Source organism: Sapajus apella, unplaced genomic scaffold, assembly GCF_009761245.1.
Source record: "Sapajus apella isolate SASKATOON/1434 unplaced genomic scaffold, GSC_monkey_1.0 scaffold64, whole genome shotgun sequence".
NCBI classification, from domain to species: Eukaryota; Metazoa; Chordata; class Mammalia; order Primates; family Cebidae; genus Sapajus; species Sapajus apella.
The window spans coordinates 2625927-2770105 of NW_022437004.1; the positions used below are offsets into that span (position 1 = coordinate 2625927).

General features: G+C 39.6%; 2 protein-coding genes, 2 long non-coding RNA genes and 1 pseudogene across 8 annotated transcripts in view; 4 read left to right on the top strand and 1 right to left on the bottom strand.

The window, feature by feature from the left end:
* The first annotated feature begins 8683 nt into the window (after nt 1–8683).
* On the top strand, nt 8684–9983 carry LOC116529912 (annotated as a pseudogene). Its single transcript, XR_004259735.1, has one exon. The product of XR_004259735.1 is annotated as a prohibitin-2 pseudogene (transcript).
* A 25367-nt stretch (nt 9984–35350) lies between these two features.
* LRRC8B (leucine rich repeat containing 8 VRAC subunit B) lies at nt 35351–107124 on the top strand. Of its 3 annotated transcripts, XM_032247821.1 has the most exons (7): nt 35351–35516; nt 59418–59547; nt 60226–60339; nt 79546–79600; nt 89301–89398; nt 92084–94248; nt 102058–107124. In XM_032247821.1, the coding sequence occupies exons 6-7, from the start codon at nt 92110–92112 to the stop codon at nt 102328–102330; spliced, it is 2412 nt and encodes an 803-aa protein (XP_032103712.1). In that variant the 5' UTR covers nt 35351–35516; nt 59418–59547; nt 60226–60339; nt 79546–79600; nt 89301–89398; nt 92084–92109; the 3' UTR covers nt 102331–107124. The 3 variants fall into 3 exon arrangements, with proteins under 3 accessions (XP_032103712.1, XP_032103711.1, XP_032103713.1); XM_032247820.1 differs by lacking the exon at nt 60226–60339; XM_032247822.1 differs by lacking the exons at nt 59418–59547; nt 60226–60339.
* On the bottom strand, nt 71249–88286 carry LOC116529914. Its single transcript, XR_004259736.1, has 3 exons — nt 88275–88286; nt 80265–80268; nt 71249–71436 (listed from the first exon to the last, which is right to left on the bottom strand). It is a non-coding gene; the product is annotated as an uncharacterized LOC116529914 (long non-coding RNA).
* A 13815-nt stretch (nt 107125–120939) lies between the features above and the next one.
* Nucleotides 120940–124470, top strand: LOC116529920. The gene is made up of 2 exons (XR_004259741.1): nt 120940–121996; nt 123714–124470. It is a non-coding gene; the product is annotated as an uncharacterized LOC116529920 (long non-coding RNA).
* A 1914-nt stretch (nt 124471–126384) lies between these two features.
* The window catches only part of LRRC8C (leucine rich repeat containing 8 VRAC subunit C), a 110980-nt gene continuing 93185 nt past the window's right edge, over nt 126385–144179 (top strand). The window contains exon 1 of one of the 2 annotated variants that reach the window (XM_032247825.1): nt 126385–126647. The gene's annotated coding sequence lies outside the window, so the exon portion shown is untranslated. Of the gene's footprint in view, nt 126648–143884; nt 144139–144179 lie in introns of those variants that run through there. The other variant, XM_032247824.1, reaches the window with a different exon arrangement.

Below are 144179 nucleotides of genomic sequence, written 5' to 3' on the forward strand. Positions count from 1 at the left end.
TGGCTTTGCTGGCTTTGGCTGGGCTCTCTGACCTGCTCGGGGGCTGGCTGTCAGCTTCGCTCGAACATCTTGAGCTGAAACCAGGCTCCCTCCAAACCCGGGTGGCACCTGCCCCCAAAGGCGAGTAGGATTGGTTCTCATGTGGCTGGGACGGGGTTCAAGGGAGGAAGCGTGGCGAGGCCTCTTAAGGCCTTGGCTTAGAACTGACACTTGCTTGGTCACTTCACCGAATTCTATTAGAACATCACGAGGCCAGCCCAGGTCTGAGGGCTGGGGAGGCAGATGTCACCTCCTGGAGAAGCCTTGAAGTCTCATTGTAATGGGGATTCCCACAGGGACAGTGCAGGGTGTCAAGTGGTAATGGTGACAGAGTGAGTACATAGCTTTCAAATTTTGTGAAAATTATCTGGGTGTGTGGCCCCGAGTGGCCACCTGCCTGAGCTGGCAGTGGCGGCCGCCGAGAGTCCTCTGAACCACCCTGGGGCTGGAGCTGCTGACCTCAGCTCACATGGACTACCCTTTGCGTGTACCCTCCCCCGCCCAGTGGAGCTCACCCACCCGCAGCCCCTCCCCCTGCCTTGACACTGCAGCCTCCACCTGTCCTCAGAGCATCTGGGAGGCAGCCACCATGACGGCCTGACCTAGATTTGGCTTACTGATGAGTTAGTGACTAAAAGGAAAAGAAACTAGAGTTTGCCTCATAACTCCCTTTTCTTCTGTATTATCATTTTCATTGTTAAGTGGTTGGCTAATAAAACAAGTCATGTTTCTTAAAATGCATTGCATGGCCGGGCGCGGTGGCTCAAGCCTGTAATCCCAGCACTTTGGGAGGCCGAGGCGGGTGGATCACAAGGTCAAGAGATCGAGACCATCCTGGTCAACACGGTGAAACCCCGTCTCTACTAAAAATACAAAAAATTAGTTGGGCATGGTGGCGCGTGCCTGTAATCCCAGCTACTCAGGAGGCTGAGGCAGGAGAATTGCCTGAACCTAGGAGGCGGAGGTTGCGGTGAGCCGAGATGGCGCCATTGCACTCCAGCCTGGGTAACAAGAACGAAACTCTGTCTGAAAAAAAAAAAAAAAAAAATGCATTGCATTCATTCTGCACTTGATGCAAGTTCTGATTCCAATGAAAGCATGGTCTCTCAAGGCTGTCAGTGCCCCCACTTACTCCGTATGCGAAATATGCTTATCTTAAACTTGCTTAAAGTTCTTGATGAACTCCTATGAACAGTGGATCTAGAAGAATTCTGTGCCTGTGGGACATTTGCCATATGCAAATGAAGCCACCAGGAACTGCAAACATGAACATGCATATCGTGCCTTTCTCCTCTCCTTATGTGTGTGCTCATTTCCCATCAGACTTTAGTTACAAAATATAAGTTTAAAATAATTTCAAGACAGCAATAGACGAGAGAGCTTTAAACCAACTGCAGGGCCCTTCTGAGCAGAGGGACCTGTGTGCCTACAAAGGTTGCAAGGCCATGAAGCCAGCCCTGCCCAGCAGATATACACCTAAATTTGTAGGAACAGAAATGCATACATATGTGTACCAAAAGATTTGTTTGACAGTATTCATAATATCACTATATCGAATAGCCCTAAACTGGAAATAATTTAAAGGTTTATAACATTAAATAAATAATTCATGTATATTCACAAAATGAAATATGATGGAGCAATTAAAATAGAATAACTGTAGCTCCTTGCAACATAGATGAATCTCACAAACATAATGATGAGCAAAAGAAACCAAATGCTAAAGAATATGTTTTGTGTGGTTCCGTTCATATAAAGATTGAAAGCTGCCAAAATGACACAAGAAGTCAGAATAATGTATTCTGAGACTTTGTGCAGGGTTTTTAGCTGTAGCTGACTTCTTGTCTTCAGTTTCACAGAGGAGTATGTTAACGGAGGTATTTCTGGTGTTGAAGCTTTGGGGTGTGATCCAGTAGGTGGCACTGACAGTTTATTGAGCTGAACACATAATTTACTCATTTTTCTGGATTGACATACTTAATTCTAATTTTTTCAGTTTTAAAAATAGGAATATAAAAAAATATTTTGTTTATTATACTCTACAGTGAAAACTAGAAGTTGGTAAAAATTATTTTGAATTGGCAAAAGTGTGATGATGATATGTAGCACCTGCTGTGATGATCTTAAAAACCCATTAGCAAATAAGGACATTACAAACATCTAAGTTTGATGTTTAGGAAGTGTCTCTTTCATCAACACTACAAATCGCCATCAGATATAGCGTTACTTTTCTAATTGTATTATTGCCTTCGGATATATATTAATATAAGTTGCTTTACCTCAATATGACAATCGAATGATTTATGCAATTATTGAGTTTTTATTAATATCTCCTACAAAGTTATAATTTTGTCAACATACATATATAGGCATTTCTTATATTTCTGCTTGTAATAATCATACGTTGGGACAAAATAAAAATGGAACAAGTTTGGAATTCTATATGGACCCTGGTACAAGAAAGTAACAGTAACATTCTCCAACCAGTCAGTGATAAAAAGGATGTCTTGATTACTACTACTGGTATTCACATAAAGAAGATAAATTCATGATAAATAAGGTTCCCACTTCTAATGAGTTTCTTATAGGAGTAAGAAAGCAGTAAGAAATAATCCTTTATTTTTGGTGTAACTCCAGAATTCTGTAAGGAGGTGAGCTCTGGCCACGAGAGGGCGATATGAGGTGTGAAGCACGCTAATTCCTAGGCTGTGAGACCTATGGCCACCAGCTACTAGGATACAAATCAATAACATCACCATAATCACTAGCTGTATTTGTTCCAAATCCTGTGCAGTTTTCTGCTCTTGTCCAAGGAGGATAAAAGTACTCAGTGGCAGTTCTTTTTCCTGCTTCTTGATTGTACTCAGTAATAGACTTCTTCCATGTTTAGGAACCTGTTCTTGAACATTCAATTCAAACAGCTCATATATTAGGGAAAATTCAATAAGCTCCTTTTTTCCATCCTTAGTTCTCCTACTAAACTTCATACTATTCCTACCAGAAGAACATATGACAAGAGAACTGTTCCAGAACCATTCCATCATTTTATACCATTGCAAGCTACCTATATGTATTAGACTAACACTGATTTGTTGACTAATACTAGTCTAATAGTTAATACTAATTAGTCTAATACTATTAGACTGATATTGATACTAATACTAAGACTAATATTCTGCTGTACATCTACATGAAGAACAAAATAAAGGGGGAATGAAAATGAAAGTTGGCAAGGTTCTATACATACATCTCTAAGAGATACAACTACATTATATCTGTAATAATATTTAATGTTAGCTTTTTATTTTATAAATTTGTGAATTTTCTTTATAAAATACTTATTTAGGTTGAAATGAATTGGCTATGCAAAGTTAACTGGAAGTCAACAAAAGAAGTATTTACAATGACAAGGTAGATGATGAAAACCTTTTGATCACATACTTAACCACAAATCTGAAGACTTTAAGATAAAGCCATCGGTAAGAGTTGTCCATTTTCACACTATGGAAAAAGCAGGCTAACTGATGCCACTACTTTATAACCTACCCACAGATGCAAGATATTTTCTTTTTCACCTGAGCTATAGTATAAAACTTAAAATGACCTTTTCCTTTACTGCCTTCATATACTACTACTACTTAATTATTTACTTTTGGGGGAAGTTGGGTTACTTTATTTTTATATAAAATTTTATATTGCACATCTTGAAGTCACACTGAAAAAGAAGTTAAAACTATTTTCTTCAGTCAGTATGTTGCCTGTGGTGGTTTGGAAAGTAAGTCCACAAATTATTTGACTCTCCTCCCTTTAAGAAGTATAGCCTAATTCCCCTCCCCTTGAGGATAGGTTGGTTTTGATGACTAATTCCTAACAATTTGAATACACCGAAAGTAACAATATTCACTTCTAAGACTAGGTTATTACAAATCTACAGTTTTTACCCTTAGAATCTGCTTTCTTTGTCCCTGGGGGAAGCCATGTCAGGAGCCTTATGGAGATGCCCAATGTGAAGAGGAACTGAAGCCTCCTGCCAACAGCGATAGCTGACAGTCAAGCACCTCCTCCAGACTCAGTTAAGACTCAGATGACACCAGCCCTGGAAGATACCTTGACTGAAGTCACATGAGAAACCTTGAACCACAACTATCCACCTAAGCCTCTGTCAGATTCCTGACCCACAGAAACTCTGAGACAATAAATGTTTTTATTTTCAGCTGATAAGTTTTAGGTGATTTTTACACAGCAATAAATGAGAAATATATTGACATATGCTGATTAGATGGACAAATTTCACAGAAGCTTAAGTGAACAACAGACTGAGCCCCTCTTGTTTTTCCAGATGTTTAACGAAAAGGTGTTACAAAAATAGACTACATGCTTTGTCTATTACTACTGCTATGGTTCTATGACTGTTCATGGCTAACAAAACAAAAGTTACAATTCAAAAGTTTTCTTAACTTTATTTTTTTATCCATATAATAAATTAAGAATTTTCAAGGACTATGAGGGCAATAAATCCCAAAGAGGAACACAGAGTTCATCTCCCTATCTAATAGACTGACAAAATTTATGATTCTAGGTCATTTTGACAGCCCGTATGTGGGGAGATGGTAGTGCCAGACATGAAGTATGATAGAACCAATGACCGGTGCTTATAAATCCTTTTGTTTTAAGAGTGGTTTTTAAATCATCTTTACTGGTTTTCATCTTTATTGGGATAATTGGTGTTTTTCCCATTTTACTAATAAAGAGCCTGGAAAGAGAAACACTACATTCCTAAGCCAATCAAATATGAGAATTCAAGTAGAAATCCATATCTCTTTAATTTAGATTAACAAGCATTTATTGAGTTTCCACAATATTCTAGACACTGTGCTAGGCACAGGAAGTACAAATAAAAATAAATATCTCATTTAATCCAGAGGCTTAAAATCTAGTAAAGTTAAAAGCAAATGGTAAGAGCTATGATAATAGCAATATATAAAGTACAGTGGAACCAACGAGGAGGAGCACTTACCATATTTTCTTATGATCAGGGGATGATACCTGGGATTGAGTTTCTAATGATGAATAAGGACACTTATTTTTCCTATTTCTTTTGTATCCCAATGAACTCTAAATTACTTGTATCCTAATTCTCATTTTGCTATGAGAACATCTTTGATTGATGTATTTTGTTGTATAAGATATCAGAGAGGAATTTTTATCTCACACATCAAGATACAGTAGATATTGAATCCCAAAGTGAGTGTCAGACTCTATGTTTTCAAATAAAATTATGAGAACCAGTTTTGATACATTTAAAACCTGTCATCCAGATCGAAGACAAAAGGTTGAGAATAGACATAGAGGGTAGAATTACAAAGAAACTTACCTCTTGAAAAGAGCTCTGTCCTGCAAGTAGGTCTAGGAAGTGTTTCAGGAGACCCTTGGAGACCTTAATCAGTGTTGCCTGTAGTTAGGCAGCACACTGGACTGGTGTGGGACACAAGTCTGAGCTCTCTGTGGCAGGATGCTGTGACTGTTTGCCTGAGGGATCCAGACAGAGACATCTAAGTCATCTGCTGCTGTTCGCTTTTCAGGAAATGATATCTGGGAGGATATCTACCTGGAATCATTATGGCAGTGATCCTGCTGGGTCAACCAGTGCTTTGTGTAGACAGCAGGAGGATTCTAGCAGAGTCTGGGGTTGCCATGGGCTTCTTAAAATCCAGAAGCTAAGGGGGAGTGGTGGCGATCAGCAGAATGAGGACGCTGCCCATGCTATGTCAGGTATGGTCAGAGGGGCCCAGCAGGGGAACTGTCAAAGACTCCAGACTGGCCCCACAGAGAAAAGTTTACCTTTAAACTTCAGTTAGGCTCAGAGAGTAAAATGACAGAATTAAAGTGTCAGTCAAGTGAGAACCTTCTAGTCCCTTTCCTCTTATCCTTCCCTGAGCTCTATACTTGGAGAGACCTCAGGGTACTTAAGTGGGAAAACCAACCCTCTGCCCTCTCTGTCAAGGCAGGTTAGAAAGCAGTAAGGGATAGAAGAGGGCAGGAGAGAGGAAGGAAGTCTTACCTTAAATAAAAATTAAAATTTGGACTAGAATTTCTAATTTCTGAATCAAATTCTGTTTTGCAACTTAAACCAATCATGGTTTTTTGTTTGTTTTTTGTTTTTTTGTCACATTCCCCTTGGCTTTTATCCAGCAGCAGGAAAAGCCTTTATCCTGCTAAACACACTTGAAAGTAACATTGGGAGACTAAATTAAAATTGTTTTCCTTATCACATTGCAAAACCCATGCTTAGCCAATATATCAGTTCTATTTACATTAATGGAAATATTATGTAGGTTAGGATATAAATAAAAACAAGAATTTAAATGAAATACTTTACTACTATCATGAAAAAATATGATATAAATAACAGCCACAGGCCAGGAGGCTGTTGCCTTAATCCCAGCACTTTCAGAAGCCAAGTCAAGAGGATTGCTTCAGCCCAGGGGTTTGAGACTAGTTTGGGCAGCATAGTGGGACCTTGTCTCCAGAAAAAAATTTTAAAAATAAATAGTTGGGCATAGTAGCATATGCCTGTAGTCCCAGCTACTCAGGAGGCTGAGGTGGGAGAATTGCTTGAGCCCAGAATGTCAAGGCTGCAGTGAGCCATGATGGCGCCATTACACTCTAGCCTAGTCGATAGAACAATACTCAGTCTCTTAAATAAAGGCATAAATACAAGCTGCAATGCCTTAAATCTAAAAAACTTTTCAAAAGCTTAAAAGTCACTTTTACATCTATATTTCATTATCTCTACAACACTTCACAGTAGTGGAATATATTAAGCACCAGACAGAGTTCCACATGCACATAGTCAACAAAACTCATCAAGGAAAACAGTCTGTTGCACGTCAAGAGTGATGCTATCTTGAAGCAAAACTACCACAATGGCCAATGTTTGACCTCTACATACCAAGGTGTTCTGCAGTAAGTTCTTTACATAATGCCTATGGCATAGATAACTCCTCATAAAGATGCTTCTCTAACCTCTCCATAAGTTTTGGCAAGAAAGTCTGAAACATGACTGACTGCACATGTTTTACCCTAAAATCTTGCTTTATAAAGAATACTTTCTAGAAGGCAGGTATGCAGATCCACCATCTAGTGACTGCTCAAGACATTGCTTCTATTTGTATATCCCTATTAAATGTTTCTTTCTGAGAAACTGGACTTGTCAGCCTCTTTCTTCAGCCTGTCAGCTCCCTCAGCATCTGAGGGTAGGTTTGGTGGAACATTTGGTGATTTGGTGCCTGGGGGAACTGACAGCAGAAGCTGTGTGGTTGTTTAGACACTGTACTCGTATGTTGTTTACGGTCTTCTTTTTGCCTTTACTGTTACTGTGGAATCGGCCTCCATTGGAGCCAATGCACTGCCGTTAAGCTACACAATGTTAGGGACATTTCCTCTAGACCAAGGGACTATTGAGGAAGAGGTAAAAGAGTAAGACTGTAAGGGCCAGTTTGGGGGGGAGGGGTGGTGGAGGGTGGAGTGTAAGGAAGCACCATGTTGCATGGTAAGAGTGATGCCGTCTTGAAGAAGACCTGATGATTGACCCCACATACTTAGATGTTCTGCAGTAAGGTATTTAAACAATTTCTATAGCACAGGATAATTCCTCATAAAGATGATTCCCTAACCTCCTAGGTGGTCATGAGTCTTTGCAAGAGAGTCTGAAGACATGACCAGCTGCATATGTTTTACCCTAAAAGCTTGCTATAGAAAGGTTACTCTCTGGATGCAAAGGAGCCAGATGGCTGAATAGAAGCCCTCAGCTATCATTTCCCCTCATAAGAACACCAAATTGAACAACTATCTACACAAGAATGCACTTTCATAGGAACCAAAAAATCAGGTGAGCAATCACAGTAACATCATATCATAGAAAGAGGCACTGAAGAGAGTAGAAAAGACAGTCTTCAGTTGCTGACACAACCCCTCTCCTCTCCCCAGCAGCAGCCATGTGGCATGAAAAGATAATCTATTTGTCACAGCCACCTGAGACATCCCGTATTCTTGTAAGTCCCTATTAAATATTTTTTTATTTCCAAGAAACCAGAGTTGTCCACCATTTTCTGTATCCTTCAGCTCCCTCACCTTTGGAAGTATGTTTGCATAAACCCTTCACCACAGAACACTCATAGCTTATAATCTAATATAGACTAATAAAAATTAGATTTATAAAGAGCCTTGGGTCTAGCTCAGCCCAGTTCCTGACCTCTATATTTTTACCCCTCAGAATCACTGGATCCGTATCCAGGTTCACACCAGTCGGTTCCTTCCCTAGGCCTGGCTTGAGACTGCCCCATCCCACATCATCTCAGAGCTCCTTGTGGCCACCTTCATTCTTAATCCGACCCTGGCTCTGGGCCCCATTTCTGGTAAGTGGGACTTTGCTGCATCACCAAGCTTTGGCATCTACCTCCGTGGCTTGCCTAAATATCCACTCCAGTACACACATCCAGTTGCAGCTCCCCTTTAGCAGTTTATTGACAGGTCATAGCCCTGCCTACGAGCCTGTTATCATGGAAATAGCTGATATGCTCTTCTGAATCCCAATAATAAAGAGTATGCATGTATTAAAATCTTAATAAGTTCCAGAATACCGAAGCTGGAGTCGGGTAGAGGCGGGCCAGCACGTGCTTCTCACTTCTGGTGCCACCAGCCTCAAGATTAGACATGGCCCAGAACTTGAAGGACTTGGAGGGACGGCTGCCCACCAGGCCCTGGGGCATGGGCATCACGCTGAAGCTGCTGCTGGGGGCCTGCGCCGTGGCCTATGGTGTCCCCGAATCCGTGTTCACCGTGGAAGGCGGGCACAGAGCCATCTTCTTCAATCGGATCGGTGGAGTGCAGCAGGACACTGTCCTGGCCGAGGGCTTTCACTTCAGTATCCCCTGGTTCCAGTACCCCATTATTTATGACATTCGGGCCAGACCTCGAAAAATCTCCTCCCCCACAGGCTCCAAAGACCTGCAGATGGTGAATATCTCCCTGCGTGTGCTGTCTCGACCCAATGCTCAGGAGCTTCCTAGCATGTACCAGCGCCTAGGGCTAGACTACGAGGAACGAGTGTTGCTGTCCATTGTCAACGAGGTGCTCAAGAGTGTGGTGCCCAAGTTCAATGCCTCACAGCTGATCACCCAGCGCGCCCAGGTATCCCTGCTGATCCGCCGGGAGCTGACAGAGAGGGCCAAGGATTTCAGCCTCATCCTGGATGATGTAGCCATCACAGAGCTGAGCTTTAGCCGAGAGTACACAGCTGCTGTAGAAGCCAAACAAGTGGCCCAGCAGGAGGCCCAGCGGGCCCAGTTCTTGGTAGAAAAAGTGAAGCAGGAACAGCGGCAGAAGATCGTGCAGGCCGAGGGTGAAGTCGAGGCTGCCAAGATGCTTGGAGAAGCTCTGAGCAAGAACCCTGGCTACATCAAACTTCGCAAAATCCGGGCAACCCAGAATATCTCCAAGATGATCGCCACATTACAGAATCGCATCTGTCTCACTGCTGACAGCCTTGTGCTGAACCTACAGAATGAAAGTTTCACCCAAGGAAGTGACAGCCTCATCAAGGGTAAGAAATGAGACTAGTCACCAAGAACTCCATCCCCAGAGGAAGTGGATCTACTTCTCCTATTTTTGAGGAGCCATCCTGGGGTCCAGCACAGCCCTACCCCACACCAGTATCATGCGATGGTCCCCCGCACCCGTCCCCCAAACCCCTCTTGGATTAAGGAAGACTGAAGACCAGCCCCTTTTCTGGGGAATTACTTTCCTCCTCCCTGTGTTGGCCGGGGATGTTGGGACAGTGTGTAATTTCTCAGTGATTTCCTACAGTGTTGTTCCCTCCCTTAAGGCTGGAAGGAGATAACCACCAACCCAGGAATTCTCAATAAATTTTTATTACTTAAGCTCAAAAATAAATAAATAAATAAATAAGTTCCAGTGACTGTGTAAAGTATTGTATTATTTCAGTTTGTTTTTACAACAACCCTATAAAGTACATATTATTGCCTTTTACAAATGAGGAAATTGAGATACATACTGGTTATATAATTTGCCTAATATTAATTGTTTAGAACTAGTAGAGACAAGGCTTGAATAAGCCATGTTGTGGGTTTTATTACAACTGCTAATTTAACGCATACACATTCACCAGGGGAAAAAGAATTAAGCTAATTCAAGAAATGACATTGAAAAACTTAAACCATGTACACAGAAAGGCTAAATGCCCTTTAGAAAAAGGAAAGACAGGTAACAACAAATGGCTCTACAACTGTTGATACACAGGTGAGAAGAGCTGGAAAGAGAAATAAAAAGCTTCATTCAGTTGAATAAGCAGACTTGGCAACTAGACAGTATTTGATGTGACATACAAGAGAAAAAGACTGGCCTTTGAGGAAGGACCTTTGATGGCCAAAACCCTAAAGAGGGAAGGAGCCTGAACTCAGTCCTAGTTGAACAAGAGCTGGACCTGCTCCAGAAAGCTGCGGGAAGTGTACCCTGGGCACTTCAGCTGTCTATCCAGGAAGGTTTCTCACTACCTCATGAGAAAATAAAGTGTCATGTCTCAGTTTGGAGTCCAGTCCAACTAGGGTCCACAGAATCCCGGCTTAACAGTTTACTTTGAGAACAATTATTTCATCTGTCTCACTTTCCTCAATCATAAAATAAGAATATTAGTATCTACTATCTAATATTATGAAGAAGATGAAAAATACCTATGTAAATAATCACCACAGTGCCTTAGACCAGCGTAATTGCTTAGCAAATACTTAACAATCATATCATTGTGATTTGTGAGGGGAGAAGTGAAAAGACGATCATGCCAAGAAAAAGACTGTGAGCTCTCTATAGGTAGTCTATTTTTTTTAAACCATCATATTTCCAGCTCCTGCCAAAGTTCCTGGTACATAGCAGGCAATCAACAATATTTGCTGAATGAATGAAGGAATAAAGCAAGGAATGAATGAATTCTAGTGACTTCACCTCTATGGCCCAGTATACAGGTACTTGCAAAGAGAAGGCAAAATACATGCTGACACTTGATGTGTCATCCAAAGTTCTGTCCTTCTCTGTGTCTCATGAGGTTTCCAGGTCCTGCAGGTTCTGAGGCAGGATTCAGGGCTGCTGCCACACTGGGCTGTTGTAGGATGTTCTCATGCTTTTCTTCAGCATATAAGATTCATTCAAAGTAAGAGATGTCACACCTACATCACCTCATAACTCTCATGTGTCTGATGAGTGTCTTTTAAGGCTCTACTTTTACCCTGGAGGAGGAGTGGGTCAAGAAAAGGATAAACCAGTCATTCCAAAGCCTAGATTCCTCAACTGCCTGTCTAACCTCCTGGTCTGTATTCAAGTAGTGGGAAAAGGGTGGTAAAGGGCATTATTGAAAACAGACACAAGATATTCTGGAGTAGTAAAAATGTGACATCCATTACCTTGAAGAAGAATTGAAAGCTATGGGGAAGCAACATAAGGAGTGACAGGAATAGGCAGGGTAGATTAAAGGAAAGTTAGTATAGAATGAAATCATACAATAAAAATGTGGTAGTCATGTGGTAAAAATCATTCCCCACATTATGAGAGACCAGCTATGCTTGTTGCGCCACATTAAGAATGAAATAAAATACATCATAACAGGCCAGAGATTTTGAATCTTGTGATGCTTTCATAAACCAAACAATTATTTGTATTTATGGCATTTTAAAAATATTTGAGACCACTGAATGATACCAATACATACTAAAATTAATAAAATCTCCAGGATCTGTGATATAGAAGGAGAAACCTAGCTGCCTTCAGGAACACACCCTTTGTGTGAGGGTTGAATCTCTACAGCAGTAATAAATGCTAATGCAAAAAGCTGATGATCAAAATAAATGACTTGAGCCATCATATGGTAGTTGGTTCAAATATAAGTCAAACGTCAAACCAATCTTTGGCACTCTAAGATCTTTCCTTCTACAGGCCAGCACCATGCAACAAACAGCCCATTTGTATTGCTAGAGATAGCATCAATGAGAACTGACTTTCATTTACAAAAAGACGGACTTCAATGGCTAATATTATCTTAAATATGGTATGGCTTACTTATAAAAACTGAGCACTAAATATGCCAGTAGGTTACAATGCGTACAACGAATTATTTTCTTACAAGCAGTTTTAGTGTTTTTCAAGAGCCTAAATCCACAATTTGGAAGGGTCTAAATTGTTTTAGCTTAAAGATAGCTAACTAGAAAAGAAAAACTATTTTACATGTACTGGAGTATAACAAGCTGGTCCTTTCTACCAAATATATATATATTCATTATTTCCTTCCGAAATATCCATGGTCTGTGATATAGAAGGGGAAACCTTTTTTTTTAGTTGTACTTTTTATGGTTGGCAAGATGGTTTTTTTTGTTTTGTTTTTTTTTTTTTTTGAGACAGAGTTTCACTCTTGTTGCCCAGGCTGGAGTGCAATGGCGCGGTCTCGGCTCACCGCAACCTCCGCCTCCTGGGTTCAGGCAATTCTCCTGCCTCAGCCTCCTGACTAGCTGGGATTACAGGCATGCGCCACCATGCCCAGCTAATGTTTTGTATTTTTAGTAGAGATGGGGTTTCACCATGTTGACCAGGATGGTCTCGATCTCTTGACCTCGTGATCCACCCGCCTCGGCCTCCCAAAGTGCTGGGATTACAGGCTTGAGCCACCGCGCCCGGCAGAAGATGATTTTTTTAAAGAAAGTATGCACTTTGGAGTCACATGGACCTTAATTCCTTAATACTTATTAGCTGTATAGCTGTGGTTACCTCTAAGCCTCTGTTTCTGATCTGCAAAATAAGGATAGGAACATCCATCTCAAAAAATTGTTCTGAGGCTAAATGGGTTGCTGGGAGAGCACTTAGAAAAGAGTCTTTAAAAACTAAGTATTAAGTAAATATTAGTTACTTGTGTTTCTTTCTTCTACCCTCCATGTTCCAAGAGAAGAAAATATAATATTTTTGAAATTTAAAAAGTAATGATCTAAATTTAGCACTATATCCAAATGGATATATTTTTTTAGGAAGTGGCTCAGTTGTCATGGTAGCAGACATACACCTAAAGTTAGTACACAAATTCAGTGTTTAAAATCTAATTATTAATTATGTTTAAATCACAATTCACAATTTAAAAGAATCCTGTGAATTATCCTTGCATAGAATAAATACCCACTCCTAATTAGTCATTATTATAATTTTAGGTTTGTGATCTCCATATGAATAGTTTGCTTAAAATGAGATACATCTCCTCTTAGTTTTTTGTAAGCCAATAATTTTATATGCCTCCATCAATGGCAGTAGACTTTGCAAAAGAGTATTCTATAATGTTTATTGGAATTCATATCTGAAAATAAGCTATTATCAGGAAGAAAATAAGATTTGATTTATTCAAAATCATGGGACCATTGCTACATTTCAATATTCCAGGGTCTGTCCAGGGTATGTGTGTGTTATAATACGTGCTACATATATCACAACTATGGCAGAGCATTAAAAATTAACAAGAGGAAAAATGACATTGGATGCATCAAAAGGGTCTGTCCCCCTTTATTGAGAGGTAACTTCATCTTTTCTTAAGAAATCTAAATACAGAATTTATATTTTTAACTGCAATCTGCAAATTCTACATTTTTAGTTATCTGGTATTACATTAACACTTATGGTTTAGTAACCAGCAAGAAATTTTACTAAAAACAATCCTGAAAGACACACATAATTAACAGAAAAAAATTTACATTTTTTTCATTATGGATATTTGGCCATAGGTAACAAAATACAATTCAGACTTGCTTATATAAATTACAAGAAGAATAAAGGGACGTCTCATGAAACTCAAAAGTAGGAAAGATAATTAATCCTCTTAAAAGGATGGGACCAGAAAGCTACCAGGGACCTGGCTTACTCTCTTCTCTCCAAAATTCAGAGGTCTCTCATCTCTGCTTCTCTCTGGAGATTCGCAGTTGTCCTCCTCCGTCTCTCTTACTAGTTTCCTCTGCCCCAACATACACACTGGGCTGCAGCCTAGGCTCCCCCAGGATGCTTTCATCCAAGCAGTAACAGAACTTAAACCAAGGCACCCAGTCTCGCTCCTGGAAATTTATATTTGGGTTTTGGAGCGGTAACTTTATCTTGACTTGTGTGGGCATTGAAGGAAAGAAAGGGTTATAAAGACAGATTCACTGTAAAATGAATACATCTAAAAAAGAAACATAGAAACATTAGACATTGGTATATGCAAAGTATAGGCTAGATTGTTCTAGCTGCAATAAAAAATCAAAGCAGACTGGGTGCAGTCACTCATGCATGTAATCCCAGCACTTTGGGAGGCCGTGGCAGGAAGATTGCTTGATCCCTGCATTCCAGACCAGCCTGGGAAACATAGTAAGACCTCATTTCTACTAAAAATTTTTAAAAGTTAGCTGAGTATGGTGGATGTACACTTGAAGGCTGAGGCAGGAGAATTGCTTGAGGCTGGGAAGTCAAGGCTGCAGTGAGCCGTGATCACTCCAGCCTGGGCAGCAGAAAGAGAACCTATCTACCCCTCAACACACACACACACACACACACACACACACACACACCACACACACACACACACACACACACACACACACACACACCCCAAAATAATGGTAACAGTAAACTACAGGCTAGTGTGATTTTGTAGGGAATTAAATTTCATCAGTGGTCATCTAGCGGCAGATACCAATCATAAATACCACTGCTTCTCACGTCAGCTTAAGCCAGTTGTGATCTGAATCTATTTCCACTGGTACAGATAAAGAATCACTTCCTAAGGAGAATTTAGTTTTCAGTTCTTCTAGAATCTGTTCTAAAAAACCTTAAACAAAAATTGAAATGCCATCTGCTAAAAAATATTCTGGCATGACAAATTTAAACAATGTGAAACCCAGAGATTAAAAATGTAGTTCAATCACATTACCATTCTTTGGCTGGCATTGAGAAAGCAGATGTTACAGGAAACTGAAAAGTATTCCATTTGAGCATAATAGGTCTTAAATGTCCTTGTTATAACTCCCAGAATATCCATATTCCAATGGGGCCTTTGTAGTTTTGTTAGCGGAGTTATTAACTTGTCAGATTGCTCTGGTTTTTCTGGGTCTAAAATCATACATTCTGTTTTAGGAGAATAGAAGAGTTATTGTTTCATGATTAAAATCACCACTCTCAAATATTTCTATGATGTTCAAATGGCACATCATTTGGAGTTGTGGCTACCATACTTGAAAACTGCGTGAGAATTACTTAGTTGATAATATATTTTGAATGAGCAAAACAAAGTGAGAAAGAGATTTCTAACTTTAATTACATGTTCACTGAGGTATATCAACTTAGGTAGGTACCTAAGTTCTTATTTCAATGAAGTCTTATTCTTACTGAATGGCTATTTCTCTTCAATCTAATCTTAAAAGGCAAAGTTCTGAAATGGTCTCTAAGATCTACTTCACAAAACCTCTTCAATGAAAGAAGAAAGCAAATGCTTATCCCACACAACAACCAGTATAGTTCAGTCTGCAAGTCATCCTTCCTTTTCTTCATATTAACTACATCATATTGTCACTTTTTAAAGAGAGAGCAGGCACATGCTTTATTCACAATATAGCTCCTCCTCAAGAAATCCCTGTAGGGTGCTGTTGAAATTGCTGTTCATGTTGCACAGAAATATCTAGCACTTGACTTAGAGGCATGTAGCACCACTTGAAACCCTCCACTGCCATTTAGTTTGAAGAAGAATATTGGCCATGCAAGCATTCTTGCTTTGAGGAAACAACCCCCACCCATTTCTAAACAAAATAATTTAAGCATCTTGTATGGAAACGGACCTATATGCAATGCTGCCAAAATTCTCATTTCTTGAATGATAATGACCAAGAGATCTCAAATTGTTGAGCTGTGACAAGACTGACCTCAGAAGGCTTAGGCCAAAACCAAGGGCTTCTGTGCTACTGAAGGGCCACTGGGACAATCATTGGTCCCGCCAGAATGCCCATGTGTGCCCTTGTTTTTTGCTCACTATTTTATTCTGTCATCTATTTCCTTTTCTTCATTCTTCTTTCATTTCTCTCTTTCACCTCTTCCTGGAAGCCTTTGTGTGGGTAACAGACAAAGGTAGGCCTTAGAGTCAGGCAGACTGCATCTGAGACCAACTCTAGCACCAACCTCAATGACCTGGAATAATCAACATTTTATTCTCTTCACCTAAATAAAGGGGTGACATCTAGCTTATGATGTTATTACAATAATATGAATTAATAAGTATAAAGTTCCTAAACAGAAAGTGGCAAACAAAAGTAGCCATTATATTATTTTGGTTGCTATTATACAATAAACGATTATGTGATTATGACAAGTATTATTATGAGTAGGATTAGATTCTTGCAACAGCTGTTTTTGAGCTCCATTCTAAGGGTCTTTACCAGGCTACAGTATCCATATATAGCCACTGTGGGTGTTGGCTGCTCTAGACTCACACTACTTTCTTCAAGAAATGCTTGGCAACTTATGACCCCAACATCACCATTCCTTTAAAGCTTTCTTCTGAGAGGGCTCCCTCAATAGATCATCTACAGAAGAATTCACCTGTTGGGATTTGCTTCTGACACACTAACCTAAGAAAATTATTATTAATACAAATACATCTTAGGCCTTTCTAGTAACCAAAAATACTTCAAGCACTCAGCTGAAGACAATGCTAATTTCTTCTGGATCAAAATTGCCCCCTTTCCAATTCTGCTTCTGGCATGACTATATGAGAATCTCAATGGTATACACTTCAGCAAAACTGGTGAAAATTAATTTTAAAACAGTCACTTAAAGTCTCTGAAAAATAGTCCTATGTGCATACAGCAAATAAGGAAACATTTATTTGAGAAAGTGTACTAAAACTCCATCAATCCATGAGAGTCTGTGGTATTTGAACCAAAACCCACAACCTCCCTCCTCATTCCCAGCTCAGTATGATAACAACTTCACTCTACACTAGTGTCCAAGGGATTCAAACCAAAGTGACTCCATCTTGAGTGAGGATAGGAAAAATGAGGCTGGGACTTGCTGGGCTACATTCCCAGAAAGGTATTCCTAGCCTCTAGAAGTTAACAGTTAAGAGAACAGATTAATAATGTTTTAATGTTTACTAAGCAGACCCAGACTTAGAAGTATCCTGATAACCTGATATCTTGAGAACAGGCACATTTCTAATTTTGCTTTAGAGATAATAATATTGATTCTTGCAAACTATAGTCACTAAGAAAATTAATCCTTTATCACAAACCCATGTAGTGGAGCACATCTTCCCATGATCTTTTTTTATCCTGTATATAAACAAATATTGTACCGAGGGTAGACGCATTCCTCCTCTCACTGTTGGGAACACCCTGCTTTGTCTGTGGAATAGTTGTACCTTCACCACTTTGCTTTCTTAATAAACTTGCTTTTGCTTTGCACTGTGGACACCCCCTAAATTCTTTCTTGTGCGAGATCCAAGAATTCTCTTTTGGGGTCTGGATTGAGATCCTTTTCCTGTAACATTAGTATAGCCAAGAACACAAGGCTCTGCCTCCCCCAGCTCCCATCTAGAGAGTTACATTCCTGGGAGAAGTGGGACATCCGCATTTTCCTGACTGCCCCCAGTTACTTGTTGCTAGGCAAGGTTCCTGGCAAATACACCCAAAAGAGGGGAGCTCCATTCTCCCACTTAGCTGCCACTCATGGGATCAAGGCTGCACATTGGCCACAGGACCACTTAGAACACTAGGGGCCCCACTGCCCTTACCCTGATTCCTGGGGCAGAGGTTCTACACCAAGAAAGACAAGCCAAGGACACCTGCATCCACTGAACACTTAGTTCTTTAAACTGAGTGTCACTCACAAAGAGATGCACAATTGTCTCTCCCTCAGCACAAGGTGTAGGTCAGATAGTTTGCCTGGGAGAAGCAGGCCATATCTCTGCTTGAAATCTCTCCCCAAAGAGACCGACTTTGTGACAGAATGTAAAATTCAAGCCAGAGTTTTCTCAAAAACAGTGTAAGTTGGTGAAAGGTAATTGGGAAAAGAATGATGAATAAATGTATTGGAGGTATAGGCTAAACTCTAAGCCCACTAGTTTCTACCGAAAAATGAGGAAAGCCTTGGAAGAACCCTTCTAGAGTCTGAATAAACCTCAAAGACGAATCACGGGAACCATCCCTTCAAAGAAGATTAATTTAATTGGATTTGTGTGTGAAGCAACTTAATGCCCCGAAACATTATTGCAAGCAATAGAGCTATCAAACAGTAATTAGTGGCACTTCACAAATGTGTGTCCTCAGGTAACTAGGTATGGAGCTTTGGCATACTGAGGACTTATGAATTAAAGGAAAGTAGAAGACTTTAGGAGTTGCCTCAGAACCAAAGACTACCTAACATTCTCTTGTTTCTCTCTTCACTGCATCTCCTAGCGTGGGGCGGGGAGGGTCTCTCTGAAAGTTCCTTTATCAGACAGAAAAATTTCTTTACAGAGATATGCAATTGTCATAAGACCCACTCCCTAAGAGTCTCATCAAATAACCAGAAATAATTCACTAGTGGAAAGAAGAAAAAAGTCTTTGCCACAGGCCCAGAAGACTTCTGGTTTCTTCTTCTGAGGACAACTCCAAGAAATTACCTGGAGATATCCACATATTGTATGGTAACTCTATGTTCAAAATTTTGAGAAATTGCTCTTCTGTTTTCCAAAGTGGATGCACCATTATATAATTCCCCCCACTGCAATGGATAAGGGTTCCAATTTCTCCTTATCTTCACTGAGACTTGCCATTGTCTTTTCATTTGATTCATCCTAATGAATTTGAAGTAGTATCTTGTTACAAGATTTTTAAAAAACATTTATTTTTTGTTTGGGGATACATGTGAAAGTTTATTACATAGGTCAACTCATATCAAGGGGATTTGTTGTACAAATTATTTCATCAACCAAGTCTTAAGCCAAGTATCCAATAGTTACCTTTTTTGTTCCTCTCCCTCCACTCTCAAGTAGACCCCATTGTCTGTTGTTTCCTCCTTTGTGACCATAATTTCTTATCATTTAGCTCCCACTTATAAGTGAAAACATGTGTATTTGGTTTTCTGTTCCTGCAATAGTTTGCTAACAATAATGGCCTCCAGTTCCATCCATGTTCTTCAAAACGAAATGATCTTTTTTATGGCTACATAGTATTCCATGGTGTATATGAATCATATTTCCTTTTCCAAATCTGTCACTGATTTGCATTTCCCTAATGATTAATAATGTTGAGTGTCTTTCCATGTGCCTGTTGCCATTTATATATCTGTTTTGGGAAAAATGTCTATTCAAATACTTTGCACACTTTCCCCCAATATTTTAGTTTGGTAATAAAATTTACCATCTTAGCCATTTCAAAGTATACTTTAGTGGTATAAAATGTCCTTATAATGTTGAGTACATTTGATTCACAATGTTGTGCAACCATCTAAACCATCCATCTCCATAAATCTTTTTATTTTATAAAACTCAAACTCTATACTCATTAATTAGCAAGTCCTTGTTCCCCTATCTCTGCAGTCCCTGACATCTACCATTTTATTTTGGGTCTCTATAATTTTGACTATGCTAAATCCCTCACAGAAGTGGAATCCTACATTATTTTTCTCTTTGTGACTAACTTCACTTAGCATAATGTCCTCAAGATTCATCCATTATATAGCATATTTCAGAATTTTCTTTTTAGGCTGAACAATATTCCATTATATGTGTCCCAGATTGCTTTTCCATTTATTTATCAGTGGACATTTGTGTTGCATCTATGTTTTAGCTATTGCAAATAATGCTGTTATGAACATGGGTATACAAATACCTCTTTGAGACCATACTTTCAATTCTTTCAGGTATTTACCCAGTAGTGGAAGTGTTGGATCATACAATAATTCTATTTGTAATTTGTTTAGGAACTGCCACACTGTTATCCACAGTGGCTCTACCATTTTACATTCCCACCAAGAATGCACAAGGGTTCCAATTTCTCCATATCCTTGCCAATGTAATTGCCCTACAGGTTCATCTTGCCCACTGCCTAGAAATGACAATGCACTAAGAAGAACAGGTTTTTGCCACAAAGAAAGAGTTTAATAATCTCAGGACCAACCAAGCGGAAGAATGGGAGATAATTCTCAAATCCATCTACCCAAAATCTCAAAGGTGAGTTTTTGAGGATAATCTGGTGGACAAGGAGCTGAGGAATGGGTGTTGCTGATTGTTTGGGAATGAAATTATAGGAGTGTCCAAATTGGTCTTCGTGTGCTGAGTCAGTTTCTGGGTGGGGAATCACAGGATCAGTGGAGCCAGTTCTTTGGTATTGCTTATGGGTATAGATGACATCCGCTGGTCTGTCCAAATGCAAAGATGTAAAAAGTACCTCAAAGACCAATCTCAGGTTTTAACAATAGTGATGTTATCTATAGGAGTAAGGGGGGAAGATACAAATCTGACCTCTGGAACAGTGGCTGGTTATTGTTTATGGCTACATCTCAGCAGAATTCAGGCATTTCCCATAATTCTAATTTTGTTGTCTTTCATTAGTTTTGCAAAGGTGGTTTGAGTCCTCAAACAACGAGGGGGTAGTTTTGGGAAGGGCCATTATCATCCCTGCTTTAAGGTTAGACTACAAACTAATTCCTCCCATAGTTAGTTTGCCCTATGGCCAAAAATGGGCAAGGGGAGTTGTTAGCTTGTGAAGTTAGAGGCAAACTGGTGTCAGCTGTGTCAGATTTTTCTTACTGTCAATAATTTTTGCAAAAGTGGCTTATCTACTACCTGTAACTTTTTGGCTTTTTTCAATAGCAGTTGTCCCAATGGGCATGATGTGTTATCTCATTGTAGTTTTGATTTGCATTTCCCTAATGATTGCGTGATGTTGAGCATCTCTTTATGTGTTTACTGGCCATTTGTATCAATTATTGGAGAAATGTCTATTTGAGTACTTTGCCTATGTTTAAATCAGCTTGCTTTTCTGTTTTTGAGATTCAGGAATTCCATGTATGCTGGATATTAATCCCTTAACAGATATGATTGCAAATAGTTTCTCCCATTCTGTGCTGTGCTTTTAAACTCTATTGATAGCGTCTTTCTGATACACAAAACTATTTACTTTTTGTATTGTTCTATTTGTTTACTTATTCTTTTGTTGCCTGTGCCATTGGTGTCATATCTAAGAAATCACAGCCAAATACAATGCCTTGAAGTTTTTACCTTACGTCTTCTTAATGGTGGCATCATTTTAGGCCTTACATTTACTTTGATTGGTTTTGAGTTAATTTTGTTTGTGGTGCCAGGTAAAGGTCCAACTTCATGTTTTTGTATGTGGATATCCAATTTTATCAGCACCATTTGTTGAAAAGACTGTTCATTCCACATTGAATGGTCTTAACATCCTTGTCGAAAATCCTTTGATCATATTTGTGAGAGTTTATTTCTGAACCCTTTATTCCATTAGACTGCCTGTCTGTCTTTATGCCAGTGCCACATTGTTTTGATTATTATAGATTTATAGTAAGGTGTGAAATCAGAAAGTGTGAGTTCTCCAGCTTTGTTCTTCTTTTGCAAGATTATTTATGCTATTTGGTTTCCCTTGCTATTTCATATAAATTTGAGGATGATTTTTTTCTATTGTTGCAAAAAAAGAAAATCTTTGGGATTTAGATAGAGATTGCATTGAATCTGTTGATTGCTTTGGGTAGCATTGACATCTTAACAATATTATGTCTTTCAATCCATGAACATCAGATATGTTTCCATTTATTTGTTGCTTCTTTAATTTCCTTTAGCAATGCTTTGTAGTTTTCATAAGCATTTTATTCTTTTGATGCTATTTTCAATGGAATTGCTTTTGTAATTTCCTTTGCAGATTGCTCATCGTTAGGATGTAGGAATGCCCCTCCTCATTTTTGAGTGATTTTGTCTTCTGCTACTTAACAATAGAAATCATTTATTAATGCTAACAGTCTTTTGTGAAATCTTTAGTTTTTTTCCATATATAAGATCTTATCATTTAAGAGCAGAGTAATTTTTACTTTATTCTTTTCCAATTTGATTTTTAAAGTTTCATTTTCTTGCTTAATTCCTCTGGCTAGAACTTCAAGTACTATGTAAAATACAACCGGTAAAAGTCTGTGTCCTTGTTTTGGTGCTGATCTTTAAGGAAAGCTTTTATTCTTTCACTATTGAATATGATGTTCATTGTGGGTTTCTATTTATGGCTTTTATTATATGGGAATTTCTTTCTATTCCAAATGTGCTAAGTGTTCTTATCATAAAAGTGTGCTAAATTTTGTCAAATACTTTTTCTGCATTAATTGAGGTGATCTTATGATCTTTTTTCCTTCAGTTTGTTGATATTGTGTATTACATTGATCAGTGTTCTTATGTTGAAATATCCCTGCACCAGAAATAAACTCTAATTGGTCATGATGTATAATCTTTGTAATATGCTGCAGAATTCAATTTGCTATTATTTTGTTGAAAATATTTGCATCAATGTTAATAATTAATGTTGGTCTGTAGGTTTTATTTTTTTTTCCTTGTAGCATCTTTGGCTTTGGTATCTAGGTAATGTGGGCCTCATAAAATTAGTTTTAAATTGTTCATTTTCTTCTATTCAATTTTTTGGAAAAGTTTCAGAAAGACTTCTTTTAATGTGTTGTTCAAGTCCTCTATTTTCTTTGTCTAGTTGTTCTATCCATTTTTGAGAGTGGCATATTGGAGTCTCCAATTATTATTGTAGAATTGCCTATATTTCCCTTCAGTTCAATGAGTTTTTGCTTTGTAAATTTTGATAGACTGCCATTAAGTGGGTAAATATTTGTAATGGTTATATCTTTTAGCTATATTGAATGTTTTATTCATATATAGTATCTTTCTTTGTCTTTTGTTATCTTTTTACTTATTTGTCTCATATTATAATAGCTACCTCTACTATCTTTTTGTTATAGTTTGCAAGGATCATCTTTTTCCATCCTTCACTTTCAATCTACTTTTGTCTTTAGATCTAAAGTGAGTCTCTTATAGACAGCATATATTTGAATTCTGTTTGTTAATCCATTCTGCCAATCTCTGTGTTTTGACTGAAAGTATATCCCATTTACCTTCAAAGTAATTACTAATTGGGAAGAACTTAATTCTATCATTTTGCTGTTGCTTTTCTATATGGCTGATAGCTTGCTTTTTCTTCATTTTCTGCATTACTCTTTTCTTTTGTGTTTTATTATTTTTTTTTGTAGTGAAACATTAAATTCTCTAATAGTTTCATTTTGTATATATTTTATAGATATATTTTTGTGATCACCATGGGAATTACATTTAACTTCATCAAATTAGAACATTCTAATTTGCACTTAAAGTAGCATAATTCAATAATATACAAAAAATTTGTTCCTTTAACAGTTCCATCCTTGCCCATTTGTGACATCACAAAATTACCTCCTTATACATTGTATAACCTAACCATAAACTAATAGTTTTTTAAAAAATGTATTAGTCTCTTGAATCACATAGACAACAGAATGTGGAATTACAAACCAAAACTACAATTTGCTAGCTTTTAGACTAATTTTTGTTTAAGAGATGAGATCTCACTATGTTGCCCGGGCTGGTTTTGAACTCCTGGGCTCAAATGATCCTCCTACCTCAGCCTCCTGAGTAGAAAATTTTTTTTTTTTTTTTTTTTTGAGACGGAGTTTCACTCTTGTTACCCAGGCTGGAGTGCAATGGCGCGATCTCGGCTCACCGCAACCTCCGCCTCCTAGGTTCAGGCAATTCTCCTGCCTCAACCTCCTGAGTAGCTAGGATTACAGGCACGCACCACCATGCCCAGCTAATGTTTTGTATTTTTAGTAGAGACGGGGTTTCACCATGTTGACCAGGATGGTCTCGGTCTCTTGACCTCGTGATCTGCCCGCCTCAGCCTCCCAAAGTGCTGGAATTACAGGCTTGAGCCACCACGCCTGGCAGGTGTGACTAGTAAATTTTAATTTTACTCTTTAGGTTCCCTTGAGCATTTCTTTCATGGGTAGCACTAGTGGTAACAACATCCCTCAGCTGTTGTTTGTCTGGGAATATCTTAATTTCTCCTTTTTTGAAGAACCATTTTACCAAATACAGAATTCTTGGTTGATAAAAACTGGTTAACAGGCCAAGTATGGTGGCTCATGCCTGTAATCCCAGCACTTTGGGAGACCAAGGCGGGCAGATCATGAGGTCAAGAGATCGAGACCATCCTGACCAACATGGTGAAGCCCCATCTTTACTAAAAATACAACAATTAGGTGGGCATGGTGGAATGCACAAGCTACTTGGGAGGCTGAGACAGGAGAATTGCTTAAACAGGGGAGGCAAAGGTTGTAGTGAGCCGAGACCGTGCCACTGCACTGCAGCCTGGTGACAGAGCAAGACTGCATCTCAAAAAACAACCACCACCAAAAAAAAAAAACAAAAAAAAAACCTCCAAAAAAACTGGTTGACAGGTTTTTGGGTTTTTTTTCCCCCTTTTAACACTTTGAATATATCAATTGTCTTCTGGCCTCCAAATTTTTAATAAAAAAAAAATCTGTCTATAATCTTAAGAGTCACTCTCTGTTGCTGTTCTAAAGATACTCTCATTATCTTTGACTTTCAAAAGTTTGATTATAATATGTCTTGGTGTGGGTTTCCTTGAGTTCATCTTACTTTGAATTCACTTAGCATCTTTAATGTTTATATTCATATCTTTACTTCAAATTTAGGAAGTTTCCTGCCATTATTTCTTCAAATAGTCTCTCCACCCTTTTTCTCTCTAATGATGGCACCCTTGGAATACATATATTGGTCCTGCTTGAGGTTATCCCACAAGTTGCATAGGCTTTTCTTTAATTATTTTTCTTTCTGTTCTGCAGACTTCATATTTTCTATTGTCCTATCTTCATTTACTTCTGCCTGCTCAAATTTGCCTTTAAATCTCTCTAATAAATTTTTTATTTTATAGTAGTTTCCAGCTTCACTTTTTTTTTGTAATTTTCTATCCTTTAATAATATTTCCATTTTATTCATACATTGTTTTGTTGACTCTGCAAAACTTCCTTTAGTTATTTAAGCATCTGGAAGACAATTGTTTTAAAGTCTTTTTCTAGTAGATCCACCATCAGGTCTTTTTTAGGAAAAGTTTTTGTTGACTTTTTTTCCTTTGAATAGCCTGTACTTTCCTATTTCTTTGTATGCCATGTAATGTTGTTGTTTTTGTTGAAAACTGAACATTTGAATTTAATAATGTGGCCACTTCGGAAATAAAATTATTTTCCTTTCCTAAGATTTGCTGGGCTTTGATATTGATTTTCTTTTCGTGTTCTTGCAGGCTGTTTCTGTGCCAAGAATCAGCCTGAGGTATAAAATCAAAGTCCTTCAGGTCTTTGCTAAGCATGCCCCTTTCCCTGGACATGTGTGGTCATTTTTGAATTTCCCATATTCCCTGTATATACAATTCCTTTTGAATCTTCCAGCCTTTAACATCTGGCTCCCAAAAAGGAAGAAAATAAAATGAAATGGGAAACGGCATGGCTCCTTAAAGCACCTGCAATTCACTTCTGCTAGAAGTAGAGGGGCTAGAAACAATTGGGGGAGATGTAACACCAATGACCACCTGACTTTTTATCTGCACCTCTGTCTTCAGAAGGACCAATCAGGGATCACAGCACATATGCCCAACATTTAGAGGGCAGGGTTCTTTTTGCTCACCTTGGCTCTTACCAGCTGTGTGTAAACTGCTCCTGAAACAAATTAACAGCTATCTGCCATGGAGGAGGGGTAGGAATTGGGGTGGTGTAACTGCTACTGTGCTAAGAATCGAAATAACTAAAATTAACAGCAATTTATTGTCCAAGCCTTCCCCTGAAACCCACAAGCCTTCAATAGACTCCAGAGTTTAAAAATAGTTAGATTAGACGGTGTAATTGTCGCCTAGGTAAGACAAAGATGCTTCCTACTCTGCTTCCCCTCTGTTCCGAGAACCCTCTCCCTTTGTCTATTCTTTTAGTTGAGTTGACTTTTTATTTTTTAATTGTGCTTTTTATTAGGCTATTCTTGTGTTCCTGTGAAGAAATATTCAAGACTGAGTAATTTACAAAGAAAGAGGTTCAGCTGGCACACAGTTCTGCTGACTGTACAAGGATGGCACCAGCATCTGCTCAGCTTCTTGTGACAGCCTCAAGGAACTTTTACTCATGGTAGAAGGGAAAGTGGGAGCAAGCATGTCACATGGCAAGAGCAGGAGCAAGAAAGCAATAGGGGAGGTGTCACATGCTTTTAAACAGCTAGATCTCATGATAACTCACTCACTATCACAAGGACAACACCAAGCTAATCATTAGGGATCCACCTCCATGACCCAAACACCTCCCACCAAGACCCGCCTCCAATGCTGGGAATTACATTTCAAAATGACATTTGGAGGGGGCAAACATCCAAACTATTATCAATTTTTATACATTCTGGATACAACTCCCTTATCAGATATATGATTTGGAAATATTTTCTACCATTCTGTGGCCTATCTTCTCCCTTAACATTGAACTTTTAGCTAATGTTGTCCCTCTCTACTTACAAAGACCAAGAAAGATATCACATTTGTACAAATGTATAGATGCAAGAGCTCTGAAGGAATGGCAGAAATACAAGGCAAATAAATGAAACTTGGCATGAGTGAAAATCATGTCATCCGCCATACTGAAACAAATCTTAACTTGCAACATGGCAAAATGTCTCTATTCTATTCCTAAAGTCCAGGATTTCTGAACACCAATCAGAATCTGCCTTCAAAAAAACCAGTCAACTAAGAATTGACTACAGTGTGAACATCTCCAGTAGAGAGGACTAATGCTGTTTTAAATATTTTGTGTTAGTGGCTCTATACTTGGAAAAGGCTTAGGAAGGAAGCAGTTACCACACTTTCCCACTGCCACACACCTAGGCATATAAAATAAAAAGGCATTTATTCCATGTTAATTAACACTTTCTTGACCACCCACTATCCCCAGGCACCATGTTAGGCATTGGAGTACAAAAGCGGGGAAAAGACTTAAGGAATTTAGAGAGTAGTTAAGAAGTTTGCCTCAATTTCCTAATCACCGGCTTTCTCTCGTCAATCAAGGAAGTATCTAGTAACTAATCATCCCCTTCTCTATCACTAACCACACACCTATATGTATAAAAAAATGTATGGATTAATTGTCCTTGTTTAAAAACAGTAGGTTCAGGAGGTTGCTATACTTTGGATGTTTGTTCCCCAAAAACTCATGTTAAAATGTGATCTATAATGTTGGAGGTGGGGTCTAACGAGAGGTGTGTGGTTCATGGAGCTGAATCCCTCATAAATAGATTTTAATGCCCTCCTTGGGGCTGGGGAGGTGAGTAAGCTGTCACTCATTAGTTCCTGCAAGAGCTAATCATTATAAACAACCTAGCACCTCCCTTCCCTCTCTCTTGCCTCCTCTCTCACTGTCTAATTCCTATATTCTGGCTCCCATTCACTTTCTGCCATGAGTGAAAGTAGCCTAAGTCCCTTAGCAGAAGCTGAGCAGATGCTGGCACCATGCTTCCAGCATGCAGAACTGTGAGCTAAATAAACTTCTTTGTCTTGTAAGTTACCCAGCCTCCGGTGTTCCCTTATCAAAAAACAAATGGACTAAAACAAGGGCCTTAGAGACAAACTAATCAAAGTCTCTCATTTTAAAGACGAAAATTCTAAACACAAAGCAGGTAAGTGACTTACCTGAGATTGTTATCACAGGTAAGTTATAATACTAACATGGGACTTATGATGTTCCCAGAACTGCCTTAACTACGTTATATATTCAATCCTCACCACAATCTATTCCTCGAGCAGCAAACTAAGGCACAGAGAAATTGAGTAACTTGACAAACACCAAAAAGTTCATAAGGACAAAACCAAGATTTGAACCCAGTAGTTCTGCTTCAAAATCCATGCTATGTTTAGGTAGCTATTTCTAAAGGTAGGCATTAATTTCTGACACATGTTCATACAGTGGGCTATTTGATACTAATCATCATGGTTGTTTCCAGCATCTCCAAACCTAATTGGTCAGGAATTACCAAGGAAGTATCACGATATTATACTTAAAAGTCACAAAACACACAAGTTGGAAAGAGTGGGGTGATTGCCAGTGTGGATGTGGATGCTGCCAGGGGGAGGAAATGAAGACATCCAAAGTCATGACAAATATATCTGTAATAAACTAACTTTGGTAAATATTGCCACTTGTATATGATTCCTTTGTCATCCCTAATCACCCCCATGTACTCCCTCCTACTTCCAAACCCTGGTCTTCTCTATGTGTTTTCAATCAAGTAAGAACAGGTTAAGCTGTAAAACCTAAAGTAGATGGAGTTGGGCTTAAATCCTGGGATGACCTTGGAATATCCAAAATAGAGAAAATCTGTGTTTCAGCAGTCTCAGACCTCATTTCATTTTATTCATTCACTCATCAATGAATAAATATTTATTCCGTGCCCACTAAAACACAGACCCAGTTACTAGAGATAGACCAGTCCACTTGACGAATTTGGCCTTTTCCTTCCTCCCACACACAGTGTCGCAGCATTCCTCCAGAGGAGGTAAGAGATCTGCAGTCAAGCAAGTGTCATCTTTCAACCTCGTGGACCTCTGAATGGTGCCTGAGCTGCAGGAAGTTTAACCAAGTGAACTCAGCAAGGCAAGGGACTGCTAATAGATTATTAGTCACTCTTAAGTATACAGGCCATAGGAATAAGAGCACGTTGCTTAGAAATGGCTATAATACATTATTTTAGTGATTTGTATGAACTACAAACTAGTTTATAAGTAAAAATTGTTATTGTATTTTGTCAGCATGTACATACCCTTTTTGTCCTTGGGGACCCTGAATAGTAAAATATAATATCTGCTTTTTGAATTAATAAACTAATTCCAGAAATTTTGGAAATTGAGTTCACTCAAAGATGAATATGAAACTGCAAAATTTCCATCACCTATACATCTATTTTCATCCTTCGATATGAGCCCCCACTTCTTTCCTTGTAATCAAACTACCTGTAATTCCCCACCTACACTGAGGTCTTTGTCAGCCACCAAAATCTGTTTTGCTTACTAAAACAGCAGACTTCCTCTGAAGCCCTAAGTTCTTTAATTCACTTAGCATGCCATTATTTCTAAAAATGTTTTTCCCACTTTAACCCACTCTATCCTTTATCAATATAAGACCTAATTAATTACCTTTGTCCCTCAATTTTGTAATGAGGTAAACAAAACACATTATTTTAATATACTTTGTCATAAGGTAACCAGGCTGCATTTAGCTATCAAAAAGCACATTTCAGTTATAGATATAAGTCTACGTATCTTGTACATAGCCTGTATTAGGGGATTCTACTGGACCCCCGTATTTGCTCACATATCTGGTTACCTATTTACCTGCACATTTTAAGTTTTAAAAACTTCAAGCTTCTTATGAGAGAGTGTCCTATTGCCTTTATATGCTCCAGAAACAGAAATCTGATGGAGATGAAGAATCGGATATAAAGAAGGATGCAGAGATAAGTTAATAGAAGAATAAGTAGACAATTGGAAGGTGTGTTTGCATTTAGGTATGTAAGACTCAGGGACAAGGCGAATGAGGCTGGTATTGTGAAACAGACTGAAAGTTTTGTTAGTTACAGCCTATCAATTCATCACATTCAACCCTCACATCCTTCTTAGAAATCTGTAGGACTGTACAGGAGAGCAAAGGCCACGTAAATCATGTGGACTCAGGTATCTCCCAAAATTCCTTCAGTGCTTTACACATTGTAGGCATAGAATAAATATTTGTGGAATGGTAAATGAATAAATGAAACGAATTCTGAGAATTCTGAAACATGGACTATACCCATCTTCTTATATAGTCCAGGATAGATATAAAAAACACACTGAAAAAGAGAAGCTCCTATCTAGACTGTTAATGGCTTGTCCCAGGTCTCATGGCCAAAACAGCCACCCGTTGAACCCAAGAGAAGACCCCATGTCCAGTGCGTTTTCTGGCATATGTCTTTTCCTTTCCAGCTCTATAAAATTCTGCATCATGTTCTTTTATAACTTATTCTGAGTTTTTCCAAATTCTTAATAAGCCACAGAGATCTATTAGCTCCTATTCTTAGAGAATCAGTTTGAGAATGAAATCCAGTATTCTATATGTATTACAATTAACAGATGGCTTTTTATTAGGCTGAGAACAGAAAAGAAAAACTCTACAGCTGCTGAGAAAAAAAGGGGGAAACCAAGGTCTAGCTGGTGTTAGATCTGAGTTACTCCAAACCCAAGAAATGGAAGAATTCAGTATGAGGAACCTCAGAAGCCAGCTGCTTTCACAGCACCAGGAAACCACTTGCCCAGATTTCAACAGAGTTCAGGGAACACAGATTGAATCCTCCCAGGGATCCCAGCAAACATTTCAGTCACTAGCAGAACTCAACAGGGCTTTTTTTAGACCACTTCACAGGAGCAGAGGAGCACCAGTTCTGCTTTAATTGTGGACTTTCAGCCTGGGTTCATGACAAATATTTTCTTGGAAGTCATTTCCTTTTTACAGATAGGAAAAGGACAAAAGTCAGTAACTGCCTGGCTGCTCTGTGGTGGATTCCCATATGTGACCCAGATGACAGCATATATTCTTTCTTTAAATGGGAAGCATGGGAAATTTTCAAAGAAATTTTTGGACAACTTCCCAGAAGACAGATCAACTGAGGATGTCAGGCATCCGCTGCAGGAATTGGTGTTTTTCCTAGGAGAAGATCTGGAAGGTCACCTTCACAGCACTTGATAAGGAAGGGGCATAGTACAGTTCAGGTAGAGTGAGCAGTTGGCAGAGTGGGTAGTGATCAATTCTGTGTTAATTGATCCCCAATTATGGTCCCATTGTGAAATAGTCACAACTGGTTACTCTGTGTTCTTGCAGTCTGTGTTCTTGTTCAGCTAGTCTTGAACAATTGCAGTTTGAATTTCTAGATCAAGCTACCTTAATCTGAACACATCGGCAATATCCAACTCACCCCAACTTCGAATCCTCACCATTGAGCTAATTCTCCAAGGTTATTGTCAGAATTTGTCCCAGACCCAAAGAAAACTCATTCAAGTCTCCACAACATGTCAGAAAAACATGATGAACTGTTTAACCAAAAACAAATAACTAAAAATTCCTCATCAACAATAACACGTTCAATCATATACAGCTGAACCAGGGGTATTCTGGCCAACTTCCTGAGAATGCAAAATTATGGGTGGACTTGATTCATAGACTTTGGTTCTTTTTTTTCTGATCTGACACTTCATTAGAACAAACTCAAACCATGATACTGAGGCAAAATTTAAACATACCATGGCCGGGCATGGTGGCTCACACCTATAATCCCAGCACTTTGGGAGGCTGAGGCAGGTGGATTGCTTGGGCTTAGGAGTTCAAGACCATCCTGGCTAACATAGTGAAACCCTGCCTCTACCAAAAATGCAAAAATTAACCAAATGTGGTGGCCAGCGTCTGTGATCCCAGCTACTCGGGAGGTTGAGGTGAGAGCATCACTGGAGCTCAGGAAGTTGAGGCTACAGTGAGCCATGATTGCGCCACTACACGCTAGCCTGGATGACAGAGTAAGACCCTGTTTCAAAAAAAAAGTTAAAAAAAATAAAGTGTATACCATTAAAGAAACATTTTAATTTAGAACCCTGAAGGTGAACTTCCTCAGACCTCTGTTCAGTGTGATTCTCCCTCAGTCCTGCACCAACCTCAACTCCACTGTAGGAGGCTGTGTTCTCTCTGGTTATGCCTTCTCCACCAGAGTACAGTATCTTTAAGAAGAGAAATTACTATATTTATCTTGGCATTCTCCCTCACCTCTGTCAGGTACTCTGCTTTTTTTAATGTGTCATAGGCATTCAATGTTTAATTAATAGACATAAATTCAATGTTTAATAAATCAGTTTCTTTAAATAAATAGAGGATTTTCATTATCATAAAGTATTTTTCAAATACTGAATTGGAAAAGAGCTTTAGTGCTGGATAATACTGTCTTCCATTAATCCTAAAAATTTTCTCAAGACTCAGAGAAAACCAAGGTGGTTTTCTCTTACCAAGGTGGCCACATGGAACATAGCTTAATGTTGATGTCAGTGAGAGATCTTCTTTAAATTTTGGTTGCTTTTCAGGGAATCGGCCCAGAAGACACCTGCCAAATCCAAGAGTTAGGTGTTTATTTCATGTGGGTCATGGAATTCAACCACCAGCTGACCAAATTGTAGTGACTGTTTCATTTTCTATTATTTGTGACTTTGCTCGTGTCACTGGATAGAGGAACTGGCCACACTTGCTGTTCATTCTCATCCCCTTTATCACCTGAGTAAAAAGACCCTAACCTGAGGTATTCTTGAATTGTTGTAGAAACATAATATTTTCACACTGGCTTCTTCACCAGATTCTCAGCTTGCCAAAAAGAGCCAGGAGGGTGGATTGGTTATTTTAAGATACAGTTTGGGGCAGATAAGGCAAAGGTAAAAGATATATTCCTTATAAATCCTGCTCCTGTTTCAAAAGTTTAAGTTTCCTTCTCTTCATAACACATTTTCTGACTAATTCTACCCATGTTGTTCAATCTTCATGTCCTTTGAGCAGACGATATCCTTGATGGTTTTCTGTGTTCATCTAAGTTATAGGCTACTGGGGTCAGGGACCGAGTTTTATACTACTTTGGTATCACCTATGATGTCTAGCACACTGCTGGGCACATAATAAGTATTGTGGGGGAAAAAAAACAAAACAAAGCAGAATCTGTGGATCCCAAAATCACTATGCCAAAGGGAAAGTTAAGCTTAAGAACTGAGTCACTCAAAAAAATGCCTTCTTTTGTTACAAGGTAGCTGCAACAATAGAAGGCCCCAGAAAGCCTCCCTCACAAATTGCTTACAGTGAAATTCCTTGTGGATCCCCACATCTTTCTCAGAATGCATATCCCTCCTATAAATGAGCCCTAAAACAAAGTTCTGTTGAATCTCACTCTGAAAATAAGTTAACAACTCCTCTTCACAGGTATAGTATAAGGACCAGACTAAAAATCATCCCTCTGCCCACTCCAAGACAAATTCATAATTGACTTCTCCCCCTTTTCCTGTTTATTTTATGTAAAATGTAGATTTACTGAGCATGAGAGGAAGACATAATCACTGTTCCTCTACCACCCTCTACTACCCTCTCCTTTCACATGTAAAATGTGAATTTACTGGGCACTAATCAAAGCCTCACAAGAATGTAACCACTTGCCTCATTGCTTACTCTCCCACTTCCTTTTTTTCTTTTCTTTTCTGCTTCCCCTCCTGCTAGCTCTTTTCCCTTTAAATATTGAAGTCCTCAAAAATGCTCTTTGTAAAAGGCACAAACCACAGATGTTCCCGTATTTGTGCTTTTTCTTGGGAAATGTTCTCAACCTTTGCAAAATAAACCTCTAAAACAGTTGAGACTTGCCTGTCATTTTTTGGTTTACAGTGCTTAAAATCCATGATGGAATTTTTAATCAATATTTTAGGCTTGGGTGAATCTGACTGTGGAAGTAGTAACAGAGTCTTTTAGAATTTTCTTCTATCAAAATTAATTATTCAGAAAGTCCCTGAGAGAATTTCCGATACTCCTCTAAGGATCAAACCCTAATTTAAATTAGACTGACTGGTAGATCTGTGCATGTTCTGTGTCTCACACATATAAACTCAATAAAAATATATAGAATGACCAAGTGAAGAAATGTTCTTTCAGCTTTTCCTTCAAGACTCAGAAAGAAGATATCTGCAATCCCAGAACGGACTGAGTGAACAAGTAAAGAACAGATCAGTGACACAAAGACAGCCTTCTTTTTCCTTTTCAGGGTGACTCAAATTGTAGTCCTAATCTGAACAGTCTGAAACACAACTCCGTCTCATATAACTTGATAGTGCATTTGCTATACTCCCATTTACACAAACTGCTCAGATGCTCCAAATGCTGAGTCGGTTCGTATTCATTCTGTTCCTTTGGGAGATGCCAGTACAAAGTTGTTTTTTCTTTCTTTTTTTAATGGAGATGTAATCGCCATAGCAACTAAAAGATATAAATCATGCCTAATTGAATCATTGTGCTGGACATAATGGCCAGGGCAGAGACTGAGTTAAAACTGGGGCAAGGGTGAGAGTGGGGAAATGGATGAGAATAAAAATATTTATGTCCCTAGAATGTCTGGGTTTGGATTAATTCTGTTTCGTAAGGAATACTGTTGGCCTTCAAATGCAGGGCCACTTGGGAGAGAAGCAGGTGGGGCAGCAGATGAGGTGTCTCGGCAGTTGATTCGCAGTGAAAGGCAGGTTACAAGCATAGGGACAGCCCCTCTGCCATGTAGTCCCCTCCCTATCCTGAGAATAAGGACATTTGAGAGAAGCCAATGGTATTGGAGGCCCAGAATCCAACTTAAGCCGCTTAGTTGGTACAACTGTAAACCCTCCCTCACAGGGGCTGGGCCCTGCAAGCTTTCTAAGCAGGGTAAAGAAAGGTAAGGGGACTTCCATGTCAAAGAGGTAGGCTCCCGCGAGCTGCACCCGACCTTTTCCTCAGGGCCCAACACGCGTAATATAAATGCCAAGTTACTCAGGGGCGCACACGTGAGAAGGCGGGGGCCCGACACACGCCGTGTACTGCCGAAGTCACGAGGGTGGCGCGCTTGGGGGACACTCCGAAGCCCCTCTCCCTCCCGCCTCTGGAAAGCAGCCCCCTCTCTTTCCAACTCCTCCGCGAGGCGTGTGGCTGTGCGCTGCTTCCTGCGGACCCCAGGCTGGGCGAGGGGGCCGCGGCGGCCACATGGCCCGCTCGGGCAGATGGCAGCTGCGCTTTGTTTCCAGCAGCGAGAGGTGAGTCACCGGCTCGCATAGCCCCAGGGCTGAGCAAACGCTCCGGCCCAGGCAGCTGAAACATTCACAGCGGGAGCAGCTACCGAAGCGGCTGCAGCCTCTTCCTCCTCTTCCTCCTCCTCCTCCTCCTCAGCCGCCGCTGCTGCCGCCACCGCCTTGGTTGCCGCCTCCGCGCCCCGCCTCCGCCCAGTCCCCTCCTCCTCCACCCGCGAACTTAGTCAGCGGTTCGCGCCGCCGCGCGCCCATTGGCCGGCGGAACGCGCCGCGTCACAATGGAGCCGGTCGGAGGCGGCGAGCCGGGCAGCGCCGGGGCTTCCCGCTGAGCCCGCAGCCGCCGGCCGTAGGGAAAGTGCGGGCGCGGGGCCGCTTGCGCGCCCGGAGCGGCCCGGGAGCACGCCGCAGGGAGCGCCGGCCACCGGGGCTGGAGTCGCGCAGGTAGGTCGGAGCGTGACACCCCGGTTCCAGGAGAGGGAGTCGCGCCGACAGAGGTGGTGGAGGGGTACGGGGGCGCCGCAGGTAGGGCTGGCGAGCAGGTGCGGTTACCTGTCCATGCCTCACCTGTGTGGTAGCTGCGGGCAGGCTGCGCGGCTGGAGAGACGAGTGGCGGCTTCGCTCTGCTCCCTGCCTCCGGGAGAGAGGGAGCCCTACGCGGAGAGGACCTCTCCTGTGTGCTGGGGTCTTCTGGGGCAGGAGGAGTGGGCGGTCGCGCCGAGGCGGTCTCGTCTCTCTCCCCGGCAGTCTCCGCGCTGCACCTGAGCGTGAGTCCTCCGGGCCGGGCGGGAAAGGAGTTCCGCTTTCCCAGGCCGGCGTCTCGCTCCAGGTGAGCGCAATTCCCCTGAGGGTGCCCCCATTTGGTCGCTCTCTTTTGCCCCCTGCCCTGGCGCTGTTTGTTGGGAAATAGTTTATGCCCCTGGATACTCGTTGTTTGCCTGTAATTTGGTGTTGGGTGTTGATTTGTTTGAGAGAGAAGGGGCAAGCGATCCTAATTTAAAAAGAAGACTCGAGAGTTTTCCCTGAGCTTAGTTGAGCAGGTGCTGAGAGGTCAGAAGGGAGGAGGCTCAGTGTTGGCTCATTTATCTGTGTCCTTAACTGACTTCCTAAAGTCCATAGATTGCCTTTAGTCAGATGACATTTACGGAAAACTTTTTTCTTTGTGGTCAAAAAGACTGCTCTCTAAAAGAACAAAACCGACACGTGAACTTCCTTGAATAAATTCACCTCGCCTAAAGGCTTAAAACAAACAAAACCCCCCACTGGTAAAATATCAGTATGAACATTTTAAATTGTAAATATGTAGCCAAATTAAGAGAGGCAGTTTGTTCAGAGTATATTAAGAAGATATTAAATGGTATGATCCTTTTTTAAGAGACTTAACGTACCTTTATCAGATGGTTCTGTCCCTTAAACCTAAGTGTAGGAGTAAGCATGGAAAAGAAGTCAAACTGCAGTATAATTTTTTGAACAATTCCAGTACCCTCTATGTGTACGGGTTACTACTCCTGAGAAGCCCAAATGCTCTTTGTTGTGTGTGTGTGTGTGTGTGTGTGTGTGTGTGTGTGTGTGTGTTTGAAACAGTCTCGCTGTATCGCCCAGGCTGGAGTGCAGTGGTGTGATCTTGGCTCACTACAACCTCCACCTCCTGGGTTGAAGTGAGTCTCCTGCTTCAGCCTCCCAAGTAGCTGGGACTACAGGTGCCCGCCGCCACGCAGCTCATTTTTATATTTTTAGTAGAGGCGGGGTTTCACCATGTTGGCCAGGCTGGTCTGGAACTCTTGACGTCAAATTATCCACCCGTCTCGGCCTCCCAAATTGCTGGGATTACAGGCATGAAGCCAAATGCTCTTTGACTTGTGGGTGCTGGGGTGACTCTTTTTCTCCTGGCTTTCCTTGTCAGCAGCTCTACTCAGAGAATATAAAATGACAGCCAACCCCCCAGGTAATTGGGCATGTGTAATTTTAGAATATAAGCCCTAACATGCCTGATATTTCTGTAAGCTAAAAAGAGGTCTTTTCGTTCTGGTAGGGAATGACGGTGACGTTGTCATTGAGTGCACCCTTGGGTCATGGCATTTTCCTTATGCCTAGTATCCCCAAAAATCTTTTTAAATTTGCATGTCGGAATTAAGTTTACTGTTCTTTGAAACATCTTCTCTTTTTCTTTAATTGGTAAGGTGTTCCAACATGTTCAGCATATTCAACATATTATGAATCTTTCCACATTTTCAATGATTTCATTTGACTAGTTGAGATTTGCTTTTTTAAACCTCTTCTCTACCACTGTCACCATTCCCCATTGCTATTTTAATTTTCAGAATCCTCAGAGAGAAAAACCAACAGTAATTAAAATGAAAAGGGGCTTAATAAAACTTAAAGGATACTAAGCCCTTCAAGTTTTTTAGACTAATCTATCTGATTATTTTCCTGCAGTGGCCTGAAATTTGTCATTTTTTGTTGTTTTTTGAAGTTGAAGGGGGAAAATATTTTAAAATTTAGGACATCCTTGCTTTAGCCAAGGTTTTTCTTATAAACAAGTGTTTTTGTTTTAGTTTTCAAATTCTTCTAATAGTATCTATTTTATGTTTTCTGGATTTTTTACTATTCAGTCTATTTAATCCAACCCCTGATTTTCATTTGGCGTCTCTAAAGTTGAATTATCTAATTTTACTCTTATTTCTCCTTCTCGCATCATTCTACCATACACTGATATTATTAGAAACGAAGGCATTCTGCTTATGTCATGTTACTACACACTTGGTGGAATGATTTTGCATCCTTTTGCATGGAGCAGTTTCCCATTGCTCTCTGACTCCCAGAGCACTGGGTACATCAGTAAACAGTGTTGACCTCTGACCATTCAAGAGAATTTAGGAGACCCAATTATGGCGTAGAATTTATTCAAACATTTGTAAAATGCCTTCTAATTTGTGTCATGTCTGTTTTCATATTGCTGCCTTTTATTGCTGTTGCTTACTTTCATTTTATTCCCCATCTGTATTTTCTAAACTTCTTACATGCCTTTATTATTAATTTCTCTGGTGTTTAAAACAATCCCTTTGGCAGACATAATAACCTATTTTTCTGATCATTAAGATTGATCTTAAATAAAATTAGGCCTAGCTCCAATCAGTAATCTCTCTCCTAAGTTCTTATCACTGTGGTTCATTTAGAAATTGAACAAAGGGTAACAATAAACTCCCTGTTCTATGACTGCCTTTCCTTTAGGATTCTACTCAATTGCAACACAATTTACATTTACTCTTTCAACGCTGCTGTGAACCTGAGTAAAAGAAATGAATAAAAATGAGTTGTCAGGGTTTCAACCTTGACCTTTCCTTTTTGCCTTTTTGACCTTTTTTTTTTGCTGTTTTTGATATGGGTCATATGATTCTGCTTCTTTCTTTCTAGACTATCTATATTTAAACTTCATCTCTTGCTTTTTTAAATTTCACAGTCCCTTTAAATTATTTCTTCATGACTGTCATCCTGTGGCCATTTCCAGGCTCCATTCTGCAATGCCTATTCTTCAACTAACAAGCACAGCATCTTTCACAGAAGCTGCCAGCTGCACAGCTTCTGTTTCTTTTGTGTATTCAGCTCCATGTAGGTGACTGAGATATTCCTCTGCTCATGTCTGATGGAGACCACATTCTTTATTGTTGAGTAGCAGATTTTTTTTATTCTTTCTTAGGTAGCAGATTTAAGAGCGTATTCAAACCTTCCTTACTTTCTTCTGTCAAATTCCTTTTCAGCATTTTGAAACACTTTTTTTTCCCCAAAATATCTTGCAAATTATAAGGAAGAGTTTTTCAAGGTTTTACCTAAGAGAACAAACTTTGCAGACTGACAGGCCTGATTCTGAACTCTTTGCCATGACTTTGGATGAGTTGTGGATTAGTTAAAATTAGTTGCCAGTTACAGAGACTGCAAATAACAATGGCTTGGTCAAAATGATGTTTGTTTCTCTTTCACATTAAAAAAAAACTTGCAGAGTGGCAATGTATGGCTGGTATGGTGGTTCTACAGTCTTCTGAGAACTAGGCCGATTCTACCTTTTGGATCATCTATCATGTATAAGATGAGACCCTCAGCTTCATGATCCCAAGATAGAGCTTCAGCCATCACTGTCAAGATCCAGGTAGCAGAAAGAAGGAAAGAAGAAAAACAGAAGGAGGAGAAAGGCAAGAGCCCATAGTCTCTGAAGGAAAATTCCTGGATGCCGTCATATAATTCTTCTTATATGTCATTGCCTAGAACTTAGTGACATGACCTCAGGTAGCTGGACTAGAGACTGGGAAATACTATCCTTATTCCAGATAGTCTAATTCCTAGCTAAATTGAAGAAAGAGGGAGGCTCAAATCCTTAGAAAAAAGTGGGGAATTTTGGAGATATCCAAACACCAAAGCTATCCTAAACCTCTTTTTTCTTGACTAATACTGTCTTTCTCACAGTATTCTTAGAATTAAAATAAATATGCTACATTAAAGCATCTAATATAGTATCTGGAGTAAAACAAGCTTTCAGTAAATGCTGTTTATATTCCTCTTTATTTCTTTTCCTTGAATTGTCTAGCTTCCCTGCTACAACATCACTGACCCCCAAATCCTATTAATATTTTAAACACCTGGGCACTTGCCCCACTTGGTGTTACCCGACTGCTGTGTTGTGCCTTGTCATGGGAGGGAGATGGGGTTTTTGAGTGTCAGGGAGCAAGACATTATTACTCAATGTTAGCATTTATTCTTAGCTTAAAACCATAGCCAGTGAAATCAACTAGATCTGGACACAAATCCTCCCTCAGTATGCAACCGTAGTCTCTCTCATTCTCAGTGTAAACGATAGTAACTGGCTATGGGGATTGAATGAAAAAAAGTACATAATATAAAATATCAAAATACAGAATGGTTAATGATACAGAATGGTTAAGCCTTAACCTTCCTCAGCCTTAAATTATTTTTTGGCTGATCCACTCTCAGAAGCTAAACATTTCCCACTATTTAAAATATGTAACAATATTTTTTTCAGTAGCTATTAAGCATCTAGTTTGTGCCAGGCACTGTGCTATATTTGGAAATAATGCCTCTCTAATCCCTGTAACAGCCCTGGAGGATGGCAGAGAACACTCTACTTCCATGCATCTTCCACGTATTGTGGTATCTTCCATGTATTGTGGTATGGCGTGACCGAGCTTTGGGGATGGAGCCATCAGCTATTGCACTGCAGATTGTTCTGGCTCTACAAATTTAAGATAAATTCTGTTCATCTAAAGATTTAAATTCATTTCTCTTAGCAAAACAGTTTATCCCTGGCCCTATTTCAATGCCAAAATAAGCAGTCCTCAACTAAGCAATGACTTGTCTTTCAGAAGTATTTGTGGATCATATGGGGAAGTTTAAATTTTTCCCTGAAGATTTGATAATTTGAGTCTATGAAACAAAGTGATAATACACAGCTTCACAGAAAAAAAAAAGGCTTATAAATTTTATTATGTGCATATGTATGCACAGAAGTCATATAAAATATTTTAAAAACTTAAAGAAATGGCCAGATGGTTAATGTTTTTATCCCATCTTGAGGTAACAGAAAGAACGGGGGCTGAGAGCATGGCCCAAACAGGTAGGTCATGGTGGTAAATCAGATTATGGTGGCAAGACAGGTTATGGGAAGGAGAGAAGAGGCCTGGCTAGCAAAGGTGGTCTTGTTATTTAGATGAACCTCTCTGATAGCAGCCCTCAGATAGAATAGATGGTAAATGTTTCTTTCAGACCTTTGAAGCTCTCAGACTCTCAGTTAATCTCTCCTAGATCCAGACAGAGAAGGTGGAGCCTCAGAGAAAGCCTGGCTGCATCAATGCAGATACTCTACGGATACAAATCTCCCCCGCAAAAGACAGCGTTACAGGCCTACTTCTGTTTGCAGGCCCTCTGAGCAGCCATCTCAAAATATGTCAAAGAAGTATATTTTAGGGTCCAATATTTTGGTTTCCTTCCATCATAATGCAGTTTCTCGGAGACACAGCGTTGTGCATGGTAGTCAGGTTCACAGGCAATCTCAAGAGTTTATGCTGGCCAGTGGTGCCCTGAGGTGCCAGAGTCTTCCCCGCCCCCCAAATCTCCTTGTGACATGGACTTCCTGCTTTGAATTTGCCTGGGTATTTGCAGTTCCTTCCTCAGTGGCACAGCAAGCTCCTTCCTACCTCAGAGCCTTCTCAGTTGCTGTTCTTTCTGCCTGGAATGCTCTTTCCTTATGAATTTCACAACTACTTTCTGCTCACGAGTCAGCTCAAATGTGACTTCAAAAATACCTTCCCCAGCCACCTTAGGGAAAGTACCCATACCCCCTACCCATGTTCCCATCATAGTCTTTTAAACCTTGGTTTATTGTTTGCTTGCTTGTTTATGCTGTCTTCCCCTCACCCCCACCAGAATATAGTTTCTGTGAAAGCAAGAACTTGGTCTCCCTTGTTTAACTGCTCTTAAGCCTGGTGTGTAGTAAACATGCTAAAACTGCTGCATATGATAGTGGACAAATAGTATCGCCTTGTTGATATGGTTTGACTGTGTCCCTACCCAAATCTCATCCTGAAGAGTAGTTTGTATAATCCCTACATGTCATGGGAGGGACCAGGTAGAGATGATTGAATCATGAGGGCCGTTTCCCCCATCCTGTTTTGTGATAGTGAGCTAGTTCTCACAAGATCTGATAGATGCATTCCATCATGATTGTAAGTTTCCTGAGGCCTCCCCAGCCAAGCAGAACTCTTAAGTCAGTTAAACCTCTTTTCTTTATAAATTACCCAGTCTCAGATATGTCTTTATTAGCAGTGTGAGAATGGACTAATACACCAATTAAGCATAAAATGAGGATAATAATGTCCAGGTCACCTACCTCACAGAACAAATGAGAGCCTGGAATTAGTGGAGTAAAGATACTTTCCTCAGAATTTGCTGTTCACCTTTAGATTCTGTGTTTTTTGTCAGCAGCAATACTATTTACCCAGTTATGTATCCCAAGAAACTTGGAATTCATTCTGGGCTTCTTGCTTTATTCTCTTATAGGATTGGTAACCAATTTGTCTAGAGTCTGTATCCTTCAGGTCCTTCTATCACGGACCTGTGATAACTAGAGGATAGCTGTAGAGGGGCTATGGCATCCCATCATGGCCTGGTTTAATAACCCTTTAATGGCTCCCTTTGCTCCAGGATTAAGTCCAAACACCATGGTGTGCCATGTGAGAAAATCTTCCTTTGTCTGGCTTCTGTGGCTCTTCAGCTTCATCTCTTGCTACTCTGTCATCTCTTTGTCCCCAGTGCATTCACCATGGACACAGTGTGCAGTCCCACCCCCATACACCAGCTGTCTTAAACTATTTGCAGTACAGGGAGGAAGGTTCTAGGTAGCCAGATGGCTTCATTCCATAGCTTTGTTCCTTTTCTTTATTGGGATCCTCTTGACAAGCACATGACCATCTTAAAAGGCTCAGTTAAAGCATACCTCTTCTGAAAGACCCTTCCTGACACCATCTCTCTGCCTCTCATCCTTACAGCTCCTCACTCTTGCGTGCCACTTCTGAGCTATACCTGTCATCAAACCTAGGCTAGAGAACAGGTTGGCCGCGTCCTGGGTGCTCCTTCATGATAAAGAATGTATTTTGTTCATTTCCTTGGATTCCTGGGTCAGACGTCATACATGGCATACTGTGGACATGCAGCAGGTATCCAGGAGAGAATTAGGGAATAAAACTTAGCATAATTATTACCTAGTCTAGGGCTTCATTTCAATAATGTGCTTTTGACTGGTATTTGGCTAAAATCTTAAAGAATATCCCCTTGAGGGTTGGAAGTAACAGGGTACATTATACATGCTGTTAATAGATATCAGTTGAATAGCTAAAGTACTTTGTCTGTGAGCTAGTGTTTATTGAATATTTACTGTGTTCAGAGTTCCAGATTTAGCAACTTGTAGGGGATGACTTTTGTACTTTAATGAAATAATCCTGACTTTGGCTTTGTATTAGAAGTCAAAATTTTAGGTGGTTAACACAGGCTCTTGGCTTACAGGTAGTGTATAACAGTATCTCTGAATGTTTTTGAGTATTCTCTAAAAGGATTTTGAAAAGTAATTTGTTCTCATACATTTTTAAAGTTAATGTCTGAAATTTTTCATCATCATTTTGAACAGTTGCAGATGGTTACATTTCTAATAGTATAACTATTGGATTTTAAAAATCACTCTTTTAAATGTACCCAATGGAAGTTAAATTAAATACCAAAGTAATTTGATATCTGTCATCATCCATTTAAGAAACATATAAATAAGCTCTTCTGTAAAAGTCAGGAATTTTGCATGGATCTTCTTTTCTCATGGAGCTCATTTTATTCCTTGTCTAGAAAACTTAATCCCAATGTAACACTGTTATATTTGGAAGTTTTTTGTTACCATGTCTTACTTTTATGACACACATACACACAAACACACACACACTCAGTATATTTGTTTTTTAAAAAAGTACTTGTGTGCCAATAAGGCTCTAAATGTTGAATAACATTTCTTTTGAATTGTTATGATTTTTCACTAGTACACAATTGACCAGAACAGCACATATAATCAAAGCAATTGTTTCTTTTTAAATGGAAGTCCTTAAGAAATCTTGCCATATAAATCTATGGAAATGAAGTCAGTATAATTCCATTCTATCTTCTAAACTCCTGAGTTATATGCCAAAAGATACCTAGTGATTGATCACAAAAATTATTTTTCAATGTTGTATTCTTGACAGTTTGATTAGGTCTTCTTCCAGTGTTGATCTAAGCAAAGAAATAGAAATTTTCCTCTGACTCCCAAAAAAGATTTTTCTCAGGCATGAAAGTCTTTCACTTTGTCAGTATCTGTAATCCTATGGGTATTTCCAATATGGCCTTCTGCTTGGGGCCCTGGAGATTTTTATACCCCAAGGCAATGCACCATAAGCAGATTCCTGAGAAATAAGATGTTTGCCTTTCTTTTATACTTTAGTAAAAGGGAAATAGAATATGGCTGGAAAGAGCCAGCAGGGCAGTATATATTTTGAAGGAGGTCCTCTTAGGCAGGGTTAATTGATCTAGAAGTAGATTCCACCAGATTGTCTCTCACTCCAAATTAGACTCCCAAACCCCATACCCCAGCTTGAGGATCACTGGTTTGGATGCTAAAGAAAATTTTTCAATCAAATTAGCTATCAACTCTTAGGTCCCTAGTAGTCCAATTTAAAGATTCCCACTTGGCATACACAGGGATATCCAGTAGGGAAAGAGCATGATTGGAACACATCACTCTTTTGGAGCCAGGCATGGTGGCTGGAGCCTGTAATCACACCGACTCAGGAGACTAGGTGGAATATGCAGTGAGCTATGTACTGCACTCCAGCCAAGGTGACAGAGCAAGACCTTCTTCTGTAAAAAAACAGCAACTGAAAAGAACATATCACCCTTATAAATATACTTAATAGAAACTAATTTGAACCAAAGTGATTTAATTACCATCATTCATTTTAAGAATGCATGAACAAACTCACCTAGAATAGTAAGAAATTATACACAATTGTTTTATATCCATTATTAGACTAGATACACAAAGAACATTGGTTAAAGATAACCAGACATTTGACTGGCAGTCATCTGGGTGAGTCAGTGACTGGTTTCTAAACAAGTGTTAATCCCATGGGAAAAAAAAATGCTTAAGCATTTTATCAAGAAAGCTAATTTCTTCGAAGAGTTTGTGAATTCCAGCATGCCAAAAGGTTTGGTCCTAGGCTAGATTTGAGACATGTTTTTTTCTCTACAGGTAAATGCAATTGAGAGGGAGAGGAGTGGACAGCAGTTTGGAGTTGGGCCTGGCCATTACCTTGTTGAGTTGGGAGTCTTTCCTGGGTCCTCTGGCTTTCTAGATGTTCTGGTCCTGTGTAAGAGGGTACTGTATAGCTGTCCCCTGCTCTATTGCCTTCACATAGCAAAACAACTTGTATAGCAAATCTCTGCAGAAACACCCCCAACACATCACTTACTATAATAAACATTTGTCCACCACTGCTAACATATTGTGTTTATATTCACATTTATTCTCCTAATGACCTGCAGTAGGAGGGGGCAAGCATTATCTCCATGATACAAATGTGGAAACTAAGTAAACTACACAGTTACCAGCTGATCTGGCACTTGAATCCTGACAAAGCAGCTTTTTCTATAATATATTGCCTGGCTCCTTTTCCAGGTATATTATTTTAGAAAAATCTCTAAGGATTGGGAAGCTTGTCTTAAAGTGATATTATGAAGACTGAGTTAGATAAGTTCATAAAGTGCTTAGTAGAGTGCATGGCTCCTAGCAGGCCCTAGAGTTTAAAAATAATAATAATGTATTTGAGTCTTTGTTCTGACATGCTTAATTTTACAGATTTTTTAAAAATTAATTCAATAGATTTTTCTGAGTATTTAATATGTGCCAGGCACTGTAACAGACACAGGAAATAAATCCAACAGAGAAAACAAAAAAAATCCTTTTTGCAGGAAGCATACGTGCTAGAGGAGGGAAAATAGGCAAATGCAAGGTATAATGTCATGCAATAAAGTGCTATGAAGAACAGCAAAATATGATGAAGGACTAGAGAGTGGTTCTTGGTGGGGATTAGGTAGCATGGTCAGGGATAGCATTTCTGCAGTGGGGAGTTTTGATACTGAGTATCGTGCTCACCTGTTTATTTGCTCAAAGTATCGAAGCTTTGGAGTTTATTTGGGTAAGTTGATTCAAGTCATGGTATTGTAGAGTCATGTGGAAGAGATCTCAGAGGGTACTTTTAATTTTTAACTTTTTTATATTATACATATTCTTGGGGATCTTCCCCAGAAGACACACATACTCATATGCGTACAATTTCAATATGCCTTGAAATCATCCTTAGAATCCTCAAGCTCATACTCCTGTTCTATTTCAGTCATTTCTTTTTATGGGTAAGATACTAAGATTGAGAAAGGCAAAGTAAAAATTGTCCCCAGTGTTACAACTAGTGACTGAATCAAGAACCTAAGACTCCCACAAAGTCATTTATTGCTTTTTCCATTAAAAATGGTAAGGAATGCCAGGTCTGGTAGGAGAGGCTTGAGGCTTGAGTTCAAGGCTGTGACACTACGATCATGCTATGAATAGCCACTATGCTCCAGCCTGGGCAACATAGCAAGACCCTGTTTCTTAAGAAATGTGCAAGTAGCTAGAGTGTTTTTCCTGGTTATTTTGTATATGCATTACTATGGTCTGAGTGTTGGTGTTCCAGCAAAATTCATGTGTTGAAACCTAATCCCAAGGTGACAGTGGTGACAGGTAGATGATTTGGAAGATGATTGGATTGCAAAGGCAAAGCTCTCATGAATTGAATTGGGTTTTTTTGTTTGTTTTGTTTGTTTGTTTAATTTTGATACAGGGTTTCACTCTGTTGCCCTTGCTGGAGTGCAGTGGCACGATCTTGGCTCACTGTAAACTCCACTACCTGGGTTCAAGTGATTCTCCTGCCTCAGCCTCCCAAGTCTGGTCTCGAACTCCTGACCTCAAGTGATCCACCCGCCCTGGCCTTCCAAAGTGCTGGGATTACAGGCGCGAGCCACTGTGCCCAGCCGGGATTGGTGTTCTTTTAAAGGAGGTGGGAGGGAGCTTGTTTGCCTCTTCCACCATGTGAGTATACACCAATAGGGCACCATCTATGAGGAACCAGCCGTCACCAGACACCAAGTCTGCTGGCCTCTTGATCTTGGAATTCCTAACCTCTGCAACTGTGAGAAATAAATGTTTGTTGTTTATAAGCCACCCCAGTATTTTGTTATAGGAGCCTGAATGGATTAAGACATGCATCATTTTTATTTATGCAGAGTAAAACCTTCCCAAGTAGTTTATGTGGCTGGTAGGGCTCCTTGTCCTATTTCCTGACCAGTATCACAAGATAAATAACAGTTCAGGTGTTCCAGATGTCCTAGAAAATTGTGAGCAAGGAGAACTCTGGCTGGTGGCAGGAGAGAAAAAGGCTAAATAAGAAATGGAGATCTTGAAGTGGGAAGATTTCTCCTTCCTTACAGATGAAATTTTGACATGACAAAGAACAGTTAGGAACTGATAGTGCCTTTGAAGGTCTGAACCAATGGACAGCAGAGAATCTCCCTCTTTCTTTCATAGAAGCAGTGACCCCCTTAAAGTGAAACGACAGCCATCCCCCACCACCACCCCAGTGATTTCCTTTGGGGACATTTTATACAGAGACTTGGAAGATAAACTTGTCACTTTCAGGAAAAATACTCATTGTAGTAAGTTATCTTCCCAACCACTCTTCCTTAACAGATGTCTCAGCTTTTAGTACTACAAAATAACTAAACATTTTAAGTAGCAGCCATCCACACTGCAGCATGAGTATGTCATTTCCAAAATTGGATGCTGTTTAAATGTTTCAATTAGCATCTTCAAGATTTTCTGATTTTTTTTTTTTTTAAGACAGAGCCTCACTTTGTTGCCTAGACTGGAATGCAGTGGCATGATCTCAGCTCACTGCAACCTCCACCTCCCTGATTCAAGCGATTTTCCTGCCTCAGCCTCCCAAGTAGCTGGGACTACAGGCACACACCACCACACCTGGCTAATTTTTGTATTTTTTAATAGAGACGGGGTTTTGCCATGTTGGCCATGCTGGTCTCGAACTCCTGACCTCAGGTGATCCAGCCGCCTTGACCTCCCAAAAGTGTTGGGATTACTGGCGTGTGTCATGGTGCCCAGCCCCTTAAAGGTTTTTTTTGTTTGTTTGTTGTTTGTTTGTTTCTAATACATCTGGCTTTAAAATCTCAGGAGCCTAGCAATAGTATCTCCTAGAAACATTGTATTTATTGAAATTTTAGGCTATTTTCCATTGTTGCTTTCTTAAAGGCAAAGAACACCTATTTTTCTAGTTAGAAGTGCCCCTTAATGCATTGACAACTCTGATAAGAAATTCTAGCCTTTTCTCTCTCAATCAGTAAAAGGCCTTTTCCCACCATATTGCCCTCTCCGCCCCCCATTTTTGGGTATTTCTAGCCTACTTTTTCATCTATGTGCCTTGTTACTATAGTGACAGGCACCATAGAAATAAGAGAACAAAGCAGATGTAATAAGCATCTACTAGGTGGTTCACAATGCTAAAAAGAGATCTAGAATTTTCAGGCATTGCTTTTTCTTCACTGATGGTAGAAATGGACCAGCCCAACATTGTCGGCGTACAGGGTCTGGGGTTATGGGCCAATTTGGACCCTACAATTCGGATTGTCCTTTACTTTATCAGTCCTTTTTCTACCCAGGAGTCATGAAGGTGAAGAAAGACCGCATGGAAAGTGTAATATAGAAATCGGGGCCACAAAAACAGTCAACAAGGACAGTTACTTCTGCTGTCAACAGTCAAAATGGACAGATACTTCTGCTGAAGTATTTTCCATGGGAGAGAATCTTGAACCAGCTGTAATGTTCTCCAGTCATTGATTCTTTTGCTTGATTTTGCATTCTTCAACTTAACCTTTCAATAGAAAGTTTACCAGCTTAGGTTTCTCCCACTTTAAGGTACTTAGCTTATATTAGATTTTTTTAAAATGCTACAGAAAAATAAATCTGGCCTACTAATAACTTGCAATATTTGCTCCTCGCCATTGTGGCCATTGAATTTTTAAAAATAAGTAGTTAAACAACTAATACATGCTAATTTTGTGCTTGTTTTAGAATTATAATTAAATGTTCAGCAGATGTTGTGAAAGTTATTGTTTTCCATAAGATCCAGGAGAAATTGTCCGTAATGTAAATTGTTTTTAACCTTCTACATGCATGTTCATTCTTTTATTTATTACATCTTCATCTATCATATTTCTGGATATCGCTAATCAATTACCTAAAGATTAAATAAATTGTTCCAGTTACTCAATTCTATCATCTTGGGCAATTATGATTAATTTTATTATTTTTTAAGTTTCATGTTGCTTATATTTTTATGTTTGGGGACCTGTGTAGTTTTAAAATAATACTATGTTTAGAATATAAAGTTGTGATACATGAATCAAATGTTTGGAACTGTAGAAGCTGAATGATCTATATGCCCGTTGCATTGCGATATGAGGGCCTGAAGCTCCTTCTACCTCTAAAGTCTTCCTTCTTTGCCTACCTGGCTCTTTTCTTTTTGCTTGATGAGCAAAAAAGTATACTTTGTCAATTTTGTTATCTCTTATAATGACTCTAACAGTGATGTGAAAATTGCTTGAATCAACCCCCACACTTTGAGTTTTAAGAAACCCACACAGTAACCTTCCCCACCCATGTCAGCTTTTCCCCTTTGTGGCATGAATGAAAGAACAAGAGCATTGGAGTGGGAGTTGGAACACCCAGTGCTGACCATGGCACAGCCTCTGCCCGGGGTGGGTTGGAGATATTAACCTATACACAGCATACGGCTTCACCAGGAACAGCCCAGGAGCCCCAAGGAAGGTTTTGAGAGATTATATCAGATTTGTTTTGGGAAGTAACACTGCAGCTGTATGGAGGGAGTGCTGAAGATGGGACAGATCATATTGTGAGACCAAGTAGGGCAGTGGGATGAAGTAGAGGAGACTAGTATGAAAGTTAGTTTTAAAAAAGCCGCAGGAGTAAATATTCTATTTCCTTTTATCACAAGATCCTATGGTAATTACTTAAGTCAAAGTGTGATTATTGACATCTTACTAGTTTTACTGTAACTTCTAAGTTTTCAAACATTTTTCAGAGAAGGAGTAGATTAAGTTTTGAACCAAATGATTTGGGGTCTCCTAAATTGTTAAATTTCAGGTTACCAGTGAGTGCACTTTATATTCGCACAACTTTAAAAATCATAACATCTAAACATGGATGTCTTGTGTCTGGAAATGGGAAAAGATTTGGGAGAAGTACTATTTGTTCTGTGGAAGAATAATGACATTTTGTACAGGAAAGGTTTGCCAAAACCAGGTAATCCCTCCAGGCAGTGTAGTTCATTGTCTAGCTCATTGTCTTCCAGAAAGCTAAAAATCTTTGAGCTCATTGGGTAGGGTTTCCTGGCCTAGAGAGAATAGAGGTTGTATTTGTGAGAAGCTTATTCTTTCATGAACTGCTGTTCTCTAAAACCTCCTGGGCGGAGAGAGTTCCCATCACTTTTGATGTTGTCATCACTGTGAAAGTAGAAAGTGGACCAGGCAGAATTATTTCTATTTTTATCAATTAAAAAACTGGCTTTCTGAGAGACTGCATAACTTGGCTAAAGTTAAGGCAGATGATACGCAGGATAAGAGTTCAGGCTCCTCCATCTTATTGCTGACATCTACTACTGTACCATGTGCCTGAAGTAGCCACTTTCACACATTCTTTGGAACAGAAAGCATTGACTATACCAAGAATCAAATTTTCCTGATAATTTTAGTAACTATTCTCTTGATATAATCTACAAATTACTTTTGGTAACTATTCTCTTGATATAATCTACAAATTATTTAAATAAATTTATTTAAGTAAATAAATTTATTTAAGTAAATAATTTGTGGCTTAAAAATTTTTAATGTGATATATGAGTTTTACCTTGAAAAGTTGTAAAATCCTGGGAGCATTTGAAACTTGAACACAAACCCAAGGCTACTCTTATGTACCGAAAATACAGAACTAGATAGAGACCTCCTGGCCTTGATCATGAAACCTCCTTGTCATGAAACCATGGCATCCTGGTTATTACTTATTTCTTTTTTTTTCTTTTTTTTTTTGAGACGGAGTTTCCCTCTTGTTACCCAGGCTGGAGTGCAATGGCGCGATCGCAGCTCACTGCACCCTCCGCCTCCCGGGTTCAGGCAATTCTCCTGCCCCAGCCTCCTGAGTCGCTGGGATTACAGGCATGCGCCACCATGCCCAGCTGATTTTTTTGTATTTTTAGTAGAGACGGGGTTTCACCATGTTGACCAGGATGGTCTCGATCTCTTGACCTCGTGATCCACCCACCTCGGCCTCCCACAGTGCTGGGATTACAGGCTTGAGCCACCGCGCCCGGCCCAATTACTTATTTCTTGAACCTGCACCTACCTTTAGCTAAGGGACTAGAGAAGAGTGTCAGCTGCTAGGGCAAGCTTTTGAGCTCCCTGGTTCAATTCTGACAGTGGTTCAGTCTCCTATGAGCTTCAGAGTCAAGGTGGTTCTTCTATCTGCTCCGCCCCATCTGAAGCACTTATTATGATTATAATAAAATAACGGAGTATTTGTTTAATCTTTGTCTCTGTCACCAGACTATAAATTCCATGAGGTAGAGATAGCACCGGTTTGAGGATATCATTGGTTTTGTTTATTTTATTGCTTCTCCAGTGTCATTTACCACGTAATGACCACTAAATAGTTACTGAATGAGTGAGTGAGTGAATAAATGAATGAATACATGTTTAGCCTGTTGAGCTAAGCTGCTTTTTATTTTTCTCAGAGATCTCTTTGAAGAATATTCATATTGATACTTGTTTTTCCATTATAAATTTACTAGTTATGCATGTTTAGATAAGTTGCATAACTGTCTCAGTTGCCTAATCTGTAAAGTGGAGAAAAATCTCATGAGGTTGTTGAGAGCTTTAAATAGTTTATATAAGCACTTATAAAAATATTTAACATAAAGTTATCTCATCATGAATATTGGCATGCATGATTGTTATAATATACAAGCATATTCAACTACTTCATTCTCACATCAGCTACTTGTTAGGGCCTATCTGTCTTCACATTAGACTTGTTTCGTTTTATGTACTAGGAGGAACTGTTAGGGCAAGCTCCACCTGATTTATCTACTGTAAGTTGTCAGTTCAGTTAACTAGGCTTAAATCTACTTTTTCCTGCTAATTTTTAAAGCAGAGTCAAATTACTTAATGCTGAAAAATTAGGCTTGCATAGTTGTTGATCTAATAAAAACACTATTGACAAAATATAAAAAATTATAGCTGTCTCAGAACCACATCACAAAAGCCTCTAAATTTTTGTTACAGCCTGAAACTTGTTCAATCTTCACATTTTCTGAAATTCAGCCTAATTCAGTAAATAGACAAGTAAGAGAAAACTATGGTCCTTCACATTTTTAATGCGTATTTTGAGACATGTAGACTAAAGTATTCAAAGTAACAAGTCGAAGGTATAAATTCCCATTTTTATTTGTTAGGAGTATCAGAACTTCTTTGATTCTTTTTCTGTTGTGCAGGTAGGTAACAAAAACCAGTGAGTGGTATTTTCCTTTTTGTAAAGCAATCTATACAAGAGAAAATGTATTCTAATATTATCTAAGTTTTGAAAAACTGATTTTTTTAAAGATGGAGTCTTGCTCTGTCACCCAGGCTGGAGTACAGTGATCTTGGCTCACTGCAACTTCTGCCTCCTAGATTCAAGTGATTCTTCTGCCTCAGCCTCCTACGTAGCTAGGATTACAGGTGTGCACCACCACACCCAGCTAATTTTTTTTTTTTTTTATTTTTTTTTATTTTTAGTAGAGATGGGATTTCACCGTGTTGGCTAGGCTGGTCTCAAACTCCTGACCTCAGTCAGTCCACCCACCTCAGCCTCCCAAAGTGCTGGGATGACAAGCTTGAGCCACTGTGCCTGACCACCCCTGCACCTCCTGCCCTTTTTTTTTTTTTTTTTGAGATGGGCTCTTGCTCTGTTTCAGGCTGAAGTGCAGTGGCACTGTCATGGCTCACTGGAGCCTCAACCTCCCAGGCTCCGGCTATCTTTCTGCCTCAACTTCCTGAGCAGCTGGGACCACAGTTGTGTGCCACCAAGCCTGGCTCATTATTATTATTATTTGTAGAAATGAGGTCTTGCTGTGTTGCCCAGGCTGGTTTTGAACTCTTGGACTCAAGTGATTCTTCCTCCTTGGTCTTCCAAAGTGCTGAGATTACAGGCATGAGCCACTGTGCCCAGATGATTTTTAAAATCTCTGTTTTTGCAGAACAAGATGTAAGAATATATAGTTATTCGGTGTGTGCAGTAGGGTTTCATGAGAAGGGAACGGAAATAAAGGGAAGGATTCTATTGTTCAGTAGTTTACACTTTTGATTCTTCTTGTTTTCCTCTCCAATAACATCCCAGAGATATTACACATGGTGAAGTCATATTAAAAAAAAATCACTTCTAAACAAAATGCTTCTTTCCAAATGAGATTCCGGTTTTGGTGCTTTATTGTCAGTGTGCTGGGAATTTTGGAATGTTCTCTGTGTATTTCCATTATTTTGACCTAATCGTCTCATTTGGATTTACCAGGCTCAGCAGCTGTTGTTTTTATCGACTATCACTGAGTCGTATTAATGATCAAAGTTGAAAAATCCTTTTTCTGTGTTGGCCTAGATTATTCAGTTTTATAACATTTAAGCTTGTTCTCCAATATCTGTGATTTTTATTTGCTTGTAAGAATTCTTACAATAGCCGGGCGCGGTGGCTCACGCCTATAATCCCAGCACTTTGGGAGGCCGAGGCGGGTGGATCACGAGGTCAAGAGATCGAGACCATCCTGGTCAACATGGTGAAACCCCGTCTCTACTAAAACTACAAAAAATTAGCTGGGCATGGTGGCGCATGCCTGTAATCTCAACTACTCAGGAGGCTGAGACAGGAGAATTGCCTGAACCCAGGAGGCGGAGGTTGCGGTGAGCCGAGATCGTGCCATTGCACTCCAGCCTGGGTAACATGAGTGAAACTCCGTCTCAAAAAAAAAAAAAAGAATTCTTACAATAGTAATATCTCAGTGAGTACTTTAGATAGGCTGAGCCTATTTGCAGATCTCTCACAGGATCATAGTGAAGGTTGCAGGATGAACACTGCTTTCCTGATGAATCCATCTATTCTCTTTTCTACTGGAGGAAGAAAAAAACCTCAATTCCATTGAATTTAAGTACTCTTTGGTATAACATGATAGTTGTTTGTAGTTTGATATTAGTGATTTTCCTTTGACAAAGCCGAATGCAAAGTTGAGAAGTCAAAGACATTGAGAATGTCCTAGGATAGCATAAATTCAAAATTATAACCATTTTTTTGGATACAATTGGGAGTTTTATTTGAAGAAGGAATCAGATGTTGAATTTTGCCTTTTAAATTTTTTAACATAATAGAAATTTTTCTTACACAGTTGAAAACAGACATTGCTTTCTTTGTGATTTCTTTTTAGGGTTCCCTCAATTTGTTTGTTTTAATTATAAGGCAGTAGCTTTTTAGGTCTAAGAAAGATACTAGGTATGCTGTTACATTCCTCCCAGGATGAGTTTTGTTGATTCTTAATTCCATCTGATCTCTGCATTATCACATGCCCTTTTTCTTTAGGGAGGTTAAATTTATTCTCCTTATATGTTTAGGATTCAAAGCAATAGCTTTCCTTGTTGTCTAGTGATATGGTCAATGATTTCTGCATTTACAGATAAAGATAAGCATTAACAATGTGTTTTATTAATTATAAAATCATTTTTACATAAATAATCACATTTGATTCTGACACTTTAGAAAGGGAGAATGGAAGAATGGCTGCAATTAATTCCTGTTCCTCAGAGAAGTCACATAATATACTCAAAATTTTATGTAATCAGAGGGCAGAACAAGAACCAGGCCTTTTAGCTCTGTGTCCAGTGTTCTTTCCACCCTGTTATACTGTGTCTGTATGTCCTGTCCAAGGCATTTACCAAAACATTTCCCATACAGAATTTGGGTAATATGCTGAATAAAACTGTTGTGTCAAATTTTAATAAACTCTATAAAACCAAGTGAATATCCTTCAGTGCATTCCCTATTAAGCGTGAGTTATTACACTATATGTATGGTGAGAGAGGTTTCCTGCTTTCAAGGCCAACGACATAGCGTCTAACTTCAGAGGTAAAAATGAGCGAGAGGACAACAATAAGACAGATGTCCCAAGGAGGCATATGACTCACAAGTTCAGTGGAAACATCGTAGGAGGTGAGGCTTGCAGGATGTGATAGCATTTGGAAAGATGAAGAAGGGGGTGGACGGGAAATGTTTGAGCAGAGGTGTGTAGGAAAGAATTATGCAGTACTGAAATCATTGCAGATGAAATGATACATTCGGGATGTGCTTCAAAACACTTGGCATGGGTATGATAGGAGTTGATTGTTGGGGCTGGGTAAACGGTATATGGGGGACCCTTATTATTTATACTTTTATATACATTAGAAAATTTTCATAAGGACTTTTAAAAATAAAAATGGTATATTATGTGCTTTTTGGACAGTAGGTAGGCTAGCCTATCTGGAAATAGAGAGCATGTTCAAAGGCATAGTGGGACAGGTTGGAAAAGCAGCCTGGCACCAAATTTGATGGTGGGAGAGGATTTGTGAATGTATGCCGTGGAGTCTTAGTGAGTGCTAGTATGCACTGGTTCATTGGTTGGACTTGAGTTCTACTTGACTGTGAGCCCAAGGTGGAGTTGCAGTCCAGTGTTGGCATCTTATCAAGGATGGCAGTAACTCCACTTCATCTGCTTAAGGACTGTCACATCTAATGTGCCGTATTCCGTTCAGGAGCCACATTTAAAGAGGACTTTTTGTGAACCAGGTTTCAACGTTGAGATATATCAAGCACAGAAAAGTAACTCACACCTTCTTAGCAATCTTCTTTCTCTCAGAACACTCCATCAGCTCATGGTTGTCTACCTGGAATAGACATATTTCCCCTTCCTCCAAGCCTCTCTACTACTCCCTTTCAAACTCTTTCTTTTGAGAGCCAAAGAATGGGCAATAAAAAGCAAATTAAGCACATTACCATGATTCCTGAGTGATATGAAGGTATATAATCACAATGGCATCTGACTCAACCTCCTGCAAACAGACTTCAACAGCCGACTGAGCTACACACAGAATGGAGGAGCCCTTGCTGTAGCTTTCTGAAGCAAAGTTCCTCCTCCTTCCTGCTGAAAATATTTCTCTATTGCTAAATAAAAAAGAGAAGAGATATATCATAGAAGTTTGGGTAATTGATAATATTAAGGAATTGCTAATTATTTGGATATGATTCAGTAGTAATGCTAGAGTTGACACACATAAGCTTGTGAAAACTGTTGTGTTATAGGAATTTTACAAGCTAGTTAAACACAGTCATAAAAACTGAATTGTACAAACTTACAATAAAGTATTAAAAGTAAAATAAATACTCAAAACTTTCATTCCCTAATTACTTTGCTTTAATTTGTTGCTATCTGTGCACTTAAAGTTGTGTCTAAGCTGTCTGCAGAGTAGAAGTTCTATATAATGATGTGCGACACAGCGCTTCTCAACTCCATATTCAGTAACATCATGTTGGTAATTTGAAATTGGCCATGGTGGGAATCATGGAAAATGGCAAAGAACCAGGGTCCTTGTTTTTTCTCTCAGAAAACTGGTTGTTAAATGTTCACCGGCGTGCCACTGGATATAATTATGAAACTGTGGTTTTGTCTTAAAGACTCTTTCTGTTTTAGAGATCCATACTGAAATAAGACAGAATATATCTAGAATCTGTTTGCAAATACTCCAGTGAGGGTGGATATTGTGATTGTTGAATCAGTGTTGGGCAGATGGGTTTCATTGTACCACTCTCCCAACTTTTGTGTATGTTAAAAATTTTCCATAATAAAAAGTTAAAACAGCAATTATGGAATGTTACAATGAAAATAAGTTGCCTGTACTTATTTAGACATAGATAGCAATCCAGTCTGGTACCTGCCTGTCCTTCAAATTCTGATGCTAACATTTCTTTGATAAAATCTTATTCTCAAAGTTTGGAGCACTTATTTTGTAAATGGTTCACATATTTTGTAAATTGATTTTAAAGACTGTTTCTCTGCTGGGCGTGGTGGCTCACGCCTGTAATCCCAGCACTTCGAGCGCTGAGGCAGGCGGATCACGAGGTGAGAAAATCGAAACCATCCTGGCCAACATGTGTGAAACCTCGTCTCTACTAAAATACAAAAAAATTAGCCGGGCATGGTGGCGCGCAACTATAGTCCCAGCTGCTCAGGAGGCTAAGGCCGGCGAATCGCTTCAACCTGGGTGGCGGAGGATGCCGTGAGCTGAGATCGGGCCACTGCACTACAGCCTGGGCGACGGAGCAAGCCTCCATCTCAAAAAAAAAAATCTGTTCCTCATTAAATAAAATAAAAATGAGGTTTATCATGCCCATCAAGGCAAAAAATCCACTAGAGCCTTCCCTAGGACAGCGAAAAGCTCTCTTCAATGTGCTGCTGGTGGGGGCATGCATTTGTTGGATTGCAATCCTATTTGCAAAACCAGTTGTATGAATAGGGAAAAATGAATCAAGTAATTGCTCAGAAGGCTACTTGCAGCTACATGACAGCTGTGTACCCTTTAGATTTATTTTCAGTCTAGCTGATTTGAGTCATTGCCCAAAAAAGGAGTGCTGTCAAGTGAATTGTCTTTTATGCAGATGATGACAGCCTTTCTAAAAATAAATATTGCCTTGCTGATATAAGTGATGTGTTTGGAATTATTGGCCTATGAATTAAATTAATCCTAATCCAAATGATTTTAAAAGTTCTAGCTTAGATAATATACTGATTACATTTCACAAAGAGCAGAAAAGACCAATATTTTTTTCTAGCATATATTTAGACATCAAATGGAAAAGTTATAGCATGAATTAGTCAGAATACATCATTTTTTTTCTAAGTTTGAAGTCTTTATTTCATTATTAATATAAATTTGGAGTATGATAATAGTTCCTCCTTGGATTTGATTATGCAATAATACAAACTAAATCCAGTTGACCAGGAAAAAAAATTTATGTTGAGTAATGAATGCAAATGGCCACTATGAATATCCCATCAAACACAGGGTAGTGAGGAAATGATTAGGTTTTCTAATGGGGACAGAGAAGGACAATCAGAACCTTGAGAGGGAAGGTAGTCTATTTTGTCTTGTAATTTTAAGTTAATGTGAGTTTCTGGTGTGTGTAGAAGAAATACAGGCTTAGACCATTCTCTTATGAAAACAACAGGTGCAAACTCAGGTTTGTTTTGAGCCCTCAGTTTTGTTTCACCCTGGCCCCAAACAGATACTGCAAATAGGAATTGAAATCAGGGAAGCCAGAAGTCAGAAGAGTGTGGGTAGGAGAAAAATCATTATAACTTCTTCTCATAAGACAGAACTGGACAGAAAAACCACCTGGAGAAACTGAGAGCCTTTGTTGACACTTTGCTGCAGTTTTTCCCATGTTAATTCCTTTGTACCGATACCTTTCAGGGCTCTGCAGGGTGTCACCACAACATACATCCTGAGTTTCTTTGGGACATATAAATATAATAGAAATCATAGTTTGAAATTAAGTTGGAGCATGGAGATTGGGTGTGATTCCCAAGAAAAAAAGCACATATTAAGTTTTTGAAGTGAGATAATCACAGGTTTATGATTATTCACTCAGAAACTATTTACTGAGCCCCTACTACCTGGGCTAGGTGATGGGATGCCTCAGTGAGCCCTGCATATAGAAGCCCTGTGCTTCCAGAGCTTACTGCTTACTTTGCGGAGACAAGCGATAAACAAAATAAGTATATAATACATTAAACGGAGACAGACTCTATAGGAAAAACAAAGCCAGAGCAAGTCTTCAAAATTAAATTCCCAAGGAATATGTTTTCCAACTCTTATCAAAGCTAGCAAAGAAAGGAGATTGATATTTATAAAAATATAAAACATACCACATCAGAAATTCCTTCATGTTTCTATTAACCCTGTTGATATGCTAAATATATTCACTATCTCTATTAGAGAACAAATTTAAGATGAAGTAGCTTGGGAGAGGTAGCAGCTTTTTAACACTGAAGGGAAATGAAAAATCTGCCCTTATGTTTTGTTAGTGAGTTGGCAGTTCATGATCGGGAAGACAATGAGCACCTGCAATAGGGAGGCTGGAGGTTATTTTTAAAAAGAATGTCTTTGATTGCTTCCAATTCTATTTCTCTCCAGTTGGACAATCAAGTAGAAGCCATTTGAAGAGATGTTTTGTAGTTATGTGCATGCGGGTGTGCATGTGTGGGTGTTTTCGAACATATAGACTTTGTATTTTAATGAATTCAGTCATCTTCATAAAAAACTAAATTGTCCCAACTTTAAATGGAAATATTATGAAAGGAAGGTCTTAAATGAATTCTTTTATATGGGAGATGGACTGAGGCTGCATTGAGTTCTTTATTTTAAATAACTTTTAAAAAAATTACCAAGTGCAGGTCTTTAAATCCAACATTGGTCTGGGTGTTCAGCAAAAACAAACAACCTATCAAATTCATTTACATTTTTTCCTCTTCCTAGGGCTCCAGCTTGTGTTTCCAGCTGCCTGCTAGACCTCACTACCTGGATGGCCCACAGGTGCTGCAAACTCAGTGTTTTAAATACGGACTCATTAGCCTTCTCCATCATTGACCCTGTGGCCAAAGTGAGAGTAAGTCACTTGTCCTTGAGTCCTGGCCCTCCTTAACATCTAATCTGCTACCAAGTCTTTCTGATGGGTGCCTCAAGAGGTCTAGTGTCTATGCCCATAAGCTAATTAGCAGAGCACCTGCTTGAAAGTGCTCAATAGTAGTACGTTTACTTCTATCCCCTCTTCTGTTCACACTCAGTCACATCTTAGTTCAAGCTTCCTTTCCTGTTTATACTCTGGACAATTGATTTATCCTGGTCTCCTCCCTATGTATATATCTCCTTTCTAACAAGTTGTTCATGCTGCTACCAAAGTGGCAGATTTTAACTTTTTTAATTTAAGATTCGACACTGATGGATTAAGCCCCTTTCACAAATACCTTTTTTTGGTTCCATAGAACGGTACCTGTGTATCTTTAGGAATGGACCTAAGTGGACTTTTCATCTCACCTTCTCAGCTTTCCCACTAGATTCACTCTGGAGAACAGTACTCAGTTAACCTTAGCTATGTCAAACCTTTAATAAAGTATAAAACCTTAATTATGTTAATAATTAGCCTTGATTTGAAATGAAAGAGCAAAATTCAGCAGAGAGCTCCTTGGTCTTCCACTGAATATTGGATTATTAACTAGCACTTTATAACAGAGCCTTTCACCATCCCAACTTTACTGCTCTTCCCTTTTTCCATCTCTCTCATCAGCCACAACCCACAGTCGTGCCTACATTCCTTCTTTCCTGGTCAGTCTCACTGATAACACCGTGGTCTGGACTCTCACTGCTTCAGCGCTGAGTTACTGTGGCGGGAGTCTGACTGGTTCCCTCACCTTCATTTCCTGCAGCCCCTGATCCTGCCCCATTGTATTTCTCATGCCTCACCAGGTTAATTTTCCTAAAATATTGCTTGTATTCTATTTTAGAATCTATCATTGTTCTATTTTGTGAGTCAGTTCAAGCCATACTCATAGTTTGGAATCTTCAACCCTAAATGTCCTCACTACAGTTATTTGTGAAGTCATCTCCCTTTGGCTGTGAAGATCCTCTGCTGCCTCGCTGCTCTTCCTCAGGCAACACCCCTCTGCTCTTGCCCTCCCACTACCCGCTGGAGATCTTTTTCCTGCTCCAGCCCTGCATATCCCTAAGGGCTCAGAGACACCTTATCTATGTTGCCTTCTCCATTCCCTGAGCCATACCTGTTCACCTTGTGAAAGGAAGCTTTGGATGGTTGGAAGAGCACCATGTTTGATGTCAGTTATGGGATCAAGCTCTTGCTCACTAGCCACGTGTCTTCAGCAACTATTTTTTTTTTTTCCCTCACTGACCTGGTATCCTTATCCTAAAGTCAACTGTATGATTCAAATGACTATGAAAAAAATGCTCCATAAACTTTTGAGCATTATATAGATGTTCAGAGTTGTTCAACTCTACTATTTAATCCTTGATTTTTTTCTGTTCACTTTGTGTATAAATTTCCCATTTTCCTAACTTTATAAGTGTTTTAAGGATAGATATAAAAAGAAATACACTTTCTTGTCTTATTCGGCCCATACCACAGCAAATGCTCAATGAATTCTCCCTGCCAAGAGAATTCAATGAATATAACTATATTCGTAAAGGACCAGGCACTGTGGTGAAAGTACAGTATTTGATAAAGTGAGTGAAGAAGTAACAAGAGGAAAAGAGGGTGCCCAAAGAAAAGGGGACTGACTAGGGGACTGGCCTGCCGCAGTACTTTTTGGTGCATCCACAGACAAGCTCTGAATGAGAACCACTAGCCAGGCTCTTTAACCTCTTAACATCATGGCAATAGAACTGGCTCACTTTCTTAAGGGTGACACTGTTCCTAGCACATAGTAGGCTCTCAAGTGTTTCTAGAATTCACTAACCACATGATTTGCATATTATATATATATACTTGCATGTACCATGGCAATAGATTTGTCTGTCACTGCTTATTAACAGTTTTTTTCCTTTTAAATTTCATTCTTATCCAGAGTAGCAGCTTTATCTGCAGAGTAGCACTAATATTCAGATTTCCACTGTGTTTGTGCAGTGTCTAATAGGGGCTGCCTGATCACTAGCTAAGGTCATAGGTAGTTCAGGAACTACCTTCTTATTTAGATTGCTAGGAAGTTTTCATAAAAATATTGTACTGTATTTAATAAACTTAAATTCTGCTTAAGATCAAAAATAAGTATAAAGAATAATACTTAGTAAATGAGAATTTATTTTATTTTTGCATGGTGCCTTCTAGCCCCTTCTCCCACACCCAACCAACCTCCTTGGCATAAGAAGAGATATGGTAATAGAGCCTGGAAATTGATGATCCTGCTTAGTATCCGTCTTAGCAGAAAAATGTAACCATAGTGAGTTTTGTCTGCTAACACTATCCTTGGACAATAAGAATAATTGTTAGGTACTTATAATAACACTTACTATGTTTAGGCCACTAAGTCAGTTAAAAAGTGGACTAATCAGTAAGATACATTTTCTGGTTTTAAAGAGCTTATAATTTACAGTAGTTTAAAGGGAATGACAGTAAACCCAGCAAAATAATTAAAAGAAATGCAAGATACTTGGTTACCTAAGAAGCAAAAGGTACATTTTTTTCCCCAAAGTAAGTCATTAAAGATTGCAATTGTTTATACCAGAGTCGATTTACTAGCATGAAAATGATTCAGTTGAGTGAATGCTTGTGTTCTAGATGAGCAAGCCTGGCTACAGAAAAAGACATTTGCATAGAAGATTGGGGAGACTGCCAAACAACAAAATGAAGAATTATGCTTTCGAATTCCTTTTATTACTGCCTTGATTAAATTGATGTTTCCAAGGAAATGGATTTTTAGATGAAATTTTAATAGTACTTCAGATAATTCCAATTGTGTTCTTTCATTTTACTTGGCTTTCACAATATACTCATATTTGGTTTCACTTCCTGGTTAGTGCACACAAGCCTGTTGCTGGGAAATATTTAAATAAAGTGTTGATGAGAGAAGACTATTGTTTCACAGCAGAGGAAAGCATGTTGGTTTGATTTAGACCTAGTTCATGTAGTAATTTTTATAGAAATCAAATTTCTGACACGGAAATTGGTTAAAAACACCCTTTAAAAATAATTTAAAAGACTTATTTGGTAATGAAATTTAGTTACCTTGTGAAATCATCTCTTCCACAGAACTGTTTGATTAGGTACCAGTTGTGCAACAAATGAAATGTTTGCCCATAATTAGAGTAATTGTAATTTGATTTTAAACGTAGGTTTGATGGCATGGTGAGTGTCATAATGCCAAATGATTTTTCCATTGATTAAGGGCCCAGTGTATTCTTAAGTTGATAATTTCCTCACAGTATGTTTAACCTGGCCAGAATATCTCAGGTACCCTTTTGTGTGTAAATGACTGTTGTTCTGTGTTACAGCTTCATAGAAAATCTTTGCCTATTAATTCTAAGAGTGGTATTTTTTACCATTAAGCATTTAATTCTACCAGAGTACTCAGGTACTACATAGTCTAAAAAAGTACAAATAAAATTTCTCTCTTGAAAAAGTCAGTTAAGACTTTGAAGAGACACCTGCTTCCTCAAAATCTAATTGCTTTGTACATTTGCATCAGTTTACTGGCTAAATCTGATAGTTAAATGTTTTTTTTTATTATACTTTATTTTCTGGGCTACATGTGCAGATCTTGCAGGATTGTTCCATAGGTATACACATGCCATGGTGGTTTGCTGCCTCCATTTCTCCCAGTGTTATCCCTCCCCAATCTTCCCCACCCCCTGCTATCCCTAGCCCAGCCCCCCAATCCCCAACAGACCCCAGTGTGTGATGTTCCCCTCCATGTGTCCATGTATTCTCATTGTTCAACACCTGCCTATGAGTGAGAACATGTGGTGTTTGATTTTCTGTTCTTCTGTCAGTTTTCTGAGAATGATGGTTTCCAGATACATCCATGTCCCTGCAAAGGACATGAACTCATCCTTTTTCATGGCTACATAGTATTCCATGGTGTATATGTGCCACATTTTCTCTATCCAGCCTATCATTGATGGGCATTTGGGTTGGTTCCAGGTCTTTGCTATTGTAAACAGTGCCATAATATATGTGTGCATGTGTATTTATAATGGAATGATTTATAATCCTTTGGGTATATATCCAGTAATGGGATTGCTGGGTCAAATGTATTTCTAGTTCTAGATCCTTGAGGAATCACCACACTGTCTTCCACAATGGTTGAACTAATTTATACTCCCACCAACAGTGTAAAAGCCCTCCTATTTCTTCACATCCTCTCCAGCATTTGTTGTCTCCTGATTTTTAAATGATCGCCATTCTGACTTGAGTGAGATGGTGTCTCAAAGTGGTTTTGATTTGCATTTCTCTAATGACCAGTGATCATGACCATTTTTTCATATGTTTGTTGGCCGCATAAATGTCTTGTTTTGAAAAGTGTCTGTTCATATCTTTGCCTACTTTTTGATGGGGTTGTTTCTTTCTTGTAAATTTGTTTTAGTTCTTTGTAGATCATGGACATTAGCTCTTTGTCAAATGGGTAGCTTGCAAAAATTTTTTCCCATTCTGTTGGTTGGCGGTTCACTCTAATGATTGTTTCTTTTGCTGTGCAGAAGCTCTTAAGTTTAATTATATCCCATTCATCTATTTTGGCTTTTGTTGTCATTGCTTTTGGTGTTTTAGTCATGAAGTCTTTCCCTATGCCTATATCCTGAATGGTTTAGCTTAGGCTTTCTTCTAGGGTTTTTATGGTGTTACGTCTTATGTTTAAATCTTTAATCCATCTGGAGTTAATTTTTATATAAGGTGTAAGGAAGGGGACCAGTTTCAGCTTTCCTCACCTGGCTAGCCAGTTTTCCCAACACCATTTATTAAACAAGGAGTCCTTTCCCCATTGCTTGTTTTTGAGAGGTTTGTCAAAGATCAGTTGGTTGTAGATGTGTGGCGTTACTTCCGAGGCCTCTATTCTGTTCCGTTGGTCTGTATCTCTGTTTTGGTACCAGTACCATGCTGTTTTGATTACTGTAGCCTTGTAGTATAGTTTGAAGTCAGGGAGTGTGATGCCTCCAGCTTTGTTCTTTTAGGATTGTCTTGGCTATGCAGGCTCTTTTTTAGTTCCATATGAAGTTTAAGATGGTTTTTTCCAGTTCTGTGAAGAAGGTCAATGGTAGCTTGATGGGGATAGCATTGAATCTGTAAATTACTTTGGGCAGTATGGCCATTTTCACGATAATGATTCTTCCTAACCATGAGCATGGAATGTTTTTCCATCTCTTTGTGTCCTCTCTTATTTCCTTCAGCGGTGATTTGTAGTTCTCCTTGAAGAGGTCCTTCACATCCTTTGTTAGTTGTATTTTTAGGTATTTTATTTTCTTTGTAGCAATTGTGAATGGGAGTTCGCTCATGATTTGGCTCTGTTTGTGTTATTGGTGTAGAGGAGCAAGATCAAACATTCAAAAGCCAGCAGAAGACAAGAAATAACTAAGATCAGAGCAGAACTGAAAGAGATAAGAGACACAAAAAACTCTTTAAAAAATCAATAAATCCAGAAGCCAGTTTTTTTGAAAAGATCAACAAAATAGACTGCTAGCCAGACTAATAAAAAAGAGAGAATAATCAAATAGATGCAATAAAAAAATGATAAAGGGATATCACCACCAGTTCCATAGAAATACAAACTACCATAAGAGATTACTACAAACACCTCTATGCACATAAACCAGTAAATCTAGAAGAAATGGATAAATTCCTGGACACTTACACCCTCCCAAGACTAAACTAGGAAGAAGTTGAATCTCTGAATAGACCAATAACAAGGTCTGAAGTTGAGGCAGCAATTAATAGCCTAACAACCAAAATAAGTCCAGGTCCAGACAGGTTCACCGCTGAATTCTACCAGACGTACAAAGAGGAGCTGGTACCATTGCTTCTGAAACTATTCCAAACAAAACAAAAAGAGGAAATCCTGCCTAACTCATGAGACCAACACCATCCTGATACCAAAACCAGGCAGAGATACAACTAAAAAAGAAAATTACAGGCCAATATTCATGATGAACATCAATGCAAATGTCTTCAATAAAATACCAGCAAACAGAATGCAACAGCACAGCAAAAAGCTTATCCATCACGATCAAGTAGGCTTCAACCCAGGGATGCAAGCCTGGCTCAACATACGCAAATCTATAAACGTAATACATGTGGAAACAGAACCAAAGACAACCACGTGATTATCTCAATAGATGGAGAGAAGGCCTTCAAAAAAATTCAACAGCCCTTTATGCTAAAAACTCTCAATAAACTAGGTATCGATGGAATGTATCTCAAAATAATAAAATCTATTTATGACAAACCCACAGCCAATATGACACTGAATTGGCAAAAAATGGAAGCATTCCCTTTGAAAACTGGTACTAGACAAGGGTACCCTGTTTCACCATTCCTATTCAACATAGCATTGGAAGTTTTAAAGCAATCAGGAAAGAAAAAGAAATAAAGGGTATTCAATTAGGAAAGAGGAAGTCAAATTGTCTGTATTTGCAGATGACATGATTGTATATTTAGAAGACTCCATTGTCTCAGCCCAAAATATCCTTAAGATATTAAGCAACTTCAGCAAAGTCTCAGCATAGGAAATCAATGTGAACATTTAAATTTTTAAAGCATAACTATTTTTCTACTCAGAATTTTAATTTTTAAGTCCATTTATGTTTTATTTCTCAAGGTACCCAGATATATACCCTAATATAAAATTACGCTTCCTGCTGTCAATCTCAAACACTTTCCAATGAATTCTTTCTGATGCTTTCAAATTCATTTTCCTGATGTATAATACTATGTCCCTAAATGTATTTTTCTATTATTCCCTTGCTCAGATAGCACCAGTCACTTCATACTACTTATATCAAGCCTAAATTGCTCTCTGCTTGTAAAAATATTTGAATATTCTAAAAGTGATATTTTTACCTCTAAAGCAATAATTTCTGAGGTACCTGTTATATTCTGGGCCTGAGCTATATCTTGAAAATTTTTTAGTGTGGCATTTGAGACTCACTTAGCATTTGATCTTAATCACCTTTCCGCCCTCCTCTCCATTATTTCTGTCTCATAAATTCCACCCCATCAATGCATCTGCTCACTAATTCATTAAATTCACCTTGGCTTTCTTTTGCCTTATTTGTTCCATTCTTCCACATAAAATATTATGTGCCCTGTTGTTAACCACCCCCTTTACCCCTTACCCTGTCATTCCCTAACTATACAAATCTTATGCATCTTTCTTGGTCCAACTTGTAAGCCCTGTGCAGTGACTGTTGTTCTTCTAGCATATATTGCCTTAAGATGTAACTCTATAATTCATTTATTTTGTCTTGTCTTGTGCTTGTGCCTTCTTTTACCAATGCATAAGCTCCTTTTGAGATTTAGCTCTGAGTGTGACACCTTTCTACTGCCTTCATCGTCTTGGCCAGTTCTTTGCACCCAGCAGAAGCCTCATCATGATTGTCAAGTACACCTAGCGTCAGAGCATGTGTGAGATGTAACCACCTTCTCTTGGTGGCCAATGACACAAGTTGGTGTTACATAAGGCCCTCTTCGTTTCTACGTCTCTTCAGCTGACAGTGACTAAGTTGTTGCCTTCCTTACATGGATAAGACTCTCCACACAATAAAAACAGATGGTATTGTCAAATATAAATAGGTAAATATTATTTCTTGTATGTGGGTGAGAGAAAAAAATGTAGACAGAAAAAAACATACTCTCAGCTTTCTTGGCACAATCTTTTTGTCTTTCAAATTTGGTTGCTAAGAAATACCCATAGGTTCATCTGGTGTGTACAATGGTGGAACTTAGGTCGCTGACTAGAGACTCTGTGTGTTGTGCAGCTGATTTTGTCACTTAGCTGTGACAAAGCCCTACCCTGACTTAGAAGTCATGTGTCAAACTTCCAAATGGGGAGTATACCTTTTGTCTCCTGGAAAGCCATTGAAACTCTAACGTTTCCAGAGAGCGCATGTTTCTCCCCTTTGCTAAGACCAAGTGAAGCTGCAGAATCCTGCTTAGTTATGAAGCCTGAAGCCAACCTAATGTGCAGAAGTGACCTGTCATCTTTTTTGGAATGTAGGCATTCTGTGTGATTATTACTATTAGTTATTTGGGGGTTATTTTAGAAGAACCTTACTCTATCACTTCAGAGTGCCCAGAGCTGCCCCAGCTTACTCTGAATGCCATGGCTGAGCTAAATTTGTTTTCTCTGCTGATGGGGCTCAAATGGAGTCTTTAGTCTCTGCTAAAGGATTCAGGAAGCCATTTGGGATGTAAATTGAAGGTAGGAAGGTATGAAGATTGTAAGATATTTTTGCAGTTTTTGTTTCTAAGCAAGGAGGTCTAATTAAAACTGTTGTATCTGTTCAATTAATATTTAATAGCAGCTTCTACATGCTAAGTCCTGGGATACAATGATAAGCATGATACATGTAGACCAGACGTCTGAGAGAAATAAATCTTTAATCAAACAATTACTTATAGGTGTGTGATAAATGTTATGAATGGAAGGGATAGAGAACTACAGGAGCATGTTGTGAAGTGACCTGTCATTGTGTTAAGAAGGCGTCCCTTAGGAAATAACTTAATTAGTCATTGACTCAGAGCATCAATGACTTAAGTGACTGCCTTGTTTTGGCCTTGGAGGTGAGCTTGACCTTTTAAGTGAACTATCTGGCACTGTTTCAAATTGTAGCAGCCATTTGGACTAAGAATTAGCTCTCCTATGAGACTTTTTTTATACAGCATCATATTATGTGTAAAATAAATTCATATTTAGCCTTTGCCCCCATGTCACATCACAGAGCTCCTAAGACCCTTGGAATTCCTTATAAGAGTGTACTTTGTTATTCATAGTGAGCTCCTATCAACCATACCTATGTTTGTTCTAATGAGGTAACTCATTGTAGGTACCTGGATAGCTTCAGGATGTGGGGCCTGGTCACCAGAGGATCCAACCATGTGATTCCAGCATTGGGACCTTTATTCTCGTCATCAACCTCTGGAGAGGGGAGAGGAAGTGGAGATTTTCAATCACTAATGGCCAATGTTATTTAATCACTGATTCCTACATAATGAAACTTTCATATAACCCCTAAACAATGGGGTTCAGGTAGCTTCCAGGTTGCTGAACACATCAAAGTGCTGGGAGCATAGTGAGGTTGGAAAGAGCAGAGAAGCTTCATCCTCCCCCTGGCCTCAAATACCTTGCCTTTTGCATCTCTTCCATTTGACTGTTCCTGAGTTGTATCCTTTATAATAAATCAATAATGGTGAGTAAAGTGCTTTCCTGAGTTCTATGAGTTATTCTTGTAAATTATGAAATTTGAAGAGAAGGTTATGGGAACCCCCAAATTTATAGTCAAGTCAAACAGAAGCACAGTTAGCCTGGATTTCTGGGACTTGTGATTGAGTCTGAAGTAAGGACAGTCTCGTAAGGATAAGGGCAGAATGTAAACCAGACATTTTCCCTCTCCAGCTGAGGAACAAATGGCAACCAGTGATTTTGACTACTAGGAGCCATTAACCAACCAAGTTAAAAATATATGAAGCATTAATTTAACAGCAAGGTAAAAATGGACATTTTACCTGAATCATAAGTGACGTAAGATCTTGCTCCTTCAAAAACAGACTGGTTTCTTTCTTAATGCTCTTGCCCAATGCTTCATTCCCTACACCTTCTTCCCTGGAAAACAGGAGCTGGAACAGATATGCAGTGTGGGCTGACTGGAGTCTTTTAAAAGGCGTTCTCCGGGTTGGGCAGTTAGGCATGTGCATTCCATTGGCACTGTGAACCAGAGATTGTGCGTGTTCTCTTTTTGTCTTTTTCCAAATTCCCAGTTGACAGACCTTAAGTGATCCATAATCAGTCCATTGTTACAAGGTAGATTTGAAGAAGAATTTTCTACTGAGGTTGTTGTTTTGTCACAGTGAAACAAATGACTGACATTCTGTGTTTCGGCCACATAGTTCTTCTGGACTCCTGGGCCTCAATGCTTTTGAAGAGCTCTTTTTGACTTCACGATAGGACCTAAATGTGATGGAATGTCAGTGTCTTTGTAACACTTGCTATTTTGTTTCCTTGGAACCACAGTGGTGTAAATAAAGATCACTTCCTGGGTTGTTTTGTTTCAATCAAAGATACTGTCCCAAGGCCAAAAGCATCCTCTTTTTAAATCACTTTGCTAGTAAAAGAATTAGCTTTCTTTATAAGAGTTCTCTTTTGCATTTATTTGCTACTGTAATGATTTCAGAGTTCTTCTACCATATTTTACCACTAACATCAATTCTTGAGCCAGTACGATTGTCTGTATTTTAAAGCTGAGGAGATGGAGGCCTGTATTGGGTGGGTGATTTAAGCTCATGCAGATGATGCTGGAGGCAGGCCTGGGACTCAGTCCAGTGTTCATTTTCTATACTGCTGCCGTGGAAAACCATCACTTACCTCTCACTTTCGCTAGTGCAAGGAGTGGAGAAGCAAAATGAGACTGTACTCAGTCAGCAGCACACACATAAATAAAAATTTTCTAATTAGAAAATTTTTATTTGTGTGTTTTTATGTCATCTGTTCCCCTGCTAGAGCTTGGAGAACATTGAAATTAGGAAATTTGCACTTACTAAAACAGCTCTAGAACATTTACACAGTAACAGATCAGCAAGTCGAACAACTGCTCTAACAAGTGCAGGGTTGACGCTCTCAGCAGTGACTGCTGCTGACCAGTTAGTCAAGAAAACTTCTGTAAAAATGCCCAGTATCTGTGAGCATAGACACCAGTGAAGTATAGATAGAAATAAAATCAGAAGCTTTAAAAAATCCCTTGCCCTCACAGCGGGGTTCCAAACTGATTGGAATCCATGAGACAGGCAGTACTATGATACAGCGAGAGGTGGCCACAGCCAACTGCGAGGCTGAGTGAGTGCCCACAGCGAGCCACAGGGTGAAGCATTCTGTAGTCCTGTTTGCTGTGTTCTCAAATGATCAGTGATCACTGTGATCACACACTTCATAATCCAATCTGCCTTGCTTTTGGGCGTCAAACTTAGCACTCCTGGGAAGGAAACAGCAAGAGCCAATAAAACAGAAAGGAAGAGAAGCTGGAAATCATTCCTTCCCCTTGCCAAGCCTCCCCAACCCTCCCTGAGACATTGTTTTGTCTTTATAATAACAAAGCAACAAGTCAAGAGGTGACATGTTTTAGAAAGAGCTCTCTGGCTACAGTATGGAAATGGGACTAAGAAGGGCAAGATAGGAGGCAATTTCAGAGTCCTCCTGCCCAAAGATGACACAGGCTCCACCCAAGACAGTGGTAGCAGGATTGTAGAAGGGGCTAGTTTAAGAGACCATTGGATTTGAGGGAATAGAGGAAGAGAAAGTTTATGGGTTAGGTGCCTGCCTTAGTCTGTTTGTGATGGTGTAATAAAATACCTAAAACTGGGTAATTTATAAATAACCTAAGTGTATTTCTCACAATTCTGGAGGCTGGAAAGTCCAAGATCAAGGCACTATAGATTTGGTTTCTGGACCTTGAACATGGTGTAGGAGTAGAAGAGCAAAAGGGATAGAAGGAGAGAACCTACCCCTTCAAGCCCTTTTATAAAGCACTATATCGCATCCTTGGGGGCAGAGCCCTCATAGCCTAATCACCTCCTAAAGGATCCATTTCTTAATATTGTTGCACTGGGGATTAAGCTTCAGCATGAACTCTGAAAGGGACACAAACATTCAAACCATAGAAACCAATGCCTTAGCTCTTGACGTTGCTATCAACCTGAGATTCAGGGATCCAGGAAGAGCAGGTATGGTATCTAGGTGCCAGAGGACATGGTAGATGCAGTCTGGGACATGCTATTTGAGCTGCTTACACACTCAAATAGTTGTGTGTGTAACACACAAATAGGAAGATGTTGGGAAGATAACTCTGCAGCTTGGGTTTAAGGAGCTGGGCTCACCATATATAATGTACACAGAGGTGGTAGATGAAACCTTAAGCATAATGCTCAGGATGTCACCTGAGCACAGCATATGCTTGAATAGAGAAGGTACAGGGCCAAGACTGAACCCCGGTGCTTAAGGGGTAAGCTAGTGTTAGGAGCCTTCCATGGTCCTAATACCTTTTATCTTCAGTTAAAATGAGTACTTCCTGCCAGGTACAGTGGCTCATGCCTGTAATCCAGCACTTTGGGAGGCTGAAGTGGGACAGTCACTTGTGTCCAGGAGTTTGAGACCAGCCTAGGCAACACTGTGAGACTCTGTCTCCACAAAAAAAAATTAAAAATTAGCTTGGTGTGGTGGCACGTGCCTGTAGCCCCAGCTACTCAGGAGGCTAAGGTGGGTTGCAGTGAGCTATGACTATATCACTGCACTCAGCTAAATTACAGAGTGAGACCCCATCTCAAAAAAAAAAAAAAAAACAAACCACACACATACATTTTTGCATATATATGAGACAGAGTGAGTGCCCATAGCAAGCAGCATGGTGACGCATCCTGTAGTCCTATTTATTTATAAACATAAATCAATGTTAAAAATTAGTGATTTTTTTTTTTTTTTTGAGACAGAGTCTTGCTCTGTCGCCAGGCTAGAGTGCAGTGGCGCAATCTCAGCTCATTACAACCTCCGCCTCCTGGGTTCAAGCGATTCTTCCGCCTGAGCTTCCCGAGTAGCTGGGACCACAGGCACGTGCCACAACGCCTGGCTAATTTTTGTATTTTTAGTAGAGACGGGGTTTCACCATGTTGGCCTGGATGGTCTCGATCTCTTGACCTCGTGATCTGCCCACCTCGGCCTCCCAAAGTGCTGGGATTACAGGCGTGAGCCACCGCGCCCTGCCAAAAATTAGTAATTCTTTTATGTGCTTGGCTTGATGACCTTTCCTTGCTATGACCAGTTTTTACTTTCTTTTTCAGTGAGGCCACTTTATGAGTTGACAATTGCAGACCAGTGTCCTCTCTTTCAAAGCAAACATACACTATTGCTTGTCCTGGTTGTAACTTTTAAACCCCTTCTCAATCTTTACCACTCCAGAGGGGTCTTTCAGACTAGATATCCTCTAGCTCCAGCCACAGTTAATAAGCCCAAAGCATTGTGGGAAGCTGGAAGTAGTAGAAACTCTATCAATCATTTGTTGTCTCTAACGTTACATGTGTGAGGAAAGTTAGGTTAAGTGAGGTGACAAGGCCAACATTATGCTGTCACTTAGATGTAAACGGAGGAATAGAACTTGGGTTTTCTAACACCTAATTGAGTATTCATTTGATCAGGTCATGCTGCCTCCTAGTGCTGATCCTTCCCTGTATCTCAGTTATGGTTACTTTCCTTCATTTGAACATCTAATCACATTACTACATTCCCCTCATCCACCAGTGTAGTTCTACAGAGAGGCAGAGCAGCTATTTCTCTGTTATTAACTCATTTGATATGGCTTTAAATATATCTATTTCATTTCATCTGTCTTTTAATATGTTTGTCTCATTTGATATACCTTTATTCACTCATGCTTTAGGTGAACAGTTCAACCTCACATATCCAGAGACTACGAAAATAACAAGGCAGTCATGCAAAAATGAGTTTATTATGGAAGTCTTAGGGATGCTTGGATGGATGGATGGATGGATGGATGGATGGATCGACAGACAGACTGATCTACTTATTTCATATAGGCATCTAGTAAGTGTGTCTGCTATCACTAAGGCCAAGGATTGTCATTGCTCTTATAACCACTTCCCACCACACACACACACACACACACACACACACCCCTTCTGCATTACCACCTACCCATCCTCCCACCTTCTTATCCTTCCCTTTTCCTCCCTGCCTTCACCTACCCTATTATTCCTGTCCTTGATGCCTTCTGGTGGATTGGCCTCTTAATAAAAGATCAACAAGAGGATCAAATACTTTGCATATCCATTAAATTATTAGTGAATTTTGTAAACATGTGGCTGCTTCAATTATTATTTTAGGAAAAAAAGATCTCATATTCACTTACCTTAATAGTCACCAGATTTTTAAGATTTCTTAACTTCATATTTTGCTATTTATCCTTTTTTTTTTTTTTTTTTTTTTTTTTTTCTTTTTTCCCGGAGACTTGGTCTTACTTTGTCACCCAGGTTGGAGCTCAGTGGTGTGCAATCATGGCTCACTGCAGCCTTAGCCTCCTGGACCCAGACAGTCCTCCTGCCTCATCCTCCTGAGTAGCTGGGAGTACAGGCAGGTGCCACCATGCCCAGCTAATTTTTAAATTTATTGTAGAGACAGGATCTCACCTTGTTGCCCTGGCTGGTCTCAAACTTTTGGGCTCAAGTATCTTCCCATCTTGACCTCCCAAAATGCTGGGATTACAGGCATGGCTCTGGCCATATTGCTATTTAATAGACGAGCTAAACCTTTTCTAGACAATCTAGGGGATCATATTCTCTCTCCCACCCAAATCAGGATGATCTCCCCCTCAGGGCAGGATGTACCCTTGTTCTGGGTATCTTTTCAACCTTAAGTATTTAACAGGCAGGCAGGATGGAGGAATTCAAGGTAACAAGCAAAATCGATACTTAAATATTTAGTATTTATTATAGTAACATGAATTATGAACAAAGCAAATTTGACACATTAAAATTATATTTTTTATGTTGGCATGTTTTCTAGTATATTGAAACCAGCAGTATATTTAATTTGTGTACTCCATTTATGTTCATTTTAAAGCAGTACAATTTTTCTGTTTTACATGAGTATAGTTTTTTTTGTGGTTATATATATATATATATATGCGTGTAACAAAATTTACTTTTTAAACTATTTTAAGTACTTTTTAGTTTTTTAAGTATTTTAACTATTTTTAATTCTGTGGCAGTAAGTTCATTTATATTGTTGTACAACTATGAGTGTAGATTTTAAGTCATGACCCTCTGCTTGGATGACAGTCATATCAGACCTGTCTGCATCATAAATCTTGACTGGGATGATAGGACATTGCATCAAAAAGTAGAAGTTACCTGCACAGGTTAACTTTTTAAAAATGTTGCATCAAGGTATATTATTTTGGCTTCACAACACTTTGCCTTCCCTATGGGCCATATAGTAAATGATTAAGGAAAGTTACATTTCTATTTCACTACACTTTCTAGTAACAAGTCATGTGATACATGGTGAGAACTGGCATGGAAGTCACAAACTTTGGTTTAAAACCAAACCTTCTAATATCAAATCTGGTATTTGTTTATAGGCTCATACTTTAAAGGCAACCTTTAAAGGACTGATTTTAGATAAAGCTACTACTCTGTTAATAAATTACCATGTTTAGTGCTTACTTTGTACCTGCTGCTGTGCTAAGCATTTGATTTGTAGTTCCTTCATTTAATTCTTAACTCCATTAGGTAGAAACCATTCTTAAGGTTATTATCCCTATTTTACAGATGAGAAAAGTGGTGCTTAGCTTATCTTAGATCAAGCAGATGGTAAATGACAAAGTTACAACTCAGTCTTAACCATTCTGCTACCTTTCCTTCCAAGTCTCTCACATTTTCATCAGTTTTAGGGTGACAATTAGGCCTAACAAAGTAACACATTGAAAACATGTAATACTCCTTTTTTAAGTCATTCAAAAAGAAGGTCATATATGGGCAATGTGGTTCTGATTTATTTTAACCACGTTTTAATAGGTATGTCTGGAAGAAAAGCCATGTAAAACATTATCATTTAAATGCAGATTGAACTTAGGTTATTCATCTCGTTATTAAATTGTTGGTAAATGTTTCTTCATAAGTGCCTGTGCAAGCAGGATGTACCCTTGCTCTGGCTATCTATCATGTCAACTTTATTTAATAGGCAGGCAGGATGGAGGAAGCCTTGTTGATTCTGTTTCACTAGATGGAATACTGAGCAATGAGCTAGGAAAACAAAATAGATCTCATTTTTAAATTGTCTCTTTTAGTTTTTCTAAAAGATAGATTGTAGCTTTGAGAAAAGGAGAGAGCTGTCACATTCTATATAAAACTCCTTTCTATATAGCTCCTTGGAGAGGCTGTGTAGCAGATGGCTCTTAGCTCTGTTGTGAATGCTGGGTCTGCTTATGAGCTTGAGCAAGTTTGTTTTTCTGAACCTCAACTTTTTTACCTTTAGAGTTGGCTAATAATACCTACTTCACCAAGTACATAGTAAATGTTAGCCTTCCCCTATCTCTACTACCCCTTTCCATTCAACAGATCATTACTGACACTGTTAGTGCCAGGTTCTGTCCTGCACACCACTCTTCGAAGAGCTCAAAGGCTGAGGCAGTAAGGCATCCAACCAGATATTTATGATACAGTTTAATGGAAACATAATAGAACCATCAGTATTCCCTAAATGCTTAGAAGCATGAAGGACTAACTGCTTGTTTAGCGCCACAAGCAGGGTAGCAGTGTTTGTTTTAAACATCTTTTGTGTTTAGTAATCACTTAACACTGAACATTAAACCTTCGTATTTTGTGGTCAGAAATTAGCTCGAGCACTAGGCTGATTTGCAATGCATGACAATTTGATTTTGTCTTTGAGTTAATAGTATGTTATAGCAGATGTACAGTGATCATTATCAGAAGTTATTGGTTTTATGAGACTAAAGCTATCTAAGGACATGCAATATTGTCAGCTCAATCATAGCTCACAACATTTGTGGAATTATGACATTTATGAAACACCTAATATGTGGTAGGCTCTCAGGAGACTAGAAAGGTCCTTGCCAGAGTTCAGGACAAGTGGGCACAGAATGATGTGATGTGCAGCATCCTTGTTTGGGTGATACCTTGATAATTCCATTGGTCCCAGTGTTGTTCTTGTTGCGTTATACTAAAGTTAACTTGTGAAAAAGGGAATAATTGTGAAATCATAATTTGATAAGATATTAAGGCCATTTTGGAATGCTGTGGCATTTATCCAGTGATCCAGCACTGATTCGGAATGACTCTCAGTCATTATAATGCAGCCACTCATGCTGAATTTGACAGCAGTTCTCCATTCAGATTTGTGAAATGTCCCATTTGTTGAGTAAGTTGGCAAATATGAATTTTTCTCCTTTCTCCCTGAGGGATGAAGACTTGGCCTCTGCTTCTGAATTTCTGCCCCTGCCATGGAAATGCCTGAGGCTCTGTCCCTGTCATTTGCTTTACCACCCTTCCACACCCACTGTGTGTGTGCACCAGTGGTGTTCATAGATCTTTTTGAGAGCTAGGCCTTCTTTGTACCCTTGGTTCCTAAATGGGTGGTGAAACCTGATCTGCTTCATTTATTCAACAGTGATTTGCTAAATATTCTTGGTGCAGAGAGAGACAAGACTGACCCAAGAGGAGTGGGCTCAGGCTAAGGATTTGATGCCACTTCACACTGTTATCCATTAATTATTTATTCACAATGTTTTTAAGTGGAGTAGCAAAGCACTATATGGAAAAAGAATAGCAAAAGAGCCCTCTGGGTCCTCCTTTTGCTAGTTTCTGACCCGAAGGAAATAGACTTGTGATATTTTCTTCCAACCACGTTGAATACCGTCCTTGAGAAAGGTTCAGTAGGTACTATTTTTGTTTAATCTACTTAAGTTTCCAGAGATTCCAGAGATCTTTAAATATCCCATTGATGAATCCATACATGCTATAATATCTAGGACCTTAATGTAGCCCATGAAAGAGACATTGGGATAGATCCCTGGGATACCAATAAGTGAGATACTGCCCCGGCCCTCAAAGAATTGGAGGCAATAGCTTCACATATATTAATAAACAATGTAAAAGAAATATTAGTAAATGTCTTCCTGGAACACAGATGAAGGAGCAGCAAATTCAGCCTGTGCTGGTCTGGATGGCTCATAGAAGTGATTCCACTTGATCCAGAATGGGACAGATGATGCAGTGGCATGTTCTTCTTTTAAATCTGTCATTTATGATTTTGAACTTTTCAAACTGATGAAATGGGAGGCTTTAATTTTATATAGGCTCAAGCCTTAAACTTAAACAATTGCCCAAGTCAGGGTGAATGAGCATGATACTGCAGTGATTCCTGCCATATCTGCCAAACGACATCCCAGTGAGACTACACCTTTAACCCAATGCAGGTCCTTTGACCAGAGATTCTTGACATCTTGCTAGATCTTTCCTAAGATTTAACTATCCCTACAAGCTAAATATGCCCAACTGGAAAATCATGCTCAAATTCCAAAATTGTATAGTAGTTCTTTGCTGCACTACCAAAAAAAAAAAGTTTGTTTTATCAAATCCGTCATCTCTCCTGACCAGGAGACAAGAACGTCAAGAGTAAGATCCTCTGGGGCCTTTTGTTTTTCTATCAGAAAGCTGATTGCTGCTGTTTGGTTCCTTAATCCTCAGTCACTTGGGAGCCATTCCTTCTATGTCCTTCATTGGAAGCCTTCTTTTCAGGAGGAAGTTCTTATTTGAGAGAATTCACACTGTTATACTTACCTCCAAATCTTCCAGAATACCCTTTTATTTTTAGGTTATCTTGGAATTGACTTTTTAAGTTAAAATACTCAGGTCTTGTGTCCTTTCTCTGGAGAGAGAATGTTTTTGAGGGGGCCGATCAGCTAGTTGTGTAACACTCATTAGCATAGCAAGCTGGCGGACACACTGACGCAGGCCGTCTGCCTCAGCAGCTGGGTTGGTCGGAATTGCTGTAACAGTCTTTGTCCTCTTTTTATCCTGCCTAATATGGACTATTTATGCTATTCTAAGAAGCACTGTCATTTAGTATTTCACATTTCATTCTTCCAACTTGGTACTTTTGTGTTCTGCTGAGGAGGAAGAAAGGTGCTAACTTTAGTTATAGCTTCTAAAATTAGTTTGAATGATTTGGCTTTATCCTGAATAAAGAAACTCGGCTACATTTTGTTATTTATTTTATTTGACAGCAGTGGCTTCACCCTGAGATGACAAATTGTCATTATGAGAGAGCTGTCATTGAGTTCTACATTTATATCTTCTCAGCAAAATATTCGTCTGGTTTAGGTAAATGTTAAATAGGAGAGAGGAATGATATGCATTAGTAAGTATGCTGACAAATGTTCAATCCAACTCAAAGAAATGCCAAATAAAGCAACACTAAGATTCACGTATGAAATTAGTAAATATTTTTTATGATGATTTCTAAATCTGGTAAGGTGTTACTTATATATTGTTGACAGGAAAGAAAATTGGTATAACCTTTCTGAGAAATAATTTGATGCTGTGTATCAGAGGCCTTAAAGTGTTTATGCTGTTTTGACCTAATTCCTTCATTTTGAAAGTACATGCAAAAAAAAAAAAAATCATATGAAGAGTACAGAGATGTTTATAATATTATTAGTAATAAAAATGGAAAATTGAAAATTTAGTAGGGGAATGATTTTGTAAACTAGGACATACCCATGTGTGAACTATATGATTCCATCAGAAATGATACTTAAAGAAACTTCATAACAATATCAAAAAAGCCTGTGATATATAAGAGGCAAAAACAGATCTCAATATTGTGCCATTGAATTTTACAGTGGCATAATTGTATAAAACTGGTAGGTCAGCAAAAATTAAAACTGGACAAAGAAAAGTATCCCAAATGTTAAGACTTTCACTATGTTTCCCCTGTTTAAGAAGCATACTTTCAATTTGTTTTTCTCTCTTATATTTAATCTTATATCAGTGGTACTCATATATAATGCTATCTTATTCTCCATCAAAAATTCAATGTTTATATTTTGTGCCGTATAAGCTACAGTTGTGATGAAGTAAAATATGTAGTTTGTGAAAGTGATTTGTTTCTCTCTCGGGGTAATAGTTAACCAGTTCTGTGAGAAGTCAGAAGGTGGTATCTTTAATGCTTTCTTTTTAAATAAGTTATCTTTTGTGTATTTCATAAAAGTATTATATAAGTTGAAAATTTTAGAACCATATCAGTGGATAAATTATCTTGCAATCTTGTGATGCATAAAATATAACAATATGCTTGTGATTTCTCCTTAGGAATTTTTCAAATTGAGAATAATTGCAGAGGTCCCAGTTGACCAGCATTCATAGGGTAAGTAACATCCTGAATTGTAAACACATGGTAAAGATAATTACAATTAAGTTGGTAGCTTGGGGCAAGTAAATACTGAATACTTAGTATGTAAAAGAAATTACTGCTCTTACAGATGTTTTCAGTAAAATCTTTCTGAGGTTTTTATACCACTTAATAAACAGAAAATTAGATCTGTATACCTTTTGGTAAAATGCCCCCTTCCTACCTATTGTGGATTTTGTTTACAGGAAAGTATATGTGTGTATGATATTTGTCATTTTTTTTAACAGTAAAATCTAAGGAATATAATAAATGTCCATGGTAGACCTAGAGTCCATGTCTGTATTTTCCTGATTTTTGTTTAAGGTAGGATTTTTAACACATAGATTTGGTTTGCCCTATTTCTGTTAAGTAAAAGATGGCCATACTTTCTTTGAGTAAGTACGTCAGAATTAAACAAGCCCTATACTCTGCTGCTTCCTGCAAACATCATTCTTCTTTTGTAATTGTAGATTAATCTTAAGTTAGCTTATAGCATTGCTTTTAGCTTTGACACATGAATGAAGAATTTATACACTGTATTTAATAGCACAACTCTCAGCCGGGCGCGGTGGCTCAAGCCTGTAATCCCAGCACTTTGGGAGGCCGAGGCGGGTGGATCCCGAGGTCAAGAGATCGAGACCGTCCTGGTCAACATGGTGAAACCCCGTCTCTACTAAAACTACAAAAAATTAGCTGGGCATGGTGGTGCGTGCCTGTAATCCCAGCTACTCAGGAGGCTGGGGCAGGAGAATTGCCTGAACCCAGGAGGCGGAGGTTGTGGTGAGCCGAGATCGCGCCATTGCACTCCAGCCTGGGTAACAAGAGTGAAACTCCGTCTCAAAAAAAAAAAAAAAAAATAGCACAACTCTCTAATGTTCTGAATACAGCTTGAAAGTGTCACCCAGCTCTGCACATACAGTCTAGGTGAATCAGTGGTGAGGACAGAGGATCTGTCACCTACTACACTCTAAACACCCTTCTTTTTTACAGATGAAGGTGAAGATCCTTTGACATCTTAGGTATATTCATGTTTCCATTCTGACTCATTGAGTTAGCTATAAACTTTTTAAATTTTATAATTTCGACTTTTATTTTAGATTCGGGGATACATGATCACGTTTGTTAAAAGGGTATATTATTGCATGACACTGAGGTTGGGAGTAAGAATGATCCCATCACCCAGGCAGTGAGCATAGTATTCAACAGGAAAACTTTCAGCCCTTGCCTCCCTCCCTTCCTTTCTCCTTTTGGAGTCCCCAGTGTCTGTTGTTCCCATCTTTATATCTTTGCGTATCCAATGCCTAGCTCTCACTTATAAGTGAAAAAATGTATTTAGTTTCTTCTTTCTGCGTTAGTTCACATAGGATAATGGCCTCCAGCTTCATCCATGTTGCTGCAAAGGACATGATTTTATTCTTTTTTATAGCTATGTAGTATTCCATGGTGTATATGTAACACATTTTCTATTATTTTCTTTTTTTTTTTTTTTTTAACTTTTATATGAAGTTCAAGGGCACATGTGCAAGTTTGTTACATAGGTAAACTTGTGTCATGGGCGTTTGTGGTACATATTATTTTATCACCCAGGTATTAAGCTGAGTACCTGTTATTTTCCCTGGTCCTTTTTCTTCTCCCACTCTCCACCCTTTGATAGGCCCCAATATGTGTTGTTCCCCTCTATATGTCCATGTGTTCTCATCTTTTAGCTCCTACTTATACAAAAGAACATGTAGCTTACAGAACATTTGGTTTTCTGTTCTTGAGTTAGTTTGCTAAGGATAATGGCCTTCAGCTCCATCCATGTCCCTTCAAAGGATATCATTGTTCTTTTTTTATAATTGCATAGTATTCCATGGTGTATATGTACCACATTTTCTTTATCCAGTCTATCATTGATGGACATTTAGGTTGATTCCATGTCTTTGGTATCGTGAATAGTGCTGCAGTGAATATACACATGCATGTGTCTTTATAATAGAATGATTTATATTCCTTTGGGTATGTGCAGAGTAATGGGATGGCTGGGTTGAATGGTATTTCTGTCTTCAGGTCTTTGAGGAATTGCCACATTGTCTTCTACAATGGTTGAACTAATTTACACTCTCACCAACAGTGTAAAGCATTCATTTTTCTCCACAACCTCGCCAGCATCTGTTTTTTGACTTTTTAGTAATAGCCTTTCTGGCTAATGTGAGATGCTGTCTCCTTGTGGTTTTGATTTGCATTTCTCTAATGATCAGTGATGCTGATCATTTTTTCATATGCTTCTTGGCAGCGTGTGTGTCTTCTTTTGAGTAATGTCTGTTCATGTCCTTTGCCCACTTTTTTATGGGGTTCTTTTTTATTGTAAATTTGTTTAAGTTCCTTATTAGACCTTTGTTGGATGCGTAATTTGCAAATTTTTTTTCCCATTCTGTAGCTGTTTACTTTGTTGATAGCTTCTTTTGATGTGCAGAAGCTCTTTAATTAGATCCACTTGTCTATTTTGCTTTTGTTTCTATTGCTTTTGGCATCTTTATTATAAAATGTTTGCCCCTGCTTATTGTCCTGAGTGGTATTGCCTAGGTTGTCTTCGCAGGGCTTTTATAATTTGGGGTTTTATGTTTAAGTCTTTATCCATCTTCAATTAAGTTTTTGTATATGGTGTAAGGAAGGGGTCCTTTTATGTATATGGTGTAATGAAGATGTTTTAATCTTCTGTATATGGCTAGCCAGTTATCCCAGCACCATTGATCAAATTAGGGAATCCTTTCCCCATTGCTTATTTTTGTCTTGTGGAAGATCAGGTGGTTGTAGGTATGTGGTCTTATTTCTGGGCTCTCTGTTCTGTGCCATTGGTCTTTGTGTCCGTTTTGTACCAGTACCATGCTATTTTTGGTTACTGTAGCCCAGTAGTATAGTTTGAAGTCTTTCATTTTAACCTTAGAGAATCCGTTGATTATGTGTCTTGGGGATGATCTTCTTGTGAAGTATCTTACTGGGGATCCCTGCACTTCCTGAATTTGAATGTTGACCTCTGTAGCTACCTTAGGGAAGTTTTCATGGATGATACCCTGAAATGTTTTCCAGGTTGGTACCATTTCCCCCCATCTCTTTCAGGTAAACCAATCAGCCATAAATTGAGTCTTTTATATAATCCCATATTTCTTGGAGGCTTTGTTCATTCAGAAAGGCCATCTTCCAATTGAGATTCTTTCCTCTGCCTGGTGTCTGCTGTCTTCCTATCATTTGAAAGGACCAAGTGTGATTCACAAGAGACTGCATAGGGACTAGTTTTGTTCTATATGTTATGGCTTGCTTACTGTGGGGTGGGGGGTGGTCAGGAAAATATTCTTATAAACAACAAAAGGTGGTGGAGAAGGATTTGAACTTGCCTTCTGTTTATACCTTCTCTAACAATTATCCAGCCACTGGTGGCTTATGCTTGTATTAATATTACAAGAATATGGCTGTAACTTCTTTTATTTTAAATAGATTTTAGAAAATATGGTAGCTTACTAAAAACATCAAAAAATTGAGAGATCTTTTCCTAAAAAGAAAAATATCTACATTAAATATATGATATATTCTGTAACTCCCAGAAATAGGTAAAAGTGAAGCATTATTCCTTAAAGTTTAGAACAACTCAGATTTCATTAGAATTTCTATAATTTTTCCCATGGTTTTAACTCAGTCACTTTTTAATTTAATCTATTACTGCCATTTATAATTCTTTATTTCATTTATTCAATAACTTTCTTCAAGGGCTTCAGATGATTAAGGTAATTCTCTTAATGTTTAGAGTATTTGTAATTGTTTCCCAGACCCATTATCTCACTACAGCTTTGGGTCAGAAGCTCTGGAATGGCAGTAATGCATCTCTCTTCTCCTTTGGTTTCTCTGTATTATTTTACGATGATGTCAGCTTCTTTCCTTGAATTCTGATTTCTGTGTTCTAGAAATACTTTGCTTCTCCTTTACCTCACTGACCTGCTTCCCTATCCATTTTCACTCTTGCTTATCTATTTTACAGAGGGGAGAGTAATTCTCTCCTTCACTCACTAAATTCTTTCTCTCAAATAATTCATTTCTGTGGCACTGACCACCACTTAAATCTTCATGACTTCTTCCTACAGTGAGCTAAAGATGGCTGCTAAGGCTTAGCAACTCTGCCCATCAAGAGGTGGAGTTGATTTCCCCACCCTTTGCATCTGGTTGCCTGTGGTAGGTTCTTTAATCAATAGAATGTGGCAGAAATGGTAGGGAGTAATTTCCAAGGCTGGGCCTTAAGAGACTTGTAGCTTCTGCTTTTGTGTGCTTGAAACATTCCTTCTAAGATCTTAGTCTCTTCGCTGTGAGAAAGCCAGATTAGCCATATAGAGGTCTGGCAAGGCTCCTGGTCGACAGCCCAAGCTGGGCTCACAGCCAGCAACCAGTAGAAGCATGAGTGTTGTGATTGAGGCACTTTGGACCTTCTAAGTATTCCAGCATTCCAACTGATACCATGTGAACTGCCATATCATCCCATAGAATCATGAGAAATTATGAATTGTTACTTTAGCCACTAAGTTTTGATGTGACTTGTTACACAGAATAAAGAACCAAAACAAAAATTTTTACCTAGAAGTGAGATGCTGCCATAACAAAAAATCTGGCATTTTGGCTTTGAGACCAGGTGTCAGTGAAAGCATGAAAGGGCAGTTAGAATACTATTGCTATTGGAGCATGTAAAATGGTACCCTTTTTTTATATTGAGAAAAAAGTCAGCAAGACCATCACCTACAGTAACATGGAACATAGAAAATGAACCTAATGAACTTGTGGTTTCAGCTTAGGAGATTTTCCAGCAAAATATCAGAAGCTCCAAGTGATTCCTTTAACTTTTTTTTAAACTCTTTTTTTTTTTTTTGATACTATGATCAAAGTATTTCAAGAAAGAGACCAATTAAAGAAGCTATTTTGAGTTTAAGTAGACTTTAGAGGAAATACTTCCAATCCTGAATTTTCTCAGATGGTAAATCTGATTCTCATCCCCAGCTCCTCTACCCAGCAAAAGTACTCAAAGAAAGAAATGGCCTCAGGTCCAAAGATCAGATCCAGAACATTACTCCCACTAAAACTTGCTCTCAAGGTGAAAATAAAAGCAAAGGCATAGCTGTAAGACCCTTTATTAAAACTTCAAAAAGATTTAAGGCAGTGCCTCATAGAACCTCTCAGCTAGATAGCAGGATTTCTAATAATTTCAAGGGCCTTGTCCCACAGCATCCTGAAACTGATTTAGATGACAAGATCCTGGACTTCAAGCCTGAATTTGATGCCACAGTGGGATGAAATATTTTGGAGAGGGTTAATGTGCTTTGCGTATAAGAGGAATGTAAATCATTTGTGGCTAGAGAGTAGACTCTGGTGGATTAAGCATGGCTGCAGACTCTTTGCCACTCCTCCCATTGAAAGGTGGAGTCCACTTCCCTTCCCCTTGAATCTAGACTAGCCTTTGACTCCTTTGGCCAATAGATTTTGGTGGATGTGTCACTGTGTAGCTTCAAGTCTATGCCTTAGAAGAGCTGCAGCTTTTACTTTTGTGTTTGGTGTGTATCATCTTAGAACCCACCCACTATGCTGTGTGAGGACACTTAAAGAGCCACATGGAGTCTCACATGAAGGAATTATCAGCCAGCAGTTAGCACCAACTACCAGCCTAAGGAATGAGGACATTTTGTACCTTCCAACCATCTGGAAGGTGTGCCAGCCAACACTATGAAGTAAAAGAACCTCCCACAGAATCTCAAGAAAGAAAACCTTTTCTTAAGCCATTAAGGCTTGGAATATGCAGAACAGTTAGCAAAAACCCTTCCATCTCTATTGTTGCTGAGTTCTTGCCTCTCCCTAGGATAGGCGTTTATCACCCTGAATACACCCTAAAAGTTTGAATGGTTGGGGGATTTTTTTTTTTGCTGCCTTTTTCATTTTTGTACATTTAATTATTATATAAATCTATATTGTGCACCATGTGCTAGAAACTGTGTAAGACACTATAATATTATAGGGTCAAAATCTGAATCCATTGGAATCCTACCTCTCTGTGGACCTCTTTATCTGATGTTGCTAGGTGGTAATGAATTTTAATCCTTTGACTATTGTATTCTTTGCTTTCTTTTAAAACACATTGTAAAATTTGCCCTTATTATTTCTCACCTACATGATTGAACTAGCCTTTCAGCTTGTTCCCTTTGTTTCTGATCTCTCCTCCTGCAATCCATCCTGCATGTCTCCATAGCTCAGTGACTCACTGTTCTACTGCCTCACGTTCCTGAGTCTCTAAAGCTTTCATGTGGAGATGGTAGCTGTTACTTTGTAGTCTGCAGAGGGGAGAGAGCATCCTAGATGTCTAGTGCAACGTTCAAGAAGACTTAAAAGATAGGCACTTTTCTCAGACACTTTATTGCCAGTCTATCCTGTAAGCTTCCTCCTCCTGGGGAGATTTGGGGGGAATAAAAGATTTCTGGACTCCTCTAACAATTGACTTGCTCTGTGGGAGTAGGGCTTGGGTTTAGGTTTCTTTTAAAAGTGCCCCAAGAGGTTCTAAGGTGAAGCTGAGATTGAGAATCATTGTCTCACATTTGTGATTCTTGAAAAGTGGTCCTTGGACCCACAGCATCAACATGAACTCGGAACTTGTTAGCTACACAGTCCTTGAGACCTGCCTACCTTATGAATCAGCAGCTCTGAGGGATGGACTCATCACTTCATGTTTTAATAAGCTCTTGGTGATTTTTATATACATTAATACTAGAGAACCACTAGAGAAAAATCTTACTTTCTTTCTAGGTCTTAAAACTACAACTGAGTTTGGGAAGTGTGTTTGTTACTTGAAAATCACTGTATTGACAAGATCTGAAAGAACTGGAAAGGGACATAAGGAAACTGGTATATCAGGTGTTATTGCTGGTGATCATTTAAGTACTTGAAAAATGTTTAATGCTTGTCATTAAATCTCTCAAGAGTTGCTGAATGAGTTACTTAGTATAAACAAATGGAGCAAATTAATCAGAGATACTGTTGCATTGTTTCCTAGAGAGAGAACTCAACAAAAGGTAAATTTAAATTTCAGTTAGATATATGTTAGTCCCAAGAAACATCTTGATGGGAAGTAGCGCTAAACGTTTTGAAGGGCTATAACGTGATTTTTAAATCAATTTTCAGTGAGAGTAGTGTAGAGAACCACTGTTTGGAATTGCTCCACAATAATCCCTGCCTGGGGTCAGAGACAGATGTTTGATGTAGCATCCACTTCTCAGTATATAATGACTCTAAATACCATCTGATCATCATTCGTTTATTTTTTCACTTGTTATTTTGGAAATGTTTTCAAAGTAACATAAGGACTACTGCAAAGTAAAGATGCCTAACTTGAATGTTGATGTTACAGTCTTAGAGACTTTGGAGTGAAATTGTCAAGTGAATTCATGTGTTTTGAAAAAGCTTTTATGACTTCTTAATGAGGTTTAAAAGCTGTAAGAATGGGATTAGAACCGAAAAATCCATTACTCTTAACATTTCTTTGGATTGATTTAGTGTTTGTATATTAGAAATAGAGATCTTATGTCGATTGAATCACCATTGTTTACTAAAATATGGTCTGGAAACAATTTCCTGGACACAAGACAGTATTAAATGGCATAATGACAAAGGATAGCTATGCTCAAACTCTCTAGTTAAGTACTTCATATAGGAAAATTAGCATCATTTTATATGTAGGAATGCTGAGACATTTTATGTATACTTAAATCCAGGTGCTATATATTTAAATATTAAGTTTTAGTTCAGTAGAAAATATTTAGTAGGAAAATGTTTAGCTGAGAAAGTAGATTATATGTAATGGAAGACATTACAGGAAACTATCTTTGCATCCTTATTCAAAAGATTATAATAGAACTCAGTTGTAATGCAGATATTGGGGTGAGTTGGGAAAGAGCGCTAAATAGCTTTTTCTTCAGCTTTTGAGAGATCTAAGACTGTGGCATAGTTAATTGAATTGACTCAGGCCATGTGGTCTGGTGTACATGAGGTTGGGATTTGAGTCTGAGGACTTAGGTTCCAGTTGCAACTTTATTTCTTGCTGGTTTTGTCACCTTTGGCAAGGCAAATTCTTTGGGCCTGCCTTAATTTCTATGCATATAAACATAAAGAGTAGTACTATTTATATCAATGGCTTGTTGTAAAAATAAAACAAATTAATGTAAATGAAACATGCTTTGAAGGTAGAAAAACAGATATTAAATTATTAATAATAAAATAGAAAGCGTATTTCTAATATTTAAGGAGAACTATATAAGAAGAACCATCATGGCTAAGTAGAATTTTTGAATTACGCAATAAATTCTTTTCTGGCACATTACAAATGCAGCCACTTTAGAAGAATATGTAAAATATTTCACACATAAGGTGTCTTTATCATGGTCAGTGCACATAAATGCAGTTGTGTATTATACGTTGTAAGACTTTTATAAAGGCTTGTGAATTGCGAATGAGAAATTTATACTCCACTGGTGAGATGTAATTATGAATTAGTGTACAGCTAGGTTGTTATACACACTAACTGTGCTTTCTAACCTGCAAAACAATTTGATGCTGGATGGTGATTACTTGTAAAATGGGCTTTACACATGACTTGGTAAACCCAAAATAAATTTATGCCCAACTTGCTGATATTTGAAATGACAAGTTTACAAGGTTATTGCTAAAAATATCTTAAATACAACTTGGGGTCAGTACTCTTAGCAAGATTTGAATTACTTTTTAAAAAGGATCATATCTTCAGGGAAAATGTAAAACCTCCCTAGAAACTTTTTTTTTAAGGTTTCATAGGCACTAAAAGATACAATTTTTACACTCAATTAAAAACAAATTCTAGCATTTTACAAATTTTCTTACAGTTTGAATTATCAATATATATGTAATTTAACTATCACAAATTTTTGAAGTATAAATGTTATAAATGGCTTTTATTAACCTCTAAATTAAATCTAATATGAAACTTAGCTATGTTTAATAATTACATAATTTCAAGTAATTTCAGCCATATTTCTGAGCTGTATCTGAAAAAGTGTATTAACTTGTCACTTTTTCTAATGAGATTGGTAGGCTGAATTTTAGGAGCACTGAGACTTGTTTGGATAGATGTTTGGTTTTAAATATGGGTACAGAAATCACATGGTGTGACAACCCATCTGAAAAATGCAAATAAGAACAACTGTGTATGAGGAATGAGTGAGAGAAATTAACATATGTCGACTACTTAGAAAAGCTAAGAAGTGTTCATCTAAGTGTTGTAGATATAGAATTTTAAAATACGTTATGTTTAAATTTCTGTAGGAACTTCCCTGTAGTTGAAAGGAAGTTCAGGGAGTGAATATGGTTTAATGAACGTGGGTGGGGCCCTGTAATACAGCTTTGCCAGCGTGTGCCCCCGTGTGAAAAGTAAACTGATTTGTGAAAATCTAAGCCAGGCACAGTGGCTCACACCTGTGTTTCCAGCATTAGAGAAGCCAAGATGCAAGGATTGTTTGAGGCCAGGGGTTTGAAAATCTATTTGCCATATCATGTCTTATGACAGAGAGGGTTTCTGGAGACAGTATCACCAGTTTATTTGTTTAAATGACTACAGCTATTTCAAGATATTTATGTTTTCTCATAGAATGAAGACAAACACAGAGATGGTGTGTCTAAGAAACTTCAAAAGGTGTAGACCTCCTGACTGAAGCATATCGGATTTACTTAATTTTTTTCATTATAGTAAGTATAAATATTTAAAACACATTATTTTGGTCAATGTTGACTTGTAGTCTTGTTGAGTAAGTATTCACTCTGTCAAATACCATTTTCATTGTTAGAGCTATTGTTGTTTTTATTCTTCCACAATTTCAGTTGCATGTCTTAAGTGAATTTAATTTTCAGGACCTTCGAAGGGACAAATAAAACATGAACTTAAAGCTGAAAGAACCCGTTGAGATTATCTGCTTCACTCTTTTTATCCATTACAAGCAATTCCTTTGCAACTTCCCTGATGGCTGGTCATTTTATTTATCAAGATTCTGCTTAGGACACGGAGCTGAACTGTTTCACAGAGCAGCCAGTTCGATAACTTTCTACCACAGATTGAATCAAAATGTGATATTCTAAAGCTTCCACCTACCTGGTTCTACCTGGGGAGCAAATCTACTGTTCTTTCACCTGTGAGGTTGTCGCACAAAAATGTAAAGATAAATTCTTGGGCTTACCTAGTCATCTATCATCTCAGCTGAATACCATCAGGTGCCTGTGTTCCTCTGTAGGAAATGGTTTGTAAACAACAGCGTCTGGTTGCTGTTTTGCCCATTTTATCTTTAACCTATAACTGAGTATTGGGTTTCAGTATTGTAATCTCACCAGGCAGGCACAGAAGGACTTCTCCTCCTTTATCTGGGTTCACCTATTAATATGGCCAGAGGTTATAATAAATATTTCAGCACAACAGCTACCACATGATTAGCTGAAAGTATGCATACATATCAACTAAAATCCTAAAGTATTTTTCACATGTTCTTGCTTTCATCCAGCAGTGTTTTCTACCATCCCTCACACTTGGCCATATCATATTTATAGTATTTTGAGGTCTAAGCCCAGGACTTTCTATTTGTCTCATGTAATCCTCTCATTTTGGTTTCTGTGTTACCTTGACACACAAGTATGTAAGGCAGAGAGATGAAGCAGAATGAGAAGGATTGAGAATAAGAAATAGACCCACTAAACTAGAGTGAAGGCGAGAAGCCCTGGAGGGGTATATAATCCACCTGCAGGTCCTAGGAAGAAGTTGAATTTATATAATGTGATGCCCAGAAAGGACACAAGGAGAAAATAGTGCTCCAGTCTAGCAATTAAGCATAGAAATTGTGGAATGCCCTAATAGGTATAAGAGCATGAAGCTGTAGGGTTCAGGGTCAGATGGTCAGGAATATGCTGAGGATGAGACTTATTAACAGGGAGCAGGGACTTTGTAATGCTACTCTAAGGTTCAACGCAGGATACCAGACCCCAGAAAGACAGCAAATGAGAGTAAAAAGGTCTTCCTTGGGAATGCTACCAATACTAGGGTGTCTAGAAAGAAACTCAGCAGGCCCAGAATACATAAGACTTCACACTCAAGAAAATCCAGGAGAAGCCCTTGTGCATAGGTTAGAGCTGGACCCAGCAAAGGGGGACCATGCTGCTGTTATTATTTTTCTTCTTTTTCTTACCAGATATTTTCTAAGACCCATATATTTCCTTTTTACCTTACTCTTTTACCTTACTCTGTGCCATCTTATAGATGATCTGGATTTGACTGCTAAGCAATTTTTGTTGATGTATGTTTAAGGCTCAACATACGAATTCTCAGGAATGTTGTCTGAATACTTTTCAGTATGAAAATACAAGATAATCTTGTTTTCCTGAAGGCAAAAATAATTTAATAATAGAATCTGCCTTAATCGTTTGTCCTTTCACTACTTTGTCATCACAACATTAAACATGAGAAGGAGTCCCCTTGATACAGTATTCTAGGAGAGCTTTTCTTCCTTATTCCTTTTTAAGCCCTAACTGTTGCTTCCCAACTCCTAAATACTCTAATTTTTTTAATACTCATATACTTAAATTATAAAGCAAATGCTCATGCAGAAAGGAGATAATGCATTCAGTGACAGGCTGTTTTGGGCATAGAATCGTAGATCCCTCTAAGCCTAAGGGGTAATTTTATAAAGTAAAGCTTGCTTAAAAGAGGCTCCTCGTGGTGATCAAAACAACTCTCGAGCTGTAACTGATGCTCCAGACGTGGGATGAGATAATGGAAGGGAGCTTACTCAGACATTCTGGAAGGTATAATGTGACCATTAGAAAACAGGGGCCAGGTGTGGTGGCTCACAGCTGTAATTCTAGCACTTTCAGAGGCCAAGTGGGGAGGATCACTTGAGGCCAACAGTCTGAGGCCTGTGGGACCCAGAAAGAAAGAAGGAAAAAGAAAGAGAGAGAGAGAGAGAAAGGAAGGAAGGAAAGGAAGGAAGGAAGGAAGAAAAGGGAAGGAGGGAGGGAAGGAAGGAAGGAGGGAGAGAGAAATTAGTAGCATCAAAACAAGTTTTTTCAATGTCAGTTGAAGAAAAATTGGCTCCTGGTTTTTAGTAGCCTAGCCTGGAGTTGAGATACAAGAGGTAACAAGATAATTACCTCAAAGGCTACCCCTAAATTTCTTTCTAGTCACCATCTAAGAGACTGTGGTTCAGAGTTGTCATGACCTATGGTTTCAAATGAAACCAGAAGACTTAGGTACCCCTTGATCAGCTCTCCCTTTTAGGTTTTATCCCAGAGCTAAATCCGACTTGGAAGGAGGGTATGTGTGTATTAGTATTAGAGTTAAATGCTTATTTGAGTACTTGCTTCAGTAGTATTTCTTTTATTTTCCTCTTCCAGTTTCTGTACTCCTACAAGGGAAAGTCATGATTACACTAACCGAGCTAAAATGTTTAGCAGATGCCCAGTCCTCTTATCACATCTTAAAACCATGGTGGGACGTGTTCTGGTATTACATCACACTGATCATGCTGCTGGTGGCCGTGCTGGCCGGAGCTCTCCAGCTGACGCAGAGCAGGGTTCTGTGCTGTCTTCCGTGCAAAGTGGAATTTGACAATCACTGTGCTGTGCCTTGGGACATCCTGAAAGCCAGCATGAACACATCCTCTAATCCTGGTACACCACTTCCGCTCCCCCTCCGAATCCAGAATGACCTCCACCGACAGCAGTACTCCTATATCGATGCCGTCTGTTACGAGAAACAGCTCCATTGGTTTGCAAAGTTTTTCCCTTACCTGGTGCTCTTGCACACGCTCATCTTTGCAGCCTGCAGCAACTTTTGGCTTCACTACCCCAGTACCAGTTCCAGGCTCGAGCATTTTGTGGCCATCCTTCACAAGTGCTTCGATTCTCCATGGACCACCCGTGCCCTGTCAGAAACAGTGGCTGAGCAGTCAGTGAGGCCTCTGAAACTCTCCAAGTCCAAGATTTTGCTTTCGTCCTCAGGGTGTTCAGCTGACATAGATTCCAGCAAACAGTCATTGCCCTACCCACAGCCAGGTTTGGAGTCAGCTGGCATAGAAAGCCCAACTTCCAGTGTCCTGGACAAGAAGGAGGGTGAACAGGCCAAAGCCATCTTTGAAAAAGTGAAAAGATTCCGCATGCACGTGGAGCAGAAGGACATCATTTATAGAGTATATCTGAAACAGATAATAGTCAAAGTCATTTTGTTTGTGCTCATCATAACTTATGTTCCATATTTTTTAACCTACATCACTCTTGAAATTGACTGTTCAGTTGACGTGCAGGCTTTTACAGGATATAAGCGCTACCAGTGTGTCTATTCCTTGGCAGAAATCTTTAAGGTCCTGGCTTCATTTTATGTTATTTTGGTTATACTTTATGGTCTGACCTCCTCTTACAGCCTGTGGTGGATGTTGAGGAGTTCCCTGAAGCAATATTCCTTTGAGGCGTTAAGAGAAAAAAGCAACTACAGTGACATCCCTGATGTCAAGAATGACTTTGCCTTCATCCTTCATCTCGCTGATCAGTATGATCCTCTTTATTCCAAACGCTTCTCCATATTCCTATCAGAGGTCAGCGAGAACAAACTGAAACAGATCAACCTCAATAATGAATGGACAGTTGAGAAACTGAAGAGTAAGCTTGTGAAAAATGCCCAGGACAAGATAGAACTACATCTTTTTATGCTCAACGGTCTTCCAGATAATGTCTTTGAGTTAACTGAAATGGAAGTGCTAAGCCTGGAGCTTATCCCGGAGGTGAAGCTGCCCTCCGCGGTCTCACAGCTGGTCAACCTCAAGGAGCTTCGTGTGTACCATTCGTCTCTGATAGTAGACCATCCTGCACTGGCCTTTCTAGAGGAGAATTTAAAAATTCTCCGCCTGAAATTTACTGAAATGGGAAAAATCCCACGCTGGGTATTTCACCTCAAGAATCTCAAGGAACTTTATCTCTCCGGCTGTGTTCTTCCTGAACAGTTGAGTACTATGCAGTTGGAGGGCTTTCAGGACTTAAAAAATCTGAGGACCCTCTACTTGAAGAGCAGCCTCTCCCGGATCCCACAAGTGGTTACAGACCTCCTGCCTTCACTGCAGAAACTGTCCCTTGATAATGAGGGAAGCAAACTGGTTGTGTTGAACAACTTGAAAAAGATGGTCAATCTGAAAAGCCTAGAATTGATCAGCTGTGACCTGGAACGCATTCCACACTCCATTTTCAGCCTGAATAATCTGCATGAGTTAGACCTAAAGGAAAATAACCTTAAAACTGTGGAAGAGATCATTAGTTTTCAGCATCTTCAGAATCTTTCGTCCTTAAAGTTATGGCACAACAATATTGCTTATATTCCTGCACAGATTGGGGCATTATCTAACCTGGAGCAGCTCTCTTTGGACCATAATAATATTGAGAATCTGCCCTTGCAGCTTTTCCTATGCACCAAACTACATTATCTGGATCTAAGCTATAACCACTTGACCTTCATTCCAGAAGAAATCCAGTATCTGAGCAATTTGCAGTACTTTGCTGTGACCAACAACAATGTAAGTAAATCCATTCTTTATTCAGTGGCTGCCATACTTGTAGTGTGTTCCATAGGGAAAGAAAACACGCTTCAAATCACACTATGTATTCTCAAGCCAAGCCCAATCCCATCTGGCATAAATTACCAAAACACGGAGCATCCATTTTTAATCTAACTTACAAGTTGTCGTGGAGATTTTATGAAAAAATATATAAGCATTTGGCACAGTTCCTGGCACATAATAGTGGCTCAGCAAATGTTTTTCTCTTTGTTTTCCTTCCCAATTTCCTACATAAACATCACAAAGTATTTTAAACTATTTAATTTGTTACAGGAGAGCTTTTTGTTTTATAAAGGTGTTAGGTATTTAGGGAGTTTGGTAAAAATTTTCAGTTTTCCAAATCTGTTGTAATAAAATAAGTTTTTTAAATGCTGGGATTACGAATTATTCGTAAATTCTTTTTGTGATGTGGCGAGAAAGATTTGAAATCTGCATGCATGTCTAGAAAGATGATTCAAAATGAAAGACCTGCCTCTATAATGCAACACTAGGGCTTCTTAGTAGCTTTTTCCAGGATCCATGCTTTAGAATGAACCATAATTTGCAATAGTAAAGCCAAGTTAAAGAAAATTTAACTTTACCAAAACATGAAAAAGCAAAATAAATGAGTAGTTTCCTAGGTTAAGATATGGAGGAGGAGGAAAAAGAAAAAAAGGAAAAATTCACTGTAGTCAAAAGGCAAGAGAGTGAGGCCAGTGTCCATTTGGGACGAAAGAGGGAAAACCAGATCAAAAATCAAATCTGCCAAGGGATGAAACTGACATTTCTCTACGTGAACAGGGGTATAGCTATTCTACCACACTTGAAAATGTATTATCTCTTAGACTTTCTGTAGTTCATATTTCATGGTAAATACAGCTTTGAGCATGGTGTTGTCTAATAAACATATGAATCATCAGACATTATTTTTGAAAACCATGGGTGTTAGAGAAATACCAGAAAATTGCGGGATGACAACAAAATTCATGCTGATTTTTAGAACTCTGGGACTTTATTCATATATAAAAAGACAGAGCCTACTGTAAGGTAAATGAGACATCTTCAGATCTTAAGGGTTTATGAGATTTTAAAACTACATTAGGATTGATCTAGACTGGCAGTGTGATTCAGAATTACCCAAAGGGCTTGCTGAAACACAGATTGCTGGGCCCTGCTCCCAGGATTTCCGATTCAGTAGGCCAGATGTAGGACCCAAGAGTTTACATTTCTAAAAAGTTCCCAGGTGGATTTGATGATGCTGGCCTAGTGACTGCACTCTGAAAATCATAGGTCTACAAGTATATCACTAGTGCCATCTAATTATGCATCTGATTAATATTAATATTTTGGTCACATTTTTTCCATTGTTAAATCTATAACTATAAATATAAATAATTATTTTGAAAGGCATTGGTTCCACTAAGCAGTTACACACAGTTAAGTCACTTTCAAAAATGGATTTTTGAGAGTCATAGCTTATTCAGCTGTTAGCTGGCCATGCATTATTTAAATGTATGAGCAGGTGATCGTTTTCACCAAGCTAATGTAATGAAGAAACTTTGACACCATTAGTATTTTTGACACCAAGTTTATGGAGTCCTAGACCATATCCGAAACAGAGCATAACTGTGAATATCAGACACATGCTTTCTTGAATAAGAAAGAATACTTTGGAGCATATGAAAAGTCTTATGCTGAAAATACTTTATATCCAAAGTAGAATGGTATCTTTTTGTGTGCGTTGTCCCAGAAACCTGAGAAAAAGTAGTTGCTGAGCATCTTTGGAGCCAAAATGATGAGCATACATATTTGAATTGGTGAACTGAGGGTCAAAGAAGCACTGTGCAGAGACTATGTAATAAAATAAAAAACTGAAACTCACTCAGAGGACAGCCACCAGGAAGATGAAAACTCTGATAGAATAGTTTAGCCTCATGATGGGAAGTATGGGTGCGTGGGAAGGGAGAATGGCCCACAGTATTGGTCTTCAGATATTTGAAAAATTTACATGGAGAACAAAACTTGTTGTGAATAGCCACAGTGTTCGAACATAGGGCAAGTGAGGAGAACTGGGGCCAGCAGGGGAAGATTCTCATCTTTCCCATGTAGCTAGTCAAAGGTTGAACATTTGAGGAGGGAAAAGTAATTTTCTTATTAATAAAACTCTCCAGACAGGGACTGGATACTCAGTAGGAATGTTGTTAAAGGGCATCGGGGAATTCAGGTTTTGTGTGGGGATTTAACTAATTTCAAGATTATTTCCAACCTTGAGAGTCTCATGGTTCTGAGTTAGATCAAAATGTTGAATCACAAGGTCAGGAGTTCAAGACTAGCCTGACCAATATTGGGAAACCTGTTTCTACTAAAAATACAAAAAGTAGCCGGGTGTGGTGGTGCCCGCCTATAATCTCAGCTACTCGGGAGGTTGAATCGGAAGAATTGCTTGAACCCGGGAGGTGAAAGTTGGAATGAGCTGAGATTGCACCACTGCACTCCAGCCTGAGCGATAGAGCTAGACTCCATCTCAAAAAAGAAAAAATTAGAAAATATCACAGTGGCTGCATGCATAGTTAGATATATGTATACTCAGAAACTCAAGCCAATTAGTCCGTGTGGAATAGTGGTTAGTAAAGATTCCTACAAGAGGCATTTTAAATTTCTGTTCTCAAGACTTGGGCAGTGTATCAGGTTTATAGATGGAGGCAACAAATACTACCTCTTAAGCAGAAAAGACCTCAGTTGAAAGAATATTAGATATCTCCTATTACCACTGAAAAGACTGTAAAACCAAGCTTGGGAAACAGTTTCAAAGTCAGTCAGGCAGCAGTGAGAACCACAGCCAGAATCAGAGCGGAAAAGCAAAATGGTGAGGATACACTGTTGAGGTACCAGCACAGAGCACTAGTTCTTTTCTGGAAAACTTAACATTGCTACTGTTGTGACCCTGGGCCTCCCACAAAATAGATTCTTCATGGCTTCCACTTCTTTGTGATGTTAGCCCCAGTTCAAAGTCCAAGTCTGAACAGCTGATGGGTATAGTTAATGAATGTCCACATTGCGGCTGTAAGAGAGCTGAGAACACAAGAATCTGATGGTGGCATTTTCTCTAATAGGAAGTGAGCTCAACTGCCCACCAAGCGTTACAAGATAGGGAATTCCCTGGACACGGGAAGGTGTTGGGCAGTCCCCAGTGATGAATATTCACTGAGCGGGCACTTCAGTGTGTCTTCCGTAGTTCAGTAATAGATGTCACCACAAAAAGCATTAAATGTTTCTTTTGATCATATTTTTGCTGCAGGATTCTTCAGAGCCTTTAACATGTGAATATGTGTTGTGCTTCTCCAAAGAGAGATGATATGCAATATTTGCCAAATGTGTTTGAGTAAAACACCTTTTTTATAGAGTGACTCTTGTGTTCTGTGAAGCACACCCTAAGAACACTGGATGAGGGAAGTGTTAAAAGACAGGGGTCATCCACAGAGGATTGAAATAAGCATGCCCGATGTAGTAAGAGATAAGACCATTTAGCAAGGTGGGTCAGAATGAAGAGTGCCTGCACATCTGCCAGTCAAATTCATGTTGGAGTCACTGAATAGTGACTAGGGTGAGACTTCAGCTTGAAAGTGCTAGTTATCCTGAACTGGTACCTTCAAAGGAGGCTCTGATTGTAGCATATAAAAGGCTTGGGAGAGGACAGCCAAGAAACAAAACCCCATGGAAAGGTTGAATCAGTTAAGATTGACAAGTAGAAATATAGATTTGAAACACGAGACAAAGACTCATTCCTGAAAGGAACCCTGAGTCGTCTAGTCCAGGGGTCCACAAACTGCAGCCTGCGGGTCAAGTCTACCCACTGCCTGTTTTTATACAGCCCAGGCTAGGGATGGTTTTTACATTTTTAGATGGCTGGGGGAAGAAAATCAAAAGAATATTTTGTGACACATGAAAATTATATGAAATTCAAATTTCAATTTCCATGAATACCATTCTTTTCATTAGTGGGCCTGTATTTCATAGTGGGCCAAAATTATACTCAATTAATATATTTTAAATTTCATCACTTAAAAATATGGAATTTTTTTCTCTTATTATATAAGGACCTACATAATATTTTCAGTTTTGCCTTTTGGCCCAGAAAGCCTAAAATACTTATTCTTATGGTCCTTTGGAGAAAACCTTTGCCAACCCCTCCTCTAGTCCACTGCCCTTATTTTACTGAGGCTCAGAGCAATTCTTCACCTGAGGTCTGAAGTTTCTTGGCAAGGGGGCTAGGATGGAACCCAAACATCTGAATTCTCTACTATTCTTCTACTGTGTCTCCCATGTAGACATCCAAGTGATTCTACATGGGGAACAGTGGTATGTGCAGGTGGGCATGGAAAGTGGGAGAAGAGGAGGCAAGATCCATTCCTGTCATAGTGCCAGAGAGTAACTGGATTATGGCGGCATTGATTGTAATGAAGAGAAGCACAAGGCATGGGAAAGGATTGAACTAGGTTTGCTGAAATCTTAGACCAGTCCAGTTGACACCTAGGTCTTTGACTTCCACACTTGTCCTTTCTTTTTTTTTTTTTTTTTTCTCCTGGTACTAGCTTGAAGACTTTTAGCCAGAAAGTGATGTAGAAATTCCTTCTGAAGATCATTTATGTTATAGTGCATGCTGTTATTTTTGGCATCATTACTTAGAACAGAAATATTCAGCTTTGTTTCTTGAAAGGATGGGACTTTAGGGTTTGGTAAGCATATCCTGAGATAGCATGTATCATTGGCTGGAAGAAAAAATCTGGTATTGAGAAGGATTCTAAAGTAAGATCCCAGCCTCTGGGGAAAAGTGGAGGTATTTAATTAACAGTGTCAGCCACCTATGTAAAAGAAGACCATCCTGTTCTGGGGGACTTCAGTTCATTTTACTGAAGACATTTGGTTGTCAGAGAATTCTAGGAGGTAGAGTAATTATATAGCCATTAGTTTTTCTTTTTGTTCTTGTCTATTTTGTAGTTTATTATATAGTTTGTTTTATGTATGTATGTATTATATGTTATAGTTTATTCCATAAAACCATTTTATTTCAGTTTATCAGCCCTGTGATAGTCTAAGTTTTCCCATTGGTTTTTTAGAAGAAATTAGTAGTTCACTAAGGTAATTTTTTGCTCTCTGGCTCATGTATCATACAGTCTAAGAAATGGCATGCTAAATAAATTAGTTTTAAATAAATGTTTTCTAACTTTTTAAATAAAATTTGTTTTTATAAAATTTGTTGACCCAGGCAAAATTGGGGCTCTTGTAAGCTTCAAGGCACACTATTTCTGAATCTATAAGTAGATTTTTCAGGATAAAATTGCTGAGTTGAAGGAATGTCTCGAGTCTTTAACAAAGCTCCCCAGCCTCCTTTAGAAAAATTGAATGACACTAGGTGATCCTGTGCCTTAGCTGGCCAGAGAGCTGGAGAGAAAGCCCCAGAGATGGACCCTCACACACAGGAGGAGTTACCAGCACAGCAGTTGACTCACTTTCAAAGCAGCAATGCTAAGGGGCTGGCCTGGAGGCATACTCCCACTAGCTTGGGAAATCCCTCTCCTATCCTGGAGCCTGAGAAGTCCACTAAAATCAGATTTAGAGATTTGAAAGGAGATTGGTGGGAATGTGGGAGTGCTGATAGCCAGACAAGAGAGTGAGGGCAGTGGCTTCAGGATCATCACCCAGTAGGAAATCAGTCCAGTTAAACGAGATACAGACTGGGAACCTGAAGCTGACTGAAGGGGAATATAGAATTCCTTAATGCAGCTCAGGTTAGGGCATGGCACTTTTCTTCATACCACTCATTACAGGCAATTGTGTAATCGTTTAATGTTTCTCTTTTCCGTGAGACCAGTGCTTCTCAACTGGGAATGATTCTGCCTCCCAGGAGACATTCGTCTGGAAACTTTTGGTTGTCACAACTGGGAAGGGGAGTGGCACAGGCAGCTGGTGGGTAGAGGCTGGGGATGTTGCTAAACATCCTACTGACAGAACAGCCCCACAGCAAGAGCTTTTCCACCCAGAATGTCAACAATGCTGAGGCCGAGATGTCCATGGTGACCTGTGTGAAGCTACAGTTCTCAAAGGCAGTCTTTTTAACTCAGCACTTTATCCCAGCAGCTAGCTGGGAGCCTGGCACATCAGAAGGCACTCAGCACGTGCTCACTGAATATAAATGAGCCAAGCCTGATTTCTATTTTAGCCAGTTTGCCTGAGTTATTTCATAGGCACCAACAAGCACTCCTAACAATAAGCACACTGAACAGGACTGATTTTTTCCTCCACTTGGACATCATTGACCCTATTTCTGAGCTGCAGATGTCTCTGTGTAGAAGGGGTTGCCTTTCAACGAGGTTGCGTTTCTTCTCATCTCTCTGCCTCATCTCTCAATATAAGTCTGCATATGTTTCCATCTGTTCTTGAGAAGAAAGTGAAATTAAAGGGTAGATATTTTTCCTTTTGTTTATATCTAATATTTTGGTGTACAATTATCTATATGGAATGTTCTTAGCAGTGACGATCATTAGATTTATTTTTAAAGATATACAGCACTGAATGTGCTTATATAAACTTAAAAAAATGAGTGATGTAGGAGAATGGAGTTTACGACATCATGAACATTTTTTAATGGAATTTGGTCATTTTTTAGTTTATATAAAGGCTATTAACCCTTTTGAGGAAAGACAGTTCAGGATGGCCCAGAAACTTGTCTCCCAGCGGGTCTGCATTAGCCCATCAGAGGATATAGGCAAGTCCCTGAGTGCACTTTTTATCCCTGTTGCGAACAAAGCCACTTTCTGAACCAAGGAACCTACATTATTTCATAGTTTGTAGGTGCTTCCTGTCCCCAGCCAATATGTAGAGTAATATGGGGGGGACAGACCAGTATGTGCAGTCTGTCTATGCTGAGGCCAGACTTGCCCCTCAGTGAAGTGATGTGTTGAAGGGGTTGTGTATGTGCTCAACTTCTCTGGAGGTCTTTCCTCAATAAACCCTATTTCTTGAATTTACTGTGGCTCCCTTAGAAATTGACATACAATCCATCCACCATATAGGGGAGCAGTCAATGTGAGCAGCTTTAGGAGTTGACCTAATTTGCGGAATATTTATCATATTTAAAAATATCTCTCTGTGTTATAAATTATTTAATTGAAACCATGACAGAGGGAAGGAACAAGGATAAATATTCTGGTGTATGTGTATGTAGAGGGGAATTAAATTTATACATATATATAATCATAATTTTTTGCTCTGCTTCTGTAGACTTTTTTTAAAAAGAGAATAAAGTTTTCAGTCTGCTCTCAGGATCTTAGGATGTTTTTAAGGGTATTGTTCATTACATTACACAGTAAGTAAGCTTTTTATGAAGACTCTTGAGGGTAATTTATTTCTGATCCAGGACTCAAGAGTAATTATGATTATTCTTACTGGTTTGTTTTTTATCTTAAAGACAATGTATGTATAACTACATTTTCTTTAAGAATTGCCTGTTAGAGTGTTTTAAAACCGAATTCATTGCCCACCCATATACAGCAGGGATGTAGGTGTCCAAGGTAGCAGGAGTCCTCACTCCTCATGATACTCCTGTCTTTATTTTCCCTTCATTTTTTCATCTACTTCAAATTTATCATCACTGTAGTATGCATCACTTATAAATCTCTAGAAATGTTTTTTTTTGGAAAAAGGTAGCTAGCAGTATAAAAAAGTAAATGTCTTATCAAAAGCCATCAAAAACTGATTTTACCAGCTTCTTTTTTCTTCCCTTTCCAGATTGAGATGCTACCAGATGGGCTGTTTCAGTGCAAAAAGCTGCAATGTTTACTTTTGGGGAAAAATAGCTTGATGAATTTGTCCCCTCATGTGGGTGAGCTGTCAAACCTTACTCATCTGGAGCTCATTGGTAATTACCTGGAAACACTTCCTCCTGAGCTGGAAGGATGTCAGTCCCTAAAACGGAGCTGTCTGATTGTTGAGGAGAATTTGCTCAATACTCTTCCTCTCCCTGTAACAGAACGTTTACAGACATGCTTAGACAAATGTTGACTTAAAGAAAAGAGACCCATGTGTCAAAATCATTTTTAAAAGTATGCTCAGCCAGACGCAGTGGCTCACGCCTGTAATCCCAACACTCGAGAGGCCGAGGCGGGTGGATTGCCTAAGTCCAGAAGTTCAAGACCAGTCTGGCCAACATGGTGAAACCCCATCTCTACTAAAAATATTTTTAAAATTAGCTGGGCATGGTGGCACGCACCTGTAATCAAGCTACTTGGGAGGCTGAAGCAGGGGAATTGTTTGAACCAGGGAGGTGGAGATTGCAGTGAGCCGAGATCATGCTACTGCATTCCAGCCTGAGTGACAGAGCAAGGCTCAATCTCAAAAAAAAAAAAAAAAAAAGCTTCAGGGCTTTAAATGAGATGTAAAATTTTCTAAGCTCATAAAGATGAAGAATGGGTGACTATTATGAGGAACCATAACTAAATGTCTTATTAAAGCAACTCAGTGACTAGCCCTAAATTAACCAAGTAAAAAATGTTAACACTAACCTGAAGTTTTGTGAATAATTGTTCTTTAACTTATTGAGATGTTATAAGAAATGCACATCGAGGGTAGAATGGAAGCATGAAGTGACTGAATTCCTCCTTGCAGTGTTTACCTTGAAAATTGCATAGGTATTCTCTTCTCTTCTTCCCCTAGTCCCAGTTACTTATTTGCACATTTGTTTGAACTGACTTCCTGTTCTAATATTTATCACCAAGACCGTAAACTCATCAGTATGAATTTTCTTGATGTCTACTCACCACTGTCTTTGATTTATGTTCTTCTTAAATTTTTTTAGTCAGGGTGTATTGTGCTTGGCAGAATTCCTTTTTGGCTTAATTTTTACTTCCTTTCCCAGATTGCTTGAGTCTTCCTTAATCTGATTTTCTCTTAACAACAATTATGAACCCTGAGAAAATGCCGGCATTTGGTCTTTGCCTAGCACAGGAACCGAGTATTTAAGACATATGATCCTTGGGGCATCCTGAAAATTAATCTATTCCCTAAAATTTCTTCTTGTCTATCATCAAGGCCTTTTCTTATTTGTTAAGAATTTTTATATTAAATGTAAAACATATAAATATTTTCTATTGTATAATCTCGGATTCAACATCTGTGAGGATAATTTTTGTATGATACATAGAATTTATGCATTTCTTTATGAACTTACTGTTAGTGTACTTGATTTTGGCTGTTTATAACTCTCATGTTTGTGTACATTCTGCTCCAAAACGTTTTTATACTCTGCAACTAATTACTTTAGATAACCAAAGCCTTGTGTTTAATGCCCTAAAGTATTTGGGAGTTTCCTTGTGAGAGAGTGGCCGAATCGTCTACCTCTCTCTTCCCTAGTCGCTGTGCAGTCGTACGGGTACAATTCTTAATTACTTACAAAAGCTGTGATAGAGGGGAGAGGTGCAGATTTGGCTTTTAAGTTCATTTTAAAATACTTTGTAGAAATTTAGTAAGAGTTAAAGCAATCCATCTGCATAATCTCTAGCTTGATTATAATGTAAAACAGCCTCTATTCAGTGTCTAAATTGAGTTCTCAAAACTCACAAAGAAATAGATCCATTTAACTAAAATTCATCTCATGCCTTTATCTAACTCTTCTAGAAAATACACTTTGCCTCTTTTGATAAAGAGCTTTGTGTTTGGCCTTTTATTATCATGCATATTGTTAAATGAATAAAATCAGCTGACTCATTTTGGGGAAATGTACATTTTTAGTGTGTTTTTCCCTAACACACATTTGGTCTAGGCATTATGATGCCACCTCTTCATCTTGGATATAACTATAAAGAAATCTATTAACTCCACCTAGACAAAACTGGAAAACATTATGGGCCAAGTGTACTGTGTATATGGAATTGCGGTGTGTGGTATGTTTTCTCTTGCTTTGTTCCAGAAAGATGAAAGTGGGACTTAAGTAGAGCTTCCCTCACCCGCCACACTCTCCTACACTAACATTCAGAGAAAAGATTTATGCAAATCAAATGAAATTTGAATAATATTAGCTATAAGGAATATAGGACACCAAACACTGCCTCACACATTATTGTTTATTCTGAATGGAAAGGAACAGTGTAAAAATAAACTACTTACCAAAACTTGCCTTTAGTCTGAACATTCAAGCTCTCAGGGAAGCAGGTATAACTGATGAAACTGACTTCTAGGACTTCAGAAAACAGATTCTAATTATATCCGTGTTTTTCGTTGTTTTCCTTTTTTTAAATGTGAGTTGATGGTTATTTTAGTGTTTCACAATGGAATTATCGTGTATACTGATTCCAGTGTGGTATATGGTTAAGTTTTGGACATGGATATGCCAAAAATGCTTAAGTGTTTTTGGCCACATAACTAGCTAGAATTTGTATGAAAAACCTCTTTTATAAGAATAATTTTCAAAACAACATTCAGATTTGCTACCGTTCACCTGACGAACTTCTCCATGACTCATCACTGGTTTGGTTCAACTGCAGAAGTCATTGGCTGAATTTTCCTTATCGCCTACATAAATTTCTGGAGGAATTGACTAGCAGGATTAATAATGAATATTATAAACTGCTTTCCACGCACGAGGGTATAGTTATTGGTGCAATCTGTGGTGTTCCTGATGCCATGGTTTTACATCTTTTAATTTAAACCTAATATACCAGTGTTTAGGTAGCTTTTGAGACAAGGTAGCACTGATACAAGGAACAATGAGGCTACTACTTAACATAAAAAATGTGGTGTTTATACCACCTTTACTGTACTGTTGGAGCAGATCTTTATTTTACAAGTGTTCATATTGAGAATTTTAAATGAAGAAAATTAAGTTTGTTAAATTATAAGACTTTTGTTGGCATTTGATTTCCACAAATACATATGCATTTTCTAGAATATAAATGTGGAGGTTATTCAGAACAAAATTCATGTCTTATGGTAGTACTGGCATGGGTTGATTTTATTTGCATGCACACAAAGACACATACTTCATGTATGCAAATTATAACTTATTAGTTTTTTATATATCTAGTGTTTTTCCCAAAATTACAGGAGGTTATAAATACTAGGATAGCAAGTTTTTAAATCCATTAATCATGAAGTGCTCTATTTCCTAAGTTATGACATTTCAAAGAAACCACATGTTCAACGTTGATCTGAGAACCTAAGTGTTTTTGAGCATTCCGGTAAAGGTGTGGTGTTCTTTTCCTAACCTACTTCAGGGTACATCTGTGTGGCACATAGATACTACTATATTTTCATTCTTCACTCCCAGTCTTAATTTCTTTCCCCTGTATGTATGTCAGTGTATTTTATGTTACTTCACATTATGTTAAACAGGGTAAATAGAGATCCTGAGTATCTCAGTGCGGTGGCATAGCTCCAATAGGTGTGCTGCAGTGATGTATTTGCATAACATTGTTTGATAATGAAAATTTTTTTTCTGTTCAAGTGTTTTGTGATTAAAATCTTATGTTTAATTAAAATATTGCATACTATTGATGAGTTAAAAAACCATTAAAATAATCAAACAATTATTCTGTGGCCTTAACATTATTTTCTTGTGTTTTTCAGTGAAATTTTCATCTTTCCATCTTCACATTCTCTTAGCATACTCCTATGCACATAAGGTATCTGTTTTTCTTCTCCACTCACCGACCACACTAAATTTGATCAGCACTTGTACAGTAACAATATATTTGTGCTAGAAGATTTGCAATGATACTTGAGCATGTATTTATTTAGGAGGAAGCCACTGCCTATAATTATGCCTCATTGAGTAGTTTTACTTTACCCATCCTGCAGTATTTACAACTGATCTCTACCCAAAGCAGGACAATGTCATGTAGATCTGCTTTTTCAGTAAAGATTGCATCAGAATCTATGTTTATTTCTTTCTGGAAACAGAAAACCTGGTGGGAGAGGGAAGGAGTTATTTTGTATCCTGGTTTGTATTATGAAGTCATTATATACGAAATGATATAAACTAATAACTGTTGCAGAATGCCCTCAGATATAATTATTTCTTTTCAGCTGGATATGAAAAGCTGAAGCAGTGAAAACCTGCGGTCCTGTTTAATCACTTTCCTTCTCTTGTCCATCACTTCTGTATCCACAGGAAGCTATCTTTTATATACATTTGGTAACAGACTACATTCTCTTCAAATTTTTTATTTGAATAATTTCATCAGCACTAAAGCATTAACGTAAAATAATGAGCCAAAGGACTGAGTTGAGATGGCTTTCAGTGGAGCTTAATTTCATATTTAACTTTTGCATTTGAGTTGTATAATACACTACTGCTGAAAAAGCAATTATGAATGCCTTCTGCATGTTGTACATTATCTCTAACAGAGATGGTGCAATTTTAAGAATACAAAGGGGCATAGAGTTGGAATGGATGTGTTTGTGCATATATATGTTGTGTTTAAGCCTAAATATTAACATTTACAAGAAGATTTTTTAAAAATTCTTCAAACGTTTCACTCAGTGAAATAAAGGGCCAATCTGGAGTAGAGATATTTTCTGTTGTTAGAGCAAGAGTGAAAGCTAGCATTTGTTATCTGTCACATATTTAGAAATGTGTGCAATTGGTTTTTGCTGTTGGTAATGAATTATTAGAAAATGGAAGATTTTGTTCAATGTTTTTGGCCCTCAGGTTTACCATGTAAATCTGCATTTTGGTGGTAAATCCCTTTGCCTCAGATTCAGTAGCTTTTGGTAAACTTCACTGTTTTTAAAGTACCTATTGTGTAAAATAAAGATTCAATTTTTATAACAAATGGCAAATAAAAACACTAAATGCTGGAAGAAGTTGACTGTACTAATTTTTCCCAAGTTCCAAAAGTGACCCCTTTTCTCTTCTCATGCTTCCTGTACAGTCGTACTGTTATATTATTCACCAAGTGATATATTTCAGATTTACACTTGAATCCTGTAACAGTGGTATGAGTTTTCAAAATATGCTACTGTAGCAGGGAAAGGCCATGGGAAATGGATCTCCTGAACACTGAATACAGGAGGAAAGTTTATTACAGCCAGGAGCTGAGGAAATGATCTGTCCAAATTCAGCTCATAAAACAAAGGAAGGTTCTGCCTTTATATAGGCTTGTACTTTAGATATTATACATGGAAGAATCTTAGGTTTATAGCTTTAGAAATCACTTATGAAAAGGGTCTCAGTTTACAGTTTCAGGAATCACATAGGAAAAGGTTTCAGTTCATAGTTTTAGTACTCATGTGAAAAGGTTACAGTTTCAGGAATCACATATAAAAGAGTTCCGGTTTACAGTTTTAGAACTCACATGTGAAAAGGTTACAGTTTCAGGAATCACAAATGAAAGGGTTCCGGTTTACAGTTTTAGGACTCACACGTGAAAAGGTTTCTGGTTTGATCTTGTTTTAAGTAAAAACAGTGTCTTCCGGAGAGTTTCCCCAAGACCAAGCCTGCCACCTACAGGAAGGTGAAACAGGAGGCACCAGTCGGTCAGCCTTTTATCTTCTATTGAAATGCAGTGTGATAGTCAAAGGGGAAGTTGATCTCAGATGCCTGGGTCTCCCTCTTCACTACCACGACCACAAAATAACAAGCACCTGAAAAGAGCTGCATGGAGCCTAAAATACATGGGTTGCGGGGCAGTAGGTCTCTCATGAGCGGGCCCATCTTTTCGTGGAATTAGGAACAGATGCTCATAGAACACCTCATCTCTTGCCTATCTTCTTGGTGTCTGTGTCTCCATTTCCTATTAATTTAACATTAACTTTGAATTGTGAACCAGGTAAACAAAAAACTGCAAGACAGGCAATTCTGAGATGGTTTAGTCAAAGGAGAAAAAAATTGAATTGGATAAAATGTGTACATGATAATTTGAACTTTTGGATAGAAAACAGTCTCTTCCCCCCCCCCCCCCCCCCCCGCCCAGTTTCAGAACCACATTAGAAAACTGATAGCCAGAACTTTGCTGGAATATATATAGACTGACTGAATCAGATTATGAAGGAAAGTAACTTAATTGTTCCCTGGTCGTATTCTCTAAAAATGCAGTAAGTCATTTTCCCCATCTCTAAGTGCTTCTGGAAGAGGAGGTCTATTGAAACGAAGGGAGTGCTTGCCTCCAGGCATTAGCAGCTTTTCAGGGACTGCCAGGTACTTTCAGATGCAGGAGTTATGTGCTAACAGTCTTCAGGGCAGTGACATGCCCCTCTAAAAACAGCAATAATTGTGGCTTCAGGTACTTCAGCATTCACTTCCATATTTTAAAATGGCTTTTTGAAAAAATGGTAAAGGGCTTGACTGTGGAAGGGAGAGACTCCAGTGCAGCTGAGGGCAGGGTTCCATTCTCTGGAGCTGCAACTTTGTTATGGGTGTGTTTCCTTCTCTGGTCCCACCTGGTGTTCTTTGTCCCTCTCGTCCTTGAGGTCTAGAGAGAAGCAGTTTATCCAAAAGGCAGGAAGCCAGACCTCAAACTCAAGTCCCATATTTACATAACATCCTACATTGACATGCTAAAGAAGGATCAGGAAAAGCTGCTTTTAACATGCATAGTCTTTTAAAAATGCAAATCCCTTTCTTTATCCCTTTTTAACTCATCTTGCCCTAGACTCCATTCATAAGTCTGTCTGCCTCCTAAATAGCAGAGATTCTGTAGAGCTGCCTGTCTGCTTGTGTGATTTTCAAATTATTTCCTTATGATAAATACCTTCCATTTTGGATGCCTCTGTATTCCTCTAGGGCTCAACCCACGTCATTTTTTACTCTCTACTTCCCTCTACTGCTGAGAGGAGAAAATGTCAAATAGAAGCACACCAGCAACACCCACCTGCAAGTAAATATAACTCCAGATTCTTTCTTTTGGAAGAAAAGATTTATGCCTATCTTACCTGCGAAGCCATCACAGATTCTCTCTGCTTTCCTTTAACACTAAACCTGGTCAGCCCTATTTCCTCACTGACTATTCACTTCTTAACCCACTTCTCTCTGGCTCTTCACATGTCCCAGGTTCTGCCCCTCTTGGTAATTTCTCTTACACAGATTACCAATCACATATTTGCCAAGGGCAGTGACTTCTCAATCCTTGCCTCTGTAGGTAGAGGGAAAATGCTGTTTTAGGTTTATCAACATTTGTAAATCTTGGCCAACCCTCTTCATGGAGTGAGGGCCTCACAATTTCAGGTATGAAAGATTTACAAAGTTATGAATCAGCACTGACCTGCAATCACTGTTTCAGAGCCTACTCTCCTTCCTGATAATGGTCCTTAAACCACAACATCCAGTTTCTTACTCCTGTGCTCAGTTTCTCTTTGCCTTGCCTTTATCAAATGCAGCCCCCAAGGTAAGATCTTGAGAATTCATTGGCCCTCACTTAGTAACTCTATCTCAAATGAGATACACGTCGAAAACCCCATGCGGTGCCTGGCACCAAGAACAGATCATACTGTGTGGGCACTCTAGGCAGGTAAGAATTTGGCACCCCTTTAAAAGAACATACTTAGAATGTTTATTCAACATGTGTTTAGTAGAGATGGGAAAATGGCTTTCTGTTGGAAAAAAAAAGTCGAACCTTTTAACTATCTTCATATTCCTTTTTTGAAAACTAAACTCTACCTAGCAAGAATGAGATAGCGTTTAAAGATACTTTAGCAGAAAGACAAGTGGGCCTAGGGGCTGTAGGGAATATGAGCGTTTTCACAGCTCATGGCATTTCTGTCAAATATCCCACAATCAGCCCCCCAGGCCTTGTGAGCAGGCCTGTCAGCTGCTATGTCTCCCTTCCTGTTCCCTTTCAAAGCATCCTACTCTCTCATCCGCCACCCTTATCTCTCCCAGATCTACTCCCTCCAACCACTTCTGTGGGCTCTTTCTCACTCTTGCTCTCGCTCTCTCTCTTGTTCTCGGATTGTGCTGCTCAGCATTGCCCCAACCACCACACTTCAAGCTTACATGTCCCCACCTGTGACTAACTCCCATCTTCAAGTGTATGAAATACCTATTATTCCAAGGATGATGCTTTAGCTTGTGCTCACCAAAATACATGTCTCCCAGTTACCAAGATTCTCTTTCTAGAACGTAGTTTCTTGCCACTGTTTCAAATTCAAAATAAGAGGCTTATTCCATATGTTGAATGGGCTAATGGCCAATTTTCATTTGTTAGGCTGCTAACATAAGGAATTACATGTGGAAACCTGAGTTAACGGGCACCAAATTTCCAATTACTCCAATGACATGTAGTTGCTCCTTGTAAATTTAATACCCCAGACACCTGTTTAAGTGCACGTACCCTTAGTTCAGCACAGCCTAGCATGTGAGCACCTTGTATATGGCCATGACTATTTTCTTCTCAACAGAAATCAATGAGTTACCATTGTGGTGTGAAAAACCATTTCTCCCTTGAAAGGCTTCTCAGTCATTAAGGAGTAGGTGGGAAGGTTTCCCTTCTGGAGTTTCTGAAACTGCACAGCTGGCAGGGACTAAATACCACCTGGGTGAAGGGAGTTTCCTTCTAATCTTTCCCCAAGGTGGGGTTGGATTTACACCTTTGTCTATAGTAATACATAGAGAAACTTCCCAGATTCCCAAGGGGAGAAAAGAACAGTTTTCTTTTTCAAGTGGATCAAACCCCCATTTTCGTAATAGAGTGAGCCTTTCTCTGGCAGTTATTCCGTGAAAAGGGAAAGCCTAAAGAAGTAGCCAAGTGAAGAATCGATTCAACCTGCATTAAGTGGCCTGAGGAAAATTTGCTTGGCTTGTGGTATCAGAGAGGCACAGTGCACATCAGGAACCTCACTGCTGGCTTCACATTGAGACAAGAGAATAACTATTTAGTTCCTGCTCCTTGAGTCTGGAGAGCATTGCTGTAGAAGTATTGAGGTGGGATATGACAATAACTTTATTTAGCACCTACTGTGTGCCAGGCACTCTACTAGGTTTTTCACATGTGCTATCTCAATCCAGCCAACAGCCCTATTTGGTATGTTGTTTTGATTTTACAGATGAAAAAGAAGTCTTTAAATTTATAACCATCGCAATGTCTCATGACTGTTCAGAAGAGGAACCATATTCAACCTACAGGTCTGCACAGCCTGTTTCTACAGAGATTTAGCTGAACATTAAATGTCAACTTTATCCTCTCATATGCACCTTGGCGTTTTGAAAACTCTGGTTTTCAGAGCTCAGTGGTCTCATCCAGTCTGCTTTGATCCTAGGGCCTCCTCCTTGCTCCATATCCTAGTTTCTGTCTACTTCTGAGCCTGAGTCACTTCCTGTATATTTTATTTTCCTCCTTATCCTATAATGTAATTCTGGAATCATGGAACTTCCCAATGAAAAGAAACCATGGAGAATTTGCTGAGAAGGAAGAGTTAAGTGGCTCGCTGGAGATCACAACCCCAGTGACTCAGGAAGATGATACCTAGATCTGTGCATGCCCCTGTTGGGTGCTCTTTTCGCTCTGCTGGGCTGGCTCTGAAGAGCACAGATAATCCTCATTTAACCAAAGCCTGGCAGAAGAGCCAGACCAGCACCTGTGTCTCCTACCTAACTCTAGAATCTGTGTATTCTCTAACAAGCTGCATTCATTTTAGATATAGGCTGCATCTTAATGATAATCCCTTCCCATGCACAGTGCATCACTCTACCAGAGAACTTTAGGCCATTGTCCCCATTTCACATATAAGCAAACTGGGCTCTGAAAGAGACATCTTGAGTAGTTACCATTATTGGGAACTACTAAAGCACCTGCCATGGGCTTTATAAACATTAATTCTTAAAAGAGTATCAAATAGGCGTTGTCTCTATTTTACAGCTTCAGGTAGCTTAACTAACATACTAGATTATATAGCTAGCACATGGAAGAGTCAGGTTTTAAACTAGAGACTCCATAGCACCATAGACTCTACTTTGTATATACTACACACTACCATGGGCATATCGCTAGTAAGTGGTAGGGTGTGAACACCGTCTAGGATTTTAACATCTAATTCAGTATTCTTTATAATGTGTGGGCTCTGAATATTCTGAATGTTAAAAAGGATTGATTGATACACATGTAGACACGTGCATACCTACACAGTTTTAAACAGTTTAGTATAATTTCTTCCAAATAACCCATTTATTCATAAACTTTGTGTGATTATTTTTAAAGTGTGTAGTTTATATTTTAATGTTTTAACCTAAATCTATGAGTCTATTTGCTCTCATTAGAAGAATGGAGTGTCATGCTGGATTTCTGACCCCGTGGGTGATGTTGGATATTGGATCCCAACTCTTAAAAGCAATTGTTAATATTTTGTGTTTTTTGTTTCAGTTTGCAAGTAAAGCTCACTGTCAGTTTGGCTTTTATTAGAGAATGGAAGTTCCAGTTTAACTCCCTGAGAGTGCTGATTTATTATAAGAAAATGCTGGCACACATTTTAGACTTGCCAAATGACTTCTAATCACAGTTCAGGCTAAATTCGTTCTGCTGATTTAGAATGTTGGAGAGTGAGAAGAGTGAGGAGGAGGGACAAGTTATTCTGTCCTTATTGAATTCATGCCATGTTCCAGATAAGATGCTGCCTTCCTTGCCCTGGATGATGCTGTAACCCTGGCATTGCCTTCTGGCTGAATGCACTACTAAGCAGGAAGAAACCCTCGACTTCAGCTCTAACAATCCACTGCCATTTAGTCCTGGCTCACTTGGCATTTTCCCTGAGGTTCTCCAAATTTGGCATGTTTGGCATGTCAGGTACATGTGAGTCACCTGCTCAGCTGTCCCCAAGGCCCATTACACAGTGGGACTGCAGCTCTAAGGGCTCCCAGGCCCTCTCCACTGAGCTCTTCTATGAAAGGAAGATGACTTATCAAATTACTGGGCTTAGCACTATTTTTAAATTTTCTTCTAGAAGATAAAAGAAATTGGCCCTTCTCTGTTTTTATTTCTTTCTGGTAGTGAACATAACAATTTCTCCTGCCGGGCGCGGTGGCTTACGCCTGTAATCCCAGCACTTTGGGAGGCCGAGGCAGGTGGATCACGAGGTCAAGAGATCGAGACCATCCTGGTCAACATGGTGAAACTCCGTCTCTACTAAAAATACAAAAAAAATCAGCTGGGCGTGGTGGCGCATGCCTGTAATCCCAGCTACTCAGGAGGCTGAGGCAGGAGAATTGCCTGAACCCAGGAGGCGGAGGTTGCGGTGAGCCGAGATCGCGCCATTGCACTCCAGCCTGGGCAACGAGAGTGAAACTCCGTCTCAAAAAAAAAAAACAAAAACAAAAACAAAAAACAAAAAACAATTTCTCCTGAAGAGCAGAGTGTCCACAGAGATTTTTTTTGCATGCTGGAAATAAGGCAGACGGCTTGGGTATTGTCTCATATCATCAGTGAAGGCCCCAGCTGAGCTAATGACTAGAAGGGCCTGGAAGAAATTAACAAGCTTCTCAGGGTAAGCTGTGGTTTGAGGAAGTTGTTGATGCTGAGGATGCTGGAGGCTGTCTAAGAGAGGGAGAGAAAATAGGGTTCTTGTAACTTCTGGGCTTCAGCACCAACCCTTATGATCCTGCCATTTCCAGTGTGATCTGCCTTATGGCAGCATGCACAGGGTCCCAGCCTAACTGAGCCTCCTGAGTGGGTGGGCTTAGATGCTGGCTAGCCGGCCTTCCAACTCCAATATTCTGAACTACATAAAGTGCTGAGTGAGTGGGACGTGTTGATACTGAGTAATTTTCTTAAGAACTTGAGCATGTCATACATTTCTTTTTTCAGCTTTGGAAATGATTCACTTTTATGACACACGAACAAGACTTTTATTCACTAAAGAAACTCAAGCCGGCCGGGCGCGGCGGCTGATGCCTATAATCCCAGCACTTTGGGAGGCCAAGGTGGGTGGATCACAAGGTTAAGAGGTCGAGACCATCCTGGTCAACATGGTCAAACCCTGTCTCTACTAAACATATAAAAAATTAGCTGAGCATGGTGGCATGTGCCTGTATTCCCAGCTACTCGGGAGGCTGAGGCAGGAGAATTGCTTGAACCCAGGAGGTTGCAGTGAGCTGAGATCACGCCATTGCACTCCAGCCTGGGTAACAAGAGCAAAACTCCGTCCCCCACAAAAAAAGAACCTCAAGCATAATAGCAAGTGAAGGAGGATGGAATTATCTTAAAGGGCTGTTCTGCAGTGCCTCCCCATCAAGAGTGCCAAGTAGGCAGTGAAGAGAAGTTATTTAGGGCAGGACAGATAGGAACGTTCCCAGCAGGCCTTCACAATGCTCAGGTTACAGTTCCCAGTTAAGAGCAATGTCCTGAGGGTGCACAGGTATAAAGGTGACCTGTGAGGTACTTGGTTCTCTTGGGTTTTAACACGAAAATTTGAAAGCTGAGGCTGACCCTTTATCACTGGCTTTCCTCCCAGAGTCTGACCTGGGGCAAACAGGACTGACAGTTTTAAGTTATCCGGTTTCTATTCAGCTGAAACCTGAGTGTCAGGTCAGCTAACAGGCTCCACATTGGAGAAACATGGCTCTAGGTTTCATTGCGCTGAGGGATGTTAAATTCCACCTGGTCTTAGGGTTCAGCCCCAACTGGATGCCAGCTCCAAGGGCAGACTATGTGCCCACCAAGTTCATCTGATATGCAGCGGGCAGATGAAGCTATGTGCTGTTCATCTGTTCTGTGCTCTCACGCCCAGTCTAAGACTGTCCAAGGCGAGGCCTAGTCTCTGCTTTATCTGGAAGAAGACAAGACCACTGTCTTGGACTGACAGCCCAGAAGCTACTCATCTCCAACCTGGATCCTATTTTTGACAGTAACTCTTGACTAATCTTGTATCTCTGAGCCTTAGCTTCCTCGTCTGTAAAGTATAAGCTTTATTTTATGAATACTGAGTGTGTGCTACTTACCCACGTGCTGCCTAAGGTATTGTGAATACAGCAGGCGACAGCAGGGACAAACAAGACTCGCTCCTCATAGAAACAAACCTCATAAGATCTTAGGAGGATTCCATGAGATAATGTGTGCAAAATGTTAGCAACTTGTCTGACCCTGGGGGCTGCTTTTTACATGCTAGCTTTAATGAGTTTTCCTCCAAAGATGGTAGGAAATATTTCAAAGCATATCCTTTCCTGCCTTGGTCTGTGCACATGCATTTCCCTCTGCCTCAAATGTTCTTCCTTAATTCCTGTGCCTAGCTAACTCCTGTTCATCCAGTTCTCAGTATAAATGGTCACTTCTTCAAGGTGGCATTTTTCTGACCAGTCCATTCTTAAATCCCCCTGTTGTTTGTTCCCAGGGCACATGGTACTATACTTTGAGGTATCCATCCTCTTGATAACTATAACTTGTTTAGTGTCTGTTTCCCTGACTAGACTATAAATCTAGTGTAAACAGCATCCATGTGGACCAGAAATGTTGATGCCCAGCTTTGAGAGTCTGCATAAACATCTGACCAACTGGCTGATATTTGAAGGGAATGTTCCCTTTCGAATGAGAAAATTGCACTGGACCCAAAAAGAAGAATCTGGCCTACCAGGAGCACATGAATCCTTTCTTCCCTCCTTCTTTCTCCTACCATGAAGAGGAGGGACAGCCAAGAAATGGCTTAAGAAAGGCCATTCCCTAGGTGGTATCCCCATCTCTGAGAAGCAGCAGGTAGTCAGGGAACGTAGGACGGAGCGTTGGGCTCCCCAATGTTCACCGGAACTTACCCAGCACCCATTCAGGGACCTACTGGGAATGGGGCAATAAAGGTCTTCTTTGATACTATCTGCCACAGTCACATCCTTTGTCCTCACCACAGCCTGGCAGCATGACTTAAAGTCTTGTCTCTTGTAATTATAGATAGTAGAGGCTTGATAAAATGAAATCTAAAGTCATAAGACTGGAATGGTGTCAACAGCAGAAATGTCTCTGTCACCTGATGTGAAAGATGCCCCCAGCCTCAGTACCTTTTGGCTGAGACCTTGGCAAACATACAGCCATTTACATGTGACTCACCAGAAATGTGAACTTTCTTGCCCTTTTGTGCCCTGTGGGATTTAACAAAGCAGCAATGTGACCTGACCCCAGTGGTTTTCTTTTGGCCAGAATCCAAGTCCCCCGGCAGTGCTGGACTTCCCACATGCATTCCTGCCAGCCCACCACATGGAACTACAGGGCGGTCCTCTCTGCCAAGCCTGTCTAACCTCCATGCCTTTGCCCAGGCTGTTTGCTCAACCAGAAGTTCCTTTTTTCCATACATACACATATTAATAAACTTCAGTTCATTCTTCAAGACTAAGATAAAATATCACTGTATCACTCCTCTGACCACCTATTTCCCCCAAATTGGATGGAGTTGGTTATTCCTAACCCTTATACCAATGCAGTGAGGTTATTTATGGATTTCCCACTCAGTCTACTGAAGACAGAAACAAAATCTTGTTCGTATTTATGTCCCTTTTGACTCATATAGTATCTGCACCTATGATTTGCTATAGTATTCTACACTGTAGGTGTATAATGAATGAATAGCTGAAAGCTGGATATTTGCAAGGCATCTGCTGGCCAGTGGGTCAGCCAGGATGCCTACAGGCAAAGGCACGTGCCAGAAACCACTAGTGGAGACTTTTGTGGCTGAACTGTTGAAACAGTGAAAGGTTGTTAAAGCCTTGGGGTAAGGAAATGGCATAAGGAAGTAGTACTTTGGATATATTGTTTGAGGGTATGGGGTATAATGATGTTAAAGGAAGAAAACATATTCATTCTATAGATGGTAAAACTGAGGTTTAGGGAAGTTAAGTGATTTTCCAGAGGACACACAGCTAGTAAGCAAAGGAAAGTGGTTTAGAACCTAGATCTGGTTTCAAAGTTTGCCCTCTTAAATAGTATGCAAAAACTCAACCAAATCTGCATATACTGCCTTGAACTAGTATCCTTTAATCTTCAGGGAATTCCCAACTGTGTTAAGTTTGATGCCATTATATCCACTAGACCTCACTGGGTCTCAGCTTCCTCTTCAGTAAAATAAGGAAAATTGAGCTAAGTGACTCTAAGGCCACTTTTAGGCTCTGAGATGCTATGATTCTCTGTAGAAAGCAAATGGACTTTCTAACCTGGAAGTTAGCTTGGTCAAAACATAAGCACACTTGTGTATTGAGCCTGAAAATTCTTCTCAGGTATTGCAGTCGTAATTCTAATATTCACAAAGAAAGCTGTGAACTATTATCTTAGAAGTCTAATCATTCTTCCCAAATGAGTATTCAGAATACACTCAGGCATCTACGTTTTCTGAACTCACAGAAAGTTCCTGTTTATCCGAAGTCTACTTAAGTCACAGCAGTTTCCACTCATTCTCCATGCTTTCCGTGTTATTCCAAGTCACACTGAAATAAAGTTCAGTATTGCATTACCCACACCTGTGGCACCCAACCTCCAATCCGCCTGCCACCTCACCGTCACACACGTCTCAGTCAAGCACACATGCACTTCTCTGACTTCAGGCTGAATCGTAGGGTGGAACACATCTGAAAATGTCTGTGTGGTTCAGAATGAACTCTGAAAACTTTCCACCCATACCACTGAATAACATCCTGTTGTTTTGGCTTTTCTTTTTTCTATCAAATCTGTGCAATAATGCCTTTGATTTGGCTTTCACTTGGAATGATCTGCCTGATGCCATTTTCCTGAAACATTCAGAACCGGATACAATCTCATCATAGTCAGCTACATAAAGTAGACCTTTCAGAGCATAAAAAAAAACATCTGTCCTCCATCTGTGGTGCCTGAAAAATAGGACTTCCAATAGAGCACTGTGTAAGATGCTGGTGCTTTTAATGGGCAAGAAATCCACTTCTGACTAAAATCTCAATAAATATATCTAACAGAATATTTTCATCTTACATACTGTCTTTCAAAGAGCATTTCAAAGGCCACTATAGCAAAGTGGCTTATTAAGAACATAGTCTCTAGACTCAGCCAAACCTGGTTCAAATACTTGTTCTGTGATATACTGGCTGTGTGACCTTGGAAAGTGATTTAACCTTGATAATTTTAGGTTTTCTCAGGGATGTAAAATAAAATGCTAGCATCTACCCTGAGAGAGAATATTTTTAAAGAGACTGGCCCATGGTACAGCAACAAATAAACATCAGCTGCTGCTCCTGTTTTGTTATTGCTGTTAACACTAGGAGCAGAATGGCCTGATTCCTGATGCGGCTAAATGAACACGGGATTTGGAATTAGAAAACCTGAATTTGCACTCTACCATTGCCACTGACTAGTCAGATGACCCTGGGGAAATCACTGAATGCTTCTCAACTTAGCTCCCTCATCTGTAAAACAGGGAAAATAAAAATAGCCACCTCACAGTTAACAACTGTGAGGTTCAAATAAGGTGATTTATGTGAATTTCCTTTGCCAACTTCTAAACTGTGTATGTATACATTATTTGGTGATTGTTAGTGTTATGGGCTGAATGTTTGTGTCTTCCCCCAGAATTTATATATTAAATCTCTAACCCACCATGTGAGGGTATTAGGAGGTGGGGCTTTAGGGGTAGTTAGGTTTAGATGAGGTCACAGGGTGGAGCCCCATGTTAGAATTAGAACCCTTACAAGAAGTGACTAACAGCTCACTCTCTGTCTGTGTGTGTCATGTGAGGATACAGCAAAAAGTCAGCCGTCTACAAGCCAGGAAGAGGGCCACCACCAAGAACTGAATCTGCCAACACCTTGATCTTGGACTTCCTAGCCTCTGGAACTGTGAGAAACAAAGTGTCTGTTGCTTAAGCCCCCCAGTCTAGGATACTTGTTATCACAGCTCAGACTGACTAAGACCATTGGTAACAATACCAGAACTGAAGAATGTATCTAATTTTCTTATTCAGGAATTTTTATTTACAAAAGCCTTAGTGATGTGCTCAAGTAACTATAGCTGATTTCCACTTAGTCACAGAAATGAGGACTCTTTGCATGGACTAAGGTAGCCTCAGGTACAGAACATCTGCTTTTCCCAACAAAGCTCTGTATACTCACCTTACACCTGGTCTCTCTGAATGTTTAAAATGTGTCCTTTCTGTCAGTGATGGGTCAGGAAAAACTATAAGGAAATTAAGAGAAAATTTTTAAAAATGTGTCCTGGTCGATTGCCAATATATCTGAAAAGTGGTGTTTTGGGATCTTTGGGGTGTCACTTTTCTGGCTGGAAACCTCTGTGGCGGGTGGTGCCTTTGCCGAGTTTTGCTTGGTGCTCTAGGCTTGTTCTTCCCACTCAGCCTGGCAGGCTGCACTCAGCTCACACTACCAGCCTGGCAGGCTGCACTCAGCTCACACTACCAGCCTGGATCCCATGACCGGATCCCATGCCCTCTAAGGAAGACTGAGTCAGGCGTGAAGTGGCAAGGGGTGTGTAAGCAAGCGTGGGGTCTGGCCACTGTGCTGTTAGACAGGCTGGCTACTGCCACAAAACAGGCAGCTCCAGGTGCTAGCACAGGCACTGGTTTTCTGTGAGGTTGCAGCTGGATCAGGTGCACCACAACCAGCTTCCCCAGCTGGCATCAGGGAATGTAGCTGAACCCAGAAACTTGGAGACGCCAGGAACTACGGAACCCCAAAGAGGGAGTCAACGCCCTGGCTCAGGGAGCTCTCAGATCTGGGCTCCCTGAAGGGCCACAGCTCTTCTCTCCTTTTCACCCACAATATGGCAAGCATGGGGCATGTTTCAACCCTGTTTGGGTTACAGTTCTTTTAGTTTTGCCATTTGGCAGCTCCTGAGTTCTTGACCTATGCCAGGAAGAATGAGGTGCACAGAGAAGTGGAGGGTGAGCAAGACAAAAAGGAGCTTTATTGAGCAATAGAACAGCTCAGAGGAGATCTGCAGTGGGCTGCTCCTCTCCATAGCCAGCGTATCTCAACGAGTGTTCAGCTGTCATCAGAGAGGGAAGCTCTTCTCTGCTGGGCAGGTCATCCCAACGATTATCTAGCTGTCAGCAGAGAGGGTAGTTCCTCTCTGCAGCTGGTCATCCCATTGTCTTCTCAGCTCTCAGTGGACAAGAGTCCCTGGGGTGGGCAGCTTCTCTCTGCAGCTGGTGGTCCCATCATCTCACCCTCCTCTCTCTATCTTTTCTCTGTCCTCTGCCAGAGTCTGGCTGAATCCAGGGTTTTTATGGGCTTCACAGGGGAGAAAGTATGTGCTGATTGGTCCATGGGTGGCCATGGGCGGGCCCAGGGAAAAGCACCACAAGTTCTCCCTCCAGTCCCTGGGACTGGGACCCTGGCCCCCAGGCTTCAGGTCCTCCCTGGTTTGAGGGTGGGGCTTCACTAGGGACCTGTCCACTTCTACCCAGGAGCCTGTCTGCCTCCTGCTACTGTTCATGACACCCAGGCTGTTCATGTCAAGGAGCATGGGCAGGGCCAGGACTGGGCTGTTCTCAGCACCCTCCTTTGCCTCCCTCCTGTACTTGTCAGTGCCCAGAGTCCAGAGGGGACTGAGGTGCCAGGGAGCTGGCATGTCAGCACTGCCCCAAGTGTGTGTATACCCAGCCGGGCTGTGACAGTGCCCACATTTGGCCTCAACTCCACTCTAGGATTGGAGCCAACAGCAGGGAAAGGCCAGGCAGTAGGAGCAGACACCTTCAAGCCCATGAGGGGTAAGAGGGGGGCTTTCCAGACCCCTGAGAATGCAGAGATGCCAACCCAGGTGGCTGTAGAGGCGCCTGGGAGGGTGGGGCTCCTGCCTGCTCCTCGCTCCTGCCAGCTCCCTGGAACGCAGCACCGCCCTTGGTCCAGCTCCACCTCAGGGCCCCTCTCTGCCTGCCCCTGTGCCCAACTATGCTGCCCCCACACCAGAAGGCAACTCAGCTCAGCCCCATCGTGGAGGCTCTCAGGGGCAGGCTCCAGGGACTGTCCATCACCTCCCCACACCTCTCCACAGTGGCAGTGGGCAAGAGCAATGACACAGCGCCAGGGTACAGAGTGGCAGAGGCTCCGGGCCCGAGGTGGGTCCCGCCTGGCTGCAGCCGGTGGTACAATGGCAGCAGCTGCTCGGGATGGCCCACCACTGCCATCAGCGGTAAGACAGAAAAGGGCTGTCAACTTTCCTACTGGGTGTTGTTTTGATGTGGTAAATGTTCATTTTTCAGACTGTATCTCTCTTCCCTTCCTAGCGCACTCAAAACAACTAGCAATTCAGCTACTTTCTGCCCTTCTGGGTACCTGATCATCTCTTTTGTCCATTTTGTAGTATCGAAGTCACTGGGCTGGGGATTTTGACACCAGCCAAACTTAAATTTGAATCCTGACTCCTCAACTTTCCAGCTGTGTTATCTTAGACACATCAGACAACCTTTCTATACAGCTCAGTTTTCTCATCTGCAAAATGGGAAGAGTAATAGCCATGTTTCAAGGTGACTAAGAAAATAGAAACAACACATATAACATTCTTAGTCATATCTGACACCCAGTAGGCACCTGTCACCTTATCTTCCTTCTCTTGAATCTTCTTCTTGCCCACTTCTAACTCCCTATGCCTGATTATTGAGCCCTCCCTGGGGCCCTTGGTGAGATGATCACTAACACAATCAATGGCTAATATGAGCCTGTAAGAAAGCGTCCCTGGGAAACAATCAAATTTCTGAACTAAGATTCTTCTTCCAGGTCTTATAAACTCTTGGGCTTTTGGACATTCCAGTAAAAACAATAGACTACTACTAGATATATTTGCTAATTTAATAAAGTGTGAACTTGGATAGTCACAGAATGTCCCAGTAGATGCACAAAAAAACACCTGATAACACCATGTATATTTTCTCTGCTTATCTTTTTGTATTTTTTTGAATTTTGTACCATGTGCATATATTCCCATTCTAGAACTAGAAATACCATTTGACCCAGCAATCTCATTACTGAATATATACCCAAAGGATTATAAATCATTCTACTATAAAGACACATGCACACATACGTTTACTGCGGCACTGTTCACAATACCAAAGACTTCAACCCAAATGCCCATCAGTGATAGACTGGATAAAGAAAATGTAGCACATATACATCACAGAATACTATGCAGCCATAAAAAAGGATAAGTTCATGTCCTTTGCAGGGACATGGATGAAGCTGGAAACCATCATTCTCAGCAAACAGACACAAGAACAGAAAACCAAACACCACATGTTCTCACTATAAGTGGGAGTTGAATAAGGAGAACACATGGACACAGGGAGGGAAACATCACACACTGGGGCCTGTTGGGGGCTGGGCTAGGGGAGGATAACATTAGGAGAAATACCTAACGTAGATGATGGGTTGATGGGTGCAGCAAACCACCATGGCATGTGTATACCTATGTAACAAACCTGGACGTTCCGCACCCAGAACTTAGAGTATATAATAATAATTTTTAAAATGCTAGTGATGTTGAAGTATGCTTTTGCCAGGCATCGTAGTAGGAGCTCCCTAATGACCTGGAACCTGTTAATATAGGCTCCAAAACTTTCTAGTATACAGAGAAGAAAAGCTGTAGTTCTTGAAGCAGAAAACCACTGTCTGAGCCGGGAGAGGAGGTTCTTACTCTGTCTTCCTTGCCATAGAATGTTTGTAACCCTTTCCCTCGAGATTTGCAAAGTAAATCTTGTATTTGTCATCAATAATAGTAATGATCTACATTGAGAGCTTACTATGTGTGAAGCACTGTTCTGTGTATCTTCACAATTACCTCGAGTTAATTATTACACCAATCTTGTGAGGTGAGTTGTATTTTCATCTATATTTTACATTTTTAAACATCGAGTCTCAGAGAGTCTCCTAACTAGCAAGTGACAGAGCTGAGATTAAGAGCTGTTACTGTATAGGGTTGTTAAAATAGACATAGATTGTTATTAAAGCTAAATAAATTCATATATATAAAGTGCTTAGAACAGCACCGGCTGTGGTGCCTTCCCTATTAAGGACCAGCATTAGCATTCCTGAAGTCAGGGAGGGGCTTTGTAAATTAGAAACATAATCGAGTCAGTAAAAGTACCAACAGGTAATTTTAATAAACTGAATTGTAAATTAAGTCTCCACTTATTCTGTGACTAAAGGCTACACATTTTTCAAGATAGTTTCCACTTGTTTTTATTTTGTTGTTGTTGTTTCTGTTTTTATTTTCTATGTGTGCCATTTCCTAGAAGACATTCTGCCACTAATTCCAAGTTGTCTGTATCCTACTTTCAGCTTTTTTATGCTTTTTCGTCATAGAAATTTTTAACATAAAAATCAGAGAAAGGTAACATTTTTAAATGTAGCCATTAGAATGACCACCCATTCAAGCAAACATTTGTAGGTACGATATTGTTGGTATTACTGGATCTTTTATTGGTGGTTTTTGAGTGATGTTTCCACCTGTGGGAGGTAAAAGCAGGTGGACCACTAAAAACGTTTTTGATCCTGTCTCCAACATGTACAGGAATAGTGGCCACATATTAAGGTGCATGTGTGTGAGCTTGGATAGTCACAGAATATCTCCAGTAGATGCACCAAAAAACTTGCTTGCTATATAAAGCAAAAGAACAAGTAGTATCTGAACCTAATGGGCAGAAAACACACCATCTGTCAGCAGTCAAATATCAGGCTCAAACATATAAAGCAAGAGAGGAAAATACCCCCCAATTGCTGCCCTGTCCAATGTGGGTTAAATTATATATATTATTAAAATTAATTTCATTGATTTCTTTTTACTTTTTAAAAGGTGGTTACTAGAAAATTTTAAATTGCCTCTGTGGCTCGCATCTTATTTCCACCAGGCAGTACTGCTCTAGAATAAAATCTAAACTTTACCTAGACCTGACCCTTAAGTCTTCAGTACCTTAGAAACATAAAGACATAAAGTGACTAAATTCAAGTCTGGAAATAGGGACTTTACTATATACCTACTAAGAGTACAAAGATTAATAATGCAGAGTTCTTGTCTTTAAGAAAAAGAAAGTGAACTGAGATTCATAGAACCCTACTTTGAGCCAGGATGTGAACATCCCTGCAAGTTAGTATTATAATTTCCTCTGTATAACTCACTTCTAGCCTTTAATGCCTCCTCCATTCAGGACCCAAAAGCCTTCCTGAAACTAATATAAGCACAGACATTCTCTTCTCCATGGCCTTCTTTACACTCTTAGTCTTAAGTATCCTCTTTCCAACTCTAGCCTGTAACTACCCTAAAAAAAAAAAAAAAATGGTAAATGGGAGGTGGTGGTGGGGGTGGGATGTGTACTTTCTATATTATTTATTCCAGTGCCAGGACCATGAAATCCCATTAGATCCACTACAAGGAAATAATAGTGCCCAAGCTGGGAAAGCACAGAAACTGTTATTTACTTCTCAATCAGCTCAGCTTCTCACAGTAAAGCATCAGGAGAGATTACTCTTGTTTTCTCAAAGACAAAATCAGAGTCTCACTTCTGTCACCCAGGCTGTAGTGGCATGATCACAGCTCACTGCAGCCTCAACTTCCCAGCTCAGATGATTCTCCCACCTCAGCCCCTAGTGTAACTGAGACTACAGGCATGTGCCACACTTGGCTAACTTTTTGCATATTTAGGAAAGACAAGGTTTTGCCATGTTGCCCAGCTGCAGCCTGGATTTCTAATTGGCACCTCAAATGTAACATGTTCAAAACAGAATTCCAGAGTTCCCATCCCTTCCACCTGTTCCTCTTAAACTATTTTGCATGTCAGAAAATGGACACTCCTTTCTTCCCCGTACCCAGGCTAAAAGCTTTGGAGTTATTTCTGACTCCTCTCCCTTTCTTACCCGACATACAATCTGTTGCATATTCTTAAAACTCTACTTTCAAAAGAATGTGTTGACCAGAATGCAGCCACTTCTCACCACCTGACATCAATTACCCTGGTGCAAATCATCATGGAGTCTCCCTTTGATGACTGATAACATTCTAACTTTGTCCCCTGCAGTCTGCTCTTACCACAGCAGCTAGAATAACCCTGATACATCTTAGATCACGTCACCTCTACTCAAACCCTTCCAGTATGAGAGTGACAGTGACCACAGCCAAATTTTCTTTGGTGTTGCCCAAAGCTCTCCAGCCATACTGGACTCCTTGCTGTTCCTCAAAAACACCTGGTAATCTCCTAAAGCTAGGGCCTCTCCCAAAATGCTCTTTCTTCAGTAGCCACAAGTCCACCCTCACACCTCCTTCAGGTCTTTCCTCGACTGCCTCTTCGCAGTGAGGACATTTCCCTGATCAGCCTTTTTAAAATCTGTCATTGCCTTGTCCAAATACTCCCTGTCTCTGCATTATTATTCTTTATAACACTTACCACCAGCTGGCATAGTATTTCTTCTACTCATTTTTTACAATTTCTGTCCTCCAAAATAGAATATAAACCCCACAAAGGTGAGGATTGTATTCATTTATTGCTCTCTCCGTAGTTCCTAAAATAGTACCTGGCTCAAAATATACAATCAATAAATATTTATTAAATGAATGAATGAAATTTTCAGATGAGAAAAACGGGCAGGGTCTGGTGGCTTACAAGTGTAATCCCAGCACTTTGGGAGACTAAGGGGGGGCAGATCACTTGAGATTAGAAGTTCGAGGCCAGCCTGGCCAACACAGCGAAACCCCATCTCTACTAAAAATACAAATATTAGCCAGGCATGATGGTGTGCACCTGTAATCCCAGCTACTCAGGAGGCTGAGGCAGAAGAACTGTTTGAACCTGGGAGGCGGAGGTTGCAGTGAGCTGAGATCACAACATTGCACTCCAGCCTGGGTGACAGAGCAAGACCCTATCTCCAAAAAAGTAAAAAAAATAAAATAAAATAAAAAACACAAGAAAGAAAAAGAAAAATGAAGCATGGGGAAGTTCAGTTTTAGCCCTACACCAATGAACTATTAAGGTCAGGAGTCAGGATGAGAACTCAGGTCTAACTGACTCCTCCTAAGCTTGTGCTCATTCCACCTCTGTATCTGGTTCAGGAGGTTAATGGGGGGCTCCAATATCCAACTACAAGAGCTGACAGGCTGTAAAGGGCCATGAGGGAAGCACACACCAAGGTTCAAGTGTAAATCTTGCTAGAAATACTGAGCTAAAACAGAACAACACTTTTGGCAGCATTGTTGACAGTCCGTGAGATGAAGGAAAGTAATCTGAGGGCATCTGCTGAAACTTTCCAGTTTTAAGACTGGCTTTCACTATTTTTCTTTCAGCTGTAGCTTTCTTAGATAATGAATGTACCATATGTCTCTATCTCCAGGTTCCCATACAAATTAGGATACTAAAAATGCCAGATGATTAAAACAGATTTCTGCTTGTTTCCATGGGAAATTAACTGCTGGGAACCCTCAGGAAATGAGAGGAAGAGTGCATTCAGCCAAAGGTGTTCTCTGGTGAGTACGTGCACTCTGCTTGCAACCCAGGTACCAGTCCACAGACTGCTCAAAATTTTGGCCCAGGTGAAACACCGTCCTGAGCTGCCCGCCCTGCTGGTGGCCAAGTGAGACTGTAGAGATCACTGTGCCCTGTCCTACTCCCTTGTACCTCCACCACCAGGGGCTGGGCACTATGTGCCAGGCCCTTCATGTTAGGTCCCAGCTAACCGTGCCAGGAAGATTTACTAATGACAAAGAGACAGTAATGCAGGGTCCCAACCTCATCTGCCCAGTGTGAGTTCAGCATATTTTGAGCCTTTTAGCAGGTCTTCTGGAAGACATGGGGGACGTATCATCAAGGATTCTTGCTAGAAGGGTCACTTCTGGCTATCTACAACTAGTCAGAGTTCATTCTGGGGCGTGGGAACAGCGTTCTGTAAAGCACAGCCAAGTGTGCCCCGGGCAACTGTGCCAAGGATATCTCTAGGAGGTTGTGATGATTACTTGTTCCTGCTTGCCCCAGAATTAGCACCAATTTGCCTGAAAGAGATAACATTGAGGGAGGAGGCTGCAAAGAGTTTTCATTATTGTCTTGACAGTGAAAATCTCTGATTTGTCTCAAGAAAATTGGTTCAGGAGCTGACTCCAATCTAACATGAATGTTACTAAATCTCATCCCACCTCTTGCAAATGTAGGGGGAAAAGACAACCTTTCTTGGCTTTATTAAACCTGAGTGTGACTTGTGCATGCCATAATGAGGCTCAAAGCTGCAAACTAGGCAGTAAAGGAGAGCGCAGAGTTTAAATTTGGATTCAAACAACGCTGAATGATAATGCTTGTTCTTTAACTTACTATGAGATTTCAGGGAATTCTGAGCCACTTTGAGTGCCTACAAAGTGAGGATATTAATACCTACCCCTCAGGGAGGTTATGTCTTCATAAGCTTATGTTAAATAAGCGAATATAAGTTAAAAGCATTTGTTCTGAGCCTGCTAGGCAGTGGATACTTGCTTTGTGATTTTTCCTTTCTTTCCCCCGTTGCTATGTTTTACTGTCAAAATTGGAAACAGATAGCTTACTGAGCAATAGACAGGGTCCTCCCTCCCCCATACACCGCCATCACCAGTACCAGCACCTTGATTTTTCTCAGAATTACTATCTAGGATATAGAAAGAGCAGACAAATCCAAATCTTCACACAGCATATCCACTTACTTATAACTTATCATAGGCTTGGTTTCCTTTTTCTTTTTTCTTTTTTTTTGGCCTAGGTAGAATACTTTTTAGAGAAACTAAGTGATAAAGGACACTCATCTTTTCTGCCTAAATAAACCAGTGGAAGACCCTGGGAAATTAAGACCATGGTTCACAATGCAGTCTAAATGCCTTCGCCTAGGCTAGTCAAAATATGTTGACTACTCCTATCTTCAGATGACTCATGGGTATGATTCCTTAGCATGAGGCTGTCCTAACATGTTGTAGGTAAGCCAGATTAGAGGAAGCAGTTTTATCATTTTGTGGTCCTGAGCAGGCCATTAGTAAGTCAGTTTTTCCATTGCAGCAATGCTACACATAATCATGCTCTGGTGACTTGATCTACTTCTACAGATTCCAGTAATAGCTATTCAAATGTCTCTGTTCTGCTTCCACCTCAACTCAGTTATAACACTAACTACCAGAATTGGCCCAGATTCCACAGGTTGAGGGGTAGTGTCCTTCATGAGACTGCCCTCACTTAGGATGACAGTCAAGAATCTCAGGAGGTCCCAGGCAACTCACACTTCTGCCCAACTGGCTTCAAATTTAGTGACTCCTATGACCCTCTCAGGTTCAGTATTCACTAGAACAACTCACAGAACTCAAGAAAGCACAGGTTTGATCACAGCTTTTTTTTAAAATAAAGGCTACATCTCAAAAAGAGCCAAATGAAGACATATATAGGGCAAGGTCAGGGAGAGACCACACAACTTCCACACCCTCACCCTGTGGACTCAGTGCATACACTCTCTTGGTATAGCTATATGTTCATCCACCAGGAAGCTCCCCTGTGCCTTGGAGTCCATATTTTTTTAGGGTTTTCACCATATATATATATATACACATTTATATATACACATATTTATATGACTGATTAAATTATTGGCCAAATGATTGAACTCAGTCTCTAGCCCCCTACCCCTCATGGTTAGTTGACTTTTTAACTCAGGTCAGGCTGGCCCAACGTTTGAGTGTTCTAATCCCATGGTTGGTCTTTCTGGTGACCAGCCTCCATCCTGAAACTACATAGGAGGCTATGGTCAGCCACTTCATTTGCATAACAAAGAGACCTCTATAACTTAGGGAATGCAGAGGGTTTTAGAAGCTCTGTAGTAGAAACCAGGAAAAAAGGCCAAATACAGTTTTTATTATACCACAGTTTCCTACTGAGATTTACAAACCATGCAGGATGTGATTTTAAGTTTTTCCCTTTGGACAGCAGGAAGTTACTTAAAGCAAGGGGAAACTATATTGAGCAGCTACTATGGACCAACCATTCATTATATACGTGCTGAAAGCAGCACTTTGGGAATATAAATCAGACAATTGCATGGAAAGTTGTTTGGATAAAACTAAAATGGGAAGACTGGGAAGGAGACAGTCCCACTAGTTAGGCATAAAGTGATAAGAACAAAACTAGAGGAGGGACGTGGAAATGCAAAGGGAGGAAAGGAAGAGCTTAAGAGATATTTCCATCTTACCTAAAGTTTTTTCTCCATTGCAAAATACTACACAATGGTTTAAAACTGCTTGAAGAGTTAAAACTACTTTCTAAAGATAACAAAGTAATACAGATAAAGTGGCTCCTCTGTGATTTACAAGACCTTAGTATTTTATCTCTCGAACAAACTTTGGGACCCTGTTTTAACCTTTGGTGTCATACTCCCATTGGTTTCTGGACAGACATACTGACTGTCTACAAATGGCTGAACTGTTCCTGCTTTCAAATTAATATTGCCCAATTTTACCTTTCAAACAGCCTGTTGAAGTTTGTTTGCTTTAAAGTACGAGGCCCTCCCTCCCCTGTAGATCACAAATTTATGAGGGATTTGGAGAGATCTTGAGATATATCTCTGTATAAATTATGTAAAAAGGAACACATAACACTGGTGTGTTAAAACTAGCTATTTCTTCCTGCATGCGATTTCAGTAAACAATAAAGTCATACTTCAAAATTCTTGGTGCATAATAATTTGTCTATATCAGTAACTAGGATATTGATTCATTCATATTCATAGAAGTTCTACAGTATGACAGATATTTTAGATAAGAATTTCTCAAAAATACAATTTCATGGGTTTAAATTTGGGGTGGGGGAAATAAATGATTATTTTAGTGTATCATGGGTGATATATTAAATTGCAATTAAAATGTAGAAATATATTTAAGTTATATTAATTTATATTTATATAAATTTATTAATTTTATATAATAAAAATAAAAATTTATATAAATACAAATTTAAATAATTAAATAAAATTTATGTATAATAAATATATAATTATACATTATGTATATTAATGAAATGTGATTAATTAATTCAGGTAATTTTTAAACACTATTATAATTAAGTTTATGTTTTTGTTTTAATTTTATTACACTTACACAGCTTAATTATAATAAACATTTTATCATAAAATTATAATTATAAAGCTTAATTATAATAATTTTATTGTAATTAAGCTGACTTTTAAGAAAACTGACATTGGCAACTCTTTATCAATATAATTGAAAACTAGAAGAAACATTATCTTTGGCATTATGTTATAAATAAATCAATAAATTTTAACCTCTACCATGTGGAAAATAGAAAAAAATTGAAAAGTGTTTAAAATAAGGATACGATTAGCTTTTTTTTTTTTTTTTTTTTTTTGAGAGGGAGTTTCGCTCTTTTTACCCAGGCTGGAGTGCAATGGCGCGATCTCGGCTCACTGCAACCTCTGTCTCCTGGGTTCAGGCAATTCTCCTGCCTCAGCCTCCTGAGTAGCTGGGATTACAGGCATGCGCCACCATGCCCAGCTAATTTTTTGTATTTTTGGTAGAGACGGGGTTTCACCATGTTGACCAGGATGGTCTCGATCTCTTGACCTCGTGATCCACCCGCCTCGGCCTCCCAAAGTGCTGGGATTACAGGCTTGAGCCACCGCGCCCGGCCTACGATTAGCTATTAAATGTTAATAAAAATTAATATTTGTCACATGCTTATAATGTATCAGACTCCATTATAATATTTCATATGTATTCAATAATCTAGCCCTCATAATCACACTACAAAGTAGGCACTATAACTATCCCCATTTATCCCTTGGGAAACTGAGGCTTAGAGAAGTTAAGCAGCTTACTTAAGTTCTCATAGGCATATAAGGTAAGAAAGATGATTAATGACTATAGAGTGTTTTAGCCCCTTTTGACTACTGTGAAATATACTTTAGACTGAGCAATTTATAAACATTTATTGCTCATAGTTCTGGAGGCTGAGAAGTTCAGGTCAAGGCGCCAGCATACTTGATGGCTGGTGAGGGCTTCTTCTCTCCTTCACAGATGGTACCTGTTTGCTGCCTCTTTGCTGCATCTTCAAATGGCAGAAGGGATAAGCTCCCAAAAGCCTCTATCGTGAGGGCGTTAATCCCATTCATCACAGTGGAAATCTGGCCTAATCACTTCTCAAAGGCCCCACCACTTAATACTATCACATTGGGAATTAGGTTTCAACATATGAATTTCGAGGGGACACAAACATTCAAGCCACAGGAAAGAGTTTACAGAAAAGAAAGTATGAGAAAAACTTTATGAAGATAGAATTTGAAGTAAACATTTAAAGACTGATGGAATTTGGAGAGGAAGAGAGTATCGTGATAAGGAGAAAAAGGAAGTAAGAAATTGGAAGGTGGTATAAAGACACATGCAAAGTCAGGGAGGCAGTAAAGAACTACAAATCCACCAGAGCCATATGCAGATTTGATTAAATAACCGCAAAGTTCAGGAAGATGATTTTTTCCCCAAAAAATAGGCGATTTCCTACTGGGTCTACAGAAATTCAGTCGTCATATATGTTATAAAAAATGCCAATGCAGGTTTAAATCCAGGTAAATTCAAATACTTCCAGTTTAAAAATGTCAATACTCCTTTTAGCTACTTGAGATTTCACAAGATCAAGAGATTCATATTTGCTTCTCTTAAAACTCTTAATTCACTCTAGATAACAGAAACAGAAAGTAAGTTCCACTCAACTCTGTTCTTCAAGGTTTAAACAGAAAGAGAGAAAAATATCCACCAATCTTCACAAAAGTTTTTCAGCAAAGACCATGGCGACTCCTCATTTTCTTGTGAAAATGGTGGCAGGGAAGGCTAGAAGTGAAACTGGCTTTTGCATCTGCACCGTGTGTCATACTCTGTCTTCAGTAGCCAGGACGCTGAGTGGATCTAACATTGCAGGAATTTTGCATGAAACCTTTCTGTTGATATTTTTTCAGAAATCATTTTGGAGTTTCAGAGGCTAGGCAGCAATCTATAAAGGTTGCATATTAAATGATTTCCTCATCATCCTAAGAAATAGTCACGCAAGATTTTAAAAATTCCTTTCCCCTTAAGGTACTCAGAAGTCTCGCACCACTCCCCACCTCACCCTCCTTGGGAAACTGGACAGGCTGAGCTGCCAGGCTGATCTGAGGAAAAGTATTGTGATGTGACTTATAGCCTAGGCAGCATCACAATGTGCCCATCTGGGGACTGGAAATTTGGGCAGTTTGGGGCTGGCAGTAATACTCTTTATAACCATGAAAAATGGAAACATGTCTAGGTAGAGAATTAGTAACTTTTAAAAGATTGTTGCTCTTTCCTCCCTCTTTGGATATAGACTTAAAGGCACTCAGCATCTATTGGTATTTGTTTTAGGTTACTAAATGATTTTTCAAATGCATCTATGTTAGGAGTTTGGGATACACCAAAACTGTATGTGAAACATTTCAAAGTGGCAAAACCAGAATGTCTTTCTACTCAAAATGGGCTATATATTATCTTTTTTTTTCTCAGTCAACATGAGCTGATGGATACCAGTTCACCCTTAACGATACTGAGATATATTCACTGTAGAGAAATGAAGATCAAAAACACTGTAAATGTGAAGATAATTAGGTATGAAACTCCAGATAAGCAAGATTGTTTATTTCTCTTTAGCACTCTAGGGGGAAAAGATGACATTTTCCAGCAGTTTAAAATACTGTGATGTTTTAAGATAGAAAGGGTGGGATAAGACTGTGAGCTTTAGAATCAGGCTGTCTGGATCATACTCCTAGCTGTGCCACTTACTAACAGCATGAGGTTGGACAGGTGACATTAGCTGTTATGTGCCTCAGACTCCCTATCTGTGAAGTGGGAATAGTGAATTACCTCTGTTATCCTGCTGTTATATGGATGAAATGAAATATTACATGTAAAATGTTTAAAAGCATGACTGTCAGCCTACCTTTTATAAATGTGCAGAGCTGGTTGCTCCCAAATCAATACTATTATACTTTAAAGTCGCTGATAATTTTTCAACTAGAAAGTGTTTGTTTCAAAGCAAGTGATCAGAAGCATTATTATAAAAGGTATAATTTTGAATTCTGGTTAAGCCAATAAAATGCATAGTCAGTATAAAATATTATCAGATCCGATGTAAATAGCGATTATCTGGAGTATTTCACAAGCTAAAGAATATTGGAGACACTTAAGAGATAAGAGATGTTTTCAGTCTCCTAAATGAGAGCATACGCTGTTCTCATGTTGTGGTTAAATGCTCCTCCTCCCTTTGGTCACTGGAAGCAGTTCATTTTATCTGAACCCTAGAGTTTTCCTCTATTTTTCTTTTGGAAGCTATCAATGCAACTAACTCAGACACACACACACACACACACACACACACACACACACACACACACACATACGTTCTTTAATGTAACATGATAATTCCTTTTCACTGAGAACTGATTTTTAAATAATTTTTCAAAATAGAATATAAAATATTGTCTCACCGTTGTAATGAAATGTCATCATGATGAACTTTAAATTAATGGTGACTCTTCTTTGAAATTCTATAATCAGAGTATATCACTTCTAATAGCTCTCTATTGAATCTTCCTCAGAAACAAGGATGGAAAGCTATCATAAATGCCACAACAGACCTGGAAAAGCATTCACAGGAGAGAATATTCATTAGACCAAGAATGATTCAGAGAGGGAGAGCAGATAAGAATATCAAGTTATCCCATCAATTTCTACCTAGTATAGAGGAAAATGCTAGTTGTAAAGAAATGTGGAGGCTCTGACATTTTCTTATCCTTGGAAACTAAAATATTAGCCTGCTACACTTTCTTGGATGGTGGTATAAGACATGAAAACTCCTGGGTCAGAGACAAAAAAAGTTTACTACTCACTTCAATAGCAGTATCCAAAATATCAGCATTTTTCTATCAGTTCCTGGCGTCCCACTTCCCACAAGGAGATGCAAAGAGAGCCAGAATGCACCTAAATCCACAGTGGATTGTGTTATAGAAGAGGAATCCTGAGCTTACGGAATGTCAACCTTTTATGAGTAGTAAGTATGCTTGCCATTTGCTTTGGAGAGAAACATTATATTTATTATACTGGACCGTAAACATGTCTGTCTTTTGCTCCAGAGAAAGATATTATCTCTATCTTTCAAGGCTGTTCACTGTACAAATATCCTCGAACATTTACTTTTGAAGAAAGGATACAGAAACACTAGAGACCCATAGAGAACTGTCTTCCAACAGTCACCAATAATAGACTATTCTACGTCATCTTTCTTGTGCTCAGAATGTGTGCATGTTCTATATCAGTTTCAGCTATTTCTGAAAAGATGCCATGAAACCCAGAGGCTAACAAGAATATGTAAAGTCAGAGAACTAGTCCTCAGTGTAGAGGAACAAAGCTGCACTATTACCAATGAGAATGGGTGCTCTTTGTCCTATTAAAGATGACAGGCACTCTATTATGGTTGATGTTTGTAAGGAAAATAGCTGAAGAAAACATCTACCAAGAGGGCTTATCTTGACAGACATTCATTAAATGAGTTGTAGAGCCTACAATTCCCTTCCCTTTCCAACAAGAAAAGTCTTATGAAGGCTTTGCAGTTTTTAACTCACAAATAACAAAATATTCTATTCTGAGGAATTTTATCCTTTTAGAACGTTGATTGGTGTGATAAAGGAAACAGTTCCACGACCAAATGAAGTTAAAGAAGTGCTAGGTTCAGCAAAGTTTAATGAGCATTTTTTTTTTTTTTTTTTTGAGACGGAGTTTCACTCATGTTACCCAGGCTGGAGTGCAATGGCGCGATCTCGGCTCACCGCAACCTCCGCCTCCTGGGTTCAGGCTATTCTCCTGCCTCAGCCTCCTGAGTAGCTGGGACTACAGGCACGCACCACCATGCCCAGCTAATTTTTTGTATTTTTAGTAGAGACGGGGTTTCACCATGTTGACCAGGATGGTCTTGATCTCTTGACCTCGTGATCCACCCGCTTTGGCCTCCCAAAGTGTTGGGATTACAGGCTTGAGCCACCGCGCCCAGCCTAATGAGCATTTTTAATACAGAACTTCTCAGAGCCCTAAGCATATTAACACGCATTGTGAATCTTCAAGAAGGATATAGTACTTCCCAAACAAATCTGACCATATATTCCTATCTCTCAGGATATCTCAAGGGGTAAAGTTCTCTGGACAGCTGCTTAGAAATGCCTCACTAGAGGAACAGCTCTTGCAGTGGGAATGGATGGTGGAAGAAAAAGGTAATTCATGAAGACACTGGCTGACTGGTCTGCCCTGCCTCTAGACAGAATTCCTGTAGATAGCAGCTAGCAGCAATGGATAACTTCCTGCTTCCTTGATTAAATGCTAGTGATAATATACATTACTGACTGAAATCTAAGGAGGATAAACATGTGCACTTTTAAGATCTATGTATGAGAGTCTCACACCAAACAAGCGCTAAGAAGTCATCTCTCCCAATCCCCTCATTTTCAGATAAGGACTGAGAATACAAAGATATTAAGAGATTTGTCCCAAGTCACAAAGTTAGTCAATGAAAGAAATATGACTGGAGTCCAGGTCTCATCAATTCCAGCTTATGTTCTTTTTACTAACAGCAAAAGTGGCCATTAATACTGTCACTGATACTCAGAAGGGAAATCAGGCTTTGTTGTTACTAGTGTTGTTTACTAAAAGGACAAAAATATGAGTGAATTCAGAAAACTAAGAAATAAACTCCAGAAAGGCTAAAAAAAAAAAAAAATGTACACCTGAGGATGGGCGGTGGCTTTCATGGAGAGTGCATGTGTGCATGGCTATGGCATTTTCTAAGCACCATCCACAATAATTTTCCAAAGAGAGAATCATGTTTATGTGAGTAACAAGAGCATCTTCAATTTCACTATCCTGATAAGGTTTCTTGAGCCATAGACCTTCATGCCTCAAAGAGAAGACAGCTTTTTATTCAAAAGAAAGAAACAATTGCTTAGGCTTAAAATTAGATGCTTTCTCTGGGTTGATGCCACTGAAATTTGAAGCAATTCAATGTTAAGTTGTGATCTGAGAGGTTCTATGGCATATTGTTTATGCATAATAAAATACGATGTTAGGAAAAGACTGAAAAATTTGAGTCCTGGGAAAAACCAGTCATATTCTTTAGGAGATATATATTAATGTATTTTTAATAACAAATTTCTAGACCATTTAAGTGTTCCATTATCTTTAGAGTAACTCACTTCATGGATACAGCCAGTCATTTGTAGATTTAATTAACAAGTGAATACTCACAAACTTTTTAGAACAGTAGCTGCAGGTGCCAAATACATAAAAGCAAGCAACTGTTCCTTAGTAAAGCAGTTATAGCAGTAATATTTAGGGGCAAAAAAAGTCACTCCTGACAATATAAAACTGACTTTTTACTTTAAACTTATACTACATATATGTATAGGAAAACAGTCATATATGCTACTACTTATATCAATACTGTTAGCCACCAAATGTGTGGGGTTTTCCTCACAACAATTCAATTCCCCAATGGACACTGACTGGGTGACCTATAATTTAACTCAGTTCTAATACTACCTGAAGACAGCATTAGATCCCACGAGCTAAGGGCTCAGTCCCACAAGACTGCTTCCCCATCCCCCAATTTCACATGCCAATCATAAGTGGCAGGTTCCCAGGTTATATTAGGATATATACCACTTCTGTCCAATTTGGCTACAAATCAAAGGTTCCCACAACCCTTCCTCAGGTTTAATTATTTACTAGAATAACCTACAGAGCTCAGGAAAAGTTTACTTTCTAGATTACTAGTTTATTACAAAAGATATATATAAATATAAATATACATATATATATATATTTAATTTAAAGATAGGGTTTCACCATGATGGTCAGGCTGGTCTTGAACTCCTGACCTCAGGTGATCCACCCACCTCAGCCTCCCAAAGTGTTAGGATTATAGGCGTGAGCCACCGTGCCCGGCCCTACAAAGGATATATTAAAGGATACAAATAAATAGCCAGATGAAGAGATACATAAGGTAAGATCCAGAAGGGTCCTGAGTATAGAAGCTTCTGTACCAGTGGAGTTTTTGGGTACACCCACCCCTTCAGCAGGTAAATGTGTTCTTGTTCATCAACCTGGAAGGTCTCTGAACTCCATCCTTTTGGGTTTCTATGGAAGCATCATTACATAGGCCTGATTGATTAAGTCATTAGCATTGGTAATTCAGTCAGTTTCCAGTTCCTCATCCCTCCCAAACGGTCAAAGGTCCAGGTAGGGCTAAAAATTCCAACCCTCTAGTCTAGACACACACACACACACACACACACACACACACACACACACACACGTATGTTTAAGTTTCCATGGCAACCAGCTCCCATCCTGCAGTTATCTAGGGGCTTTCCAAAAATTGCTTCATTAACAGAAATCCAGGTGTGGTTGAAGGGCACTTCCTATGAGTAACAAAAAACACCATTTTCATCTTTATTTGGAGCTATTTCAGGAACTAAAAACAAAATTCAAACATAATAAAAAATGATCCTATGGCTCTAATCACTGAGGAAATTACAAGACTTTTAGAAGCTGTGAGCTAGGAACCATAGACAAAGACCAAAATATATATTCCTTATTATATCACAATATGATAATATTTCTCATGTGAAAGTTACTTATCTATCCTTGGCCCATCTGAACAATAATTCTAAGAACAAGACTCCCTGTCTGGTATAGTTCATGTTGCCTTAACTCAGAGCCACAGACACATTATGATCTTTCATTAAAAAGTTTGCTTTCGGTCATAAAGTGCTTTTCAATTAGAGTAAGCTGTCAAGCCAACTCATGAAGGCACATATGGCATACAAGTGCACTAGTGGAAAAAGCACAAAAGAATGCAATTTTGAAATACTGAAAAAGTACATTATTAACCTTACTGAGATAACTGATGGGTTCCATTTAAAAATAAATACCCCTTTCCTATAGGATTAAATAATAAGCAAGCATAAGAACCCTGAAATTAGACTTGCCTTCGCCCAAATCCCAACTCTTCTTCTCACTGGTCATGTGACCTTTGGCTAGCTACTGGATTACAATGGGCCTCTGTTTTTCTTGTCTGTCAATAGGAGAAAACAATACCGCCTATGTAATAGATAACTATGGTGAATAAATGAGACAATGCATATAAAGCTAGTACAAATTGAGCATCCTAAATCTGAGGTGCTCCAAATTTTCTGAACACTGACATGATGCTTAAAGGAAATTCTCATTGAAGCATTTTAGATTTTTAAATTTGGGATGCTCACCTGGTAACTAAGTATAGTGAAAATATTCAAAATCTCAAATCTAAAACACTTCTGGTCCCAAGCATTTTGGATAACAGATATTCAACCTGCATTTAGCACATAGTGCGTACCTCATAAATGTTATTTCTTTACTATTTCCAAAAAAATTTCACAAGTTAGTGGAACCAAACAATTCTGTTTTAGGGTGGTAAAATAAATAAGGTTGGTTTTAGAATAATCTGATTTAAAGTTTTATAGAATCCTATTTTTAGGCCCTTGGTACTGTAGGGAGCAAAAAGGGGCGATCCTTTCCTATCATAACAGCTGACACCCTCTAACAATGGCAAATTAACAACAGAAAAGCACAACGAATTTATTTGGTCATAGTTTTATGTCACTCCGGAGCCTTCCGAATGAAGACCCAAAGATATAGGGGCAACTATTCCTTTAATATTATTTTCCATTCAGGGTCTCACTGTGTAGCTCAGGCTGGAGTGCAATGACATGATCATAGCTCACTGTAACCTGTAACTTCTGGGATCAAGTGACATTCCAGCTCAGCCTCCCAAAATGCTGAGGTTACAGGTATGAGCCACCTACTCTCAGCCCGTTTTTATGCTTAGGTTCAGTGAAGTATGGAAAGCTGTGTAAAAATATGATTAGACAAAAAGGGTATGATCCAGAGCTAATAGACTGAATGGGGAAACCCAGCAAGGCCTGTCTATTCAGATTCTTCTGGGCCTTTCTGTATGATATTCCTTCCTCCCAGGTATGGGGTAGAATCCCCCTGGAATGAGGGTCTTAATTTCTTTATAGTCAGCAGTTAGCAAGAAAGGGAAAAGGAAGGGAAGGAGAAGGTTAGAGTAAAATTTTTAGGCTTTAAGGCTGGTTTTGGGGAAAAGGTTCTGGTTTATATGCCCCACTTCAGGGAAGAAGGAATCCAGTTTCTATGGCTTGCTTCAAGGGAGAATAAGAGAATGAAAGACATGAGGGCAGGAGAAAGTCAGAGACTTTGCTTCTGAGGCTGCTTTTTAGTCTTTCACTTTTAAGGGGTACCATTTTTAGCCCCAATAGACCACCATCTCCTCTGGTACAAATTCAACTGCCATTTTAGGGTCAAGTCCACATTTGACAACATTATCTCTCAGGCAATTTTCTGCACAAAGGACATTTTCTAAGGAAGGTTTTATTCTCCCCAACTTAGCATTTTTAATGCATAGAGTCAAGGATTTCAAAACTGTTGCTAAAGGTAGCATTTATTTTGCAAGTATTACAGTAATTCAGAAAGTGCTAATGGTTGCAACAGTGTAAACAGCTGAAACTTAAAACATCAATGTTTTCCTTTAGCTCAGTTTCTTTTCACAAAGCTCAGAGCAGATGTGCACAGGGTGGATAGACAAGGCAGTGTAAAATCCTGCTGGTGGTTTTAGTTTAGAATGTAGATTTTACTTGCATTCTTACCAGGCAGGATCAACTGGAATCAAATGTAAAACAAAACAAGAATAGCAGGTTGGTCTGAAAGAACAACATTGACAACAGCATTGACAACATCAAGGTTTAAGTAGATACATATATATAATACATAAATTTAGTATGAATTCTTTTTTTTTTTTTTTTCTTTTGAGACGGAGTTTCGCTCTCGTTACCCAGGCTGGAGTGCAATGGCGCGATCTCGGCTCACTGCAACCTCCGCCTCCTGGGTTCAGGCAATTCTCCTGCCTCAACCTCCTCAGTAGCTGGGATTACAGGCACGCGCCACCATGCCCAGCTAATGTTTTGTATTTTTAGTAGAGATGGGGTTTCACCATGTTGACCAGGATGGTCTTGATCTCTTGACCTCGTGATCCACCCGCCTCGGCCTCCCAAAGTGCTGGGATTACAGGCTTGAGCCACCGCGCTGGGTAGTATGAATTCTTTATGAGCTAAAGGGTACAGGTTTTAGAGCTTGTAGTATAATAAGACTTATATTGAAAGTCAGAACCAGTACAAGAAATTGAAACACTTAAAAATTCATTCTTTCAATATTTAATATCAGGTGTGCAGGGTGTTGATAATGGACATAAAAGTGAATCAAGATACAGCTCTGCCCTGGAAAGGCTCCCAGACTCTGTAGTGAAGAGGCATGGAAAGAGACAAATGGGAGCATACCATGGTAAGTGCTGTGGTCACACAAGGAAGGAAGAGTTACAGGTGCCTAGAACCTGTGGAAGCTTCATAGAGACACTGACTTAAATTGTGCCTTCAGGTTGGGCGTGGTGGCTCATGCCTATAATCCCAGCACTTTGGAAGGCCAAGGCAGGTGGATCACCTGAGGTCAGGAGTTTGAGAGCAGCCTGGCTAACATGGCAAAAACCCATCTCTATTTTTAAAATTTTAAAAATTAGCTGGGTGTGGTGGCAGGGGCCTATAATCCCAGCTACTTAGGAGGCTGAGGCTGGAGAGTCGCTTGAACCCAGGAGGCAGATGTTGCAGCGAGTGGAGATCGGGCCACTGCACTCCACTCAGAGTGCAGTGACAGAGTGAGACTTTGTCTCAGAAAAAAAGTAATAATAATAATTAATTAATTATGCCTTCAAAGAACAGCTCAGCCCAGCCTGTGTTTTTTTGCAGCTAACAACAAAACAATGTAACATAATTGCTGTTTCCATACAACCCACTAGAGGGGTTACAGATATTCTAAGTCTCACCACAACCCTAAAAAGTAGCTATATTCCAATAGACAGATGAGGAAACTGAAGTTCATAGCTAGCAAAGCAAAATTTAAGCCCAGACCTATTTCATTCCAAATCCCTTACCATGACTCTGCACAGCCCAGAAAGATCTACTTCTGCTCCCTTTCACCAACCTGTACATGGTTAACTTGTAATTATGCAGGGTCTTTAGTGTGAGAACTACTCACTCTGGAAGTCCAGCTAGAATGTCAAAATGTAGCCTAAAGATTGGGGATAAAGTGAAAGGTCAAGACAGAGACTGTATACCCAGTTTATCTAACTTACAGTGCCCTCTCCCTTCTGGAGATGTGCTGAACTTCAAGCACATTTGGTTCAAAATGATTTATTCTGGTTCATGTGTATGCCTGATTCCCTCTCCCATGAACTATAAACACCCTGAAGTCAGAGAATAAGCCTTGTACTTCTTTAAGACCCTCACTTAAGTTGACTGATTGCTAATTCGCCCCCTTCTTTACAGAGAGCTTGATACATGTGGGTGTTGATGTGAATTAGGTAGACTGAGGTGAGATGACTAGATTTAAGGTTTACATGCTACAAAATAAGAAAAGTTGAATTAAATAGTGTAGCATAGCAGTTTTTAGATTAGTATCTTCGAAGCATTAATGTACATGTGAATCACTGACCTACACCTGAAGAACTACCCAGCTGATCCTATTAGAATTAGCCAAAAGTATTGCAATAAAGCAACCTGGGGTGGACTCAACTTGCAGGGGATTCAGATCCCAGATTTCCAAACCTTTTGCTATTCCTGGTTCTTTTGCTTTCAATGAAGAGTAGTAAGTACGATAGTAGCTCTCATTTATTGAGTACTTATAAAGTGCCTGGCACTGTTCTGGGTGCTTTGAGCATGTTAGCTAATTCTCACAGCACCCTGTAGTCCTGTACCTATACTGATGATAAAGGGATGGGGGTGCAGATAAAGAACAGTACATTTCCTAAGTTTAAACTGGAAGAGCAGAGATTTAATCCTGGTTCACCTAAGTACAAAGTTTAAGGTTCAATGGTTCCTTGACACTGGGTAGCAAGGAAGCATTTCAGGGATGCCTAAGCTTGTGGTCAGGTGCCAATGGTACACAGAAGTGTATTAGAGAGCTCTTGCAGAATAAGGCCCTCCACAGGAGGGTTGTGACCTTGGTACCTGCCTCAGGTAAGGTAAAGCTACTTCAGAGAATATTGCTGCATCTACCCTGGTGACTTACAAGGTACTTGAATTTTATTTTATTTATTTATTTTAAGCAAACTGCTAAAGTTAGGCTTTGCCTTTTTCTCACTCTCTAGGAATTTATCTATCTGCTGACTAGAAGGTATGTCCCGACCTAAATTTTTGTCTTGTTCTAGATTAATTAAGACTGGTGTTAGATTCAGCTCTTAAGGCCTAAGAGGGTTAAGGCTGTCTTCTGGGAAGGACATCCAACAGCAGCACTGGAATTGGAGAAAAGGGTAGGATTTTGTTGAGTGAGCAGGGGAAAGCAATGTAAAGCCCAAGAGAACATCTTTTGAACAAACGTCCTTTTCATTTATGTTTAGAAATAGAACATGGTAAAAGGCGGTAACTGCTTTCTGAAGGCTTGTAGTATGAAAACAGGCCAAGTGGCCAGCGACTAGTTGTCTATGTTTCTCTACTCACATACGTCTGTCTTTTCCAGACTGCCAGGGCTAGTTTGACTTTGGGTGCTCTTCAAATAGCTGGTATTGATAAGGCATTCCCAGAATATTGTGTTACTTAGTAATCTTGTCTGCACATTTTTTTTCACTGGCAGAGGTTTTCCATACAGAAAGCTGCCAGCTTTCAAGACGTCAGAGTTTGCTTTTTCATCCTGAAATTGGGTGGGAAAATAGGGAGAAGAAAAGCACGATTCAGATCAATGAGGGAAACCCCTCCCCCATACTCGTTAAACAACAGGTGGTTTTGTGTGCACCGTCAACTCCTTTATGCGGGAGCTGTAGGCAGGGCATTCCAACTGAGTCTCCCTGGAATCTGCCGCTTAGCCCGTCTTGCAGGGGCGGTGTAGTTGGGGATTCCGGCCTGAAAGGAGACTCGGTTGTCAAGGAGCTCAAGGGCTTCATGATCCAAGGACACTGGGTTTTGCTTTTCTCCTTCTCCACCTTCCTCAGTGTACCCCGCCGTCCCCTCCCCACCCTTTCTCCGAGGCGGCCTTCGCTTCTCACGTGGAGGGGTTACCTTCATCCTGACCCTGGCCTTCGGAGGAGTTCTCAGAAGGGCTATTTTTAGTGGTGGCGCTCCCCTCTAACTTACCCAGGGGAGGAGCCGCGGTGGCTGAGCCGACGCGGCGCGCACAGCCGCCTGTGGTTTTCCGTGCATTGTTAGGGATGAGGGGTGGAGGTGGTGTAGACTCAGCCGAATCCCCCCTCCCCCACGCAGAGCCCGCCAGGTGGGCTTCTCAGGGAGTGGCCGCCTCGCGAAGCGGAGAGAGGATTTCTCTCCAGGTCTCGGAGAAAGCCCCTGGCGGCTGGCGGCAGCCCTCGCTGGCGGGTCCTGGGTGCGGGGTGGTCTCTACAGGGGAGGAAGTTCCCGGGCACCGTGGCCTGCGTCACAGCGGGGCTGGCACCGCGGAGCCGGCTCGGAGGGCGGCGGCGACCCCGGGGCCGGGCGCTGGGCGGCGCTGGCTGCCGCTGGCCCGGCTGCGCGTGGGGCGGTGCTGGAGGCGGCTCCGTCCGCGGCCGGGGAGGCGGAGGGGAGGAGGGCTTGCGGGGCTGGGGCGTTAGCTGCGTCCCGGCTGGAAGCCCGCGAAGAGGACGAGGAGGAGGGCGCTGCCGTGGCCGCGGCCGCAGTGCTCGGGCGCGACAAGCCATGAGCAGCGGCCCCGCGGGCGACCCAGCCGTCGCTGGCAGCTGCTGAGCCCGACTCCCGGGCAGCTCGTCGCTCCCCAGCACCCTCTCCAGCCGGCACCCTCGCGCCCAGAGGTAAGGGCGGGGGATCCGCGGAGGGATGGAGAGCGGCAGCC

Excerpts from the sequence above, each read along its gene's own strand:
- LRRC8B (XM_032247821.1), top strand. The coding sequence starts at position 92,110 with ATGATTACACTAACCGAGCTAAAATGTTTAGCAGATGCCCAGTCCTCT. Across the intron at positions 94,249-102,057 it reads TTGCTGTGACCAACAACAAT|ATTGAGATGCTACCAGATGG; the intron begins GTAAGTAAATCC and ends TTCCCTTTCCAG.